This window comes from Clupea harengus, chromosome 5 (genome assembly GCF_900700415.2).
Source record: "Clupea harengus chromosome 5, Ch_v2.0.2, whole genome shotgun sequence".
NCBI classification, from domain to species: Eukaryota; Metazoa; Chordata; class Actinopteri; order Clupeiformes; family Clupeidae; genus Clupea; species Clupea harengus.
In genome coordinates this window covers 31,063,027-31,177,144 of record NC_045156.1, presented here as the reverse complement: position 1 = coordinate 31,177,144, position 114,118 = coordinate 31,063,027, and the positions used below count along the sequence as shown (strand labels likewise).

Here is a 114,118-nt window from a genome sequence, read left to right as displayed (position 1 = left end):
TGTGTACTGCTCCCTCTTCTCTTCCCTCGAGTCCTGTGACACACCACTCTCATTCAACGAGCTTTGGAGATACTGACGTTTTCTCATTCGAAAAAAAAAGTGACCAACAACTTTTTGACGGGGATGCTCATGGTGACCTGACAGTCTCTCTGGCAGAGCATTAGCCAACATGAGGAATAACGATTATTGAAAGGTATCACCCTCAGCTCCACCACAAAAGGAACAAATATATGTTTTTTTGTCCAGTAATACGCTTCAATTCAAAGTGACACTGTAAATAGGAATGTTGTGTTTTGCAAAGTTAATATGACCTATATCTCTCCTTGTGGTTTTATGTGCCTAAAATCTTTGAGAGGCTTTACCAATGAAAAGGCCATATGATACAAAAACACATCCCCCTAATCAAATCTTCTTCTAGTAGCATCCTAGATGTCAAAGAATATTATACACGTATATCTGTGGCAAGTTCAAATAAACAGGAAACTTACCAAAACAGTATATTTTTCACTGAATAAATCTTGTACTTTGAGGACAGTACAATTCGCCAGTTATGCGTTGAATATAACTCAGCCAGGTCTGTGACAGGTGTACACGCAGATATCCCAGACTAGGATTTACAATTCCAGAGAAATTCAAATGAAATGTCTGCAGACGACGGTCTGGTTGATCCAGGCCATCTGATTTCTAAAGTGTTCCTTCGTGTCTGTTACTTCTACTTCTGAGGCATCAACACACGTGGGTAAACTCCAACCCTGCATGTCTGCAGACAGGACACATATGTTCCTCTCACATGGGTTCTGGTGAAATGAGGAAGGGTGTTGTCAGGGCAGCTCTGGGTTTCCAGCTGTCACAGTCAAGGCTCTCACACTCTCTAGAATCCTGAAGAGAGTGGAATGTTCTGAGAATGTTTAAGAACACTGAGGCCCAGATGTGCTAACACGTTAGCGTCCATTTCAGGTGTCGTTTTGTAGCAAGGTGCGCCTAAAAAACATGCATGGCAGGTGCGCGCGCACAAACCGCACATGGCCAAAAAGCACATTCTGCCTGCTGCAGGGGAACAGAATGGGAAGTTGCACTTCCCTGACTACTGTGCAGCATGCAATCATTTCTTGTTATAGCCATGATTGAATGACTTATTTCAGTTTGTGAGTGTACTGCATCCCATGTCAAATGAAAAAAGACACAACATGCGCTTTCTGTGGATTGGCTAAATCGCTGTTTGGGCTGAGCTCTCCAAGGTCTGTACATCTACCCCTGAATTGCTCAATATTGATCTCAATAATGAACAAATATCACCTGTCAGGCTTAAAGAAGGTCTAGGATTGTTTGAGAATGATGCTTTTGGACTGAATGTTAGCACCACCTCAGTGCCCACTAGAAGCAGGCCCCTCAACCCCAAATCAGACACATGTCCACGAGAGGATGGGCTCACCCTGCTCGGAGTCAAGATGCCAGACAGAAATGGCATGCTCCTATCTGTAAACAAACTCATACATTTCCTAGACAAATCTGTAAGACACAGTCATTGCAAGATAAAACAGAAGGGAAAGAGAGCAAGAAAAACCGAGAAGGGGAGTGCAGGAGAGAGACGGGGAGAGAGAGCGCTTCATTCCAAAAATAGCAAAAGCCATGTTAAATATTTTAGGCACTCAGAAGGCAGCAGAAGAAGAAGGCAAGAAAGCTCATATGCCACAAACACAAAGAAGATGCTGGCATCAAACCGTCAGGCACAACCTGAATTAGCATCAGAAATAGATTTAGCACCCTTATCAAAGTCTTCACATTTAGCTAAAGTACCAAATATTATGCACACCAGACACTTCCCATGTGTCACACTGAAACCCCCATGCAACACACACTCAAACAGACATTTAAAACATATTACACACAGGTGTGATTTCTGTGGATTTTCTGCGGAATTTTGCGGATTTTGCTTGGAATCACGGAATTCAGTAATTAAAACAAAAATCATGGTTACATGCAGAATTGCACAGAATTACATTTTCAAGTAAAGCGACCTGAGAGCAATATATTCAATGACGTTATAAATTAAATTTGAGCCTGTGTGAGGGACACAGGCACATCAAAGATATCAGAGACAGCTAGCCAAAGTTCATGAAATGACTCGGGATACATCAACCTCTGGCGTTCAGTGGCTTTAAAATGAATACAGCAGCAGTATCCCTATTCCCTATGCATTGTGAAACGAACAGGACATACGCTCACTGGTTGGCTTAGGAGAGCATCTTAATACTCTGGACATCGGAGTCTTCATCCAAACCGGAAGGTAATGTGCAATTACATTTGTTTGCAGGACTAAATATAATTGCATTGGTCTTGCGGGGGATTATACTATTTGCTATCCTACACTCACATAACTCACAGTCGTCTCCTAGACAGATTCAAGATTTGTGTAAAAGCACTGTAGCACAGTTGAATACAATGCACATGATAACTAAATGATTAAATCAGATCAAACTGAATCTAGAAAAGAATCTAATGGAAAAAACACAGAATCTGGGAACAAATCAAATGGAATTTGGCCATTACATACTCATCATATACAGATATAGAAAGGGCAATATGATGTTTTAGACTGATAGCTTTGTTGAGATGGTTAAATGAGAAAGTTGGTTTAAATTTAGTCATTTAGCAGACACTTTTATCCAAAGCGACTTACAAGGTATACACATTTTTTACATTTACACTGATGGCACACTGCACATCAGGAGCAATTAGGGGTTCAGAGTCTTGCTCAAGGACGCTTCGACAGGGAATCGAACTAGCAACCTTCTGATTACTAAACGACTTCTCTACCTACTGTACCACTGTCGCACCATGGTTAAATGAGATGAGTTGGTTAAATGAGAAAGTAACTGGTGCTAAGGAACCAGGCGGATGTTAGAGACAGCAGTGCCAGTTTACAGAGGACCTCATTAGGGAGACCTAGAGAGTTAGTTATCTCTGCATTGAGTGGACACCAGAATCCCTTATCCAATCAGTGGACACCATTATCCCTTATCCAATCAGTGGACACCATTATCCCTTATCCAATCAGTGGACACCATTATCCCTTATCCAATCAGTGGACACCAGTATCCCTTATCCAATCAGTGGACACCATTATCCCTTATCCAGTCAATAGCAACATCAACTATGAGGCTCCATCTTGGGTTAGTGCTTGATTTGAGTTCCGCTTTGGGCAGGACCACCATTAGAGGAGGAGTGGAGAGGAGGAAGAGGAGGATGAGGAGGAAGATGAGGAAGAGGAGGAACTCCTGAGGGAGGAAGAGGAGGAAGAGGGAAGAACTCCTGAGGGAGGAAGAGGAGGAAGAGGAAGAGAGGGATGAAGAGGGAAGAGGAGGAACTCCTGAGGGAGGAAGAGGAGGAATCAGGTTTTACCCCACAGGTGACAGGAGAATCTGACCTGACTGATCTGAGTTCAGTGGCTGGTGAGCCTGAGGTGAAGCCAGATGAAACTACAAGAGCATCTGGTTGTGTAGTCTCAACATTCTGTATACTCCCCTTGTCCTAAGGGTCCCTAAAATAAATCTTAATTGAATTTTGAAAACCCCAAATCTATTTTGCATGAAGAAACAACCTGCCATTCATCATACACTTTGTCAATATCTGGGGTCTCTGTGGGAAAAGTAATCAAATTTGGAGTTGAAAAAGGATCATTTTAGGCTTTTGTCCGGTGGTCCACATAGTGGCAGCTCATGTTTGACCCGTGAGACCACACAAGGGTTAAAGCTGAGGAGAGGCTTCAGGCTTTGCTTTGCTGGTCCATTCACTATGGCATGATAAGCAGGTTGTGAGTGTACCTATTGGTTACCATGCACTTTAGAACAGCATGGTTATGCACAGACATACAATATCTAGCATCATTCTCAAACCATCCTAGACCTTCTTTAAGCCTGACAGGTGATATTCGTTCATTATTGAGATTAATATTGAGCAATTCAGGGGTAGTAATCGAAAATTAGAAGGGAATTAGATTGACACGAGGACTTACATTTAGGACTTGGGGAAAAAGCAAAGCAGCAAATCAAAACATGCAGTCTTGTCCACTTCCTCTTAGCACAAACATGTATTTCTGAGTGTATTATGCGAGCTCTTTGCTTCTATAACCTCTTTGCTTCTTCTGATTAGATACCCCTGTCTTGATGCATTTGGGTTTTTCCATTCAGCCAGCAATTCTTTCAGGTGGTCAGGGGACCACGCTATGCCTAAAGGAGTAGCAGCAGCAGCTGTAACAGTCCAGGAGAATCCTGCAACAGTATAAGAGTATAGAAATCTGTCTGTGTCAGACAGACAACTCTGTTGTGAAGTTATAATAGTCCACATGAGGGGAACAGGGAGCCATGAGATTGATACACATTTAAGGAAAGACATCTTTACCACTAAATGATTACTATTATACATCATCTCAACCAGGGAGGCTGCTTCCCTAATGCATCTTGACACTCTGAGCTCTGAGAAACAGGGTCGGGTAACTGCCACTTCCTCTGGTGCATGCGCAGAAGCAGAGAGTGTGAAGACAGGTGACACACATTGAGATGGAGCATGAGCAAGAGTAACGGGGGTCTAGCAAAAAAATGCCACAAAGTGATTAGTCAGCAAGTCAACAAAGAGGAAAAGTAGGAGTTAATGAACAGCAACACATCGACTTCACGTCAGACTAAGGACTTATCTTTTCTAGTGAAGGACTACTGTGCCACCCTGGCATATTTTTGCAGAACAAATGATTCGTTCTAGGCATCTTCAAGGGCCTTTGGAGATGTATTAGTAAGCTTCTCCCCCAGTAATTTATGGTAAGTTCCCCCCTCCTCCCCAGCCTCTGTGTTGCTGGCTGGTTCTGGTTCCTGAAAAGCAACCCCCCTCTCGTTTATAGCCCCGCTCTTTCTTATCATATCTAGGATTCCAGGGCCACAATAAGATATTGAATTCAGGAGGGCAACAAATGCTTTTGAACACCTTTTACCTCCCTCTCATCCCTTCTTTCACTGGCTCTCTCTCTCTCTCTCTCTCTCTTCTGCCTGTTCCCTCCCTCTGCAGTTCTGCTGGTAGGTGGCGGGGGACAGAGGATACATTTCTCACTGTCCATTTCCCTGCGTGCCATGCCATGCCATGGCCTCAGCTTTTTTGCTGATCTTTCTGCCAAGGATGCAGTGCTGCTGGTGATACAAAGCTGGCCCTTGTGAGGAGTGAGAATGAGAACAGAGGGCTTTTACACAGTGGCAGCTCTGTCAACACATGAATTCAAATCTATGGATGAATACAGACGTGTGTGTGCCCCCCCCTACGCTAAACCCCCCACTCCTGTCTCCTGCCTAACATTCTTTGTTTGTATGTTCAACTATAATGGCCTTTTCTTTTGGAGACCCCGAGGCCCAAAGTGTGCTTCGGCCCAAAAAGGGTACAGGACATCTCTACTGACTGTGATCACCATTCATTGTCATGCTGTACAATAAAAAGAAACAGAAAAAGAAATGCATACTGTTCACCCTACTGGAAAAGATTAAGATTGAAAAATGTGAAAATCATATTTAAAAAGTCCACACACTGCATGTAAAGTGGACTTTGCGTCAGTGAGTGGCACTGTACACGGCCATGGAAGTTCAGGTTAATGACTGTTCACAGGAGGAATGTTTGTGGGGAGCACAGAAAACCTCTTAGGACTTCTGGAAAGGAATCACAATTTGATATGAGAGGGGTGTCTGCGTGGAAAGTGTGACCTCCATCCTTTTGCTGCAGGAAAGACTGGATGCTAATCCAAAGTACGCAGCTACACACTTCAAAGACGTCTGCACACTGGACATTCGACGCCTTATAGGTGTCAGAATGTAAACTGCGCACAAATGCAGAACCACAGGAATTAAGACTGTATTTACAAGTGTATTACTCCTTGAGAGTAATAAATAATTTCCTCAGAAGACAAAAGGGCTTGACACCAGGTGTCAGGAAGCCAGTGAGGCTTCAAACTAAGGAAACGATCCATCCATCAAAAACAAATATATAAACTCTCCAAGAAGAATAATCCAAAAGGTTTACAACAAGTAGCCCAGAGACCAAGGGTCAGGGGTCAAGGGTCGCAGCCAGGGACAAAGGCTAGCAATGTAGCAGAACTCCTAGACACAAACCTTCATGACCCAGCGTGGTCTGGTCTGTTTAGAGATTTAAGTAGCCAAAACATCATGAGCCCCAATGACCACCTGGTGCGGGGATTCCTACAGGGATTCTCAGATTTTATCAACAGTAATTCTGGATTGCCTCCACCAAACAAGTAGCCTAAATAAGAAATAAGCAAATCAGCAGCATTTACTTCCCAAATCCTCGAAAGCTGTTGCAATGGAGATTTAACGTTACTTTCTGTTTGAAGATAAGGTAGCAGATAGTGTTGAAGAATGGGTTACTTGAAATTGGACGACTTTAAATTAATATATGAAATTGAACAACATAAACACAGGTGTCTATACAGATCAAATAAATCAACAAGGATGGCAAAACCGATTGATAAGCATAGAATGAGGGCCCATGGTGCTGCTTCCTGGACTCCTACAGCGATGCTCAGAGGCCGAGGCCCTTCGGTGCTGCTTCCTGGATGCCCAGGGTTCACTAGGGACATTCTTCTGTTCCAGTGGCTGGTTCTTTTCACACAGCTGCACAGTAGTGCATTTACATTTACATTTACATTTAGTCATTTAGCAGACGCTTTTGTCCAAAGCGACGTACAAGGGAGAGAACAGTCAAGCTAAGAGCAATAAAAAAGCATGGTGTAACAATAAATACTACTTTACATAAGAATTAGAAAAACGACCTAGAAAGGAAAAAGAAGTGCAGGAATGTAACTGCTGAAGTGCAAGTTAAGCGCTAGTCAAGGTGCCAGTTAGGAAGGGAGGTGCTCTCTGAAGAGTTGGGTCTTCAAAAGCTTCTTGAAGGTAGAGAGGGACGTAGTGCTTTCTAGGTAACGTGAGCTTGTTGTGTGGGCAGCTCCATCTTTCCTACAACTTCTACACTGTTGTGTTTGTGCATTAACACTAACATGAATACAACATAGCATATACCACATGAATATATAATCTTCAGTAACAACAGTGTTTTTTTGGCATAGGCTTACTAATTATACACATAACTTTATATTATATTATTATTATTATTATTATTATTGTAAGAGAGGTGTTTACCCAAGCCTATGTCCCTAGACTAATGTCCCAGGGTGACCAATAGTGACAGTTCTACCAACCAATCACGAGTGATTTTTCCTTTTTTAAAAGTGGTGGATTCATCAAATACTGGAGTGAGGCCAATTCAGGCCAGACGGCTTCACTGCTATTCCTATGCCAGATCTGCCCTCCACACACACACACACACACACACACACCCTCCCGTTGCCAGTGGTTCGTTTCTCGACAATTTCTGGCCCAGTCGCGAAAACAAACTTCACGGGCAGTAAACTGCCGGGAGTTTGGAAAGGGGCTTGTAGCTTAAACGGGTCATTAATGAGGCCGTACGCTAATACTGACATATGCTACCATCTCATGTTGCAAATAGGGTAAAGGTCAAAGGGCAAAGGGTCAAGGGTCAGGGCGTTCTTGTTTCAGTCACAGACCTAAACTAAAATCATACTAAATAGCCTCTCCCCCAGTGCAATAACACACGCTAAAGACGAGCAGAACACATGTTCAAAGAGTGTGAGCCAAACCTGGTGCTTGAACTTAGTTTCTGGGCCAGGGAATGTTTCCACAGTTCTAGGCTAGGCTTAAACTGGCCTTAACCAGGAACTCAAGCCCTAGCAATAAGCCCAGCTCAACGGTCAGGGCAAGAGGTTACATCACATGGAATGGTTACTAACCGTTCTGTTTACATCACATGGAATGGTTACGAACCGTTCTGTTTACATCACATGGAATGGTTACGAACCGTTCTGTTTACATCACATGGAATGGTTACGAACCGTTCTGTTTACATCACATGGAATGGTTACGAACCGTTCTGTTTACATCACATGGAATGGTTACTAACCGTTCTGTTTACATCACATGGAATGGTTACTAACCGTTCTGTTTACATCACATGGAATGGTTACTAACCGTTCTGTTTATGCTAGTTAGCAAAATGGGGCCAACTTACCAACTAACACTTTTTATATAATTAAAAGATATTTAATAGACTCGTTTTCCAGAGTTATGTTCATTCCCCAAGACTTCTAATATCACCCTTGTCTCGTGTGCAGTCCCAAATGGTCTGTGCCCATTTGCAATGCCTTTTTCATTTGATTTCCACAGTTTGAGGAGCTGTGGAATAAACGCAATGTGCTCTCTAATGTTTAATGCAAGGAAATGCATTTCTTTACGGATGGCCAATATAGATATAGCAATAACAATAAACAATAGCATTTAACTCCCACACGTGTCGGTGTCATCGTGCGTGGAATGCACGCAACGCTGAAGCAACCCCTATTTAATGTCAAATGGGTGGCAATTTAATGGAGACAAATCACAGCAGTAAAATGGGAGGGACTATCAAACTGATAAAGATGATCTGTATTTCTTAAGATTATGTGTTGGTTATAGCACAGTGTTTATGTTGATAGTGAACGCCAATTAAACCCTGGTATCTGTGGATATTTGACAATCAATATAACTTAGTCAAGCAACTGAGTGGAAGGAAAAAGCCTGTTAGCTAATTTATTTCTCCAATGCTAACTTCCTGGCTATGGAATAAATGTCACACGATTCACAAATGTATTTCCTGATTCACATATAAATGTCACGCCATTCACAAATGTAAACGCTGTTACATTTATTAACAGACTAATGATGGTGCACTTGTGAACACCCCTGCATTTATTTGTGGATTTCTGAGACTTTCCTGACGTGGCTTGACATTTTCTGCAGCCTATCAGATGTCTCTTCCAATTTCAGCCAATCACACGAATCGAGGGTATGACTGAATTTGACCAGACTGCGTTACATCTGTGCAGTGTCCGTGGACTACTACCCCATAATGGACCAATATGCATACAACCGATTACATGAAGTATAGAGTTAGGGAGAGAAATCCACAAATAAAAGCAGGGATTTTCACAAATAGTGAGCAGCTTGTAAATGCACATTCGTTAGTGATGCTTTGACGTATTGACACCAAACTTGGCATATAGACTTGAAACCATAGCTTGTAGCTATATTTAAAAAACATTTTACAAAATATTAACAAAGTAATGCGCCCTCTAATCCCACCCAGTAACTGTAAAAAGACGTATTTTGATTGAATTTTTCTTTGCTACCAGTTATAATTGCATTTTATGAACATTACCACTCTATCAAGAATCCCCAAATGGAGCTGGAGGATAATTGATGTTCTGGACAACCAGAATACATTTGTATTGAACTGTCCTGTGTTTGTACAACAACACACCAACACAACAACACCAACAAACAAACTATCTTATTATTATCTTTAATTGCTTGAGGTTAGGTGGCTGTGGCTATGACAACTTTTAAGGCATATCACTATAAGAGTTAATTCACTTGATTGGTTGGTTTGAAGTACAAATGCAATAGGAGATGTGCTTTGCCCAGATTACTGTTAGTAGTGGTGAATATTTACCCAGATTACTGTTAGTAGTGGTGAATATTAACCCAGATTACTGTTAGTAGTGGTGAATATTAACCCAGATTACTGTTAGTAGTGGTGAATATTAACCCAGATTACTGTTAGTAGTGGTGAATATTAACCCAGATTACTGTTAGCAGTGGTGAATATTAACCCAGATTACTGTTAGTAGTGGTGAATATTAACCCAGATTACTGTTAGTAGTGGTGAATATTAACCCAGATTACTGTTAGTAGTGGTGAATATTAACCCAGATTACTGTTAGCAGTGGTGAATATTAACCCAGATTACTGTTAGTAGTGGTGAATATTAACCCAGATTACTGTTAGTAGTGGTGAATATTAACCCAGATTACTGTTAGTAGTGGTGAATATTAACCCAGATTACTGTTAGTAGTGGTGAATATTAACCCAGATTACTGTTAGCAGTGGTGAATATTAACCCAGATTACTGTTAGCAGTGGTGAATATTAACCCAGATTACTGTTAGTAGTGGTGAATATTAACCCAGATTACTGTTAGTAGTGGTGGTGAATATTAACCCAGATTACTGTTAGTAGTGGTGAATATTAACCTAACCTGGACTACATCTTCATTGCCCAGTATCTATCTGAGATAACCCAAGTCATATGAACTGTGTCCGTTGCTTTTGAGAAAAGGACAGTTCAACAGTTCAAAACACAGTGCCGACATTACTTTGAAGATGTCGACAAACCAGGACTCTCTTCAGAAAAATCTGATGCAAAAATGTTGATGTATACAATTTTCTCAAAGCAGTCCAAGGCACACCAGCTTGAATGTTCAGAGTGATCTGTTTACTATGGTCAACATGGATCTCCAACGTGGCTTTGCTCCTGTTCTTCGGCTGATCTCAGATGGAAAGAAGTGACTTAGAGTCTCCTCACTGGGTTCTTTTATCCTGGGCTCTATTTTGCCTATTCTCTTTGGGTCAGAATTTTGACTTAGGGGCAAAAGAGATCAAAATCGGTCCAGTATTGAATTAGAACAATATATCCGACAACAACCGCATAACTGCTATTCAATGTAATGTGGTATCCTCAAGGATATTTGGTACGCCAACAGTAATGTTGATAATTTGCAAATCTACTTGTCTCTGTACAATAATCGGCAGAGTACCCTTTTTATGATTATTTCTATGACAAAAGAATGAGTGATAAAATCAGTTTGCATGTAGAAAATAAGTTGCTGATACAACTGGCTGCAATATGATATGCTACCGACAGAGGTTTTTTTTTTTTCGACTGAGAAGATAGGCTACCATAGTTGACAAACCTAAACTATTCAGTAACCTATATGAAGCTGTCTATTATAAAATAATCCAGAATCTACACTAAACGGGTGCGATGTAACACTTTGGAGAGTGAAAAAACTTTAGCCTGTGTGTACCAATCACGAGTTGCAAAGCTGAGATAAGCTACCTGGCCTTAACGTGCGTATGGGCTAATCAGCAAAGCATAACACAAACATATTGGTGTTTTTCATATACTTTCAACTCGTGTAAACCCTTCCCACACAAGAACATATCATATTTACATTAAGTAAACTTGTGCCAAAGCCTTCGCACATTGAGGTGCTACATTCAAAACATTCAAATGATCAGCCATAACTTCCTGTCGGCAGACCTTCACACATTGACCATTTTAAAGACAAAGGAATGCAAGGCAAACACAGATAAGACTATGGATTGATTCGTTCTAACCATCCCTCCATCGAATCTGTCTCCATCCTAGCATGTTGTGTGCGCTTCAGATCTGTTGCAGAATAAACCCACTGCAGCATTCCATTGAGTTCTTTGCTAATTACTGTAACCACAACTAACTTAAAAGCTAAAATGAAGTTCTGTTGTAATATAGTAAAATAGATGGTGTTTTTCACCCAGCAGAGCAGAGCACAGCAAAAACTAGCTACCACAACATTTGTGAGTTAACAAATCACTTACTAGCCATATATATACAGAATCCTCTATTGGATCAAAAGTCATCGTTTTTCCCTTCTGTCCTCATACTTTCATCTGACGAAAAGATACAACCAAGGCAATGCTTGAACTTCTAGCAGGACACCAGCAGCAGATATCTCTTTGAAGAGTGTGTGTACCATCTTCTGTATCTCAGTGGTCTGTGTGAACAACCCAAACCATCCAATAATGGCGCCCATTTACTGTTATCATATGAATAGCTCTCGTAACGACCCAATAACGCCCGCTGATTTACTGTTACCATACGAATAGCTCTCATAACGACCCAAAAACGGCAGCTGATTTTCTGTTATCATATGAATAGCTCTCATAACGACTTGATAATTGTGTATGTTGTTCATTTTATTCTCTTCACAAAACTGTAGTAATACAGTCTCATAATGTTTTTGCTTGTATTTTTAATGATTTTGTCCATAGGCCTAACTCATGCTGTGTAGCTTTCAAGGCAGTATATTAATTTCTTATATAACCAATACAGTAGGCTTCCATAACATCAAAATGCTTACTATTTTTTATGTAATTGAAAAGTTGAATTATTTGGACTGATTTTTATAAACATTTATATGTATATTGAAAAACATCTAAGAGCCTATGCTTGAAGTATGTAGACAACTAAGCTTTCATAGCTACCCTAAGAAATGTTTTTCTAGATCCGTCCCTGGCTTTGCCTTGACAGGCGAATTTGATTGGATAGCTGTAGTGTTCCATCAGAATCTAAAGATTAAAGCTACCAAGAATTACATTTACATTTACATTTAGTCATTTAGCAGACGCTTTTGTCCAAAGCGACGTACAAGGAAGAGAACAGTCAAGCTAAGAGCAATAAAAAGCATGCTGTAACAATAAATACTACTTTACATGAGAATTAGAAAACAACGACCTAGAAAAAAGGAAAAAGAAGTGCAGGAATGTGACTGCTGAAGTGCAAGTTAAGCGCTAGTCAGGTGCCAGTTAGGAAGGGAGGTGCTCTCTGAAGAGTTGGGTCTTCAAAAGCTTCTTGAAGGTAGAGAGGGACGCCCCTGCTCTGGTAGTACTAGGCAGTTCGTTCCACCAACGTGGAACTACAAATGAGAATAGTCTGGATTGCAGAATAGATGGCATTGCTTAAAATTAGTATTTTCCACTTTCGGTTTTCACTGACTTGTAAGCAATTGACAGATGTGCAGTTATTTGTGAAAATTGTGTTGGTTAATTAGTAGGGGTGTGCATACCTCCCTTGTAATAGCCGATACATATCTAGCAACATGGGCTACGATACGATTCACATTGGTAAATCGTTACACCTCTATTAATTCGATTATAGTACTTTCGTCTATTTTTCCTTTAAGTTAATACTAACAATGTCATGTTGAATAATACTTATCCACAATGTAGTGAATTTTTGAAATGTTTATAATATAGTTGATGGCCTACTGTCCCCCCCAACTGGCCTACTGTAGTCTGTCCACGACTGGATAAACCTCCCTCCCCAAACATGCTAGGAACAGATATTAAGCCTTCTTGCTAGAACATCTGCCTCCAAGTCCAAGGTTGCCCATTCTAGTCTGATGCTGGACTGTGCAGGTTACATACAGACAAGTGAAAACTCATGCTTCTTCATCTGAGTAGCAGCATTCTTCTCAGCGGACAGTGTTCTACAGTGGTGCTTATTTAGAATATAGGCTAAACATTGCATTGTATATGGAAATGTAAGTATAAGAAACATCTGGTATGGAATTGTAAACATTTAGTATTTCTTTCTTTCTAATCATTGCTAGATGGAGAACTAGTGAAATGTGAAATACATCATATGATGAATTCTGATCTATCCCATCAAGCAACGAATGACATGCCATAGCCAATCAAGAAGAAGTGCCAGATCACTGTCAATATTGAATAACAGAACTGCTATACAGAAGAGTCAGAATTAAAGATATATATTGTTTGATTGTCGTGTCAGTTATTTTTTAGTTGGGACGAATTCAGCAGAACACATGGAACCGAGTGGCCTGAATTGTTGGAACCAAATACTAGTACATTAGGACTTGGTATTACATACAGATATCATTACATTATGAGGGAGCGTCAATTTATCATCTAAAACTGTAACTTTTATTAGGCAAACAGCTTTATCATGGTGACAGTGAACAAGCCTTGGCCCATCAACATATAGGCTAGTCATGGACTTAAAAACAGTCGTTCAACTGCTTTGGGTAACGGACACGCAAACATCGAGGCCACACGACTTTATCATGAGGAGTCGACAAAGTAGACGGAAATAAAAAATCGCTTGAAATGCTACATCTCTTTAGGGCAGATCATGCGGACATATCGCGGTTTGAAGTCTGTAAAGAAATAACATGTTTGCTAGTGTCGGGTACCTGAACACACGGATGCCTTGGACTTGTTTTATTATAGCTCAGGCTATAACATAAACTCAATCTGCGTTTGTGGTATTCACAGAAACCACGAACACACGTATGTCTTTAAGTTATATTCCGAACATGCTAGCGTATCACAAGCGTTTTTTCATTCGGTACACAAGCAAGTGTGCTACTCGGTGTTTAAAATATTTTGAATAGCACTTTTCTTGTTTGTAGAACCGTTGATGAATTTCGTGTCTGTAGGCAACAAGATTACTGTTGATGAATCTAATTATAGTTCTATAAAGTTATTGGTGCTAGTGTAGTTTATGGCTGAACATCTTCCATGTCAATAGCCTGTATCACTTGGACACCCTATCTATCTCTGCCTTGACATCAGAAGATGAGAGGCACGACAGGCACTGCAGCCTACATCCCTCGCTCCTCACATGAACGAGTAGGCCTATACGATTAAAGAGAGCAGAAATAAGTCATTGAATCATAGATGAATGGTGAACTCTTACCTTAAAATCGTTGTCTTGAACCGCAAAACCTCAACATACAGGCCCGTATAATTATAACATATCCCCAGCTGCTTGCGTCATTGTCAATGCAAACCTTGTACAGTGGCAAAAAAAATCCCGATTTCAGGGTAACAACAAACCGAGAGAAATAGAGGCAGCGCCTGAGCGAGAAAGAGGGGGGAGGGAGGCAGGCAGAGGAGGCAGGAGGGATGCAGCGGACGTGGGACTACCTCCTTTTGCAGTCTATGGACTACCCCATCCAATTACAACAAATGAGAGGCTAAGAAAAAAACAATGCACTGTGGGTAAGGGCACTGAGATTTGACATCTCACCGCGACCTCTCCATGGTTTTATGTTTTTTGTCTTTGTTTTGTATCCTCATGTTGTCGTCTAAATAGTGCTTGTCAGTTTTTACTATAACTATTTAGATTCCATCACTTCAACGGCTGCATGCGCATCTAAGCACAGTTTACGTTTGATTGTGTTAATTAAACATGTCGCTGCCGCTAGATATTCCTGTAGCCATTTCCCGTTGTCCATTTTTTTTAAATAAGCTTATGGCTCATTTTTCTGGGTAGGCTATCAATAGTCATGCCAATGGGACTTCCTCTAAACGTAGGGAGTATCTTGCTTGTTCCTCCTTCACAAATAGTAGCCTAGGCTAACCAGCGAAAATGGCCAATACATTTTTAGAGCCCGGCACCACCAATGGGCCAACGCGCAGAGCCCCACATTTATGACGCTGCTGTTATTTCAATTTAGCCTAAATCATGATAGTTAGTGTGTTTTATTATCTCATTATCATGTTCATCTGTCCAGCTCAGATCCAGTGCACGGTATGGCTATGTGTGACATTTGTAAATAAGGATGCACAGTTCTAAAAGTGTAAGTGAACACTAAAGATAAGTAGGCCCAGCAGTCATTTTGTTAAAAATGTGTCTTCATAGAGTTCTCGCAACCAGTCATACAATTCATACAGTCAGTGAAATAATAATGTTCTGTAAACTATCCCAAATGAAGTAGGCTATAGAAAGTATAGAATAGAAAAAAAAGTCATACTGATTGCAGAAGCATTGAAACATAATTGACATAAAAAATCAAATAAGTCACTATGAGCCACATTGGTACATTTTCAATCTCCTGGATTTGAATCATTTACAGCATAAGAATCAAATGCTGCGTGCACGCTCAGCACTCACTCTCTTATCTTCAGTTTTGTCGCCCTCTAGTGGTCTCTCAGTGTATGAAAGGCCATTTAGGCCATGAATCAGAAGTGCACTTCTCACATGCACAACTGAAATGCTCTCAGATACACATGTGCAGTACACACTAGTCCTCTCATATACTACTGAGAATGCAAGTATGAGCCATAAGTAGCCATTTTATAGGTGGGTGATATCTAACGGTTTGCTTGTTTGCTCATACAGGCAGGGGCGGCTTGTCCATAAGGACGATCGGGGCGACGCACTGCCTAGGGGAAAAGGATATATTTTTTTTTTCTGTCGGATTCTACCTCTAGACTGTCTGATCTGCCTCTGAATGTCATTGTCCAATCAGGCAACAGTCAGGCAAAAGTCGTGCTTCAAATGGCCCCGCCCCTTTTCTGGGCGATTTGGGGCGAAATGGACCTCTCTTATTGACTGTCATGTTAAATCAATTTTTTTCACAAAACAGGTTTCTCAATGCATTCTCTATGGCTTCCGGGAGGGCTCGCCCCGCCATGCTTTCGTCATACGTAATAGGACGTACGTATAAGCGTATAAGGACGTCATACGGCTTCGGTCAAGGCATATTTTGTCAAGATGGCTAACGTTCAGTGCAACAACTCAATTCGCTCTTTGAAAGAAACTCCTTTTAGTCGGCGTAGTAATGAAGATAAATTGACAACAAAACAGTTAGGACTTCCTAGACCAAATGTATCCATTCAACAGGTTTCTACAAAGAGGGGGGGGGGATCCTACATCCTACATCCAAGAATTGGAACGAAAGAAAATCGTGGCTAGCTGGCTGTGAAGTGGCTAACGCGGTCTGTATGTCTATATACCACTGTCACTTTTCCTAGGTTTCACAGTGTGAATGTTCGCTTCTTGCACTAACACTGAGTTATTTTCTATGTGATTACTTATTTTGCTTTTGTATGCCAATACTTTCAAGATCAGTCAATAAATATTGTTGGTTTTGACTTATATGTTGTCCCCTTCTTTATGTTGTTACTGGACATATAATGTGTCCTGTAAAGCTATGTTACATTGTACAACATTTGAGACATGTGGATACAGTGTTTCCCCTACCGTTATATTAGGGGGGCGCCCCGCCCCCCCAACGGCACCCCCCGCCCCTCCTGGAAGGTCAAGTTCATTTTGTTCAATTTTATGTTCTATAAAGCGCCAGATCACAACGGAAGTAATTTAAGATTACCTTTCCTATAGAACAGGTCTATAGCTTGTTATTTTATTAAACAAAATAAATAGCCTTATGTTATTTATCTTATTTACACGACGGCATGTAATTGCTGTCTCTACATGGTCGCGCGATTACAATTCTCTGTATCGCGCATGGCGGAGTTCCGCCACGATGCGCACAAACACACACACACACAGACACGTGCGCGCACACACAGGTGAGCACGCTCCCACCAGCGACAGAATTGGGCTTAAGAATCAGTGCACAGCTACGGACACTTAAGCTTTACAAAACACATTTCCAGGCGTTGATGAATCCAGCGATCTTTTCCTAGGTAGGGTCGAGAAAGAGGCCTAATGAGAATGGCTACAACAGACGTGGAAACAGAACGTACGCCCATGTCCGCACCGAAAATTCAGAAATAGATCTGGCTTCCATTTTTTATCATTTTCCACGAGTTGTGCGTGGCCCTTTTTACATAGAGTTTGGTAATAAATCTATGACATGTAATGAACATTATTTATTTTGCTGTGAATAATGAAGGAAGCAATACATCTGATTATTTCCCAAACCCTCAAGAGCTGTTGCCATGGAGATTTAACGTTACTTTCTGTTTGAAGATAAGGTAGCAGCTAGTGTTGAAGAATGGATGACTTTAAATTGGACGACTTTAAATTAATATATGAAATTGAACATTAACACCTATACGGATAAAATAAATAAACAAGGATAGCAAAACAGATTGATGAGCATAAAATGAGAACGGCAGAAACACAGGCAGGACGTTAGATGACGAGACAGATCATAGTGACACAGGCTGTTTTTTTCCGTCATATGAAGGCTGAGACATTCATAACATTTTATTCAGTCTTACTGTTGGTCCTTTTGTAATGCCAACATGTGCACTTCGTTGTGGATAAGTAAAGCCTATTCTGCTACATTTTTGTAGTCCTGGTAATCTTTTGTTTGGCATATTGGTGAGGTTATTAAGAGGACCATTTCTCAATTGTTTTGTTCTTGATGAATTAATGTTTGTTTATTAATCAGTTATTTTTCAGCAAATAATTCAATTATAATTACAAAGAGGACAATTCGCAACTTTATATCCCAACTTTCACTTGTTTTCGGCAATTTCATTGCAAAAAACACCTACAAATAAAAACTTTCATCAGAACTTTTTGGAAAAGCTCCTGCGAAATCAGGAATTTTAGGCCGCAAATATCTCAAAACATTTTCTTCCAGAAGGCTAAAAAGGTAAACTGCAGTGACAAAAGCTGCACACTTTGGGGATAATTGTCATAAAAAGACATGTTCCGATGTTTAGTTCAATGTACAGTTAAATTAATTGTTCAGTTGTTATATTGACTGCTGTCATTAAAAGAAACACATGAACACCATGATTCCTTTAAGCGTTTGTGTCGGTGGCCGCGCCGCGCACCGTGCCCCCCCCCCCCCCCCCCCCCCCAAAGCTGTAAACCTAGGGGAAACACTGGGATAATGAAAAAGTGGGATCATTTAATGTGGAGCCACATCATGTTTGCTCATGAACGCGGCTGGATGCAACTTTCTTCCATAGCTTTCCACCTGTAACTAGCTACTCTATGTAGCTAGAGGGGGAATATTTCTGTTGTGTGCTGCCATCTAGTGGACAAAAAGGTATTGCTGTATGAGTTAATCAGCTAAAAAGAAATTGATACAATTGTCTTGCTTAATGTACCTACTGAATGGGTACATTAATCATGAATCATTATCAAAAAAATTGCCCCCCCCTGAGAATGTTTTCAGGAGCCGCCACTGAATACAGGCCTATAGTGGTACATTTGGCACTATTAGCCACAATAACCAAACTGACCTGCTTCAAATTAGTCTCCCAGAAATTATCCAACCAGACACGTTTAGTCTTTAAGGAAGGTGGCGGTGTCAATTTGTGCAATTTGTCACCCAAAGAACTAGCCATACAAGGACCAGTCTTACAAAGAACTAGTCATACAAGGACCAGTCATACAACGACAACCGCCATCCAACATATATAATTAATATTATAATTAAAATGTTAATATTATATAAAAAAAAACAGATAGATAAGAGTTTGAGATGCAGAATTGTATGGACGCTAAGCAGATTAGACCATTTAGTCATTTAGCAGACGCTTTTATCCAAAGGGACTTACATATGTGCGACTTACAATGTATACACATTTTACATTTACACTGATGGCACACTGGCACATCAGGAGTAATTAGGGGTTCAGTGTCTTGCTCAAGGACGCTTCGACAGGGAATCGAACTAGCAACCTTCTGATTACTAAACGACTTCTCTACCTACTGTACCACTGTCGCCCCACTTCTTATTTCCAATAAGTGTGGAGTTTCATTTAAAGATGTAGTTTTTGAGACTGCACTCTCCATTTGTCCTCTTCATTCAATGACAAGTTCTCTTGATTGGAACATGAGCTTTCATCAGAGGAAATGTGAATTTGTTCTTGTCAAGGTTTTTTTTGTAGGATGTATTGTGCATGGTTGAGCCGTTGAGGAGTTCAGCACAAACATATAGCTGTCAGAAGTACTGGAAATTTGTGTTTGGTCGATTATTTCTCTGTTGTTACAATGATAATTGCCATTGTATTTTATATCGTTGGAAAGCCTGTTTATTTACCTTTACAATGATGTCCAACTTGTAAGGATCATGCATTTGTGGGATGAGCAGCACAGCTGATTATGTGGGAAGCAGCCAAGTACATTTTGCCAAATTGTCTGGCAATGCTAAACAGTGTATTCTCCTGTTGGTATTGACTCTTGTTTTGAGTTGTTTGGTGGATTGGCTGATTGAACTCTCAATCAGTAACAATTATATATATAATTATATATAAATAATATAAATAATAATAAATATATATGTGTGTGTGTGTGTGGACAAAAACAAAATACAAAAAGAGAAAAAAAGAACTGGACACAGCTGGTAAAAATGTTTTAATTAAAAGCTTTGTGTGATTTTATGCCAAATGCGACAATTACCTATGATAAAATTCACATCTTTAACGGCCATTTCCTCAAAAGGCCATTTTATGGTCACTCCGAACAAAAAAATCTTGCAATACTCATAAAACGAACATATGAAGGGGGGGGGGGGGGGGGTGTTCTTCTCCCCTTTCATTCACCACATTGAGTAAGCCCTTGCCCCACTGATGTGGTATTATTCCTCTCAGGACTGTTTAATGTCCATGTGAAACCATTTAACATCATCAGCAAGTAGCTGTGATCACTTTAAACCTAAGACTGTCTTCAGCTGGTTAGAACCAATCAATACTGATGTGATATTTTACTGTTCGCATGACAATCCTGTAGGCCAGCGGTTCTCGATCTCAACCCTTGGCTCGCGACCCGAATTTGGTTGAGTTTCTGAAAGGGTCACGAGACAAATTCTAAATGTTAACCTTTTTTCCACCAGCCATGCTCCCTCTGTCCATTAGGGAATCCCTGACCCCAGTTCTGACATTAAACTACATAAGCCGGCACTGGTTCTGCATGTAGGCCTATCTAACAATGACATGTTAGAACATTCAGCCAATCAAATTTGCATATCAGATATTTCAAATGTATCAAAATGTAAAATGTCACTGTACTGCGCGATGATTTACTCTCACCTGACCGGAGAAGAGTAGAGAGGAGTCAAGAGTAGACAAAAAAAAATGGAGAAATTTCTAACAGTCAAAAGAAAATCTTCGTGTAAACCGAGTACCACCTCAGATATGTCTTCTTCTGAAGAACCGAAGAGGAAATATTTACGGGCGTACGACCCGGTATTTCTGAAATATGGTTTCACATATTGCGTGAAGAATGGTGAGCACAAGCCGTTGTGTGTGCTAGGCAAAGAGCTACTAGCTAAATGAAAGCCTGAAGCCTTTCGAAATTGCAGAGACATCTGATAACAAAGCACACCAACTATAAAGACAAAGATTTGGATTTTTTTCAATCGTATGAGCCAAAACCTCAAGGCATCCTGAAAAACATTTGAACGTTCCATCACTGTTCAGGAGCAGGCACTGCGTGCATCCTATCTGGTCTCCTACCGGCTAGCTAAATGCAAAAAGACCCATACGGTTGCAGAAGAGCTGATCCTCCCCTGTTCAATCGATATGTGCACTGCACACATAGGCAGAGATGGGCAGTATTTCTATTACTTGTATTTGAAATGCGTATTTCAATTACTTTTGAGTGTTTTGTAATTTGTATTTGATAGGGCCGATAAAAAAAATCTAACATAATTTGTAACAAAATAGTTTAGAGTGGAGTCATTTTGTGTTTAAAATACTCAAAATACTTTCTCCACGAATCAAAAAACAGTTCACAAGTTCAGTCTTCAGATCTTCAAGTTCTGTCAAGGTAAATATTTTATCTGAGTGTGACAGATGTCAACTAGCTTGATGTATAATTTATGTCTGGGTCTGGCTACATAGCCTATTGTATATACTGTACATGGTGATGGTTATAATATCAAGCTAGCGATCCATGCTAACATGCTAATGACGCTAGCATGCTGTCTAGGCTAGTGCATAGCCAGTGTTTAGCAAGTTAACTTATCAGCCATGTAGCTAGCTATAGGAAGAGGGAGATTGTATGTTCATGATAACCTTATCAAGAGACATCTGACCATCTAATCTTGCACTGTATTACAAGTTTTGCTGTATCTTCTCAATGTGAATGTCATAATGCCATATCAATTACTGGCAGATAATATAGTTCACAGCTAGCCAGGCTATGACAGTAGATGTCCATTTGTTAAAACAATTATTTTTTTTAAAACATTAAATATCCAATTTATTTTATTTAAAAGGCATATTATGAAAGTATTCTTAGTTTTATTATTTCATACATTCTACAGTTGGCCAGGTGGACAACATGTCTCAGCAAGATGGTGTTCAAGAAGGACCATCAACAAGCACAGATGGAACCAAGCCTGTGTACCAAAAAGAAAGCAGTAATATCTGGAACTCTTTTAGCTACATCAAATTTCAAAACTCACCTGAAGAGACTTCACCCTGACAGTCTTGATGATTTTGAAAAGCACAAGAGTGTAGGCCTAATTATAGTGGCAAAAAGACAAACACCCCCTATAGGCAGACACAGGGTAAACGTAATTATCTCATTACTGTGTACATAGTGAAGGGAATGCATCCTTTGTCTACAGTTGAACAAACTGAATAGTTGAATTGATTCATGGATTAAACCCCAATCTGACAGTGATTTCCAGACGTACACTGCGAAGGAGAATAGAAGCAGATTTCAATGCCAAAAAAAGTGATCTGAAAGAGAAACTGAAGACGGTGCAATATGTTTGCACCACTGATGACATCTGGTCCACTAGTAAGACTACCGTAATTTCCGGACTATAAGCCGCTACTTTTTCCCCACGCTTTGAACCTCGCGGCTTAAACAATGACGCGGCTAATTTATGGATTATGATACCTGTGACTGTATACGGTGGCTTTGTGTTTACGGTGGCTTTGTGGAGCTAGGATGCTAGCATGGATGCAGCCGCATGGATGCTTAGCTCCACGCGATTTCTCAGTATCTCTCAATAACTTAACTAATGTCAAAATAACCACAGTCTACCGGCGTAGACAGAACACAACTCAAGCAATACAAATCCAGTCTTTTCAAGTTCTTTAGCTCACTGGATTAAGCCAGATTCAACTGAACGTGAATCAGTCGCTCTCGCATGCAGACATTTCCCAAGTCCACACAACTACAACCGCATTGCTGAGATATTGGAGGAAATCCACTCAGAATTTGGCCTGTCAAATGAAAACATCATTGCAACAGTGACTGACAATGGGTCAAATTTTGTAAAGGCCTTTAAGGAGTTCAACATATCTGTTGTTGCAGATGAAGACGAGAATGATGACACAGAAGAGGATGGAACTATCCTTTGTAACCATCAATGCTTTCAGAAGAAGAAGTGTCTGAAGGTGCAATCATCCGACCACCTCATGTGAGATGTGCCACTCATACACTGAGCTTAGTGTGTACCACTGAGGCGAAGCAGGCGATGAAGGACTCTCCCTCACTCTCCCGTCTGAACCACACAGCCATGGGAAAGTGCTCAGATTTGTGGAATGCATCAAAAAGACCCAAGACGGCAGAGCTCCTGTCAGAAGTGACAAAAGAACAGTTGAAGAGGGGAGGGTTGTGTTAAATCGAACAAAAAGGAGCTTGATAAGTGGGTACTGCTGAAGAGAAAGCAGGTATTTTCTGGTGTCCTACAGATTTGCTGTGGCTTGTGATCTCCTGTCTTTCCTGGACTTGAGTTTTTAAGTCCCATTATTACAAATATATATATACATAATCAATCAAGTTGTTGTCTTTTAATAGCTTTGCTTAGTTACACTGACATTATGTGACTGTTCTTCCTTTTTGTGGGGTTCACCAGAGCTTTGTGTATATTATATAGCCCAAACCTGAATGCTCTGCTATACCAAAATCCAGAACGGAAAATCCAGAAAAAGTATTTCCTATATTTTAAATACAAAATACATGCATTTTCTGGCACCAGTATTTTGTATTTTATTTTAATACATTTATTTGAGGCTATTTTGTATCAAAATACATTTTGATACAAAAGTATACATTTTGATACAAAAGGATATGTGACATGTCCAATTCCCCTGTCAAATGACACTGTTCATAGGAGGATATGTGACATGTCCAATTCCCCTGTCAAATGACACTGTTCATAGGAGGATATGTGACATGTCCAATTCCCCTGTCAAATGACACTGTTCATAGGAGGATATGTGACATGTCCAATTCCCCTGTCAAACAACACTGTTCATAAGAGGATATGTGTCATGTCCAGTGATGTTGAGCAGCAGCTCACTGAACGTCTCTGCGCTTGTGACTATTTCGCCTTACAACTTGATGAATCCACAGACGTGGCTAGCCGTGCCATTCTCTTGGTTTATGTGCAGAATGGTGACTTTGAAGAGCAGTTCTTATTTAATTCTGATTTGCCAACATCTACCACTGCAGCAGAGATTTTTTCTGCAATGGACACATACTTAAACTCAGTGGGGCTCTCCTGGTCAAAGTGTGTTGGGGTGACAACAGATGGGGCAGCCTCGATGACAGGAAAACATTCAGGGGTTGTCAGAAGAATTTTGGATGTAGCTGCACCAAACGCTACGTGGAATCACTGCTTTTTACATAGGAGTGTGAAACGGCGATCTGGCCAGTTAGTGGAGAGTCACAATGGATGCCATACCTTGTTGTACTTTTTGTCACGGGAATGCAAGAAGCTCATGGCTTGCAGTGTTATTGCCAGAGATGTGTGAAGAGTACATGCCACAGCGACGGTGTGTGCGTCGCCTCCCTCATCAGGCACAGCAGCGGGCGCATTGGTGACCAGCGGTCGCCATGGTTGTCCTGCAGAGAGGGGGCTTACCAAAAGGGGGCCGCCCTTCCTAGCTGTGCCCCCAGTACCAGCCAAGGGAAACCACATAATGGTGATCAGAGGTGCAAGGCCCAATTTTTTCATTATTATAAAAGTAACACTTGAGTTTTACTTGAGCACAGCTCTACCCACCACTGGTTAAGACTGGATGCAGCTTGCTATCCAAGCTTGCTAGAACGCTGGTTCTGAAGATAACAAGATAACGTGAGGTTTATGACCACCTTGGAATGTATGGCCATCATACCAGTTGTCAAAATGAGAAAATATAGGGTTTGTTCATTCAGTCATTCAGTGTTAACTTAACTTACTGCCTACCAAGAAAACCAGCTGAATAGGAGAACACTTTGTGGCTGGTGTCATTGGTCACCCATTTTACGTGAAGACGATGAACTGTGAAATTTGAGTACAATGGAGTCATACATAACTCCTTTCAATTTAGGACATCCAGTAGCTTACAACTCACAAATAGCAGTGCAACCTTTAAAACACAAATACACACAAATAGTAATGAGATATACCAAACAATAATTTAAAACTGTTGCAAAAGGCAGAGAAAAGTGAGATATAAAGTCTGTGCAAAGGGTTAATATAACCAGTACAAGGATGGACGGTGGGTTGGATGATAGGGCAGACTGAGGTAGACTCATGCAGAGAAGTCCATCTCCCCCCTCCCCTTTTGAGTGGAGTTGTACAGCTGAATGGCCCTGGGGACAAAGGACCTCCTCAGCCTGTCCGTTGAGCATGACAGTGACAGGAGTCTACAACTGAATATGCTCCTCTGTCTGTTGAGAGTTCTGTGTAGTGGGTGGTGGTCATTGTCCAATATAGTCAGCCACCTGCTCAGGGTCCTTCTCTCTGCCATTGTTGTGAGACACTCCAGTTTAGTGCCAACAACAGCTCCCGCCCTCCTCACCAGCCTGTCTAGTCGCCCTGCATCCCTCTTCTTTATGCTGCCTCCCCAGCACACCACAGCATAGAAGAGGACACTGGCAACCAGGGGCGGAGATCCCATTTCATTGTAGGGGGGGACAATACATGGTAACATTTCAGAGAGTAATTCCTGGGGGGAGACATGAAAAAATTGCTGTAACGAGAGCTAGCATAACTTAGCTGCTAAATACCAAATTCTCTTATAACATTTTACATCTGGCACAATGTACCCCGAGATATTAGAGTTACACGTCGTTTTTTTCGAATTTCCAAAGCCCAAAACACAGGGGGGAAGGTGCCGGCTGTGGATTAAACAGTGTGAGAGACCCCACTCCCAACTCAATATATCAAAGATCAACAAATACACATATGTCTGCTCTAAAGTAAATGAAGCTGCTTGCAGGTAGCTATCTAGCGAACAATGCTATCTAGCGAACTATGCTATCTAGCTAACTATATAGTTGAGAGAAGATCCCCAAACAGTTATGGTTCATGTCAACTAGTATTATAAACACTTCTAGTACATAAATAGTCTCTCCAAAAAATGTGTTAATGTTAAAATAAAAATGTTAATGTTACTGTCTGTAAAATTGCACGCTGAGCTATCGATAGCAAACACTAGCAAGTTGCAAGGAGCTTAATATCCTGTATCAATGTTGAACATAAGGCCATTGAGAACTTTTTATATTTTAATCTTTGTAGCATTTTGTGAATGGCAACATGCACACACATCCCTTGAACAATAATGTTACCAGCAGCTGTCATGCTCCACACTGCTACGTAACTGTACTGTACTCTAGATTGTCACCATCCTAGCTAGCTAGCTATGCTAGATAGATACCGCTGTAAGTAGACAATGGGTTGACTCAAAAACGATCCGCATACGGATGTAATTCTAGAATGTTGATTGGTTAAGATTAGTTACCAGGCAGGAACTGGCTAATACCAGGACCTCTATTTTTTCGCTGAGCTACAACGTTGTTTGCCTGACTTTTAAACAATCGTTTTATTTTAATTGTGTGAAGTTATACGTTTTATTACTCAACTGTTTTGTTAACCGAATTTTTATGAAGTCATACGACTAAACACACAACCGACTTGTTCACCGAACTTTTCAACCGTGGAAAATACATAGCAGCAAGCTAACGTAGCTTAACAATGCGTTAGGTTAGCCTGGTAGTCAACCTGTTGACATCGTATCTTGGTCGCATCGGGTTTAATTAATTTTGACAACACGTCTCTTACCTTAAAACGTCTACTCCTCTTGTCACGAAGTTGCTACACTAACTGTCTGTAACACTATGCACAAATCAGAATCAGGTTTTATTGGCCAAGTAAGTTTGCACAAACAAGGAATTTGACTTGGTAAAGTGGCTCTCCAATGTGCTTATACAAAATATACATTACAATACAAAACAAACAGTGCAACGGTTTAAGAAATATATACAAGGCGGAATGGCTATATACAGTAGCTGTGAAATGTTACACAACAATAGTGCAAAGAAGAAGTGGAGAGTGCAAGAAGTGCAGGGATAAATATATATGCTATATATGCTACAGTGGGTTAGCTGTTCAGTAGTGAGACAGCTAGGGGGAAGAAACTGTTTTTGTGTCTGGAGGTTTTGGCGAACAGTGATCTGTAGCGCCTACCAGAGGGGAGGAGTTTAAATAGATTGTGTCCAGGGTGTGAGGGGTCTGCAGTGATTTTTTTCCTGCCCGTTTCCTGACTCTGGAGGTGTACAGGTCTTGGATGGTGGGCAGGTTGGCACCGATGATCTTTTCTGCAGACCTGACTGTCCGTTGGAGTCTGTTCTTATCCAGTTTGGTGGCCGATCCAAACCAGACAGTGATTGAAGTGCACAGAACAGAATATATCCAAAACAATATAGCACATCAATGCAGCAACCTGGAAATGCTAAGCCCCCTGAACTCCTATGCATACTACAGGTTATTGAAATCAGATTCCGAGAATGGCAAACAAAACATTTGTACACCGTATATAGCTAGTTAGTTATCTTGCATAAATTACTGTCATTTAAGCTAACCAATTAAATCATTTTGACAAAAACCTATCGATTGTGTATGTATGTGTGTTTGTTAGAGTGCTAGCTTGAGCTAACCAAACACAGTACAGTAGCTAGCTAGCGTAGCTATGGCAGTTATCAGACTGTCAAACATCGGCCGTTCAGTTAAACAATACAAATTAATTTAATAATGGATTATCAATCTATATACTCAGTTTACTAATGGATTAACATGACAACGTGAACGTTTGCCGATAACACACGCCGTCCGATAATTAACACAGTTACAATAGGTAGTTAGCTCACGTAAGATACTGTAATTTAAGCAAACCAATTAAATAACTTTCACACAAAAACCTATTGATTATGTGTGTTTGTGATGTGTAACATATATTCTTTATCAATCACTCTCAGTTTAGGTTATTTAACGCTACAGATTACACCTAACACACCTGTAATTCAGTTGCTATTAATGTTGAACAGCAGCGTTAAATGTGACACCACATTAAATGTCAGGCAAACGACGTTGTAGCTCAGCGAAAAAAGTAGAGGTCCTGGTATTAGCAAATCAAATATATGGTGTTTTCCGTTCCTGCCTGGTAACTAATCTTAACCAATCAACATTCTAGAATTACATCCGTATGCGGATCGTTTTTGAGTCAACCCTTCGTCTCCCGTCATCCCCAGAGACGGAATAAAGAATAAGAATAAAGAATATTTGTAGGTTATTAGCTAGCTTGAAATATTATATAGAGATCTTAACTGCGTTCGAAAATGAGGTCAATCTCTTTACATATCGTGCATCATAGCAGCAGTGACAGGGGAGAGAGGAGGAACAATGTCACAATCTGACCGTCTACTGGGCTGATTGACTGAAACACGGAGCTGCCGGTGGCCCCGCCCCTTGGAAACAGCATGTGAACCAAACCACTTTAAGGAATAGGGGGATCATGATTTTTCAACACTTAAAAAACACATTGTTTTATGTTTATAATTAGCACTGCGTGTGTCGCCGTGCTTTTTTTTAATATTTCAATTTTTTTTTGTTTTCGTTCCAAAGATTGTTGGGGGGGGGGACTTTATGGCGGGATCTCCGCCTATGCTGGCAACAACAGACTGGTAAAACCTGCCCTCGACATTTACCTCAACCTTAAATTCCTTCTTCATGGATCCCCAAAGCGCTCTTGCTCGGGCAGCATGCCACTCGCTGCGGGTCACTTGGAAGTGGCAAAGCGCAGGCTTATGTTGGGCGTCTTGAGTAGGACCAATATGTTGACATGTCGTGCAACAAAGAAAATGGAAAGCGGTGTAATATTGTCTACTCGGAGATGGTATATTCTTAAGTTTTATTTGCAGATATTAAAGTTTTTCGCCTTTAAGTCAATTAACATCTAGGTCCTATGAAGTTTCAAAAGGCAGCAGTGACGCCACCCGTGACATCACCAAACTAGAGGATATTTTCAGCATTGTTTACATGGACGTTAAGTATACTTAAAGGGGACATATTATGAAAATTCCACTTATTTAGTGGCTTCTACACGATAATTTGGGGTATCTGGCATGTCTTACTGTGAGCCAAAAGTTTACTAAGTTTACTATAAAGAGGACCTTATCGCGGTAATGCTGCTGGTCAACTATAGTGGTAAACCGTAGTAATAATTCCCGAGGCACAGTTGTGGTCAAGTTATGTCCACGCTTGTGTAGCGGAAAATAACACAAAGTCACACTTTCATTGAAGGTTTTTTATCGTTTTGTTTGCCATGGTTTGGTTAGTTAGTTTAGCTAACGGAAGTTACGCAAGCTAACCAGCTAGCTTACGCTAGCCACCTTCACATACACACACACACGCCTTTGATGATCGTATCTCAAGCTGTTATTGAATCGACTTCAAGTTCAACCTCAACTTAACATGTAATACCCCGTTTACACGATGGGAAAACGCATATATTTTCATGCGTTTTGGCCTTTCATTTACACGAAAACGGAGGTTTTATCACGGAAAACGATCATTTCTAAAAACTCCGGCCAAAGTGGAGATTTCTGAAAACTCCGTTTTTGTGTTTGCGTGTGAACTAGGTCAAACGGAGTTTTAGGTTCTCAAACGTCACAGTATGCGACTAAAAATGCATCACATCATGTGAGCGTCCTATTGTTTACAGTTAGTTTGCTTACTGATCATGGATGCTGTTAAGGTAGTGCTCATTTATACGTTAATGCAAACGCCTGTTTGTATTTACAAACACAACTGCTTTTCTATATGGAGGAGCAGAGGCGAAGAACTGCACGGAGGTCAGCAGTCTTTCTACTGCTTTCACTCCCAAGACGTAGGCTACATTGCCTGCCAACGTCGCCACCGACGGTTTTGGATCCGACCAGGGCGAACTGCTGTCTGATGGGAAAACTTCGGGAAAGAAGTCATGAAAGAATGGCATGAGAACTTCCGAATGTCGCGCTCATCACTACTGTCTCTTTCGGAGTTACTGCATCCCTCCATAGAAGAGCGTATTTATGCGGGCTCATGTAAACAGAAACTTTTTTGAAAACGATGTTGTGTGTACGACGTTATTTTTGAAAACGGAGGGGCAGAAATATTCGTTTCTGTAAATACCCGGCTATGTGTAAATGTGGTCTAAGACCTCCTGTAAAGGTAAGTGCCATCTTATGCCATTTTATTACTTTGCAGTTCACTTAGTATTATTGTTATAGGCAAAGTGTATTGGGGCTAGCCTACTGTCATTCATTTATGGATGACATTTCCTATGGTTGATTCACAGAGATGTTGTGAGGCAGATGTTTAACAATAGGTAACTCGTGTAGCTAGTTTCCTGTCATTAGTGACTGTGCGCCTAAAACGTATGAATGGCATTTGCTACGGTTGATTGACGGGGACGTGAATGTATTTGTTTTCTTATTGTATGGTAACAGTAGGTCTGATGACTATTTAGTTAGAGTAGACCTGAGGTAAATAGCCGTGACCCGACTAGCTAGCCAACTGTCAGTCTCTTGAGATCGGTGCATAGTTATCTGAGGTAAATAGCTGTGACACAACAGTGTACAAATTGGTCATGCAATATGACAATGCATTTAGCATCTGGCACTTACATTTGCATTATTTTGATGCAAAGGCAAAAGTCAGTACTTGTTTTTACAGTTAATAATAATAATAATAATACATTTTATTTCACAGCGCCTTTCATGTCACTCAAGGACGCTTTACAATTTAAAACAGGAGCAAACAAATAACAAAACAATTAAAATTAAAAGTGCAAGTAAAAACAGCATGGCAACTACAGTGAGAATGCAATCCTGAAAAGGTGGGTTTTGAGAGAGGATTTGAACTGAGGGAGGGAGTCAATGTTTCGGATGTCAGGTGGGAGTGAGTTCCAGAGGTTGGGAGCAGAGCGGCTGAAAGCTCTGCTCCCCATGGTGGTAAGCCGGGCAGAGGGGACAGTTAGGTGGATGGAAGAGGAGGATCTGAGGGAGCGGGTGGAGGTGGCAGTGTGAAGGAGGTCAGACAGGTAAGGAGGGGCAAGGTTGTGGATGGTTGTTCTCAGTCACTTTGGTACATTTCTCAGATCAGAAGCAAACTTCTCAAAACTGTTCAACCTCCACATCATCTAGTCACTTGTGTGGATCATAACATCAATTTCTCATTGTTTTGCACATTTTGAAAATGCTTTTGCTCTACAAAACATCTAGGTATATGTAAGTCATGACATGCAAATGGTTTAAACCAGTTATTATGTGTCAACCATATGCTTCATCAGTTTCAGTGACATTGTGTTTTTGGTATGGTACAGATTGGCATTTTTTAAATGTTTGCTAAATTCATTATTGTGTGTTTCTTTTTTCCCTCAGGTTTACCTACAGAGAGGCACACCTGGGAACCATAGAAACCTCCATGGACCCACACCTGGAAAACTAAGCACCTGAGCAGCCAATACAAAGCAGATCAGGACATGCCCCCCACTTTACTCCACTCTTCCCCCTCACTATGGCTCCCTTGAAGTATCCCTTAGAACAGGCATGCAATTGTTAACACATTTACTACAAACATGTTCCTCCCTAAACTGACATGTAAAGGAAGGGATTCTTGGAACTGAGGTACTCTTCTTTTTCCTGGACCCCTGGTCAGGAACTACCATGCTTACTGTTTCAGCAAGAGCGAGGTTACGGCTGCGATATCAGTGGTACACTGTTCTATGGTGTCCTCGACATCGCCCACACTGAGGAGTATGAATGGCGGAGACTATGCTTCTGAGGTAAATGTCCCTGTGATCCTGATTTTCATTACAATATTATGTCTGGTCCACTGTTTTAATATGGTCGCTCAGCCAACCTGTGCTTTTATGGATCCTGGGGTTAGGGCTGGCACTGATAGTGTTGTTGCCCTAGGCAAGACTTTACATTGCCCCCCCTCCCAAAACTATGACACACTACCTCCAAATGATGATACTGATCTCACTTCTATTGAATACTAAGAAATCACTATGATATTAATTTATATTCATTGATGTTTGCATGCTCGTTCATGAAACATCACCCGATGTATTTCATTTGATAGCTATATCAATGTTCAGAGAGGGTATGGGGTGGTAGTAGAGTAGTTCAGTAAGAGGATGACGGTAGTGCCAAGGATCCCTTCCTTTTTACATTTGAATTTCAGGAGGACATGGACATGTTTTAGACGATTGTGTGTTTGCAAAAGGCCTCACAGTTACGTGCAGATTCTATTCTAGTTAGCTAATGTCAGCTAGGTCAACAAAATACAACTTGAAATAGAACAGTATACTGTATATTGTATACTTTATCAACTGATAGTTGAAAATATGAATTTGATTTTCTTTATCCACAGTATGGCTCGTCACAGTCATTCCAGATTTACAGCTGAAATGGTCAGAGAGATGCTAAATGAAGAACAGGATGAAGATGAAGCCATTCTTGATCCTGATTCTGAGTCTGACATCTCTGATGCTGATGACCGAGACTATGTGCCACAGGGTCAAGCTGGAGTTGTGGGCGTGTCTAGAAATCAAGCTCTCCTAGATGAAGAAGACTCCTTGAATGAGATCGAAGACTCTGAAGAGGAAACTCAGACCCAGGTCAATAGACTGAGTAAAAAGGGGTCCTACTGGAATGACCCCCCCCCCCAATCAGGGCAGAGCAAGAAGCCACAACATCCTGAGGAGCTGCCCAGGACCTGCATCTGGTTCATCAACAGTTTCACCAAAAGATGCCTGGGATTTATTTATCAGTGACAACATCATTGAGGAGGTTCTGAAACGCACCAATTTAGAGGGACGAAGAGCAGCAGCAGCAAAAGAAAAAGAGTGGAGATGCGTCGACAAAGTAGAATTCATGGCCTCTATTGGTTTGACCCTCCTTGCAGGGGGGGGGGGCAGGGGCTGGGATGTGGCCCTGCGGGAGCTGTTTCTGGATCCACTCCAAAATCCAACACAAGGCCACCATGGGGTTCCATAGGTATGAGGATATCCGCCGCCTCATATAATAATAATTAAGACCTTTGTCAGGTTTTTAATGGCACACACGACACACTGGAACACACATGGTTTGATGACAAGAGGACCAAGGCTCTTCGACTGGAAACAGACCACATGGCGGCATTCAGGTATGTGTGGGACTGTTTCCTGGCCAATTGCAAAAACAGTGTTCATCCTCAGTGACTGTGTCACCATAGATGAGCAGCTTGTGCCATTCTGCGGCAGGTGCAAGTTCTTGCAATACATGCCCAGCAAGCCTGCAAAATATAGGGGTAAATGTGTGCGACGCGAGGGTCCCTTATGCGATAGATGGAATGACCTACACAGGGAGACAGCCAGGAGAGGAAGTTCAGAGGAACCTTGGAAGCGAATATTGTCCAACAGTTGTCCAGCGGAATTAGACCGACAGGTGAATATAGAATACAGAAGTGAATATACTCTTGAAGTTCTAGCACAATACCTAGATCACTTTTCCAATCTTTCATAGTGTGTATTTAATTTGGTATTACCATTGTGAGAAATGTAAGCAAAAGAGTAGAATGAAATAAAATGCAGTAAATTGACCATTCAATTTTTTTTTATCATAGGTCGCAATATCACAATGGATAACTTCTTCACCAGTATCCCTCTGGCTGAGAAGCTCCTTGAGAAGAACCTGACCATTGTGGGGACTCTTCGCCAGAACAAGCCAGACATACCGCCTGTCATGAAGCCATCCAAATTGAGGGAGAAGCAAGCATAGCTCAGAATTTGGACACAATGGATCAGATGGTTCGCACCTACACATGCAAGCGGAGAACACGGAGGTGGCCCATGGTGCTCTGGCACAATGTGCTGGATGTTGGCACCCTCGATGCCTACACCAACTTCACTGCACAACACCCTGATTACATGGGTGGTGTGACCAATGCACGGCGGATATACATCAAGGAGCTGGGCAAAGAGCTTGTCATGCCACATATGAAGAGGCGCATGGAGGGCACGCCCCACCTCCAAACGCATATTACAGATGGCAATGGGAAGATGTGGGTTAAGAAAAATAAACGCTGCCACCACCCAGCCACAGGAGGACATCAGACAGGAGGGCCAAGTGAAGAGGAAGAGGTGCAAGATCTGCCCAGCTGCCAAAGACCGAAAAGCCAGCAGCTGGTGTTCCAAGTGCACCAGCCCTGTGTGTAAGGAGCACAAACATGACATTGTCATTTGGCAATAGAGATGGCAATTTGCACTGTACCCATATGAGTTTATTAAATCAGTTTTCTTTTCTTTTATTCATTCACCACAGTTCAATATCAGTTTTATCGGTTGTATGGTGTATGTTATGTGTAAGTGAAACAAAGTGACAAATAAATATTTCAAATATTAAATGTGTAATTCTTTGGTCCAAGTCACTGCTAAAATAATATTTTTCAACAAAATCATTATTACAGTATGTCTTTTTTTTTATCACACTTGCATACCTGGGTCATTTTTGAATAGAATATTGATGCATAGCTGTGACAATGTACATTCATGACTGAGAAATGTTTTTGTTTTTATGAACATATGTTATGTTCAAGGAACTACTTGTTACAGGAAGTATTTTATGTGTAGTAATGCGGCACTATGTTTTACTGTAGCCGCGTATTGATTCAGTTTATTGATTTGTAGTTCCACGTTGGTGGAATGAGCTGCCCAGCACTACCAGAGCAGGGGCGTCCCTCTCTACCTTTAAGAAGCTTTTGAAGACCCAACTCTTCAGAGAGCACTTCCCGTCCTAACTGGCACTTCGACTAGTGCGTAACTTGCAATTACAGCAGTTACACTTCTGCACTCTTTCTTTCTTTTTATTTCATTTTGTTATATTTCTAATGTAAAGTAGTATTTATTTATTGTTACACCAGGTTCTATTGCTCGTAGCTTGAATATTCTCTCCCTTGTACGTCGCTTTGGACAAAAGCGTCTGCTAAATGACTAAATGTAAATGTAAAATGTAAAAGTTTACAGTGATGCTTGTGATCCTGTTTTCCAAAAGTAAAGAGTTCGTGAACTATATTCTCCTGCATGGTTATTCGTTTGTTAAGTGTACAAACATAACAATTGGCGACGAGACTGGACTGAATCCATTGGTGCAGTGAAAGTAGCACGAAGAAAGTAATTGTCGACATGTTTACCGTCCGATTTTGCCTACCCTGTGGATGCTAAGCTGAATCAATGGACCAGCAATGCTAGCTATCGTCAAGCACGACCGGAGGAGGGAAACAGAACGCATAGAATGAACGTGAGTGACAAAGGAAACTACTGAAATAAGAAAACTTGGACATAGGCTGTAAGTTGAAAGAGAAACGAAAAAATTGTAACAAGATGGCTGGATGTGTAGGGCAAATGGACAGTTTTGATAGCACTGTGGAAGACTTGGCTACATACATTGAACGACTTGAGCAGTATTGTGTTGCAAACAAAATAGAGAACGACAAAAAAAGTAGCCGTGCTGTTCAGCGTCATGGGTGCCAAAACATACAATTTGCTGCGCAACTTGTTGGCGCCAGATAAGCCAGCTTCAAAGGGTTTCAAAGACATTGTGAAAACTTTGCGGGAGCACTCAAATCCAAAACCGCTGTAGGCCAGGCAAAGTAACCCATTTTGGAGCCAAACATAGAATTAATTGTAAAATAATTTTTTTCAACATAGATCATTTATATGAGGTATCCAGAACAACATACTAAAAGTCCTAAGAAATCCTAGTCCTAATATGTTTAATTCTCATCAATCTGAGATATGTGCTAATAATGCATGGCAAAAATACACCTCAAAAATTTAAACATTTTCCTTTACTCCTATCAAAATAAAACTTTACACAATGAAAGTACCCATGAAAAGTAAAACATTTTGTATTACAAGTTTCTTTGAAAATGAATTTGAATATGCAAATGAGCTATACACTAATCGAATATGCCCAAAATACACCCAAATAGGCTTATTTTTTTCCTTTACTCCTACCACAATAAAACTTTAGATAGTAAAAGTATACATGAAAAGTAACTTTTTTTGTATTACAAGTTTCTCTTGAAATTAATTTGAATATGCACATGAGCGTCACACAAAATAAGTAACATGCTGTGGTTTGTCATGGAATAACAGGTTAGCCTGACAAGGTTCTGTTAAATAAACCCCAAATGAACGTTAGATACGCTGTTCTTACTTGTTAGGAAGGCAGCCGTTCTCAGCTGTGCATGACCATGCAAGACAAGGTGTTTTCAGTTCGCCTAAGAGTATTTCACGGTCATTCTGTTTTGCAGATGCAACTGCTCCAACAGCGATAAACGAAATTGCGATGCTTGAAATAAAGCTGGAGGCTAAAATGGAGAGGGTGAATTTTAAAGAGGAGATGATTGAGCTTCTCAAAAAAGACAAGGTCTACCTCCAGGAGGAGCTGGCGAAGAAAGATGCCTACTTCCAGGAGAAGCTGGCGAAGAAAGATGAAAATTAGGAAACAAGCAGGTATACTCCTACTGATAACATAGTTGTGCAGTGGTTAATTTAATATGATGTAACCTTGGTAATTCCTGCTACTAAATATTTTTCTTGATTGTTTTTCAGAATTTAAAAAGCGTGACATTTCGAGCTCATTCGAAAGTCCCCAAGACCTTGAGTCATCTGTCAGATTCATCTCTGGAGCCACCCAGAGAAAAAAAAGGAAAGCAAAAGAAGAGAAAATGGTGTAAATCAACTCGACCTGAGCAGCTAGACTGAGCAGCTAAACCTCCTGTTTTGGTACAAATGGAACAGACCTGGTTTAGACCTGCTTTTATAAGTCGGAGAATTCTCACGCAAATTAGAGACACGCTCTCGTCAGGCAGTTTTTGTAAATACCACAGAATACATAATTAGGCGCACTTTACACATCTCCTCCCATCTTTTTGCGGTGAACCCCCACTTTCCCTTATACCCTCCCATTTATGCAAATGTTTTAGACGGGAAGCGCAACTTGCCTATCCGCTTCAGCAGCAGGGAATCTGCGATTTTTACCCAAGTGCGCCACGTTTGTTAATATGGTTCCATGTCTTTACCCGCATATGGTGAAGAAAATACGCCTCAAGTGGGCACAATTCTGTTAGTAAATCTGGCCCTGAGTGCTTTATTTCAGACTAAGAACTAAGAACTACTGAGGTGGTCCATGAAGCATCTCATCCAAGTAGTGATCTCTTTTAGAGGCATCTGGCTGCTCCTGCTTTTCATGTGTGTCATCCAAGGGCGTCAGCAGCATTTTGAGAGTGAGGGGGACATATTTTGGTGGGGGGTCTGGGGGTTCTCCCCCCGAAAATTTTGAAAGATGTAGATGCAATTTCCCGCATTCTGGTGCATTTACCATGTTTTTAGATAAAAAATGATCTCTCTCTTTCATTGTTTTTCCTTGGAGTCGGCATGGTCTGCAATTACTGACTACTATTATGTTCTGGTAGACTGGGTAAACCCAGCCCGATCTGCAATCTTAAATAAGATTGAGCTTGGTCTGGTGATAGCCAGGATAATGTTTTGGTGTAATACACAGAGGACTGACACTGACAACTTTTATTCTCCATTTAATGAGAGCAAACTATTTAAAAGGAAGATTTAAAAAGTCGTTAGAAAAACTAGCATGTTAGCTAACGTTAACTCCAGATTAGCTCACGGTTGTTAAAAAATAAACCACCTTAATTTTTTTTTGTAGCTACTTGAAAAAAACATCCTGGTCATCGCTTTCTGCCGACGCCTAGGTCTGAACACGGCCAAAAGCACAACATATTTCAGTCCCAGAATAAGAAATCAACAAATGCTGTTCAACTTGTAATGGGTAAATAAAGTATGGTATTGCCTAATGCTAGTTGTAGATAAATAGCTTGCTTATCTAGCTATAATCATAATGTTTGCAGAAGGATCTTTGTGACTTAATGCTACTATAGCCAGAGAATGTCTCATAAGGGTGCTTTGTAGCCTGACGATGTCATACTCATAATTCTAGTCAGAATATGAGTCTGATACCGCTCCGTTGGACTGTGATTATGGGGCGTGTTTCAACCGAACCAGGAAAAAAAATGCCTCTTCGCTCAATTGGATATATCTAGAACCAATCAGAGCAACGTAGTATGACCATAACGTAGACCATGGGGCCAGCTGATACATTAAACTTTTACCGGATCCCGTAGGAAGGACGGCAAAAACATCTTTTTGATCGACAAATGCCTTGATCGCGTTTCTCTGTTCCTCTTTCAAAATTAATGTGCTGTCAATGTCTTCTAAAACAGACTCGAATTTCCACATTTCAGCTCTCCAACGGCAGCCATGTTTGTTGAAAACGAATTCACCCCAAAAGCTCTTTGGTGACGTGGTCGATTACGTTAGGGTTGATCATCTGTCCATCATCGTATAAAGACCGCCCTGACAATTTGATTGGTCTATCTATCTCCTCACAGATTTTTGTGAGGAGATAATTTCTCCCCAACGGAGCGACACCAGGCCGAACTTCCCGACCAAACAATTTGTGGGCGTGGCTAAGTTCGTCTGGCATCCAGGCTAGGTGCTTTGGCCACTAAAGGGAAAACTTAGGCAACTCTGACTTACTTTCCTCTTCCTCGAAAAAAAAACCTCCTTCCATCTCGTCTTTGGAACAGCTAGCGCAAAGCTTCAATCAAGGAGTATGGGAGTTGAATCTGGTGCGTTATGTGTAGGAAACCAGGAAAACGCGGAGTGGATTTCGATTGCTATGGGTATTCCCTCTACTGATAAAGTGGAACATATTTGATTGTGAAGCAATGGAAAGAACGCTGGACTAGTAGACCAGTCATGCACTAATATTTTGATGGCAAATGTGGGGGGGTCCAAACGACTTTTTTTTTAAAGTGAGGGGGACGTGACCCCCCCCCCCCCCCCCCCAAGTTATATTGTGGCGACGCCCATGGTGTCATCGCCTCATTCAACCAATCAGAATAAGATACTCCCTGTCGGCAGAGCTAACGTATGGCCCAGAGATACCGCATTAATACCGGATGTCGTCACTTTACTCCGGTCTCTGGTTGGACAACACTTGTCACATGACCTGAACAGAAATGGACAAGGACCTTTGATTTATTCTTTAGGAACCATGTCGATGCCTGACTTTTAATATTGTCACGTTGTTGAAGTTCAAGTTCAACATTAATAGCGATTGAATTACACTTGTGTTGGTGTAATCGCTAGCGGTAAATAAACGTTAATAACTTGAATGACTGATTAAGGATATATGTTACAGATCACAAACACACGTAATCAATGTTTTTTGTGTGATAATTAGGTAATAGGTAAGCTAAAAATACAGTATCTTACGTGAGCTAATTTACCTAGCTAGCTAGCAATTGAATTACACTTGTGTCGGTGTAATCGCTAGCGGTAAATAAACGTAAATAACTTGAACGACTGATAAAGGATATATGTTACACATCACAAACACACACAATCGGTTTTGGGGGGAATGAGGTAATTGGTTAGCTTAAATTACAGTATCTTAGGCGAGCTAATTGACCTAGCTAGCTATACAGTGTTTGGGCAGCTCAAGGTAGCACTCTCACAGACACACACACACACAATCGATGGTTTTTGGGGAAATTTAGGGTATTTGTTATCTTAAATTACAGTATTTTACGTGAGCTAATTGACCTAGCTCTGTACTATACAGTGTTTGGTAAGCCCGCTGTCAAACGTAAGATGTCGACATTGCCTCTGACGTCCCGGAATTAACAGTGCTAGCTTTGTGTTTGGTCATGTAGCTTCGTAAAAGTTCGGTTAACAAGTCACTTGTGTGTTTAGTTGTATGACTTCGTAAAAGTTCGGTTAACAAGTCAATTGAGTATTGAGCCGTATACCTTCACAAACTAACGATTATTTTGGTAATTTTAGCTGTTTTGGACAATTTGTTTTTCGAATAATCGACTAATCTAATGATTATTTCCCATAGCAAATTAAAATAACGACTCAAAATGTTGGAATTTGAATTTCAAATGTATTTGAGTAACAAATGTAATCATTATAATACATAAATTAAATAGTAATACAAATTAAAGTGCAAATATGCTTTTAAAAGTAAAGAGAAAGTGCAAATAAAGTTTTAAAAGTAACTCAAATTAGCAATCAAGCCTGTGCAAGTGCAAAATAACGCAAAAATAACTGGGCTACAAGTGACATTCAAATTCAACTTTTTCCACAATCTTTTGTTTGAAGAATGCTAAGTGGAGGAGGTTAACTATTCAGAACAAACGAAAATACAGGCTACTCTGATAATTCACTGATTTACTACATTGCACTTAACATAACTGAAATAACGTTAGCAAGCATCCTCCATGAGACGTTCTGTTTTCCAACATGTAAACCTTACTATAAGTTATAGATATATCAAATATGTCTATGATAATTGCTGCTAGACGCTCACTGTTCTTGTGCTCCCACAGCTCATTCTCTTTGAAATACTGGAATAGTGCTTCCGAATGAAAATTACCGGTAGATCTGCTAGCGTCTGCCAAAAAATATATATATTATGACGCGTCAACAATAAAAATCATCGTCGAAAATGTTTCACAATCGACGTCGTCGACTAATCGTTGCAGCTCTAAAATGCACCGGAATTAGTTAAGTTAGCTAGTTTTCATCCGTTGTCTTTTGGCAGGGCTTGACAGAGAGATACGGAAATAAAAGGGACGCCAGGTGTCACCGTTGAGCCCTCTGGAGATGTCGTGGGCTCATCAACGAAACATCAGAGAAGGAGGGGGCCCACCTGATGACCCCAATGACGTACCTAACCTCCTGAGCACCAATCCCATTCCACGGCCAATATCAAGAGTACTGACTCAAGTTGGGGATTGAAACACCCAGTCCTATTAGTTTTACTTTGTATATGTGTTTAGTTTTGATGAGTTGTGTTACCTAAATTTCCCTCGGGATTAATAAAGTATCCATCTATCCATCTATCTATCTATGTTGGTTGACTTGGTGCATGGGAATTGTAGTTAAACAACACTTTACACATTGGACAGATGGACAGATGGACAGGGCTCTGTAAAGCGCCTAGAGACAATTGTATTGTTATGGCGCTATATAAATAAAATTGAATTGACAGATGATAACATTTTTCACATCAAATGAACACTGTCAACTCATTATGAATACTGTTTTATTAATCATAAAGCCTGCTGTGATGTGTTCCAGATTATATCGATATAAAAATCAGCGTTACGGCTATATAATCTGTTATTAGCTGGGCAAGGGTTGCCTCTGCTGGTGTTGAGCAATCACAACTTTGCCCTTTCTTGCCGAAATCAATCTTTAGTTTCAGTTTTTTTTCTTATTAAACTGAAGGGAATAAAGGGAATTTTGAGACATCCAGCCGTTGATTTGACAAAGACATTGTAGGGGACTAGGTGAGGTAGTCATTAGGTGACAGGACTAAATCAGCATAGCTATGATGAGAAATCTGGTTGAATAATAAAGATCAAGGGTGTTGCTGATGAGGTATAGTTTCTAATGGCAACAAAGAATAAAACGTACTTACGCACAGATTTGATCTTAGAATGTTTGTGCGATCAAATCCACGTCAAAGTACAGATTTATAAAAACCATCTTGTGACGTGGAAAAGTACGTACCTCTACATCAGGTTCAGCTTGGCGTAAGTATATTTCCTTGTGGCAAATACTGAGTAGGAATTCAGAACTCTCAGAGCGCCGACACGCAGTTTCATCATCATCATCGTCACCACCACCGTCACCATTAGGGCTAATGGTGAAAGGCCAAATTTATGTTTTGCTCAATAAAATCAATTAAACTATTTGAATAATTGAAATTGCATCAGTCCACAGCACTGTCCTTAGGTGAAAAATGCGAGTAACACATTTCGCTCAATCTATAGCCTATAAAAAGTCTGATAGTGACTTTTAGTTTTCAGTAGGAGATATGGCTGCATTGGCGTTGTTAGACGATATTGCCAACCGCGCAATAAGGAGAGAAAGGGTTTTTCGTGATCGCGCAGACTTTTTGACACAGGATGATGTATGGCTGATAAGCAGTACCGCTTGCCAAGAACGGCTCTGTTAGAGCTTTGTGCCCTAATGGGCCCTCATCTACAGAGATGCACCAGATGCAACCAGGCCATACCCGTTCAGGTTCAGGTTAGTCTGTTCTTGGGTTCCTGGCTACAGGAACGTACCAAACGAGAAATTGGAGACCAGTCGGGTATATCCCAGTATTATCCCTCTGTCTGCAATTTATTAGATTTCCATGCAGTGCCCAGGAACTGCGAAATGTGAAAGAGGATTTTCTGCCTAAAACAGGGTTCCCAATGGCTTCTCACCCCGATTGCGCACACTCAGACAGCCTAGGAAGCCCACTTCAATACAGCACATGCCCGTGTGCGGTCTGTAGTGGAGCTCGGCATATGCATGCTGAAGGGTAGGTGGCGATGTTTGGATGCATCGGGAGGGAGACTGCTATATGACCCCGAAAAGGTTTGCCAGATCATCCTAGCCTGTTGTGTGCTACACACCATCTGTCTAAGCCAGAGGTCGCCAACCCGTCGATCGCGAGGTTCCTCCGCTTCAGGCATTACAGGAGACATCTCGGCAGGTTCTACTGGCAGGGTCTCGTCTGCCAAACCCTGAAACTGGGCCCTCGATGGTTCGACTTGAGTCACAGTGGTGTTCTGTGGCTTTGGGACTTCGAACACCTGAACAACCCTTTCCTCTTGAATGACATGCGGCTGTATGGGGTAGACCGGCAAGTCATCATCAGAGTCAGAGGTTTCTCCGAGGTGTTGAGGTGGACTACGTCTTGTTCTAGGCCGTTGGACTTTCGGCTTGTCAGCTACAACGTCCTCAGGTTCAACCAGGTCACCGCAGGAGAGTAGGAGATCCCTATGTAGGGTTCTGACAGGATAGTCTCCATCTATGGTCTCTACTTTGTAGATAGGTAGGTCTCCTATCTGTTTCAGGACTTTGTACATAGTGGACTCCCACTTATCCGCGAGCTTGTGTTTGTCTCCAGAGCAAGACTTGCCGTTTTTTCCTTTTTTGTACGGTGGATAGCCCTTTGTGAGGTCGCTCAGAGGCTTGACGATGTTTGAATAATCCTTGACAAAACGGCGATAGTAGCCTGTGTGGAAAACTCCATTCTGGACTGTGAGCTCACGTCACTGTTAGGACTGAGGTGTTGCGCACGCACACAAACTTTCCATTTCCTTTTCATGCCAGCTGCTAATACGAGTGGACGTGCTTTCAATATATCATGCTAGCATAAAGTTAACATTGGCAGTAACGCACACAGCAACACAATGTAAGTGTATAATTTCATGTTATTGCTAGCATTCCTTTCCTCATGTTAATGTTTACTAGCACTAGCTGTTATAACTAGTCATTTCTGGTAGCTTAGAGTTCAGACTGCCAGGCCATTTGTGGTCTTAGAGTGCCATCTTGTGGTATAGTAATGCAACAGCATTGTAATTACAGTGTTGCAGGTATTAATATATTATTATTTCAGTTGGTTTGCATAGCAATTCTGTTTATTGCATAATAGTGAATTATATATTATAAATGATGCATAATTGATATGTAATTATGTATATTGTTCAGATATGCATATATTTATGTATATTGGTACAGATTGCTAATTATGTATATTTTTGCTATATTCTGTATTTCTTTAGTCTACAGAAACCACACAAACACGTACAAATACTTCTTTTAATGTATGATTATTCTACTGCAAGCACTAAAGGCACTCGATCAACCCGTTGGAGGTTAAACACCAATAAACCTGTTTCTACTACACCTGAAGGTTGTGGCTACTCTCTGACCGGAGTACGTAGTCAGTTAAGGGCAAATCAGCATGTAACGGACTTCACAGCCTGCAAAGCCTAAGAATGACTTGAGTTGCTTCAGAGTTTGAGGTTCTGAGAGCGCTGGCCTTCTCAGGATCTGTCTCAACTCCTTTACTTGAAACAATGTGTCCCAAGTAGCGAACTGAGCTTTGGAAGAAACGGCATTTAGATGGGGAGAGCTTGAGGCCATATTCTCGTAACTGCTGAAGGACTTTTAGCAGTCGGGCTTCGTGCTCCTAAAGTGTGCCGGAAAACACTATGATATCATCCAAAAATACTAGTGTTTCTTTCAGGTTAAGGCTGCCCATACATCTCTCCATTAACCTTTGGAAGGTACTGGGGGCATTCGTCATTCCCTGGGGCATGCGATTAAATTCGTAAAACCCTAAGGGACACACAAAAGCAGTCTTTGTTTTGTCACGTTGTTCCATTTCAATCTGGTAATAACCAGACTTGAGATCCATTACTGAAAACCATTTTCATCCGGCAAGGGCAGAAAAGGCCTCTTCGAGGTTTGGGAGTGCGTAGGCATCTCGGATAGTCAGTGCATTTAACTTCCTGTAATCCACGCACAGACGTACGTCTCCATTTTTCTTCCGGACCACTACTATTGGAGAGGAGTATGGCGATTCGGATTCACGGATAACTCCTGCGTTGAGTAGTGTTTGCAAGTGTTTCCTCACAGCTTCATAGTCGTTTGGGTGTATTGGTCTAGACTTTTGCTTGAAGGGTGTTTCGTCTTTCAAGTTTATATGATGTCTCACCTTGGACGCGTGCCCAAAGTCCAGGTCATCCTGGGCAAAGACGTCAGCATAAGCCTTAAGACTCTGTGTTACTCTATCTTTCCACTCTTGAGTGAGAGAAGAATCAGATGTGAGATCAGAATCTTTGGGTTCACTGTCTGGCTGAGCGGTGACAGCACAGCATATTTTACATTGTCAGTGTTTCTATGTGAGGCAGACCTGTTTTCGTGGATCGCATCAGGAGAAAATAACTCGGCAATGATACAGTGGGAGGGGAGTGTTATGTCGTGTTCAGCTTCATTTCTAACCCACACGTGTAGTTTATGAGGGTGTTGTTTGGGCAAAGTGACAAGGCAGCACTCCACAAGAATTCCTCCAGGAAGGGCGGATGTTGTGGGCTGTTCAATGATCGCACACTCACTGGCGGTTAGCTTTGACAAAACCTTCTAGAAGGACTCTTTCTTGAGCTGGTATAACTTGTGGCACTTTCCCTTTGAGAGTCATTAAGCCAATCGTCCCTGTGGAACTTGCATTTCTCCTGAGCTTGAGTGTTCTGATAATCTGTCTGTAGCCGTGGACAGACGACAGGTTATTGGGCTCCTGCCCGTGACAGTGTTCATCATACAAGACGTCGAGGGCATTCGTTCCAATGAGTTCTGATTGGTGTTTAAAAACCTTGCAAAAAGTTCATCTCCATCCTCAACAGTGTCATAAGCTGAATCAAGAAGACAGAGATAGTTGTGAGGTGATGCTTTTGGTCCTAGATGCTTCACAATATGAGCAGCAGGGGGCAGAAGACTTTCCGTTATCATCCTGACAGTGTGCTTGTCAGACACAGGTGTCGGCGAGGAGGAACTCTACATTGCTGCGCCAGGTGTCATAGTCAGACTCGGAGCAAGGGCATCGAACTTTTCCAGAGAAAGGCCTAAGCTTGACACGGCCTTGATATGACGAAGGCGGGTCACTATTCTTGATCACATGCTCTACCACTACTTTTTGGACTTCAGGAGGGGTGAAGTGTTCAGGGCTTAAGCGATAGGGCTGTGGCCTGAGTGGGTCTAGGTCAGTTAAGTCAGTGACTCTTTTAGCTTGGACTGGAGTATCAGGGGCAAGCGGTTCAGGCTGGGTTTTAGTGGACTTCTGGAGTTTAGCTAATTCATCTAATAAGAGTTTCTCAAAGTCAGCTCCACTAAGTTTTGCAATGCCTTTAAGTTCAGCTAAGTAAGAGTCAGTTAAGTTTGAGCTTTTGTCTGCCACATACACTTCAGAAAGAAGTTGAATGTGGTGGGTTACATCTGGGTTACTACTAATCCTTTGGCAGGGCAAAGAGGCACTAATAAATTCAATGGAGTCACCTGATGTGAACTCCGCTATTGCTGAGTCTTTGAACTGAGGATCATCAGTAGTTATTTTGACTATTCTCTCAATTGAACCAAATGTGGCTAAGTAGTCCATTACTTCGTACATCGTTATAACTACTGATATTAGTTTGTGCATTGAGATTAAGTAGATTAGATTAAGTAGGGGCGTTTTGAGGGCGGCGATTCAGTTGCGCACAATTCCACGATCATTTGTGATTTATAACTGAAGGATTGGCGTACACGTTTTTTTTTATGTGCGTACGTCCGTTTTCTCTGAATCACACTTACTATCATATCAGAAAATGTCTTAGATCAAATGGAGGATGGCTTCTGCGCAACATTTTATAAATGAGGCCCCAGGACTGATTGTATGAGTTGAGATGTTTTTCTGTTTTTCATTGTTTATCAAACTAAATTCTGTCATCAAGTTGAGCTGTAAAGTCCAGCTGTAAAGTTGTTGATCATTATGTTCTGCCTGATTTGATCAATTTTACCTTTGAAAAAAGATGTGAAGTTGTTGCACTTATTAGCAGAGAGAAATGTAGGTGCCTCAATTTGATGGAGATCTTGAGCAGCTATGAGACTCACAATAGGCCACTTTTTGTGTACTAGTGATGCATCAATACATTTCATTGTCTTGAGTTGTACGCCCTGTCTGTTAGTTGTGTTTGTTTGTTTTTTGTTTTGTTTTTATGCCTTTATTTTATTTGATTTCAATTGTCTTATTTTTCTTTCTCTTTTAATTTCATTTTGGTATAATTTCTTACTTACTCCTAGTATTTGTCTGTTTGTACTTAATTACCTGAAAAAACCTAATAAACATATTGTATAAAAAAAAAAATGTAGGTGCCAAATGTGAAGGGGGGTGAGTTCAAAGTTTGGTGTAGCCTATGAGATGAAGTCTCTAAAAGCTTCCCAGGATGAAGTGTGTTACTTGTTTATGGGGTGTTTGTGTGTGGGTATACTTGCTGGTGAATTTCATAGATTTAAGCACATGTACCTTCAGTAATTTCCCATGAACTGTTAATTGTATAATCAAAATGAAGAGTGTGAGCTTCTATGAGATGGGTAAATCTGAAAACACAGATTGTATGTAAAAACATTTTCTGTCCACACTATCGTTTTTGGACCATTTTCCAAAGGTTCTATGTCCACACCAAAATACCATAGAAGTGTTTGTTGTTGTTGTTGTTTGTGTCTTGAGCACAAACTTTCATCAGTGTCATGTCATGTTTCTTAAACTCTCCCGTTTTCCCTGTCCACAATTCAACACAAACCTGTTGTTTTCAAATTCATAACACCTCTGACAGCGTTTTCTAAAAGTGTTGTTTTCGGTGTTGGAAAACGCTGTTTTAGTGTGGACAGAAGGGCTAAATGGAGAAATAATGATGTGTTTTAATTAAAATGGACCCAGGTCAGCAACAAAGCCTCAAAAAATGTTTAATGATTCAATTATTTTCTTATTGTGTGTTTGTACTTGCTGATTGATCTGACGGATGTCTGCGCATTGTCCAGTTATACATATCTACTAGGCCTGTTCTTGCACCACGTGCAGGGGCGGTTTTGGGCACGGGCGAACCGGGCAGCTGCCCGGGGCGGCACTTTTTCATGACATGTGGGGGGCGGCACGAGCACTTAAATTTTTTTTTTAAAAATCATCTGGGTTTTCTATTATATCACTGTGTGGGGAATTGGCAAATTGGCGCCCCCTGCAGCTGCAGGCGCCCCTGCTCGCTAAGAAGGTGCCGCAGATCCTGTGTGAGAAGGGGGAGGGGGCGCGGGGGACAGTTCACCTCTGGGTCTCCCAAATGAAACTTGTTAGGTTGGAATTTTCCTCTGCTAAAGTAAATCAACTAAGCATACATGATTATAGGCATACTCATGATTCACTTTATTGTCATTGACAGTACCGGCTTACTTTCACCGCTGATGTTATGCTAGGCTTAGGCAAGTTATCTCTGGTTAAAAATAGCTAACGTTAGCTATTCACTAGCTGCGCTAGCTAGCTAGACAGTTATCGTGTACAGTACGGTGTTAATTATCGGACTGCGTGTTCACGGCAAATATTCACGTTGTCATGTTAATCCATTATTAAACTGAATATATCGATTGTTAATCCATTATTACACTTAGCATTTTGATTGTTTAACAGAATGGCCGATGTTTGACACTGTCCGATAACTGACATATAGGACACTGCCCTGTCAGGGACAGGGTAATGCTAGTTAATAAACTAATAAATGTAGGTCTACATCTCAGTGCCTCTCCAGATGAGTTCAATTAACTGAAGGTAAATTAATGTAATCTTTCCCTGCGGTGCATGAACAATGCTGGTATGGGATGTTGTTATCTGCAATCGTGATGACCGTGAGATGAGGCTTATCCCTCTTGCATTGTGATCTGTAAATTCTTGCCTCCAATTTAAGCTTGTCATCCATCATATCTAGTTATACATTTTGTACACATCCCTCCATTGCATAATGAAGTCCCTTTTGAAGGCTTCTAGACGAAGCGCTCGGAGGGGGTTTTGCCCGGGGTGTAATTCCATGTAGAACCGCCACTGACCACGTGTATGCATTCTTTATTATGGTCATTTCTGTGCAATTACCAACCTTCCCAAGTGACATGTTCCCTGGTGCCTCGACACAAACTGGACATTGGGGGAGAACTATCATCACAGCTCCACCTTTTCTTCATTAAAATGGAGTTAGAATTATCCATCTATCTATCTATCTATCTATCTTTTCTTCACGACAATGGAGTTGGAATGACCTTTTGGACCCAGACCTTAGTATCATTGTCTTTCCCAAAAATCCCATCCTCTGTTGAGCTTCAGCTCAGTAATACCCTGGCACAGTGCACAATCTATCTAAAGGAAACTGGGCCCAAACTGATATGCATGGGAGGAGAGCAATAAGTCATTTATCTCCAAGAAAAAAGAACAGGATCTCCTCATTGACAGAACTAAGATATAGTGTGCAGCAGAACAGCAACTCTGAACATATAAGCCAGTCTACCGAAGAATGGTTGAAGCCGAGATGTTTGTATGTCTGGACCTTCATCTTAAGAGACAGTAGTGGCAGAACATGAATGGGTGGGGTGGGCTAGGGTTAGGGCCAGGTAAGAGAGCCAACTAACATCACCAAAGTTGAAGTACTTCTGTGTGAAGGAACTGGGCAAATTCCCAGCTGTTGTGCACGGCTTATTAACAGTTACCAGAAACATTTGCTTGAAGTCACTGTTGTTAAAGGGGTTCACATACTTTTTCACACTAAAGTAATTTAATGCTAGGTCATAAATGCATAAGTATGCAAAGTTTTGTAATTTACTGTTCTATAGACGTCCTTTTATAAATTATATAAATATAGATGGACATCTGATCACACTTTAGATCAAATTTCTGCATAATTATGACTTTCAGAAAGGGCTTCACAAACTCTCTAGCACTACTGCATGTGCAGTTTCACGGCAGACGCAATAGCCTAACCTTGAGTAGAAATTAGCAGGAGGAAAAATACTGCGTAATACAGAAGTGTAACGCATTCAGTTGAGAAAAAAAAGATGTTGCCTTGTGAAAGGTGCCTTGTCTGAATGAACGTGTATGATCTTGTTAAAAAAATAAATGTATGAATGCTTCTCTATGGTAACATAAGGACTGCAAAAAGAAGGACTTGACACCGTGAAGTAAACAGCTGGATACGACAAGTGATTTCTATTGAAAAGAAGATAGGAAATACAACTCTAACAGCACATCTTGGTGAAAACACTTTTTAATACAAGATTTGAACATACAGTGTCTAGTGGCAGAAATAAAATAATGTAAAACAGACAAAAATAATAGATTTCTTTCTATGCATTCTCTTTAAATCACTGATTTTAGTCAACACTCTTGAGTCAACGTGAAACAGACTACGGTCAGGCTTCAAAAGATTCATATGGGGCTCCCTTCAATCATCTGTCCAGTTCCTCCTCTCCCCCCTCTGACCTTTGCTAACAGTCTCTGCATTGTGAAAGCCTCCAGCCCATTTCAGCTGGGTGCTGACTGATGTTTAACCCAGCACAGGTCTGTCCGTCTGCTGCAGCAGCTCTGTGAGACTGTAAGCAGCACAGGGGATACTTGTGTTAACACAATGGTGAAAAACACAGAAGGAAAACAAAATAAAACGTGTGATTCCAGTTACATTAAAACCTTCTGAAAATGTATCGGCATCCTAGATTTTCCAGTTGTAATGATTAATTTGTTTCATCAGAAATACGCGCACGCACACACACACACACAAAAAATATATAGAAATCCTGGTTGGAGCAAGGGCACTAGTGTCATGCGGAAGGCCCATTGGATTTGACACATCATTGACAAACCAAAATATTTCAAAAGGCAACAAAAAGGTACAAAAACCAAGAGATTGGAGATGAGAAACCAAACAGGGACATCAATCTGTATCTGTTCCATAAGTTCTTAAAGTTAACTTCCTAATTCTTAAAAGAACTGCTTTAGTTTTGTTATATGATCTGTTCCACAGTAGTCACACATGAAGGAGAAGCGAAGTGTCTTAACACATTTGGTGTGTTGTGCTATTTCCCACTTTTAAAAACCAAACAAAACAAATGTATATATATTTATGTCATAAGAATAATAACTTGAGTTAGTACTTTAAAAGACATATCATATAAGGTTCGTCTAACTTCCATCCAGGAAAACTGAGCCATATCCTTATGTGAACACTTTGCATCTTTGGTTTTCTCACCCAACATGTGATTTGCTTGAGACTATGATTGTGGAGTGTACTTCTTGCTTACATCTAAATTCATTGCTTTTGTGAAATGAGCTTTATGATCAATGGTACAAATAGATGCAAATTCTAAAACAGATAATAATAAAAGGCCACAAAAATATGAACTGCATTAAGCTAGCAGACTTCACGATCACATTTAAAGTTGCAGCTCTGTCGATGCCATTTCACTCTGAAACTCAAAACACACTCAACACCGGGGAAGGAAAACTGAAGAGGGGTTTTAGAGCAAAACACTCAAAGTGGATCGAAACTGAAGAGTGCCTTGTGACCCCTTTTGTTTTGCTTTGTCTTTTCAGCTCCTTGATTCAAATAAAAAAAGTAACCCAACAAAGCTTGATGAGAAATTCTAAATGAACTGCAAATGTAATATCGCATGACACGGGAACAGAATCAGACATTTCTGAGGACTGAGAAAGTGATCCAGTTCTGCCTATGGAGGAGCATTTAATTAAAAATTAAAAAATGACAACAGTAAATCTATTGGCCTACACTACTCAGTGGTGACACGAATCCCAGAAGTCTACCATCTTGGCACAAATAACATTTGTGGAGATAAGATCATTTAAGGACTTTAAAAGCTCAGGGGGAAAAAAAGTTCTGTTTACAGCTCAGCACCAAGATCTCATCTATAGAATGGATACCCATCAAATGAATCCATCTCTCTTTATTGCAAGGACTAATTTCTCTTGAGAATGCTGATGATGATACACTGGGGCATTTCTATTCATATGGAAATGAAAATGACTTAAAAGTAATCACCACCACCAATAATAATAATAATAATAATAATGCGAATCTGAAATTTTAAAATTACATTTACAAATTGCAATTACACCTACAGTATATTTATTGTATCAAAAACTTTGTAAAAAAATAGACAGAGAATTTACATATTCCTTTTTTAAGATTTCAGATGATTTTGATGAAACCTGGTGTTTCAGTTTATCCTGGCATTTTAGCCAGCAGTAATGAAGTGATGCAACGGAGAGTAAATTCCCAAGTAGAATTTTCATAATACACTGAATACTTGTGTCCATTAATGTCAAAGGGAGCATCACTGCAGAAAAGGTTTATCCTTTTCCCTGTAAAATAATCCACACTTTCTGTTTCTAGACCATAGTTAATCTGAAATTATAAATAATAATAATTAGCATTATTATTATTATTATTATTATTATTTTGAGTGAGTTTCAAGCATGTTCCATCTATAACATCTATCGTATGTATAGAATGCTACTAAATCCTAGGAAATGACTACAAGAGGCCTTTAATTAGAAGAACGTGAAACAGATACAGTCCATTAATTCAGCATACAGTACCATCCTTTATTTCTGAATAGGGTGTCAAAATGAAACAAAAACAAACAAACAAACAAAAAAATAAAAAACAACTACTACCGTTACTACTACTAATACTACTACTACAACTACACACACACATACACACACACACACGTATGCATGTATGAATGTATGTATGTGTAAATATAACTGTAGGTTATTTCAGTCATGTGCTCCCAATCCTTGAAAAAAAAAAAAAATAGAAAACACTATTATAGTCTAGCAAAATGTCTTTCAAATATACATTGGATTAAACAGAAAAAAATATCTATATTTTAGACTTTAGACTTTTTGGCTACCTGTTTTTGTTATGCTCATCACAAGAATATGAATAAAACAGTACAATTAGTGTTAAAAGGCAAACCTTATGAAATGAAACCCAACCACAGACGCTTCCAGTTGGACTGTCCAAATACTCCCATGATTACAGGTTTTCTTTATTTGTAGTTTCTCTATGAAATCCTTGCTCCTGCAATCACCTACTTTCTTCTTGTATTATTTAAAAGTAAAAGTTCAGAAGATAAAAAGAGTGCTGTTAGGCAAGTAGTTTGAAATCACCCAAAAGGAAAAACCAAACTAAAATAGTAATGATTAAAAAACAAACCAAACATGGAAAATAGAGATATTTTTACAAGCCCATAGGAGGGGGAAAAGCATCGGGGACAGAAGGGGCAGGTGTCCCCAACTTGCGGTTCAGCAGGAGTGTGAACTCACTCGAGCAAGGTGGTTGTTGGCAACTCTTGCAGGCTACGTCCTAGATCATTCCTTCTCTCCAATATTTTTTTGACAAACCAGCCCATCCAAGCCCACCCCAGCCCACCCCCAAATCCCCACATTGTAGTATGCCTCTGTTGTTTCCCCCCTTTTAATTCCAAACAGAAAACACCGGCATGGAACTGCAGAAAGTCCCCTCTTGGCTTTATGTGATGTCATTGTCAAACATTAGGGGGGGACGTAGGGGGGCGGTGATCTGTAGGGGGTCATGTTCTTTGGGCGGGATCCCTTGCCTTCCATGGGTGCCGTGAAGGGAGGAGGAGGCTGGTAAGGAGGGGCGTTAGGATCCTCGTCCCGCAGAGCAGTGTACTCTCCAAGCAGGTCCTGATTGAGCGGCGTGGTCTCTGGACTGGCCATGTTGGGGTACTCGGGCGGGGGAAGAGGTGGCTTCTCCTCCTGCAGAATGAGTGGCATGCTCGACGACGGAGGTGGCTTAGAGTCGTCCAGTTCGTCGGCGAATATGATCGGCACTCCCTTTTTGATAAACGTAGCCTGATCCTCGATGGTGAGCTTGCCCTTGCGCTTCTTACGGTAGCAGATCATGGCTATGATACCTGCGATGAGCAAGATGGCTGCCACCACCACTGCTGGAATGACTGTGTGCAGGTAAACGTCGTCTGTGCTCTGGCGGCCTGCCCCTACTGCCGGTGTGGACGCCGGGGGCACAGGGATTGGCATGAAGATCTCACCCGGAGGAACAAACATGTAGTTACGGCAGCTTCCAGTACCTGTGACGGTGATGTTTATAGGGGCGAAGTCGGGCTCCATGACGTTACTGAAGTGTTTGGTTGGTACGCCTTTGGCGGTAGAAATCTTGCTGCTCATGGCCTGGATCTGCTCCTTGGGACAAGGGTTCTGCTGAAGGCTGTTGTTGGTCCACTCCACCACGATGGAGCCCTTGGTGATGTTCTTTAAGGTCACCGTGCTGCTGTTACGATCTCCGAATAAGACGGCCAGCTTTTTGACGAGAAGAATCTTCTTGTGGATGTTGCTGGTCACACTGTGCGGTTCCCCGTGGAAACGAGCAGCGAACAGGACGGGTGGTTTGTCACTCGTAGCCCAGCGATTGACATGAACCTCAAAGGCGTCGATTGCGTTGAGACTGCCCTTGTCCGTCGCCTGCATGAAGTACTCGTGTTTGCCCATATGCTGCCAGTCCGGCAGTCCGTACAGAAGTTGGCTCGTGCTGTTGAACTGGATCCACGAGTCTTCCCCCACCACCTCATAGAGGTTCTTTCTCAAAGTCAACCTCAACTTGTCGGTGGTGCCGTCTTCAAAGTCGTAGAAAGTGTCTAATGGTATTTTCACTTCGAAGTACGTGCCTACCCATGCGTTCACCTGGTCGATAGGATTACGAAGCTTTGGCTTCTCGTTACCTGTGTCCGGTACGACAGGAGGAGAGGGAGTCGTGCGCCTGGGTGGTTTTGTTGTTGTAGTCATTTTAGACATAGGCGTGGTCTTGGGTTTCCTGGGTTTCTTGGTTGTTTTTCTGGTGGTAGTCGGTGTCGGCGGAGTAACAGACGGCCCGACCGGCATTGGCCTCGTCATGGTGGGCTGGATAGCGCTGATAGTGCTGGTCGTCTCCATGACGACCGTTGTTGGCGGAACCGGACCGATTGTTGGTGTGTGGGCGATAGGATCTCTTGTGCGGATTGTAGGCTTCACAGGCAAGGGCACAGGTCCTCTCACAGGGAAGGAAGAGGTGTCTGTCGTGGGGGCGATGGAGGGGGACGTGGGGGTGGGGATAATCCGGGTCGGAGGTTCAGAATAGGTGGTCGGCGGAAGTAACGAGGGCACAGGTGTCGGGGTGTTGTTGATGTGCCTACGTACTCGCTTGGGGACGTGAGTTTTTTTGTTCGCAATGTGCCATCCGACAACGGGGTATCCTAACTGCGCCGACATTGTTCCCTCCTTTGCCGGTGCCTGGACACTGCTGATGTTTGGCACAGAACTTTGGTCCAGAGCACAGCCGAGCTTCCAAGATAGAAGGGCGCCATTTTCCACCACTTTTTTGGCATTCCCAGGCCCAGCCATGAAGGCGGACATATCAAACAAACGGTTGTTCACCACAGGCAAGATCTTCATGTGCTGGAGCCCGACACCTGAAAATTTCTTCATTTTTGCAAGCAATTCCACTCTCTGCCTCGAAGTCATCTTAGTGAGATCAGCATCAAGAATAACGGTGAGCACCGTAACAGGCTCCTCGTTGACACAGACAAAGGACTGGACATTGTTGCTCGCCCCTTGAATGGCCAGTTGAATGGGGTCACTATCTGCGTGCTCCTCTGGGTGCACCTCGATGGAGAAAACATCAGAGTGGGACGAAACCTGGCTTCCGTTAGAGATGGAAACAGATATGTAATGGACACCCTTGTCTGCCTCTAGAGGAAGGCCTTGAAGGGTGCTGCTCTCCACATCCCAGTGTAGCCATGCAGGTAAGGCGTCCTTGCTAGCCTCAACGACCTTGGAAAAAAAAAAAGAGGAAGGGAATAAGAGTTAGGCTACTGCATCATTAAAGTCATTATTATAAAAAAAACTATGGCAGGATTGCAATTTTTTCTACCCATTTACAACTTCAATTCTCCATAGAAAAACTGAGCAGAGAAACATGTCCCCCAACGGGCTGCTTGTTACCCCAATGAAGTCTACATGTAGGGAGTCACCTGTACTACACAATGACATCTCAGGAAATGAATGACAATGTGTGCACAATAAAAAAATATGGAAATTCCATATTAAAACAGTTCATTCATTATATAACTCTTGCTTATACAGTGCCACTGATGAACACGGGTCTCAAAATAGTTTTTTCTTTATCCATTGTCCTTTGTTAGTGGTCGACACGACTATGCTATACTAAATTGAGTACATCATAACAGAACCTGCTTCAATGGCACTGAAGCAAACTGCGTTAACTTTGACAGCCCCAGTATTTACATCACCACTGGCCCCAACAAAAGCTGCAAGAAACTTCATTTTTTTTTTTACTTCATTTTCTGAGCATGTGGCTTCAGTTTTGTCGGTTATTCCTCTAAAATATGTGGAAGATCAGATCACCTGCGCGCTCACACACCACGATATGCCACACGGCTCCTTGTTGTGTAGATGCTGGTTATTTTCTATTGCTATTCTAGTGGGCCTGTCTGCATGTGTAGTGAGACTGTTGAGGTGGTGCGTTCCCTGTGGCTGGTGAATTATGGGACAGCCACAGGGTTGACAGCAGCCATTTTGAATTCTTCCATTTATTTCAACATTATTACCCCTTTCGACCACTTCGCCCCCTCTGATGAGCATCGGTTGTTTTCGCTTCTCAGATTGCAGCCTTTCATTTGTGGACCTTTTAAAGAGCCTTTGCACTGCTATTTGTTTAGTTAGAGTTTGTAGAATTCAGGAAAACAGAGGCTTTCCTAGTCGCAGCTCAGTATAGCAGTACATCAACAATAAGATAACACCATCCCAGCTCCAGCTCCAGCTGACATCTCCAAAACCAAACCTACTTTCCATCCTCATGACTCACTCTATCCACTCTAGACAAACAAGCTAAAACGATGCCCAGAGGCCCCCCCAAAAGGCCTCCACAGTTTTCCAATATTGTATTAATGAGATTAAACCTAATCTCTCACCTGCACCCAGACCTCTTTGATATTAACCTTTGCCCATATTCAGCGTCAGCACCAATAAACCTCAGAGCGGTCCCAAATGTAGCGCTACAACATTTAGTCATTTAGCAGACGCTTTTATCCAAAGCGACTTACATATGTGCGACTTACAATGTATACACATTTTACACTGATGGCACACTGCACATCAGGAGCAATTAGGGGTTCAGTGTCTTGCTCAAGGACGCTTCGACAGGGAATCGAACTAGCAACCTTCTGATTACTAAACGACTTCTTTACCTCCTGTACCACTGTCGCCCCACAGTTGTCCTAAATGTAGCGCCACAATGAGGCCCCAAACCACAGGCACACACATTTACTGAGCGCATGCTGTCGTCAAACCAAAGAGAGGTGGAAGGGGGGGGAGAAGAATGTTCCTTTGACACAAAAGAATTTAACCAAACCTACAGTCCAGGACACAGCCTATAAAGCAGCTCATTGTTGGGGTGAACTTGACGAGGGCACGGGAGGAGAAAGAGCCCATTGTTGGGGAGAGAAGACAGCTGGAAAGATACGATTCATAGTTTTGACGGGATATGCTCAGGCATGTCAGATGTGGTGACAAATGTGAAGGCAGGGAGATAGGAAGAGGAAGACTCAGTGCAACTCATCATTTCTACTGGAAAACTGGAGGATGGAGAGGTCTTTTTGGTAAGCCAAACACACATTTGTATGAAACTATTTTATAGACATTTTATGCCGTGAAAGGGGAACATCTTCCAACTGCAAGCAGGTGTGAAAAATGAAATCAAAAAACCTCTTGACTAAAAAGTCAAAATGGACCACAACCCTCAAATTCCCCATATATTTCTATAAATCACTGCCTAAACCTTTTGAAAAAACCGTAGCTACTCTCCAGAGAGTCTTGCCAGAACTACCCTGCCTCTGCGTCTTTTCTGTTCAGTGACAGTCACAGAACAGCAGCATTTCATGTGGGGCTTGATTCTTAATTCAATTCAGTTTATATAATGCCAATAAGAACTGAATTCAGTTTATATAATGCCAATAAGAACTGACATTGGCCATGCTCTTTACAGAGCCCAGGGCTTGAATCCCCTAGAGCACGCACTAGGGTGACAGGGGCAAGGAGAGGCTCTTCAAGCCTTAGCGGGTATGGATTCATACAAGCTTGAGAGGATAAGGCATATTAGCACACATGCAGCATGACCTGATGCATAATACACCATTCCATGACACACAGAAGGTATACACGGTAAAAACAGAAATAACAGTGGATCAGAATGGTGGGCCAGCATTCAAAGTATTCTGCGGTCAGATATGGTACTGTAGTGCCCCCTAAAAGACAGCCATTGGTAGGGCCAATGATTTTCCGCGATAACGGAAAACGGACGGAATTCGCGGAATGAACCCTTTGAAACGGAATTGCAGACGGAAACATCATTTTGTGCATACAAATCGCCCAAATTCCCCTATATTTTGGGCTGCAAGGCTATATTTCTTTCAAATAAACACAACAACGATTGCAACGATGAACAAACATTAATTAAAGAACAAAACCACTGAGAAAATGTCACGTCTGCGCTGAACTCTGCTCCGGCCACGCCCCCCTTTTCAACGGTTGACCCATAGACATATATACATATGTATATGCATGTATATATGTCTATGGGTTGACCCACACACCTCGCTAAAGCCACATTTAGTCACATTCACGCGCTCGTCTTCCCAATCGCATTTAAAACAAAACATTTTTAGTCTTCTGTTCTGTTGATGGCTGGCAAACAACAATCTAATAATATATATTTATTATATATTATTCACTCATTTTAAACCATCAATCTACCTCAGAGTGAACAAAATGAGCTGAAACGGAAAAAAAACGGAATTCACCAAATGTGAAACGGAAAATGCATTTTTTTTAAACGGAAAAACATTGGCCCTACATTGGGGCAGTAATTTATCTACCATGATCTACAATACAGCATATTAGTCCACCCTATTGTGGCGTCAGTCATGGCATGTACCAGTAACAAACATGCGTGCCACAGTTTCTTAACTCAAAACAACTGCAAATTCAAGACAGAAGCCACAGTGATGTCTAATATCCCATTATACTGTAGTTTAAAGGCAAAAGGGGAAAGGGTCAGGTATTTAGCAGACGCTTCAATCCAAAGTGAGAGAACACACACACACACACACACACACACACTACACAGGAGAGAAGCCCTCTGCAGGTAACAGTAAACAGAAGCTAAAGTTAGCTCACAGGCCATCGGTAGACTCATATTGGCCACATTACTCTTCAGGTAGGCACATGTGTTTGTGTTGATTCCTGCCCTCTGTGGCAAGTCATATCTTTACTGTGTGGAAGCGTAAGGAAAGGGTAGGCAGGGCACCATCTTGGGCTATGCTGCTGTGTGTCGGTGTGCTGTGGTAGCTGGTAGTAAAAAAAAGGAAAGTAGCGGACTGTCTGGGCCTGCTATTTAGGAGTTCTCTGTTGGCCTGAACAAAATGAAGGTTCCAGCTCTCCAGCAACGGTGTATAGCTCGTAGGATGAGGAGGCTTTTGTCCTAAATGTGTTGAAAACCTAACTGCTGCTGCCGCAATGTATTTGATCACTGAGACTGACGGCTGATTTTTGGAGAACACAGTGGTTTTTATCATATTCATTTAGAACGGTTATCAATTTAGGATTCAATCTGATTTTGGTGGTCCCACTCCCACGCCATGACTGTTTCCATTATGTGTAGCCCACTACGGAGGTGGAATTATGTCGGGTGGCCCTGAGCTAAACCCCAATAAAAAGGTAGATAAAATATGAGCACATGAAGAGACCATAAGCACCTGTCAACAGTTACCGTTAGCAACAGTTAGCGTTCAACAATCGGCCTTACAAAACCATCCAACACCACCACTGTCACTAGGCAGAATGCAAATATGATGCAACAATATTTGTTTTTGGCTTTTTTTTTGCCTTTAATGAGATAGGACAGTGAAGGTTTGGACAGGAAATGAGATGGAGAGAAGAGGTGGGGAGTGGGATCGGGAAATGACAGCGGGTCAGATTCGAACCTGTGTCCCCGTGGGCGTTCAAGCCCGTATATGGTCGGGGCTACTGCTTGCGCCACAGTGCCCCCCATGATGCATCAATATTAAAGACAATTAGAACAATCACGTCATCTAGCAACAATTAGCGACTTTTCAAGCAGGCATTAGCTACTTCCCATTGAAAATAGTTGGCCACACTGGACACCAACAGAAAAACTGACAATGTACAGTGGTGCCTTCAGAAAGTAGTCACTGTCATTTTACTGGGCTGGCCATTTTTGCTTCTGCTGTTAAAATGTGTCGTCATCTCTTGTCATTTACTGTAAGAACTGCTTAATTTGAATAGAGTGGGAGTAACTGCTCAGTTGACCTATAGATAGAGTAAATAAACAGGATAAATCAACACATGATATGACAATAGGGCTGACACAAATAGGCCTAATTGATATAATCTACAAAAAAACAACTATACATAAGAATTGCTTACATCATTACGCATCAGCACGCATTAACTAGCTCAGTAGACATAGAAAGAAAGATTCTTCCTAGATCCATGGAGGAGCTAAAGTATGTCACTTTGAAAGAAGGATTCTTCTTAGATCCATGGACTAGCTAGAGTATGTCACTTTGCTGTAATGCGTGGGGGGAGCTCAGAGCATTTCCCCAAAACCTGGTTTCTGCTAAGACAGGGGTTTTCAACCGGGGGTCCGCGGCCCCCTGGTGGTCCGCGACGGCATTGCAGGGGGTCCGCGACATGAGGCTATGTTGATCAGTTCACCATTGATTTATTTTGTATTTTTTAGAAATTCGCTGTGATATTTCAACACATTTCCAGATTACTCTTGAAAAAGATCTAAAATAAGAGAGACATGTCTAAAGGAGATTCACGCTGACAGTATGTAGGTGCACTGCACCTGTCCTGTGCTTTGCTAATGCTAATGCATTGCGTCCCTAACGTCACGCCATACGCATATTATTCGTAACGTACAGTCTCGCGTGCGAAATTGACAAGCATTTGCAGTAAAGCATAGCCTACGTGTACTTTTTAATTTCAGACGAAAAGTAATACTTTTGGTGAAAGACTGAAGTTATCTACTATCCTTAGCTAACATTTCCATCACCAATGTGTCACTCGATTCCCCTAGGATTTTAGTTTTCAGTAGCAATATGGCTGTGTGCACGTCCACGAGTTTCTGTTCTCATGTTGGGGCACAGGTAAGTGAAGTGATGTGAATGTGATACCAACATTGCGATATTAAAATGTTGCACTAAACCAAACGGAGCCGTCATGGACCAGAGAAACATGATGTTAAGAGAGGTCATTTTGCCGATCACGCCACCTCTTGGAGGAAAACAAAAGTGCTAAAAGTGATTGGCGGCATATGGGAGCTGGAGGTCGTCACTATGCCTAAATGTTCCTGTGCAGTGTCTTGGTAAATAATAAAAAAACATATTTATTTGCCATCCCTTTCCTTATTTGATACCAAGAGATTCATATGAAATGTGTGGCTGTATAGACCCCAATGGACACCTGTGACGGCTATTCATTTTCATAATATAATGAATTTGATATTTAAATAATTGGCAGTGCATTGCTTATTTAGGTATTTATTTTGTGTGTGTGTGTGTGTGTGTGTGTGTGTGTGTGTGTGTGTGACAAATCCTCTGATATTCTGTCTGGACATTTACCTGTGAATGCTGATGGCGGAAACATTGTTACCCCATCACCATAACCTAGAATATATAACCTATAACATATATAATATTATATATATATATATTGTCCAGTCACTTAGTGTAGAGTAGCAGGGGAAGAAGAGAGAGACCATCTTCACTGTGTGATGCTGCCGCAGTCTCTCCACCCGATCTATACACACACACACACACACACACACACACACACACACACACACACCACACACACACACACACACACACACACACACACACACACACACACACACACACACACTCTAGACCATCTCCACTGTGGGATGCTGCTGCAGTCTCTCCACCCGATCCACACACACACACACACACACACACACACACACACCTACTCTAGACCATCTCCACTGTGGGATGCTGCTGCAGTCTCTCCACCCGATCTACACACACACACACACACACACACACACACCTACTCTAGACCATCTCCACTGTGGGATGCTGCTGCTAGTCTCTCCACCCGATCTACACACACACACACACACTAGACCCCCCCCCACACACACACACACCTACTCTAGACCATCTCCACTGTGGGATGCTGCTGCTAGTCTCTCCACCCGATCTACCTGCAGAAACCCTCTGCTTTCAACTGCCCCATTCCCACCAAACTGTTATGCACAAATCCTCCTCTGCTTGTAAAACATACTGTATGCCAGCCAATGTTCCCGTTATGTTAACAAATGCCATCATTGACATAGTTTTCTGCTTCACTGCTCTCTGCCCGTCCTTATACATTTAGTCATTTAGCAGACGCTTTTCTCCAAAGCGACGTACAAGGGAGAACAGTACCCCTATTGAGGACGCTGTATACCCACTAAGCTGTTCCACAACCAATACTCGGAAGAGAAAAATGGAGAGCGCCAGAATTCAAAGTCTGTATAGCTTGTTGTGTATTCCTCTGTTTCTAGGAATCATGAATGAACCAAGTCCATTTTGTATTTATTATTGGAGAAATGATGTTAAATCAGGTGTGAGCGAAACAACGGTAGAAGAAAACCTAGGCAAACTGTTTGGTGAGTTCCAGTGTACTTATATCATCTTGTGTGCATTACTCAATAGGGGGAAAACAGGGAGCCAGTGAATGGATACCAGCAGGGGAGTTGCCCTCTTTGTCCGATCATGTCCAAGATCAGATGATCCAGTAACCAGTATCCAGTCATAAAGACAAGATCAGACAGGCTGCAGGTTACCGGATCATCTGCATGGGTCTGACCACACATGTGATCACTAGTGGGTAAGCAGTAGAACTTGTATATTAGGATTGTATTTTATTTTATTGTATCTTATTTTATTTTATTTTTTTGATTTATTGTCAATGTTATGTTTGATATACGTTAATGCCTTTTTTAGGTTGTATAGCCTTTTTCACTCTGGCAGGGGGACTGCCAATGGAAACTAGCCTTTTGGCTATAATTGGGTGCATTTACATTTTAATGTTCATGAATGTACACTGTCCCTCTTGATCAAATAAACAAATTGATTGATTGATTGATGTGGACAGGTCCACTAAGAATAGCTAAGTGACTTTGGATAAAAGTCTGGTATATAAACATAACAGTAACCATAGTCCCTTCAATTATTTAGGGTGCTGTGTGCATGCAATACGTTGATATCAGTACATTAATATAGTTCTTACTGTAGCTGTACACCCAGTTAACCTTTAACTGGCAAACTACAATGACAAAAAAGTACCGAAAGCAGTGAAACCTTTAAGCTGTGAAACCTAACAAGTAGAAAAAAATGCTAAAACACAACCCTAGAACACAGCGATTTGTCTTAAACATGCAAACTAATCGGTCAGAACCCATCAGACTAGCCTGAGAACACCACAGTAACCAGTAGCCACTAAAGCTAAAGCTAGCTGGCTTGCTAAGTGATGGATTTTTGTTTTTATGTTTGGCAAAATAATACTGTGAAAGCTGTTCTTACAGTTTCACAGGGTTTCCTACATAGTGGATATCCTGGGCAGCTAGTCAGAGAACAGTGTGTTTATCCTTGCTTTACAGGTAAAAAATACCGTGTTTATCTTTGCTTGAAATTTTGTATGGCCTTTTGGGTTTGATTTTCTCCATAGAAATCCCTGTCGAACACAGGCCTTGGGAAGTTGACATGAAATGACCCACTGGCTAAAATGCAGATCAACCTACACCTTACTGAGAACAAGAGACATGTGTGATCAATGGTTGGAAAGTTTAGACTCGATGGGATAAATGAATGAGCTTTTATTTATGTAACAAAGTGTAATACAAAACTGCTGAGCCAATTTCCACGGCATTCATCTTTCTCAGTCACTAGCCTGGAGTAAATCTGTCTGTCGGATTCCAACGCCATGGAGACCAACAAGATTAGATTTCAGTGGCTTTAAGGTTGCTAAAAGGGGAGGGGCTAAATGGGAGGACAGGGAAATTTGGGCCCCAAAGATGGCGGATGGACACGGAATGTCATGATGTGAAGCTGCTTACATAGCCAAACTGTCTTCATATCCTTGACTAGGCCTAGCCCCTTTTATTCGGAATATTTACGCTCCTTTAAATGGTGACTATCATGGACACTTTATGTTTTGGAATTTGGAGGTGACAACCTGCCAAAACATTTGAAAGTCATCTTCCTCTTTTTCAAAAAAACCATGGGCGTAAGGACACGTTGAGGCTGACACTGCAGTCATTACTGGAGCCTCCGGTCAGCGATGCAGAGGAGTAGGGGATTTAATTTAAATGTGTGACTGGGTCTGTTCCTCCCTTACTACCCAACAGCACCAAATACAAGAAGAAAATACTGAATTGGTCAACATGAAAATGAAGAACAGGTCTAAAGAACGTTCTTATGTTTCACACATGGGGATAAAGGCTAACATGTTCAAATGTAAGTTTGGTAGCAAACCTCCATTTATTAACACAACTACCAGACAGGTGGATGAACAGTTCTGTTTTGCTGGAACAACATTCTTTTAGGTTTGAGATGAGGTGTGTGTGTGGGTGGTAGGGATTATCAGTTTGGAGGGGAGGTGTTGTGGACCAGGGGACCCTCCAGAGCCTCTTAAAAGTGCTGGGTGCAAGCATTCTCCCGGTACAGCTGTCAGACAAGATGTCCCAAGTATGCACAAAGGGGCCTCTGGTTTCAACTTCCCAAATGCGCTTGACAGAGCAGAAGAAATCCAGTGAATATAGGATTACCTAGTGAGCCTGGGAGAGAAGCATGTCATTGACATAGGCCAGGAAAACACAATGATGCCATGGGGCCATGCTTTGCTTTTCCAACGGGGGGTGGAGGGAGGGGAGGGGGGGGGTGTAAAACATATCTTTTGCCTTCACACTTTTTGTTCATTTGTGAATACACAACTAATTGTGCAAAACCTCAATCTGCACTTTTGTACAGCAATTGCTTAATTTGTAAAAACACCAAATCACAAGGCGGCAGTACTGTGGGCCTACAGATCAATCTCTCAGATGAAGATTTCTTTAGACTGAATGTACTTCATCCCGCTGGAAATTAAAACAGAATCTCCACCAGAATAAATGACTACATTTTGCCATTACAATAAGCAAGCCAGGCAAAAACGTCCAACCCAACTACATCCAGGTCTTACTTTGTAACTTTGCTGACATTAAAGTGTTCGTTTAAAACGATGTCTGAGGGGCTACTGCTTATGTTAATACTATTCTGTGCCACCGAGTCGTTTTACAATGTTTGAAAGCAGTGTGTACACCTGACGAGCCAGAAAAATAGGTAATTACTGTTCCTAATTGTATTGACATGGCTAACCATGTTATCTACAATATTACTTCAACCAGTATGGGAATCAATATAGACATAACACAGCAAAATATGTATGTATGTATGTATGTATGTGTGTGTGTGTGTGTGTGTGTGTGTGTGTGTGTGTGTGTGTGTGTGTGTGTGTGTGTGTGTGTGTGTGTGTATATGTATGTATGTGTATGTATGTATGTATGTATGTATGTATGTATGAATGAATGAATGAATGAATGAATGAATGAATGAATGAATGAATGAATGAATGTGTGTGTATGTATGTATGTATGTATGTATGTATGTATGTATGTATGTATGTATGTATGTATGTATGAATGTGTATGTATGTATGTATGTATGAATGTGTATGAATGTGTATGAATGTGTATGAATGTGTATGTATGTGTATGTATGTGTATGTATGTATGTATGAATGTGTATGTATGTATGTATGAATGTATGTATGTATGTATGTATGTATGTATGTATGTATGAATGTGTATGTGTGTATGTATGTATGTATGTGTATGTATGTATGTATGTATGTATGTATGTATGTATGTATGTATGTATGAATGTGTATGTATGTATGAATGTGTATGTATGTATGAATGTGTATGAATGTGTATGTATGTATGAATGTGTATGAATGTGTATGTATGTATGTATGTATGTATGTATGTATGAATGTGTATGTATGTATGAATGTGTATGTATGTATGTATGTATGTATGTATGTATGTATGTATGTATGTATGTATGTATACCACACTCTAGTGGACGGAGACAACACAGGACACCTTCAAGGCAAATTGTATTTGAACCAACAGGGAATGTAAATGTTTCTAAATAAGTACCAAATAAGAACCAATATATATTATAGCAAAGTGTTAAACACAAATTGGGACTGGCAATTAAGTAATTCTTTGGAAATTCCAGGACGACCGCCATCTTTTGCTCACCTTCACTGCGGCGCCCACTGCATCCCCCGCCGTCTTGATTGGCACGTGCATCTGGAATACTCTTCCCACCACCGCAGAGGAGTCTGGGAAGCCAGCACCTTGTGTGGCTGCTGTAGCCACCGCCTCCGCAGCTGCCACGGCTTCCTGGAGCTCAGAGATGACGGCCGAGTGCATGGAGGCCTCTAGCTGCTGGTCGTGCAGCAGCTCCACCTGTCCCTCGGGGGGCCAGCTGCCCTGCACACCTCCGAGCAGCAGCAGCAGCACCACCGCCACCACAGTAGTCCTGCCAGTGCACAACAGCAAGGGGCGGCAGACCCCCTGCCTCTGCTTTCTCTGTTTATTGCGCATTCTTGCCTTTTGTTTTCTGTCACTCAGATCGGGGAATGGTGTCCAGGGGAGAAAGACAGCACAGCATGCACACTGGCAAAGTCCCCCAACAAAAGAAAAGAAGGGGGTAGGGGGGGTAGGGTAGGGGGTGACTGATCCTCTTTCCAAATCTCAATCTCAATCACCACTCTTTCTTCTTTTGTTTTCCCCGACCCTTTACTTCTCTTTTGTTGTTTTCTTCTGCTCTTTTCAACCTCCCTCGTTCCTTTGTTGTCAGATGTCTTCAGCGGCTCTCGCATTCCATGGTTAAGGCTGGGTCAGAAACCTGAGGGGGGAAAAAAGGATTCTTCATTAGTGCAAGGTGGAACACAAGAGGACACAAGCTCAAATGTCTTCATGCACTCTTTCCATTCAAAAGATAAAGTCTCTCATATTTTACTGAAAACTTGTACTCATGTCATCCAACCCTGTCTTTCCAGATTTAAATGAATGCTTTTGACCAGATGTACACCACAGCCCATATTCACAAAAGCATCTTAAGGCTAAAAGTAGCTCCTAACCTTTGCTTTATTGTAATACTTACTTTGCTAATAATTGGCAAGTCAGTTTTTGACTTTGGGACTTTGGGACTAAAACTAGCACCTCAGTCTGGGAGAACGAAGTTAAAACGACTCCTAAACCATTAAGACCAGGTCCCAAACAAACTGCAAAGTGCAGTTTCAATCATTCCACGTCACAATGTTTAGGAATACAGACATAATCACTTGAAAGATAGCGTCTCAAAATCACGAGGGAATTATCGTGGATCTCGTAAGGGACACAATAACGAACACCAACCGAAACCGAAACCCATTCGCTGCCCAAATTGAATTCAATGGAATGTTTTCATTTTCTTTTACTAAACTAGTCCCCGTCTACACAATCGTGTCATCATACCGATGTATTTTTAAAAACTATGCGAACATACTCGGTCTATGGGTAGCGTATTCAGATTTTATTTGATTTGTAGCATGTCATTTTTATTGATTTGTCCTTTCCTTGTGGTTGGCTATGAAGCTATGAAGCGCAAACCTGTCTCTCATCAACTAAATCACAGAGGTCATTCAAAACAAGGTCTTGAGGTCATGAGACTCAATATCAACCATAACCATAGCAACGGAGGCCTTCCCTTTCGCTCAGGAGTCGTTGCTTTTCCTTAGCCAAAGTTGGTCTCAGCAGCTTCCATGAAAAGCATCTGGACCAAAACTTTTTAGTTGGAATACTCTTAGTTGTTAGATAAAATGCTTTGTGAAGGTGTTGCCCAGATTATTTAATTAACAGCCATGCGGGAGTAGTCCCCCCCCCCCCCCGCCCCCCCCCCCCCCAAAGAGACCAACATATTTTAACTCTGGCACTTGGGGCAACGAAATCAAGCAGGGCTACAGTATTGCAGTAGAACTGTGTCTGGACAGCAGACTGGACCTTGCTGACGGGCAGCTGAAGCGCTTCTGGACGGCAGGGAAAGAGTCCTTTCTATTGTCAGGGGTGGGGGAGGGTTAGCAGACTGAACTATGTGGATTGTTATTCATACAGGTCTTTTCAAAAGGAGTCAAAAGAATGGAGTGGAATGGAGGGGGTGTATGCTGGAGAAGGGGGCTGGCAGGCACCATACTATGCTCTTGATTTCCCCCTGAAAGACTTCTTCTCAGAGGAGAGAGGAGAGCATGAAAAGGACAGGAGGCAAAACCAGCTCAAAAGTAGACTACAGAAAACAGTCCTTCCAAACTCCCTTCATGATCGTTGCTAATGCACTGGGAAAACCTCACAACCTCCTCAACCTCTGAAATCTCCTTCAGCAAATAACTGATGACTTCCTAGTACAGTAGATAGATAGATAGATAGATAGATGGATACTTTATTAATCCCGAAGGAAATTTAGGTCATCCAGTAGCTTATACACTTAACTTAACTCACAAACATACATACACAAATCACAGTAAACGCATTGTATCAATAACAGTTATCAAAGACAATGTATTTTACTATAAGGACAAACCCTGAATGAGCGGATGTTTATATTGGTCATCTATTCGTGTTTAGTTCAAATGATGAAACATTAAGCAGCAAACTGGGACTACTGCCTGAACTGGCAAACTCAGATACTCCTGCAAATAGCCTTTGTAATTAAAACTGGCAAGAGAAAAGACAACACTTATTCAATATTAAAACTTCCCAATCCAGCAAGATAAGACAAATAGTATCAACCCCAAGGCTTTAAGCCTTCAACCTCCTTCACACATCAAACACACTCTCATGTTCTGCTTTTGTAAACGCCCCCGGGCAGCAGACCTGGTTCAGCCGTGTCTTCTTGCATAGTTAGGAAAGAATGCAAGATGACACTTTCTCCAAAACTGGGATGAGGACGTGGATGTCACATAACACATTGATGTATTCTGTGAGTTTGAATGTTAAAATAGCATTCCAATTGGAATTCTTCAGTGTCGTGGCCAATGTATGACAGTACAGTGACGTTAATCCGCTAATGTGCAAGTTTGTGGTTTGCAGATTTAGCGCCGGCATAACTTTCCTCCAAGGAGCGGTAAATTGTAGTTTGGCCAACAAAAGGTGTGTTTTCCTGCTTGGTCCACAACCATAATACAAATAAAAAATGGCCAGTCCCTTTTTTACTGGGCTAACACAAAGCATGAAGTATCAAGGCAAACAGGCTAACTCCCTTTCACTGCTCTACAAATGTAGACACCCCTTCGGAAACTAGTCCAAACTAATGGCTATGGACGAGCCGCCTAAATGAAGCTTTCCAACCCACAGCCCTGTGGGAGACGTCTCAAGCACTCTGCCTACAAGCTGGGCAGCCTGAAAGAAGAGACTTCACCTACTTTCCATTTCTTTGCATCCCATCCCAGGAACACGTTCTGTCTGAACAATGGACTTAAAATGGAGCTGGAAATCCCCGTATGAGAAGGAGTTCAGAACCATTTCTGGCCAAGAGAAAATATGACTTTTAAAGCATTTGAAGTGGTCTAGTGACAAACTAAAATCATCTAGCCTTCACCTCTAGTAAAGAACCATCATCCCCTGCATGATCCTCCAGAGGTGAAGACAGGAACACTGAGGTACACACAGGCATGGCGTGGCAAGGGCAGCCTCTTCAGAGGCCATGTTGTGAAGAATGTGAGAATGTGATGGAATGAAAGGAGAGGAGAGACAGGAGACAGGAGACATGGTGTTTCTGCACAGGGGGTCAGCTCATGGGCCGGGCAGCAAACCAAAGGTCCAGTGGTTTCACAGACACAGGACTACTGTGAATGGGGACTGAAGCAGCTCAGTGGGCTGTGGGACATTAGGGTTTAATAGACAGAAGAAAGAACATGGAGTATGGATGGGAAGTGTGTTCATCATGGGTTTAAAGTTTGAAATAACCTCCAGTGGTGATACAGACTTAGGGCTAAAGTCCTTTCCCTCCGGTCCATTGGTGACACCTTTTGTCTGTTATGACTCAGAGACATGCTAAAGGATGGCCTGGACAACAAGATTCCTGTCTTAGAGAAGGGCAAGGGGGAGGGGGACGACTACATCTAGGGTCTGGTGTTTCCCTTTGCTGTGTGTGGTGTCATCATGACAAGGTCTAAAGAAAAAAAGGGTTGTGGATGCCTATGAGTCTGGCAAGGGATTTTTTAGAAGATCTGTAAGGAAAATGATCTACAAGTGGCAGATTTGGCCCTTTGAGATTGAGAACGACTGCTAATTTGTCCAGGACCGGTCACCCCAGCAAATTCAGCCAGAAAGCAGACCAGTTGATGGCAAAAAATAATAATAATAATAACGCGAACATTTCATCACAGGACCAGGACAAAGCACTTGCTGTCCAAAAAGAACATGGTTGCCAGTGCACATATAGGCAAAGACCAGGCCTTTTGGAATAGTGTGCTCTGGACAGACAAATCAAAGATGTGTTTGTAACCCATAGTAACCATACATGTTTAGCACAGACCAAAGACAGCTTTTCAGGAGAAGAACCTCATACCAGCCTGCAGTCATTGATTCAGCATCATATCAAAGAGTGCCTAAAGATAACGTGAGGCCATCTCTCCGAAAAGCTGAAGTTGAACTGGAAGTGGCCCTTTTAACAGGATCATGATCTGAAGCTCTCAAGCAAATCCACCAAGGAATGGTTCAAGTCCAGATTTGAAATGTTGTGGGGGGATTTGAAACAGACATGCAAAACCCTCTCAAACATCTTGCAACTGAAGTAGTTTTGTATGAAAAGTGTGTAAGTCAGAGACTGGTGGACATTTGCAAAATGCCTACAATAAGTTATTAGCTGAGGCCAGGGGTTCACTTACTTTCTCCACATTTGAATATTATATCTACTGATATTTTTGTTGAATACATGATTGAAAAAGTATATCAACTTTATCGGTAGGCATTGTATCAAAGAGAGTAAAATGAAAGTCAATGATTTCCATGGTATGTACAAAAAAAATATTCACATGACTAGCTCCCCAAGCTAGGGCTAGATAGCTAGGGTAGCCATGTTAACTGGCATGAGACGCTAACCATGAACCATTTGTTGTGGCATTGGCGCAAAGTGGCATTCTTTCGAAAACCGCAGTTAGTTCATTTCTATACCGCAGCAGCCCTAGTTTAAGCCCAAGATAGCATGTCATCAGTGATCAGATAGAGATTTGGGGATAGACTTAATTAGAGCCATCTGATGGCCATTGTTCTTTTTATTAAGGACATGTCTTTACTTTTATTGCTAGACTCGACCTTGCCGCTACAGTCTGCCTGTAGCCACTGGACGCATTCCTCATTGGGTCAGGTGGGAAGGGTCGGCATCCCAAACCCCACTGGTGACTGACAGAAGTGAGTTACAGCCAATGAGGTTGTTGTTCTCCTCAGCTTCGGTCAGTTCATATTAGCCGTCCCTAACTTCCACTGCCACTCTAGCCAGTTGATCCTCCTATTAATAACAAATAGGACTAGTGGCTGCTTGAGAGACTCTCGCATGACATATCAGCCTATATGTACTGAGAACGCATAAAATGGTTCAACAAACTCTTGATTATTTTAGGATGCAGGCACAGCATATCAAAAACATTTGAAATGTTACTCTATCCTGGCATGCTGAGACCCCTGGCAACTCATTTTGTAAATGTGAGCCAACTTCTTTTGGTCAGAACCAAAAATAGCAGGTCAGAGGTGCTTCGGACCACCGTCCAGACCAACGGTCCAAAAGACGTGGTCTCTGTCCGGATCAATGTAGACTTTCGGGACCAATGAAGGAAGCTGAGACAGGCGTTCAACCATTAAGCAATAGAAGAACCCAAAGAGAAATGAGCCGCGGTAGCACAAGGGAAGAAGAGACAAAAGTATTTAAAATGTAATTTAAAGAAATCAAAAAGTCAACTTGACATAAAAACACCAAATAAATGCCATCTGAAGGTAAAGAAACAGAACGCAGCATTATATAAAAGGCATGCAATGCCATCCGAAAAAGGGGTGTGTTGACAAATAAGGATGACAGATTACATTTTTATGAAGACCTGGATAGCCAGTCTACAAACGAATCAATGTCAAGCAAAGGGAAACGCAGCCCCATGTGGGTGATGACGACAGGACAGAGGTACAGTACACTCACAGAATTGCAATGTGAAACCCCAAAAGTAGCCGGATTAAATGTATGAGATTTGACCCTTGGTCCAGACTCAGGAGTGAAAGCATCCTAAGCATGTCTTGTTTACAATCTCAGCACCTCTGAAAATAGGTGGGATACATGTGTTTAGATGGGGACATTTTTTTTAAATGTCAAGACATGTCAAACTACCTCAAAGGTGCCTGACAGGCCTCAGTCCCAAGAGAGTTAACTTCCCAGAATGTCTTCAACAGCGTTACACTGTACACCTATGGTTACGAGAAAAACATTTTTAAACGAGCAAACTATAACGGGATTCATGAGTGTGAGAGCCAGATGAAGAGTTACAGAATCGCTCCTGATGAAGGTGGTGGTCTAAATAAATAGCGGCTTAAAAAAGTGAGTAAATAAATAGCTTGGTCTGAACTAAGCCTAGTTCCGCTGTTTGTGTTGAAAATTCACATTAGTCTTGTTACTGGATGAACTGTCTCTCTACGCCAAGATTGGTTTGAGAACCAGGAGTTGGTTAGGACCTACATGGTACTTAGTAGCTCCAAAATCAAAATATTGTCACACAGAATGACGTTTTTCACCATGAACAACCGATCACTATCACTGTAGCATCTCGCTTCCCATACATATTGATAGTGTATGTTGGGATTAACTTCAGTAATGCCCTTCCACGAAAATAAACCTACATCAAAAAATGAATTGTACCTATCGTTTTGTACTTTGTATTTCAACCACCGCTGTACTGGAATCTCTTCAGTGGTAATAAGATGGGTGTTCGTTAAATGAAGGTAGGCTAACACGTAACATTAATTAAATTGGTCATAGTTTATTGTAGTAATGTTAGGTAGACATTTGTTAAGTTGTTGATGTTTGATACTTGTTCTGCAAGGCAAATAAGGTTTTCAGTCAAGTGAAGTAAAAAGGTCTCTCATCAGTCCCATATTGAACTGTTATTGACCCCGTTGAACTTCATCTTCCTACCGTTTACAACGGATAGCCATCACAACGACTTATTTACGATGGACCTTACACCTAAGGATGAAGTGTCAAATTGAAGTTATTCAAGTATTAAGTTATTATTAACTTAGTGTTACGTTGCAAATATTTGCTCGATGCAACCCATTACATTTGAGGAGGCTGCCATCTCGTCAGGCTTCTTTGGGAGGGCACGGTTGAAACACAGACACAAAAAACAGTTTCTTCCCCCTCGCCATCTCACTACTGAACAACTAACCCACTGTAGCATATATATTTATCCCTGCACTTCTCGCACTCTCCACTTCTTCTTTGCACTACTGTTGTGCAACATTTCACAGCTACTGTATATAGCCATTCCGCCTTGTACATACTTTCTTAAACTCCTTAGTCCATTGCACTGTTTGTTTGTTTGTTTGTATTGTATTGTATTGTATTGTATTGTATTGTATTGTGTTGTATATTTTGTGTAAGCACACTGAGAGTCACTTTACCAAGTCAAATTCCTTGTTTGTGCAAACTTACTTGGCCAATAAAACCTGATTCTGATTCTGAAAAGAGGAACCATTTTGAAATATACAGTGCTCCAATCTGTGTGTGATGACGAAGGACATGAAGAGGGACAATAGCCTCAATTCAATCCATGGTACTGATATTCCTCACAAAAGACAGACAGCACAGTTTCTTTGTAAATATGTGCCTTTAAATGGAAACATGGCAATCATAAACTGCTACAAACTTGATCATTTCAAGATGTAGGCACCTTAGCTCTTGGAAATAAATCCAACTCTCTTTTGATGAGTGTTTTCCGTGTATCAAACTTTGTAGACTCACCACTTGCAAAAGGTTTGGCTATGCCCTTCCACAAGAGGCCCTTCCACTTAAGACTCTATCATTCCACTGAAAAGGTCAAAACATTTTAAACAGTTTTACCCCATCAAGGAATACGTAGGTAGTTGGCATAATTCTTTACGTTCTCTCTGTGACCTGTCCATCCAGGGCATATCTTAAAAGAGATACCATTACAACACACCATAGCATATCCTTGCCTGATTATAACTCTGAAGACGACAACATCAAACCTGGAGCATAGCCTTCTCCTGATTCAATGGAAAGTGATATCTCAAACTATAAACCCCCCCCCCATCTGTAACGTCTTATGGATGAAAAGAATTAGATATTTTTCATAGCCACAACAATGCCACACATTTGTTGACAAGGTACATAAAACAAAAGGCTAGTGTAGCAGATTGTGTGTGTGTGTGTGGCTGCACTACACCACACACACACACACACACACACACACACACACACACACACACACACACACACACACACACACACACACACACACACACACACACACACACACACACACACACACACACACACAGAGAGAGCATCTGATACCTTTCTTCCCAAAGGGAACCGGAAAAAACTATGTCCCCCTGCAGAGCTAAGCTATTCTTGTGCGCCTGACATCACATGGCAGATCAAGTCCCTGAAGCAGACCACCAACGAACTCCTCCATGTTTGGTCAGGTTGACAGCTGGGGAGCAGTTGGGAGAAGATGTGAATGACAACTGCATGGACGCTCCCCTGTCCCAGCAGGCGCTCCCAAGCAAACAACTAGTCAACAACAGACACCGCACCCTGACGCCTACCTCACACATGTTCCATTAGCCTGAGACCGTCATTACAACACTGTGCTCAACCACACACTACTTAATGCGCAGGCAACGTCACCCAGAGCCAATAATATGACTACTGTGACTATATGGGCTTTCCTCCAGAACAGATCAAGGCTTTTCACACAGAATGTTTTATAGTCATACACAGTGAAACTATTTCAATGGTTTCAAGTCCATGATCACTCCCAAAACACAAGGACCCTATGGCGAGTGAGACAGACAGACAGACAGACAGACAGACAGACAGAAATAAAGACTTCTATTCCAGTGTCTGCAGGCTACTGTTACTTCCCTCTCATCTCCCTTTCCTTCTCACCACCAGCTGCTCTATTAATAAGCAGCCTATCCTCGGGGCCTCCGATAGCACACCCTACCCTACCCTACCCTACCCCCTGCACATATCTAGACGGAAATAAGTCTCACCCCACAGCTTCCTCCAAGGTCAAAGCAAACACTGTTTTCAAAAACTTTATCAACACACTCTTTGGTCAAAAATCAAATTGATTCTGTTTAAAGTTGAACATGTGCACATGTTGTGACAGTCTTGTTAACTGTTCTTGACTAGTGGTTAGGGGCAACAGTGGTTAGGGGCAACAGTGGTTAGAGGCAACAGTGGTTAGAGGCAACAGTGGTTCCGGGTTAGTGCAGCCATTCAGCAATCAGAAGGTCCAAGTGTTTTTGAGCACGACACTGAACCCCCAACCACTCCTGATGTGCTGGTTAATGTCTGAGGCATTAACATTTCAAAAGCGCTACATAAATGCAGTCCATTGACCATTTTTGAGTGTCATTTTTAACATGGACATTAGAATGTAAATTATAAACAAAATGTTTACAAACAGCAAGTGTCTTTGCCTGAGGGATATAATACGATATTTCAACAATATTTTGTTTGATCATACTCGTTGAACAGCCAATCAACGTGATGTACTTCACCAACGGGCTCCGCTGTGGATTCCACATGGTCAACCAGCGGAAAAGTCGCCGACAGGGGTCGAACTAGTAACAACAGTTTGCTTACAACACGTTAGAGGGCTAGCTTGAGAATTGAAATACAGTCTTTGGCAAAACAGCTAAATATTGTTAAGACCACTCCTCTACACGATTTGAGGTGGTTCAGTTGTTTAAAAAAAAAAAATGTTAAAACGGGAAAGGGATTGAGGGACTAACTTGTACAACCACTTTGACAGAGAGAGAAAAACTGAGAGAAATGCTTATGACAGTTCATTGGGACAAGGGGGATAAAAATGACATTCAGCACCACCATCAATGGGGGGCGGGGGGGGGGGCATAGCAGGACTTGAGAGAGCTAGCTAGCCTTGGAAACATTCTTTAGGAATCCCAATGCAAACAAAAGGCCAGGCTCAGACACCAAACTGATTGTGAGTGTGGACTTTCAATGTGAATGAAGCCACAGTGAGTGGACGAGGGAGGGGGAGTAGGAGGTAGCTGAAGAGTGAGGTCGTGGCTGACTGCCCAAATGGCTGCTCTCAATTGGAAACTTCCAACTTTCTCACAGTAAACCACAGCCAGGCCTATAAAGAAGCAGACGATTCATTAGCATTCGCACCCTCTCTCCATTCCTTTAGTGACCTATGCAGTGAGTAGCACAGGTAGACAAGGCCACCTGCATCATGTGAGGGTCTCAGTCCTTTGTAGAATGCTTTCCGCTATCCATTCCATTTCAGAGAGGTAGATAACATACCTACTAAAAAAAGTGCACTAAGCAAACAGACTGGAACTGTAAATAAACTGTTTCACCACACCGAGCTTTAACCGACGACACCTCAGCAGCGCCTCAAGCTGTGTCAACAGTTTGACTTCATTGCAGCTTCAACAATCCCAAAATCACAGACAAACATTCATCAATGGAAGAGTGGGGAGCTGTTTCTCACGTGTGAAACCCATAAGGGAACACAGGGACCCAGAATATTGGCATGATATCCACATAGGAAAATAAAAAGGGAAAACCTTGTGCCATGTTCCATGCCCAATTCTCCCCCCCCCCCCCCCCCCCAGTCCTATTCATATGGTGTGGAGATTTTTTGAACATCTTCCTGGTCCCCACGTCAAATGTTTTCCTATTTCCTCCATATTCTCTGCACTGGTTCATTTGGTGTGCCGTGTTTTCCCAGGTATAGAAGTACATGGTTGTCAGATATAGCAGCCAAGTAAGTGAGTATAGCCAAACCACCCACCCACTCAAATCTATCAAAATAAAACCACCTCTGCAACTATTTCACAATCAATCAATCAGCAGCACACATCTTTTCACAAGCTAAGCAATATTTCAAATTCACTCCATTCTCAGGCGTGCCACAGGGCCCTAGCTGCAGAGAGTGTGAGTGATAGATAGCCTAAGTAGAATAATGTGAGTGGGATTCAAAGCTACAAGCTACATATTACATATGTGGAGTTGTTCAAGCTGTGTGTGTGTGTGTGTGTGTGTGTGTGTGTGTGTGTGTGAGAGTTTACATGGAAGATCAATGGACAAGTCTCAGACACCAAATACAACCTTGTCAATTCAACTGAAGAGGCCATCGGTTTCTAATGTTTGACTGTGAGAAGTGGCACAACCCTGTTCCCCCTGCTTTCCATTTTACTACACTCAGGGTCTTGGCTTGAGCGGCTTGAGCGCACATGGTGGAGGATTAACACCATTTGCTTGTGTGTGTGTGTCTGTGTGTGTGTCTGTGTGTGTGTGCAAGGTCTGAATATACACACAAGAAACCCCTACTAGACCCAACCTCAACAATACCACTTCGCACACACACACCCTGCACCTCCCCCCCCCCCCCCCAAAACAAACACAGACACGCATGACCTCCCTGGTGTTCTTCTCAATCTGCAACCCAACAAACATCCTGTTGCAGCTAGTTGATTTGAACAAGGCAACTAGACCATAGGAGGATTTCGTTGAATGGTTCATTATTCTAAAGGTATCCAATCAAAAGTAGCTCAGCGGATCAAGTCTAGCCAATTAATTCCTCAATGGAACGCTGGCTCACCACAGACAGGCCAGGTGCAAGGTCATGCGGAAAACGGAAGTTGAGGTTAGATTGAAACTTAAAAAAAAAGCTTTCACATCAAGGCCTCGCCAACTATATCACCAAAAAAAACATGAGTGAGCAAGCTAGCTAGCCTTTTATCAGTGCTAGCTGTGCTGTTTGGTGTTTTGTAAAGTTTTTACATGCTAGTTTTTGACCAAAATGTGTTACTGCTGCTTTAAGGTTTCAGACATTGGACTACCGTGTTAAACACGTTTGCAAGTTACCTTTCTCACTCCCAACTGGGCTTATTTTTGCTTTTCATTTCAAACTCTTACTTGGGCCATTCTGATCACATCCTTCCTTCTTGCATGATGTCTCCAATCAGCTGATGATACACACCCTACATGTACTAGGAAATCAATCTGAAATGTGCACTTGAGACAACTTTTTGTGTGGTTGTGTGGGGGGCATACAATACCTTTGAAGCCCGTCACAATTCACAGAAAAGAACTAGGTGTGCACGCATGCACAGAGGCATTGCGCTAGTTTCTGCCTGCTGTGTGTGTGTGTGTGTGTGTGGCTGTATGTGGGTCCATGTGAGAGTGAAAAGATAGGCAGACAAGCCTTAGTTTTGAGGCTGGAATGTGTGCATGAGGGCCGGGGCTTTGCTTGCTTGCTTGCCTGCCTGCCCACCTCATATTAGGGCTTATCTTCAATCCAATCATGTCATAAGCTTGCCTGTCTCGTCATGAGGAGGCTCTGGAATGTGGCACAGGCCCGGAGGATTCCACACCACTCAAAGTTCCGCCGCAGAAGGTTTGATCACTTCAGAGGAATTATACCTTCTAGGGATTCTTTTGAAAGGGAAACTAAACTATTATTTCAGTTTCATTTGTCCTGATCAAGTAAGTGTACTTGAAAACCAAAATAATAATAATAATAATAATAATAATAATAATGATGATGATAAATACTCTGGCAGGCAGGTGTACCAATATTTCTGTATAACAGGACAGCTATGAAGAAGATTAGAAAAGTGTTTTCACCATTTCTATATCAATGTCTTGGAAACGTTGAATGGTAACTAGAACAACCAAAGTCAATAAAAAGCTGCCCATTGATACTACAGTGAGATTGTAGTCAGACAAGCTTATGAGTTACACAACAAGCACATGAACACTATCTCTCTGCACTCTTTGCACTACTTTCCTCGTGAACATCAACACTGACACAACCTATTTTTGCACACTGTAATATCTGTATAATATCTGTATACACCCCACTCCCTGTGAACATGTTCTCCCTATGTGTATTGTTCTTCTACTGTGATTCTACTGTGATTTGTGTATGTATGTTTGTGAGTTAAGTTAAGTGTATAAGCTACTGGATGACCTAAATTTCCTTCGGGATTAATAAAGTATCCATCTATCTATCTATCTTAACAAAAATGTATTCTCTCATTTTGCCATGTGGTGTGAATGCAAAGAATTGCGTGGTTAAATAAGTTGGATCTGGAGAACGATCACCTGGCAAGCTAGCAAGCATAGAATCGGGAACAGCTAGCAAGATAACGCATTTAAATTTAAAAACAACGAAATCGATTGTAATCATGCAAACTCTTCCGTAACAGAATTAATGTATTGCAGAATCATGATCAAAACTAATTGTGACCCAAGAATGGTGATTGAATTGAAATCACAAGCTACCTAGTTATTCCCACTACTACACAATACCAAACAAAACAATGTTGGATTAACACGTCATGCAATTACTTTTGTTTACAGATTACCAGATTTGTAGAGGTGTGTCCCTAGCTATTCAGAACTGCCACGCTGTGTACCTACACACAAATGAGAGTAGTAATTTGTGAAAAAGGATTTTGGCCAGCGGCGGTGTGGTTGTGCACACACAGCCCACGACACTGGACCCTCAGTGCTTTTATTTAATAGATTAGATCTTTTACTTTATTAGTAATAGTGTTATTATCAATTAATATTATGTTTATATTATTATATTAACCTACATGGTCTTCTTTACTTATTAGTCATAGTAAACATGTCTTGAACAGGGCTGCAGTGGATAACGCAAAGAGAGCTCTTCCCTGCTCAAGCATTGAAATGCCCATGAGAACTGTTTGAACTCAACATTAATATCTGTGCTCCAACTACAGCACTATACAGTAAGCTACTCCCCAACTTGACTTCTGGCTGGCTGGCTGGCCAAATCTAATGCACCCATTCCCGCCCACCAAATTTTCCCGTCATTTAAAATTTTTTAAAAAGTGAAAAGTAAAACAAACTAGTTACAGGCCATTCATATGAAAAAAAAAAATGTAACGTCATCAGCCGCTTTAGGAGTTACACATTTGATCTTCCGATCCATCAAGGTAACACGTTAATCAAATTTGAGGGCGTGGCCCATGGGCGTGACTCACAATGACTCTACGGCCAATATCATCTGATGCAAAGGTCCAAACGTCACCAAACTTGTCAATAGGGGGACGCTACAACTGACACATCAATATCTCAAGAACCGCTTAACGTAAAAAAGTATAATTTAGTACATTATTATACACAATATATCATTCCATTATACCTGGCCTTGTTTGATCACATTTCTAAAGATTCTCACACATAACAATAATCATTTTCCTCATGTTTGTTTCCTCTTAAACATTAACTTTCCTCGTTACCAAAATGAAAATAAGCGATGCTGCAGTGCAGGGCTGTATAATTAACCCAATTTCAATTACAATAATGGCTTCCAACAAGTAAGTGGGAAAACTATCTCTCAGCCTGTCAGTGGCGGAAAAAAGTGGTTTACTTTGACGCAGATGCATGCCCCATTACACTGTAGAGCAGTTCTGCAGTTACTCATTATAGCATTCTAACTCAATGAACCAATTTGGTCAACAAAGCCTAACATAAGGTGTTGGCCATGTATTTTAGTTTGTGTACCAGTACTTTCTGAACATTTTAACAACACTATGATAATATTGTAATTTTGGTCACTATAATCGTGATATAAAATGTTCATATAGTTTCATCTCTAGCTACATCATCAGTGTGTCAGCTAGTGTAGGTCATCCTGACAATGAGTATCTCAAAATGTCAAGAATCAACCCAACACCCTCAAATGTATTGTGACTGATGTCTATCTTTTGTTCAAATGTCTCTAACATCAGCTTCTTTATCTTCATTAGTCCAAGGCCTGAGAGAAGATGGCCTATAATTGCATAATTTAAATAGGCATGCAAGATTGAGAATTGAGTTGCCTATATGAATATAGTAATTACGCTACCCATTACAAATTACAGCAGCACTAAGGAGTTTTGGTCGAAAAACTCGCAATCTAACTACTGAAAAGGCATGCATAAACCTTACAACAACCACCACCACCACCACCACCAAAAGCACAGCTGACACTGATAAAAGGCTTGCTAGCATACTAACTCACGTCTTGGTGGTACCATCAACAATACTAGTTGTTTATAAAAACATGCTTCAAAAATTGCTGCAAATTGTTGCATAAGGTCTCTCTAAAAGGCCAAACGAAGCGTATTTCTTGAACTATGAACCATTAGCTGAACGGAATGTTAACCCCGCTTATAGGGATAAATGAATTATCCTATTTGGCAAGGTTAGATGAACACACTGAGTTTAGTTCAATGTTCACCCAAAACATCCGTTAAAACAGCAGGTACGGTGTGGGCCGCATTTATTTTGATGGCATGCAGTTGAACTGTCGCTCCCAATATACAATATACAAACTGTAATAGTGAAATAAGTGAGAACATTTAAAGCACATCGCCAACTATATCCCATAAGGCACCCGTTAGCATGCTAGCAAGCTTTTATCAGTGGCAATTGTACTGGTGTTGGGTGTTTTGCAAGGTTCTGCCTTTTAGGCTGTTTACCTTAGCTCGGTAGTTTAGACCAAACTCCTTACAACTGCTTTAGAAAATATAAAACTGGATCATAATAATAAAACAAAACAAAATATTTATTTCAAAATATACGCAATCCCATTTATACCAATGTTAATTAGGGACCGCACACATACCAGCCTTTCATCTACCACATAGGCTTTCACCAATAACGTTGGCTACTTTAGCTTTGCTAACGTTATAGCAATACCGTGAACATCTAATATAAATCAGGGATTTAGGTAAACCTGTGATGTTAAATCAACAAATCAAGTAAAGTTATTTGAACGCAACTAGTATTGTGTCTATTAATGGGAATAATGTACGTTAACGTTAGCTCTCACACCACAACTTAAATCATATTACGAATTCTTAGAAGGATAATGTGTAACCTCTTATAAGGTGCAATCAATCATAAGAAATAACTGGAAACGTTTAGTCACGAGAAAGGGCTATGCCAGAGTTCACAAACAAGTCTTACACTACTAACGTAAGAAATACAATCTTAACCGTGTGCCCTTAACCCGGGGAATCGAGTAAATGGAAGTAAACGAGTAAATGGAACGGCACCATACGGCAAGTAACTATGACTATTCATGACAAACTGAATAACGTCATATAGGATAGTAATGTTAACAGCATGGTTTACAAACCGACGTTAAGTGAACGCTATCGGTTGCATGCATTAAAACAATTCTAACATCACGTAGCGTAACGTTTATGTATTTTCACCATAACCAGCTGATTGTCGATTTTGCGTCCACTGAAAGTAAGTTACAGATCAACTGTGAGCTAAAAGTAACAAATCCATATCATATTCCTGAAGCGGTGATTTCATTTCTATTAAAGATACTGGTGACAACTCTGTCATTCAGAGCCCCACTTGATGTTTAACTTGGCTATCGGCACCTAACGTCCAGGCCTGCCTGCTTTAGGCCTCGTCTTATTTGTATAAGGATTGCGTCTATAAAAACAAATATAATTTGCAACATCGAGCATTCTCCCTGTAGTTAACGACTAGTAAGGTCAGCAAACAGCCTAGCATTGTGTTAGTTAGCGGTTTACATTTTGTCAGCATCGTTGACGGCGCGACGGAATCTCCATCGTTACATGCACCAAACATTAATTTTAGATACAATCCTAGCGAACTCTGGGAAGGTATCGCTAGCATTGTCGGCATTATTCCATCGGCAAGCTGAAACTGTTTATTTTCCACATCAACAACATTTCAGACTCAACCCTCAACTGCCTCTGGTCGCAACAAACAAACTATATCTACAGTCAATAGCCTTGAAATGCACCTGTTTGAGACGGAAGAAAATAATAGTTTAGCTGGCGTCATCTTGATACCGAGCAAGCTAGCAAGCAGACTTAGCAAGAGACATCTACCGTTAATCAAACCCACAGTTTAACCTCGGCTCATAAAAATGTATACGACCAACCGCTAACACAGTTACTCTTACCTTTTTCTACACACCGACTTCACATAGCCAGTATTTTCATCTCTATTCAAACGTCAATGGTGTATTGTTTTCAGACATTTGTATCCATCAAGAGGAGGCGAAGAATCTCGCCCTCTCCTTGAATTTTCTCCCCATCCACAAATAGAACCCTCTCTTGCTGTCATAGGAGGCAATAGTCTCGATAAGTCGATTGCCGAAACGCTTCTTTCACATCGCTTCAGATAACTCATAGTTTATAGATATTGGCTTTATAATTTAAATGCAGCTGGTCGTGACCATATCTGACGAACATCCACTAGATTTGTCTGTGTCGAAGGCACCAGCGGCATTGAAGAATCTATGTGGACTCTCCTAGATGACCCACCGACAGTAATATTATGCCTTTCCTTGATATAAGGTTGTCACAGGTAAGACCGTTATTTTGCACACAATCACACACACACTCACACCAACACAAATATGGTAATTACTTGCTGTGCTTTCTTGCGTTTGAATCCATCGAAGGTCGTATGCACCAGGAACACGATATTCGATTACAAATCCTGTTTCGTTTATGATCAGGAAACAAGGGAGGGGGGGGCGATAACCGAAATATAAAAAAACAAACCAGGCTGTACAACCCAGGACAATCAAATGGCATATCTTACAGCCTTGGGTTGAAGTTTATGAAGTCATTACTTAACGGTCTTTAAAAGGCTGACAATCAGTTTAGTCTCTATTATCGGTCGGCGAAGGAGATAGCTAAAGCATGAGGAATGCTGCTCCCTTAAAGCCTTTCCAAAGAAGGAGAGGCTGTTAACCAGCTATCTGCCCAAGAATTACTCCACCCACTTCGTAATCCCACCTTCCCTGGTAACGTCAGGTTATCTGACACCCAGCAAGCAAATGCAATGTCACGAGGACATCTGACCATTTCTGTTAGTTGACCAAAACTATACTGACCTATAGCGATCAAATAGGCCTATATTATTTATTCACATGTTTCGCTCTCTCTTGTATAACACATAGGGTTGTCAAGCGATTACAAAATAAGCAAATTATTATTATTGTTATTATTAGTAGTAATAGTAGTAGTAATAATCGCATACATCCGTGAGAAGCATTTAAAAATCCGTCAGATTTGACATTCTCGTGAAATTACAAAGTAGCCTAAACAAGCCTTGACAGTGTGATGTTCACCACACAACAGATACTTCTATACACTTAATTTAATTTTTTTTCATCGTTATTAATATAATCCATATACTAGTTTGTCTAAAACCTGCGAGCTAACTCATTTAGGTAACGTCAGACTACACCAACCCAGATAGCATATCGGTCCACTGGTGGATTTTGGTCATTATCTTTGGTTGTAACTGAGCGTGGATTTTAAGAAAATAACATAAAATGTTACCAATTCCTGTTCTTTCTAAATCAGATCTTTGGCAGTCTTAAATATCCGCCGCTGAACAGAAGTAGTTCATGGTAACTAACTAGAAGGCTCTCAAGTAACATAAAGGCTTATGTTATGCACTGGTAACATCCATAAAATGTAACGGGTTGGTGGTGAAAAAGAAAAATGTTGTTTTAAAGTTTTGAAGACCAATGCCAAACCTGGAAAAAGCCTGTAACTCACTAGCGGACCGCCCGAAAATCAATGAGTAAAAGGTCAGTTTTACAGACAGTGGCCCAATGGCCTTTTGCTATATGGGAACAAGCACTGCACACATCTTGCTAGTTTTTGAACTGATGGTTTAAAAAAAAAACGCGGTTTATAACTTTGCTTCGCCTTGTCCAAATGCGTCACCAATTCCACAAGGTGAGCAGAAGCTAACCATAGCTAGCTTTATCGATCAGGGATTACAAGTGTTCTCACAAGAACAACGAAGTCATTTGAAGTAAACACATCGATTATTTAAGGATTAGTTACCAACAGTTGAATAAAATAAATCTGATGTTTTTGGCGCTAGAGCTATAACATTATTCACGTTTCTTCATAAGAAACTGAGGGGTGTGTGAGGTAAGAGTTATCTGTAACCATGGATACCACCCTAGAGTCCCTCATAATCCCCGAGGAAAGTGACACATACTACGGAACCAAAACTATAGGCCTAGTTAGTACTCAAGGTTTCTTCATGTTAAAAGGGAGTTTTCCCATGGTTGCCTTAGTACTACTAGAGGCACAGACCCATGGACTCTGGTGGAGTTCACATGTAAACCAAGGAGTTGTGTGAACAAATGAAACTGTCTGTTTTCAGATGTAGCAAGACTGTTACACAGCACAGTAGATAAGAAGTAGTTGTAGGTCCCACTGTTAGCGCTAGTGAAGGATTAGGAGCAAGACGAGTTAATAGGAGTAGAGAGTTCTCCTGGCTTGATCTTTTTATTGTTGCACATGACACACTGAACTTTTGATTTCATGTGTCAAATAGAACAACCTTATGGTCTGAGATGGGTAGTTCAGCAGCACTGGTTACATAGTGCAATACCGGTGCAGCAAAGTACATCCAAAATGCGTCCTTTGCTGGGGGTTGAAAAGTCCACATGCATGAGAACAAAGTAATCAAGCCATAAAGTCTTTAGTGAAGAGGTTGAAGTAATCATTCAAATGTAAGGTTAAAGTCGCCTAGAAGTATGCCATTAGGAGACATTGCATTCAGAGTAGTTAGTATATCTGAGAGTCTTCTCCCTCATACAACATGCAGACATAAAACCTGCAGGTAAATGTCATCAAGAAAAGAAACGTGTTGTGATTGTCCAAATCAAACATGTTAGCTGTCTTCAATGACAAATATGGTCCAAATCAAACATGTTAGCTGTCTTCAATGACAAGTATGGTCCAAATCAAACATGTTAGCTGTCTTCAATGACAAGTATGGTGCACTGGTACACTTCAAATCTATTTCTTTTAAAGGTGGCATGCTTCGACCCCCTGCTGCTGTGACACCTCTCGTGTGCATGACTAAAGAATGCCTTGTGTTTCTGTGTTGCCTCTGAGATGTTTCTGCTCTGCTGTTCTAGTCCATTCTTCAGGCCTCTTTGTAGTCTGTAGTTGGTAACCATTATCATCAGCACACTGAGTAGCCTACTGCCTCATGTCTCCAGCTACACCTCAGCACATTCCCGCTCAAAAGCCCTCACACAGCCCACACACACGTGTAGACATTATATTACACTGCCCTCTAAAAGTTTGGTCGTGCCCAAGGAAAAGTGGGTTTTAATAATTTCAACTTAGGTGACATGTATATATTAGTAACAAGTCATTTACAATGTTTAAGAACAAGACCAGCAATAAGAATGATCTTTTTGAATACATAATAATGGTAATACACCATTCAAGTTAAACTCACCCGATGATCAGATTTGTCCGATGCTTTCTAAAGAACTTTTTGAAGGTCAGCACACCTTCATACTTCGTTACACAGGGCATATAGAACCAGCAAGCATACCACAGAGGAATACCATGCCCTTAGATCAGCTTCCTATTGGTCCCATTGTGACTTTCCAACAAGACAACGAGCCAAGGCATATCTTCGAGCTCTGCCATTTATATGTTTATAGGAAACAGTCTGCTTGAAGTGCTGTCTGTTTGGCCAGGTCGTTTCATGTCACGTGATCTTAACCTGACTGAGTAGCTATGTAGGGAACAGCATGTGTGTCCAAGCTATGTCAGTCAACAAATCACTCTTCATTTGCTCTTGCATTGGTCGCTCTGCTCCGAAGACTTTCTCAGTAAACTCAACTTTGTATTGACTCAAAACATAATTAAGATACATATTTACTAGCTGCAAAAACAGGTAAGAGTGATTATACGTAAGAGTGTCTGGACTCATGCGGTTTCATTTATGCAAGAATTGACCCAATAGATGTCATGGAATGTGTTTTTCATTTTCTCTGTGATGCAGCAGGTCCCGTAGTTCTAAAAGGGTAATGTTATTTCATTGATGTCTGCATTTAACCTCGATTTCTAGTTAAACCTAGTTTTAAATGCACAGTGCCGACGCTGTCACGAAGGCCACCCATACTGCTGTCTCTGAATACTGAGAGAAATATGATATTCAGTAAACTGAGGAACGGAAGGGCATTTAGCAAGGCACAAGGCTAAGTTGGTCAAGTTGCCATGATACTGTATGTAACCACAGACATGCAAAACGAACTCCCTGCAACTCACTGTGATGTCTCAGAAGTTTACATACATAGATGAAGGTAACCACTGGCTCTGATACTAGTCAAATGTCAAATGTGGACAGATAATACAATGAATTGCAGACGGTGGGGACCCCACCCATAACGCGTCCCTTTGTAAATTCCAAACAGATGACAACACAAGTCAGAAATGTGAGCCACTGTTTTATCTCCTACCTGAGGCCATAGGAAAGTTAGGCGTCCCAACACTATCTTTACAACATTCCTTCCCTGAGGGGATGCAGGTGGGTTACTAAGATCATGCTCGTGGGCCACATGTAAAGACATGTCATTGTTCCTTTGTGCTGTTAATGTGCTGCACACCAGTTTAGGCATCAGTTGAATCTGAGATACTTTCTCACATACCTGAGGAGCCCTCAGAAGGGGCCAAAAGGTGGATGGATTTAAGTGGGACAGTATTTCAACACATTCCTGGTCTAGAGTTGTGTTTATCTCATCAATAACACAGATACAGCTAGGAGCTGCAGGAATGTGAGTAAGGTTAATACTTAGCAAAGTCAGGGAAATGCCTTTGTGGAACCAACAAATCCACATAGCAAAGGTACAGAAGACTCGATACACTAGTCCAGAGCTTCATGTTGCAGTATTAACATTTCAACATAATGTCTTACCTTGCACTATCAAAATGAATTTGAAGATGAGACCAAAACTATAAAACATATCTCATAGAGTGTCCCCTCCTCTCTGTGTAAATGTGTCCCTCTCAAACCTACAGTAGTACTAGTTCAGGTCATCAGCCGGTTGTTTTTGAGTATGTGGGGGGGGGGTCTCCTGTGGTGCACGGCTGTTGCTGAGAACCAGTTTTTCAGCTTTCCCCTGTGGCCTCTCTCAGCCACTTTGATGTTCTTTGTCAGTGCATTTCTGGCCTGCTCATACAGGTCTTTATCCCCACTTCTGGAAGCATCCTCCTTGGACTCGCAGGACTGTCTGAGCTCTGCTAAAAAACACATTTTTTGTTGCATGTGCAATAGGTCTTGATTTATGAATCGGCCGAGGCAAGCACTGTAAATGGCCTAAATGAATATTCATAAATACGGATAGTCATCATCCACAAAATGATCCTGTTGCCCTGGTGGATTGTTAATAACAGATAGTATTTAAATATTGCACTTTTGTGTAGAGGCAGGAATTACTTGAAGTCCAGTCAATGGAGATGAGAAAGCCCCCCCCCCCCCCCCACACACACACCTCATCTACCAGATGAACAGGATGTATAGAGTCGACAAAAGGTTAAGGAACCTTTACTTTCACGGAAAGAATGCTTTCTTTAACCTGCTGAGATTTTATACTGCCACACTACATTACATAGCCCCAGGATCCTTTGCATTCTCAATTTGGTGCTGACCCTACCCAATAGCCCAAACATAGGAGTTAAATGGGGGATTGTTGTCCCATGTTGAGGGCAACCACTCCTGCTGCTCCTTTTAGCTTCCCTGATCAGTTCCCCCCCTTGTCTTCTTGACTCGCTTGGAGGGATGCCACCCTATCCTGATCATCATTACCTGGCTTTGGCAGTAACATGCAAACCAGAGGTTGTGTGCAAACTCCTATAGGAACTACTGATTGTTTGTCGGGATGAATTTCAGTCACTTTAAATGTCTGCAGGTTAATGAGAGTGACTGTTAAACATGATTCTTAAGATGTTTGGTTAATGTTTGGAAAAATGGATCCACCATCATTACAAACATAAACAATGGTAACATGCGTGTGACATAAAGTAATGACTGAAATACATGACACTTATGTAATGTGGAATATACATATTATACCCTTTACAAATGGATGTATCATGTGAACCCATTACTGGTGAGCAGTTCAATAGTGACTCATCTTTTATCATTTCACAACCAATCCATTATTTCTACCCATGACTTTTTCTCTCCATCTATGGACTTGTTTTGGCTTTGGCTTAGTGTTTGCACATGACCTGCTGCTGGAGTATCCACGTGCAACAGTGTCAATGCTCTTTCACTCTACCCATTAACTCTGGAATGTACACTTATTAATGGTACTGTGGCTGGCATCATCTTATGATACCTAACAATGATACCTAATACGGTATTATACATTTCTATCGACTCATGACCAGTGGTTTGTCTGTTCACAATTTTTTGTATCTACTTAATGCTGTAAATGCATTAGGTTTTTATTAAGGCATAAAGTATGGCTACTATTATTATTTCAGACAGGTGCTGTAAATAAATTAGACATTAGACATTAGATTATATAATAGACATTTACAGACACAAATACTCTGGTAGTTTTTCTATAACTCCAATGATTACATTTGTGTTTGCCAGTTAGCCTATAGATAGACAGACAGAGACAGCTCTTGGTATTAGGAGGGGATTAACATTAACAAAATCAAATATGGAAAAAGATTGTAAACTGCAAATACTTACTTTTCAAGACAGTTATCTCTCTTGGGGCTGTAATATCCCAGAACTCAGCAAAATTGTCAAAAGAAAATAGATTGGACTCTGCTGCCATGACAACAGGGCCAAGGCCAGCCTCTGTGCATCTTGTCAGCTTGGCTGTAAACTACTACTTTAAGACCATTTCAACTCTTTTCTCTCCAAAACAATGTCTCTGAGTCAATATCTGAGTGAGATTAGTGTGTGGCCCCTCAACATTTACTATGGCCTACAGTAAAGGGCTCATGGGCAAAAGGTTCAGCGATAACTGGGGACAGCAGTGATACTCATACGATCTCAAAGACTTTGTGTGCTACTTTGGTCTCGTGTGAAAATGAATGAGGTCGTCTTTCTCCCTTGACCTTCCTCTGGTCTGACTATCACCATTATAACATCCACTGAAATGAATACATACCTCTTTGTAATCATATTCTTGTAATGGGGACATTAGATAGAATAGGTGTGTTCTCTGTAGTACAGTGGTTCCTGCATATTTGTTTTTAAGTTCCCAAAGATGTACAGCACTCCACCAGGGGGTCAGAAGTAACTGCATCTGTTTTTCATGACCTGAATCATGACTGACCTTTAACCTTTTGCAGTGTGTCTCTCCCCAATGAAAATACAGTGAGGGTTCAAACTATAAAATAACAGGTTAGTCTTTGATGGCTACACATATCCTGTTGAGCAATGCATCATCCCTTCAGTTTATGATGCAAGCCAACAGAACGGGCGAGTACTTATAGTCTATGTATATGCTGAAATAAATCAAAGTAAACAGTGAATACATTGATAATATGCTTAATTGTTTCAGCACAACACAATATGTTGATCCTATTTTCTTGTCATGTTGGGGGTGGGGTGGGGAGGGGGGTGCTATGATGAGACTATGATGGGGTTGGTCTCACCACATAGAGCAAATACATTAATAATATGATATGAATATACCACATTTTCCCGACTATTAACCACAGTTTATACATTGATTTTGCAACATTTTTCTGCCGTGCGGTTAATGCTCAGATGCGGCCTATAAATGAGAATGCATTTTTTCTCCTCAAAGTTAGTAACAGGCACGGTAAATCTGCCAGGTAAAGGGTGAGTGGGTGTCTCTCGCTCCCTCCCCCTTTCACATATAAATCCTATTAATGTATCAGGTACTATTCACAATAAACAATATTTAGAAATGGACTCATTTTCAGTTCTTAAACTACGTGATTAATGAGTACTCGATGTTAATGAAGAAATTTGAGAATTTATGTAGCTGCTCGATTATTTGAGTACTCGAACGCAGCCCATTTGTTACTGTTTTCAAGCATTTTCTCCCCATTACATGAAATCTGGACAGACGGAAGTCTTAGTCATAGGTTGTTTGGGGTTAAAATCCACTGAGCATCCCACAGCAGTTCTAAAATATCTTCAAGAAAATATCACTAAAAAGAGGAACCCAGTAGAACTGGGGACTGAGGCAATTTTAATTTAATTTAATTTAATTTCCCTCGGGATTAATAAAGTATCCATCTATCTATCTATCTATCTATCTATCTATCTATCTATCTAATTCCCAATCTGCATTGTTCCCCCTCTGAACTCTGGATGTTTACAATGCTCCTTTTCATCTTAACAGAATAAACTATTAATCTTTGTTACAAACCACTGTTACTGAGTTTGCCAGCCTCAGTGGAGGCTCAGTGTGATGAGATAATGTGTCACTCACAATAGTCTCGGAGTGCTCTTGCAATATTTATAGCGACAGCTGTATAGTGAAATAACTGAAATAAAGGCTTGCCACTTTTCTTTTTTAAGAATCAGAGACATTACATCCTGGATTGCTAATGTTTGGTTTCAAAAGCCTGATTCAGTGACATGGACAGAGTGAGTGTACCAGATAGATAGATAGATAGATAGATAGATAGATGGATACTTTATTAATTTAACTTTACCAATGTGCATTGAGCCCAGTTTTGATTGATAATCAGTACCTATGGTGCCTTACCCCACAGAAACATTGTCAGATACAATACTGCGTATTTGAGTACCTAGAAAAGTGCTATATAAAATTAAAGTATTATTATTACTATTTAGCACATTCAAGAATATGGCATATCTGCTCATGTATTGGAACTAATGTATTGCAGTGAATACACACAAACAAGGAGATTATGAAATGCCGGGGGGGGGGGGGGGGGGGGTTCTGAGGCTCCGCTTCACACTATCATTTGGCCTACATTTGGAATCAATATCTCCTCCAAAAATTGACATTACCAGGCTTTTTCAGGAAGTCAATCAGTGACTCACAGAAAGTTTGCTTTCCGGTTATCAAGCAACTCTTAACTGTTCACTTTAAATGGGCTTGTCAATAAATCTATGGCAAACTATTTGGACCGACTGAAACCACACTTTTCACGTTTACCTATCCTTAAGAAGAAAATGCTTGTCTAATAAACACAACGTAACATCTGCACATTCAAGTAAATCGCAGTCTGAATAAACCGAATTTAAAAGAAAATGTGGGCGACCCCCCCCCCCCCCACACACACACACACAATTAAATAAACAAGTCAGACAAATGTTAACACAAACAACTAAAGCAAACAGAAGGGTCTATGTTTGGTGAAAATTCACTGAAGTTACCTCAGGACTCCGGAGTTGCATATAAGTATATTTATTAAACAACAACAACAAGCCTGTCAGGCTAGCCCATGTCCTGGCAGGCCAGAGAGAGGCACAGGCCCACTCTGAGAGAGAGAGAGAGAGAGAGAGAGAGAGAGAGAGAGAGAGAGAGAGAGGCACGGGCCCACTCTCACAGAGAGAGAGAGAGAGAGAGAGAGAGAGAGAGAGGCACGGGCCCACTCTGAGAGAGAGAGAGAGAGAGAGAGGCACGGGCCCACTCTGAGAGAGAGAGAGAGAGAGAGAGAGGCACGGGCCCACTCTGAGAGAGAGAGAGAGAGAGAGAGGCACGGGCCCACTCTGAGAGAGAGAGAGAGAGAGAGAGGCACGGGCCCACTCTGAGAGAGAGAGAGAGAGGCACGGGCCCACTCTGAGAGAGAGAGAGAGAGAGAGCGAGGCACGGGCCCACTCTCACAGAGAGAGAGAGAGAGAGAGAGAGAGGCACGGGCCCACTCTCACAGAGAGAGAGAGAGAGAGAGAGAGAGAGAGAGAGAGAGAGAGGCACGGGCCCACTCTCACAGAGAGAGAGAGAGAGAGAGAGAGAGAGAGGCACGGGCCCACTCTGAGAGAGAGAGAGAGAGAGAGAGAGAGAGGCACGGGCCCACTCTCAGAGAGAGAGAGAGAGAGAGAGAGAGAGAGAGAGAGGCACGGGCCCACTCTCAGAGAGAGAGAGAGAGAGAGAGAGAGAGAGGCACGGGCCCACTCTCACAGAGAGAGAGAGAGAGAGAGAGAGAGAGAGAGGCACGGGCTCACTCCCAGACTGCAGCAGACGAGAGAGAAGCAAAATAAAACACATCACACGAAGGTTTATATAGATAGAAGTTAGCGTTCTCTGACGCCAAAACTATTTGTCAGCAGGGATAACCACGTGGTGGGTCTCTGATGTCCGAGGTCATCCTACTATGCTTTCTGTCATGCGAGGATGCCTTCTTATCACCTCTGGTCCAAACATGCTCTTACACAAATGCAGACTAAGACTCAGTTCATCATCATCATTGTTTATTCAGGGAGAATTGACTGAGCACAGGGCTCTTTTGCAGCAGTGCCCTGATTGAGGCTACATAATACATACAACAATAAATAAACAAACCATAACAAAACAAAACAGACAAAATAAATAAAAAAACACATTAAACAACTCAAAAATTAAGTATAAAAAAAAAATTAAATAAAATAACATAAAGTAAAAAAAATTAAATCAGAGAATCATTTAAAACAACAGCATTGAGGCACATCCTTATTATCTAAAAGGCTCTTAAATTGGTTGACAGACAAATACTTGGTTAATTTCAACTCCACTTGAACAGTGTTCCATTTATGGGAAGCAAAGAACTTAAAAGCTATTTTAGCTATATTAGTTTTTGTAAGGGGGATGTCAAGGGAGATGAGGCTCTGAGACCGTGTATTATGACAGATGGATTTTAATTTTAAAAGTGACAGTTACACACACACAGAAACACAGAAAAGCTATGTTCCTACTGACATAAGCACATGAACAGACTAATGGTTTGGGATTGACTTCCATACATCTCCACTGTCAAGTGCCCTGGTTCAATATAGCTGCGCTGTTGATGTACGAACGTCTATAATATAGAGTTCTATATGTTCACACATTCAGCCAAAGCAGTCAACGTTATAGGCTATAGGTGTGAGTGAACAGAAATTATTTAATATAAAAGTAGCAATATGTGTGTAGCCTAGTATACTGTAACAGAGTTTTAAAAAGTATCGTAAATGTACTTGAGTAAGAGTGAAAAGTCATATTCATGAAATTTACCCTAAGTACAATTGATTGCAAAAAAATACTTAAGTACATGTATTGGAGCGCGTTACTACCCACGTAGTTACCTTAGCTTTTTGCCTGCATCTCGTCCGATATTTTTGTATCAGGACAGTCAACCTTCTTCCCCAACATCAAATGAACTCAAAACCACAATTAGATGACTTTCTTGTTTATTAAGCATATACGTATATATCACTGTCGGTAGACGATGGGTGCACTGGTGTCTGATGACTGACAGGATGTTCAACCAATCATTTGAATGAGTTACTTAGTCTAGGATGGGAGCCAGCGTCATGACGATGCTTCTAGCTACAGAGACTTCCGGAAGTGGCGGCCATGTTGGCAATTCACGGAAGTAAGGATTTTTGGTAGACGATGGGTGGAAGGGTAGATTATCAGTATACCCAGAAGTTTTTCTAAGTCAATTCTTAGTAATGATCGGTCGAGACCTGTCACCTGCCAAACGGCAAGGAGCACTCTAGCTTTCTATCCGCAAACTACCATTAAAGAGCCATTCTGTTTAAGGCGACCCTACACAATTGTGCTGCATGGTACAGCCTAAGATGGGAGAGCTGTCCTCTTGTTAATGCTACAGTCTCCATCTTAATATCCCATGGCCTCTGCTGCTGTGCAGACAAAAACACCACAGTTACTGGTGTCTGTTGCCACTGCAACAACACATTCTTAAATGCATTGACCAAGATGAATCTGTCCTGTGTGGACATGTCACTGTTTCTGATTGCTAGTGAAAAAATCTGTGATATTTTGTATGGGTACCATAGGTTGAGATGATATGGACATTAAAAGGCTCCTGTATGGTATGGACACTCCTTTGGTTGAGCTGGATTCCACAATTAAAAGGTGCCTGTCCAACGTTCCTTCATCCCATTCCCTAACTTAACAGCTGTCTTGTTTTTTTTGCCAGGAGGACCTCATCCCCCCTCCTTTACATTAAAACATTACATTGCCTTGGTTGGTTAATATTTTGCTGACTCCGCCCCCGGGCCAAAAGAGTCTTGGTAACCTTTAGTGCCACCCCTGTAGCCTTCTATATTGCACATTGCTCATTCACTTTGCACTCCTGTTTTGCATTTTGCACTCTACTTTCCACTTTACTTTTTTTTTATTTAATTTTTTTTATATTCATTGTTTATATATTTGTATCGTATGTATATATTGTGTTTTTTGGTTCTTATGTGTAGTACTTTTCTTATGTGTAGTACTTATTGTGTTTTTATGTTTTTATGTTATGTGTAGTACTTATTGTGTTTCTATGTTTTTATGTTTACTGTATGCACCTTCACACCAGAAAAAATCCAAGTAGGTGTAAACCTACTTGGCAATAAATCCCATTCTGATTCTGATTCTGATTCTGATTCTTGCCTCAGAGGCCTAGCCACGACCCACTTGGAAAACAAACAAGTCATTGTTCAAATATGGGTGTAACCCTTGCTCGTCTCTGGAAGTGGCCCAATTGGATCAACGCCCAGAACCTGCCAGTGACCCTCGACCTCGATTGGGTGTAGTGTGGGTGATACAATTTAAATGGTGTCAGGCATTTGCCACTGTTCGCAAGATGAGACCCATTCCTCTACGTCCTTTTTTTTACCATCAACCAGTAATAATGATCAACTACCTTCTGTGTAGTTGATAGGTGAAAATTACCTCAGGACTCCGGAGCTGCATATAAGTATATTTATTAGACAAACAACAATTGCAATCGGGCTCACTCCCAGCTCAAGGCTAAAAGTGAAGCAATCATAAACACATCGCACAAGGTTTATGTAGACAGAAGTTTAGCGTTCAGCAGGGATAACCACGTGGTGGATTTCTGACGTCCGAGGCACGAATGGAAGTTTTGCACAAGGTCGGAAGAAGCACAGTTCGACCCTTCTTATCACCTCCGGTCTAAACATGCTCTTGTACATATGCAGACTAAGTGGCACCTTATAATCTAAGTTGCACACACACACAGAAAAGCCATGTTCCTGCTTTCATAAGCACATGATTCATACAAGGAATATATTAATACAAGGCACTTGATTCTTATATTCTTAAGTCATTAACAGTGTTTGGAAATGATCTCCATCAGTAGTCTTCTGTACACCAGGGTGCCCTCCAGTGGCTGCACTGCCATGACATTCAATCAGTACCCTGTCCCTCTCCTCAGGAGTACTACCACACGTCTCATACCATGACTAACGTCATATAACTTGCCCATGTGTACTACATAATGTCTAGCTGCTCTACAGACGGAAGATTACTACTACTAACTTACTACTTCCTGGTCGGTGGGAACCAGTGGCAAGGTGGATTGCCGCCAGACATGCAAAACTCTCCACAGGGAGAGATAAAATAATAACATTACTTATTTAAACATATTAGTTATATATAATTACTGTATATATATATATATATATATATACAAAAACACTAACGTTTGTTTTCTCTGGTAACGTAAGGCACTGCCCACAAGCGTTTGACAGCAGGCTATGCTACAGTGTACCTTGTCATTGACACAAAGGGAAAAAGAAAAAACACCAAAAAAACACTAATGCCCCCTCGCGGAAAAACAATTGCAAAAAATATATACGTACACCAATAACCATTAAACGTGCAACATTTAATCCAATAATATGAATCTCTCATGATGCACACAAAGGACTTCAAAGTCAAGGTCACAAACATTTTGTCTTTATTTTTATTATATTTATCTATTTATATTTACAAACTGGCACACTGTCAGAAATGAGAACAGGTAGAGAGAAAATAATAGCATTAGTTATGTAAACAAATACAAAGTTTCTAAAATGATATATATGTATAAAAACATAAAAAACACTAAACTTTGCCGTATAAAAATTGCAATAGCATGGGGATATAAATCTAAATTAACTGAAGTCAAGGTCACAAACATTTTGTCTTTTTTTCGACCATGATGGATTTGCCCACAATTTGGCTTGTACGTACTTCTTGGATCTACTGACTTGAGAGCGATGCCCGGGCTCAAGGGGTCCCGAACCTCTCTCTACCCTGCAAGGTGGAGTGGCTTGGTCAGAGAGGCATGTGGTGGGACCAGCTCCTCCCCTTGTTTAAGACAGTGAAGGGCCGACGGGACGCGCCACAGATTGTACTTATACACGTTGGTGGAAATGATATGGGATACACCAAGGGCACAGCTCACATCAGCAGGATCAGTGAAGTCCTCAGGGGCCCACATTGTTTTCTCCGACATCTGTGAATGCATAGTGTGGATGACCTGTGATGCCCTAGATCGCCTTCATAAGTCTACGAGAAATGTAAATAAAGTGTAATTCAGGTACCATTAATGTTGAACAGCAGCGTTAAACGTGACAACATTAAAAGTCAGGCAATCAACCTCGTTACTCAAGGACAAATAAAGGTCCTGGTATTAGCCAATCATTTATTAATATTACTTCCGTGAATACGGATCGTTTCTCTGTTCCCATCAGGTGACTGGTCTTAACCAATCATTTCTTATAATTACTTCCAGGTATACTGATCGTCTACCCATCGTCTACTGACAACCCCTACTTCGGTGAATTACCAACATGGCCGTCCTTTCCGGAAGTATCTGTAGCTGTATGCAATGTCATGATGCTGGCTCCCTCCTCTAGATTAAGTAACTCATTCAAATAATTGGTTGAACATCCTGTCAGTCACCAGATTGGTTTGGGAGCCCAAAACTTCAGAGGTACCCAAATGCATCCTTTCCCTATAGCTATACTGTTCAACATATCAAAAATCCCTTATGAAATAAGATTAATATGTACACCAAATCTGAAATCAATCCAATGAACTGTCTAAGAGCACCCTAGTCGTGATTGAAGAAAAAACAGTTGTTGACAGGCGGCAGTGCAACACCACAAAGTCACTTTGCATGTGAATATCATTCTAACTATAGCCCATAACCTATGAAGTTCTAGCACTATCAAGCAATTGATGGTGAAGTTATGACACATTTCCTGCTTGCATGGTAAAACATATCAATTCATCACTTCACCATTTCAACACCTTGTAAGACATACACGATTTTACATACACACCTTTGCCAATGCAAAATCAGCGACATCTCGACATCCCATATATCACACCTGGCATGAATCCGATGAACCGTCTAGGAGGAGATCATCAAAATGTAACACATGACAAAATGCACAAAACCCTGGCTGCAGCGTTGTACTACAAAAGTTTGTCCTGGGGAACGCCACACTCCTGCCAAGTTTGGTGAGTGTAGGGGAAACTATATGCCAGCCACCCAAGACTCACAGCGTTTGGGGGGCGCTATGGAGTCCCCCTGCCACACCCTGGACACAACCTCGGCCCCTGAGTATCTATCACAAGCACTGAGGTGTGTACCCAGTTCAATGAGTTTTCGCCAATGGGAACTACCTTTTAAATTGGCCAAGTCTTGATGATGATGAAGAAGAAGAAGAAGAAGAAGAAGAAGAAGAAGAAGAAGAAGAAGAAGAAGAAGAAGAAGAAGAAGAAGAAGTAGGGCCTTGCATCTCTGGTGCAGGCGCCCCCCTGGTGGACAAAGAAGGCGCAGCACCTTAGATGCTCAGGCCCTAATAATAAAAATGATCCTAATCCATCATTTTCGTGGGCAAATTCAGGGGAACATATCCAACCCTTCTACACTCACTCCCACTGACTTCACTGAATTTCATCCATAAAAAAACACAGCAAGCTAATGAGCCTCACAGACTGACGCCCAGTAGAATAAAATAATGAAGCTGAAGATAAAACAAACGCAAGATACAGACAGATACAGAAAACCCTCATTAGCATATTAAGTGCAGATAAGTGACCCGCAAAATCAGGTTCATCCGCAAAATAAAGCTGTCCAGTAATGAACTAGGTGGTGAGGGTGTTACTGTAAATGAAAAAGTCTAATACAATAGACAGAAGAAGGATACAATAAATACAGGAATAATAATAAATTTTTTTTTATATATATTCTATTAAGTTCCTCTGAAAAAGATTTTGCACCTACTGAACAGACAATGAACGGATGTTTGAACTTAACCAGTCTTCCCCGCCTAGTATGAACCCCACCCCTATGACGACACTTGAGGTGTGTTGCTGCCTGATATGAGTCAAGCGCAGGTGTGAGTCGCGCATGCGCCATTTTGTCCTCAGTGTCAGGTGGCAAAAAGTTCACTGGTGTGATGAGGTTTCTGTCTGTGCATTGTTTTGACACTGCCTGATGGACTCTTGGTTTGATACGTATAAATGGCGTTCTTCTCAGAAACGACAGGATACAGTGTACCATCCCCCTATTTTTTCTTCCATCGTTCACCTTGTATTGGCCAGCGGGACTCTGTCACCAAAATGAACAGGCAGACCCTTTGCTTTTTTTGTTGTATAGCTCTGTCTGTCTACAGCTGGTGTTTCTCAGTGTTATCAGGTTATCAGGCCCTTCCCAAGGACTCACTCACCATACTGTATGTGTGTATCTACACCTACTTTATCCACATCCAGCAGAACATATCGGAAAACCTGTGGTCTCATCAACAGTGCAGTTCAGTACAATAGTCAGAATGAAGACATCTGAGACCGTTTGGCCTTTGACCTGGGTGGTAGGTCCTGAATCGTGTTCCCTAGAGTGTGGTTCATTCTCTCTGCTTGATTATTGCCCATGGCGTGATACAGCGTGGTGTGAGATTTCTCCACTCCAACTAACAGGAGAAGCCCTGCAACTGAAAAAAGCTCTCAAAGTTTGCCCTTTGATCCGAATGTATACATGCAGGGAAACCATACACACCAGCACTGATGAAGATGATGAAAGTATCCTCCGCTGATCTGCAGTTGCTGATTGATGTGTCCAGAGGTCACAGCACCCATTTGGAGTGGATTATTTCCCGCTCCACCACAAAGAAACATCCCCACGCAGTGCGCTGATATTTAGCTTTTCATTTGGGGATATCTGCAGTCTGCAGTTTTGTTAAGCACAACACACAAAAAGAGGATACAGATTCGTCAATTGGATATTTCCAGCTGCCTCACTCAGCGTAAACATCAACTGAATAACATTGAAATAATGGTAAAATAAAATTCATAAAAATAACATTTCCATTACAATAACTAGAGGTCGTATAGTGCCATTTCTGTGATGTCTTACATCCTGCCTGCAGTTGTGTTAATCATAACACTCAAAAAGAGGAGACGGGTTCGTCAATAGGATATGTTCATATGTCTCCACTACTGCTTGGCAGGACCAATCAGTACAAAGGAAATAAAAAAAATGAATTTACGCTTACGTTAAAGTTCTATAAAGTAAACTATTATACAACAGCATTTTCATAACTTAGGTTATATTACATAATTTGCGATGTCTATATAGACAGGTCTATACATTAATGTACATATGATGTTTAGAATAGAATAGAAAAGCCTTTATTGTCATTGTATTTCTACACGGCATTTTGAGTGAGTTTATGATATATTAGTATAAATTCTTAACATTTTATACACAATATGAACTTTTTTGTTTGTTGCACAGTTGTCTATGTACCTGCGTCTCAGTGTAAACATCAACAGAGGAGACAATAAACACTTCAGTCACCATGGAAACGGCATCAGGCCAGAGGTTATAAAATATCTCTAAGAATCGATAGTTAAATACATAAATAAATGATTACATAATGATGACATAAAAATACATACAGTACATAAACAAAGAAAAGACAGACAGTTCGCTGAAACTGAACTGTCTCTCTCATCATTACACTGGGTTGGCTGGATGTTACAGCATGACATCACCCAAGGAGTGGTCAAGACACATGCACTCTGATACACAAAGTTGTCACTATCATTTAGTTTGAAATCTCAATCCAAAACATTTTAAAAAGACCTACATAAGGGTAGGCATCGCTCCATAACGTTGGCATAATGCTAAGATGCTTCCATACTGACGAAATACGCCCAACCGTAGTACGGACTATTACTGAACAATACATGAGAGCATGCGTTACAGTTCATACATGTAATGCATTAATACATTGAGCAAGGATTGTTTATGTCTTAACATAAAAGTATTCCAGTTGTAGGCAAACTTTTCTGAATGTTTCCTGGCTTTTCTTGCGATACCTCTGGCTGTTAACATGTGTCGTCCTCATACTGATCCACAGGCAATGCTGCAATTGCCTCTAGTGACGCGCCACCACATTGATTTGGGCAGAAATCGATGGAGGTCAATCACAAAACGTTTGTTTCTGAGTGGAAATTGGTGCGAAATGGTGCCGCATGGGGTGTTTACAAATCGTAGCACTTTCTAGAGGTATGGGAATTCCCTTTTACGTAAAGCTGCACAATTGCTTTTTTTTGTTGTTATTGTATTTGGTAGCCTAGTATAAGCTAACATGTTGAGAGATGGCGAGTCAACAGGCTAGGCTAATATTCAGTTGCCATTATGAATGTTAGCTACCTAGGTTTATGTTAAAGCAGATACAAGTTAAACATACCCTGTGTCGTGGAGTTCTCAAGAAACTTCTCAAGGCAAACAGGTATGAATATATTGAACGGTTTATTTCAGAGGAGTTAACTACTGCTGAGCTGGTCCATGGAGCATCTAAAAAACTCATAAGGCAAGAGCGATCAAGTCCCCAAGCTCTTTTTAGAGATCTAGCCACCTCTCTTCTTCCCTGTACCCCTGTTCTTGCTTACCTAATCAGACTTAACCACATCGAGAACCTTTGGTACATCTATTTTTAACAGCGTGCATATTGCACAGTTTCCTGTGATAACAGGTGTCTCGCTTTTTCAGGTATGGAGTCTGGAAACTGCCTATCTTGTGGTCTCTTGTGGCCTTTCAGAAGCGTCTTAGAGGAACCTGTGACCCCGTCATGGCCTCTCAGATGCGCAGGCTTCTCATCTAACTGCTACTTCTATTTGTTGAGATTATTCAACAATACAGTCATAAGTAGGTAAAAATACGGCACCTGCTTTATAATAATAATAATGAATTTTATTTATATAGCACACTTTAACAAACAAAGAAGTCTTGGTCATGTAGCTGGAGGGTGACGACCTTTTACAAGACCTTTGCTAAGAAATGCAGGTTTGAGATGGGACGGTTGTTGGAGATGTCCTCAGGATCCAGATTGTGCTTTTTAAGCACAAGTTTGATGGCTGCCAGTTTAAATATATTTTCCACCATGCAGGGTATAAATAGTATTGACAAATTAACTTTTAAGCCCTTTTTTGACCGGAGATAGTAAATATAATTTAGTAAATATAAAACAACATTAATGACCATAGGCTGAGAAATGTCCAAGTTAGAGGGAGTTTTATCCCGGAATAACTGCGGCTAGCAATTACCTTGCATTGGTTTGCCAGTTTTGCCCTGACCAACATGGCGGACAGCGTTTACATTTATTTGTTTATGATACTAATCCAGCCATGGACCATGAAGTCATGGCAGAGGGTGTGTCGTGTAGTGAAGTGGGGATGTCGTGGTAGTGCGAGACTGCAGATAGACTACCCTTATTAGTGGTGCTGCATTGTTTCCTGCTATGTTTTTACAGCGTACTGTTCCTTTAAATTACGGTGTCTCCACGGCCACGGTTGTCTTCAAACAGGAAGGTACAACCAACCGATGAAATCGCTTTCTCAAACCAATTTTTTAAAGGAATGTCATCGAAGAGATAAGGTCATTCTACTCAAACGGTAGGTTTGTACTTTTGTTTATAACTGGCCATGCCACAGTTACAAAGATGAATGCTGCAGAAAAAAAGCTGACAGAGTTGATTCTTTCGAACATAACACTGTGTATGGTTTTCCACAATCTACGTTAACTATTGGTGGCTCGCTAGGATACTTCGTTTATAAATGTAACGCTAGGACAGTTAACCATAGTCCATAATGTCGAACAATAACACGGGCATCTGTGGTGGGGCTGTGTAATTCACTAACGTTAATACGCTTTTCGTCTTTACGAAGTGACTTTAAGCTAGGCGGTCTACTACAAATCCGTATGCGTTGTGAAGGCAAAATCTGGTGCTGATGCTGTTGCAGGTGGTATGGTTTAAATGGGGATTGGTGATGCGTGTGTAAGATTTCGTTCCCCTTCATCATTGTATTTTCACAGAACCTCTAGGAGCATGAAGCGCAACAACTAGATGTTTGGAAAGCGAAATGGGCCAAAAGTATTTTTATTAAAGATTTTTGAAGGCCTACTATCCGCCCCAATCCTCCCTGCTGCTAGTTTGAAATATCTTGGTCACACATATCTTACAATAGCATAATAAGTTGTCTACATTTCTTTTAAAGTTTGGATGTGTAATGTTTTTTGTCGTTTTGTTGTTGTTGCAGTGATCAGGTCGCATTAAACTGTGTGTGTATGACTAATGTGGGTCTCTAGTAACTAACAAAATGCTAAATATAGTGTCTATAAAGGATGAGTTTGGGCTAACTAACTATTGCTCTGAGGACAATTCCCTGTTGAAGAATGCCACCCTCGGCTGTGAATAAAATGAAGCCTCTGCTCACTGTTGCGTGTTTGACTGGTCTTTAAGAATTTTGACCACAGTCAGGGTACAACAACAGTGCACAACTGGCTGGCTCCAGCGGCAACACGCCACCAGCTGTACCCGGGATCCGTAAAGTTAAGTTTTAATGTGAAGGCGTGGAAATGAACAGAACACCACTCCAAAGCGGTGTTTAGGGACACATCATTTCTATTCTTTGCGTTGCATACTTTTGTTATTAGGCCTATCTTTCCATTGATTAAGTTGCATTACATAGAGTATTCATATCAAGACTCACGAGAGTAGCTTATAGTCTACAAATGAATGAAGCAGCACCTTGTAGTTGCTCCATTTATCATATAAGTTTTAGGATGATGGTGCAATACTATTTGGTTTCATTTCATCAATACAATAGCTTAACTATAGTTCACAGAACAGAAGGCAGTTCAGTGAAGGCAGTTCAAAGAGTTACCCGCAGCCAAGTTGAGGTCGGCGTTCGGCATGTCCATAGGTACAGTTTGAAACAAAAAAACTGTATACTGAAAAAAAGATGTGGTAACGTTGAAATGAAACAAAGTGCAATGGTGTATGCATTATTTTTCCACCAAATTTCATCTTCTAAAGCCTATGCTAAGCCTATGCTTTAGACGGGTGGAGTTTTAAAGGGCGACTGAGTGACAAGCTTGTGCAGATGGGTGTGAACGTCCACCTGGTATCCTGGATCACCGACTACCTGACGGAGAGGCCACAGTTTGTCAGGCTGAAAGACTGCGTGTCTGAGACTGTGTTGTGCAGCACCGGCGCTCCACAGGGGACTGTGCTCTCACCTGTCCTGTTCACCCTCTACACATCGGACTTGACCTACAACACGGAGTCATGCCACATCCAGAAGTTCTCTGATGACTCTGATTCTCTAAGAGCCTCCTGCCTGGTTCTCCCCACTCCCCTTTTCTGATGCCCTGCTGATTATCACCCCCAGAATATTTAATTTAATACATTAATAATATATTATTGCACCTTTCAAATATTTACAATCTCATTAGGCTATATCATTTCAGGTACTATGACATTCTACTGGTGGACTGGTAACAGAGCTGATGCACTTCCTGATACTAACTGTAAAGTGATCATTTGGTGCTAAGGGGACAGCATGTTGAGGTTAGATGGTTGTCTCCTGCAGACTTGCAAACATCTGTAAAGTACAATTAAAATAAAGCTTTGGTCAATTAGTGTGGACTTGTAGGAGCAAACATACATGGGGATACAAGGGAACAAATGGTCACGTGTTAAACATGTAGTACCATGCATGTCATCATATGTTCATGGGTATAACGTGTGTAAAACTCATTTTCAGTGTAATATTTTTCAAGACAATAAGTGCAAACATGAACATTAACACAGCCACTGACCAAGCGACATGTTTGCTTTAACTAGAGACACCATGAGTAATGGACCTGTAGACTGCGTGGTAAAGACTCCAGTGTCGCTGCAGATTGGAGATACAGTGACGGACACACTGCGGCCCGGTGTCTACATCACAGACATCGTCTTTCCAAATGGAAAACCCATAAAGGTACAGCTGCATGCTGTCAGTCAAATTGTAACCGTTGAAAGTGCATTGATCTTGCAAGGAAATTCCGACATGGTCAATCAATCAATTTGTTTATTTGATCAAGAGGGACAGTGTACATTCATGAACATTAAGATGTAAATGCACCCAATTGTAGCCAAAAGGCTAGTTTCCATTGGCAGTCCCCCTGCCAGAGTGAAAAAGGCTATACAACCTAAAAAAAAAGGCAATAACGTTCATTAACATTCACTCGGGACGATTTGAAGTGAATTCATGTGTAATGACCCTATGAACTGTCTTCCATGTACACATGTTCATTCATAATTTATACTAATAGCTTCACCTTTATTTTATTTAATATATATATAATACATTTACTTAGAAAGAGAATGTTCTGCATTTTCTTAATTTCCCATCAAAGTTTTTAAACGCCCCTATGTCATTGTGGTGTGCTGCAGATTCAGGAAATGTTGTTTAAGAACTACTACACAGCCTTCCTGTCGGTGCGTTTGTTACGGAGAGAGGATGGACATCAGGATGGTGCAGCCGCTGCTGCCAAGTGGGTCACCTGTGTGAGAAACCTGCCACTCATGGCCAACCCCCACACTGAAGCAGGATCACAGGACTACTTCTCGCTCTTCAGACAGCAGGTCAGAGGCATCGCCCCCCCCCCCTTAAAGCAATGTGTTCCAGTGTCCTCACCTTTCACCTCACAATCTGTCTGTCAATCTGTCTATGCTTTGCAATCAATTCAATTCAATTTTATTTATATAGCGCCATAACAATACAATTGTCTGTGGCCCAGTACTAAAAAGGTTTTAATTCATACAGTCAATTGCCAGTCCCTCTCTGAAAGCATGTCTTCATGAAATTGAATACATTACTTTACTTGTTCAGTCTTTCACAAGTCTCATTCTGTTGTTAAATGCTCACTAGATAGCTGCACTTGTTTATTCATATATATATATATATATATATATATATATATAAAGAGGAGCCTCAATATACAGTATATATATATATATATATATATATATATATATATACTGTAGATAATAAAATAGTAAAATGAGTCTTAGAAAATAATTTACAGTCTTTTGCTTGGAATGTTTGGCTTTTGTGGCCTTAATCTTTTCAAATGGAGCCTCAATATACAGTATATATATATATATACTGTATATTGAGGCTCCTCTTTTAAAATGTATATGAATGTTGGTGACATAATGTTTGTACATTGATGCAGAAGATTCTTTTGTTGAACTCAATTTTTGGCCGTTCTGATAAGGCAGTAGCTTAGTGTGCTCTCAGTCAAAATCTTAATCTGTTTGTTAATGTCTGCGCTATCTGTCTTTATGAGTGTTCAAGGCTTGGTAAGGTAGATAGGAAATACACAAATAATAATTTAGCACAGTAAAGCCAATTTCAACGGTGATTTGAATGAATTAGAGCCAAGGACGTTTCCACTAAGAGTAAATTGTAGTTGGTTTTATTCTTAATATACTGTAGGTACCCTAGAATAATATGAGTGTACAAAGGTCATCACAAGGGAGGTCCACACATGTTCTTTAGAATGTTCATTTTACAACAACATCAGGATGCCAAGCTATTCTGACAAACTAGGTCAATAAACTATGCTATCGTAATTAGCGTTGATGTTTCTTAATGTTTCCAAATGACAATGCAGCAGGTGTGTCTCTCTCTTTCGATCCTAAACTAAAGATATTAGATTCAAAAGTCGCTGGCTGTATTGTGTATTGTCCATTGCGCATTTTGAATAGATAGGCAGGTTGTCGGTGTTCAGCAGTTCAGCAGCGTTTCAGAGGAGGTTATTTGTGTACTGTTGAAACGGAATAGTAGATAATGCAGATACACTGAGTTTAACAGTAATTTTCGCTATTGTAATGTTATGTTAGACCTTGCTAACTTGCTGTGGTGTAACTTTGTTACCTTGTTGGTAGTATTACCTCAGAATAATGCTGACTTCATGGGTGTACAATATGTGTGTAAAACTAATTTTCAATTTGTGTAATATTTCTCCTTTTTAACAGTGTCTTTAACACTTTAAGTCCTTTTGTGACAAGATTATTAGCAATCCTAAATCTCGTCATTTTTCCCAAATAACATTTATTTCAGTTTTGTCTTTAGCAGGAGGTTTTGAGACATCCAGGTATTAATCTGGTCACCATAGGGGCCCCTAGTGATTAGGTGAGAGGGCTATATTTGAGTGTCATATTAAATTCAAATCTAAATTAACAATAAGGCTACAGTAAGCACTGATCAAATCTTGCTAGCTTATGAACTAATGTTACCCAAAACCCTGTGTCTTAAAACTTTCCTTCGCTTTTGGTCACATGCCATGTTTTTTCACATAGTATAGTTGAATAACAGTGTGTTATGACTGGTATGGATAAACCTATTTTACAAATGACCTTCCAGAAGTTTTTTATGCAAGTGTTTCTGAAGTTCTGGAATTCTCCATTTAAAAAATAAAAATAAAAAAATGAGTTGATGTACACAAATAATTCCTAGATGAGGCTTTAGAGCTAACTTCCAACTACAAAACCAACCCTACACTCTGCTGTTTGCGCAGTCCACACCAGTCTTCCAGATTTGACAGATCAATTGACTTGACCCAACAGCGTCTTTGGTGTATTCCTCATAAGCTGCTGGATAGAGGTTGTAAAAGCAGCTGGTTGGTGTGCCTGACGAGCCTTTGTGACACTAGAGACTGACAAGAAAAAAAAATCTGCTGTGCTTTGGAATGCAACACCAGATCCAACGAGAGCACCTCTCCACCCACTCCTCTGGAGTAGTGTTCCCATGGACCTCAGGGCTCTTTATGCATAGGTCCATGTGAGGTGTATATCCATAGAATATTATCAGGTACATATGACATGACAGCAGTTTTCCAACACTTTTTTTTTAACAAAGAAACCGTTCCGCACACCCACTCGTTCCCACAATCATACAACTGAAGGGCAAATGGAGCTGAGGGTCAAACTTCGGCTCTGCTATTTGATTGTTTTCCATACCTTTTTGGAATAACCGAAAGGCAATGTCTTCCCATCAGGGAGCAACCTTCTCTGGTCAAATACTGCACGCTGCACAGAAGCTACTGCCTGACCGTGTGTAAAGTGAAATCTTTCTTGTTCCTCACAGTTCTTGAACCTGCTGTGATCATTTCGTTGGACACAACAGAATTCTGGATAAAGCCTTTTACCAACCCCAGCACAGAGTCAAAATTGACTCTGAGAATTTTCATGAGTTTGTGTGATGCCCTTGGCTTTCAGCACTACTCTGTCTTTCTTGTATTTTTAAAGCATATGACTTAGATTGGGCCTGAAGAAACCCAGAGAGAAACCTCTGAAATAGACTCGCCTTCCTTGAGCTCGTTTGTTAACCCACTGAGACAGGGAGTGGGGTGTAGCTGGAAATCTCTGGGTTTGGACAAGTAAACAACGCTGTCTGTACTGCAGTAGAGGGCTGAGGGTTTGGACATGTAAACATGTAAACAACGCTGTCTGTACTGCAGTAGAGGGCGGAGGGTTTGGACATGTAAACATGTAAACAACGCTGTCTGTACTGCAGTAGAGGCCTGAGGGTTTGGACGTGTAAACATGTAAACAACGCTGTCTGTATCGCAGTAGAGGGCTGAGTCTCCCAACTGTTCAAGGAACCCATAAAGGACAGCTAATCAGAACTGCATCGCAGCATTTTGTTTAGTTTGCTTCTGTCATTGGCTACTACTCTCAGTGGCAGTTTGCTTTTAAAAGTAGGTTTTCTCCAATTGGAAGAAGATTGTATCCATGCCTACTGTAGTTTACCAATTATTTCTTTTTAACGAAATTTGTTGGATTCCATGGTCCATGGTAATCTATCCGAAACGTCACCGACCTAGCCCTTCTTTGCTCTTATTGCAGGCCTAGCCTAATCTCTCCAATGAACTCTTGGTTTGTTGTTCATACCATGACTGCGGAATAGCAACCAGGGTAAGTAGAAGAGCGGTACAGCTTCTGTACCAGACGGAGATGCCTCCTGTGAGGATGCTCTCCATAGCTGAGGAGTAGAAGGTCCTCAGGATGGGAGGGGAGACCTTGAACTTCCTAAGCCTCCGGAGGAAGTACAGCCGCTGCCTAGATGACTGTCAGGTGTTGTGTGTGGAGGGTCCAGGTTAGGTCTTCAGTGAGGTGCACCCCCAGGTACTTAAAACTAGGGACCCTCTCCACAGGCTCCCCGCTGATCCTGCTTCCGCCGGAGGTCCACCACCATTTCCTTTGTCTTATTGACATTTAGGGCCTGATTGTTGGACTGACACAACAGTGCCAGGTCTGCCACTTGGTTCTGGTAGGGCTGCTCATTGTTTCCGGAGATTAGACCCAGCACCACGGTGTCGTCGGCAAATTTAATGATGGAGGTTGAGCTTCCAGAGGCTGTGCAGTCATAGGTGTAGATGTTATACAGCAGCGGGCTCAGAACGCACCCCTGGGGGGAACCTATGTTGAGGGTCAGCGGTCCAGAGGTTGGAGATGGCATTGTCTCTGCTTCTGTTTGCTTTGTATGCAAACTGTAGGGGGTCGAACGAGCTGGGCAGGGAGGCGCAGATATCATTTTTCACCAGCCTTTTAAAACACTTCAACACAGGCAAACCAACTATATTGATATCATCATTATGAAAGGACCTACCAAGCACACACCCAATGAACTTGTTTTCTTGTGTCACAGATGTTAGTGGAGCCGGATGATGTGACCTCAGTTCGGCTTATTCTACGACAGCCTTCTTCAGCCTGGCTGAACTTCAACATCGAAGAGATCAAAATTTATGAGTGTGCAAATGAGGTGAGAGCAGATGACATGTTGGTGCACACAACCATCAATCAATAAATCAATCAATTCAATCTTATATAGCGCTTCTCTAAATACCCGAAGTCGCTTTACAGAGTCCAGAGTCCAGTAGTCATTCATACACAGTCATACCGGTGGTGGTGGTAAGCTACCTCAGTAGCCACAGCTGCCCTGGGGCAGACTGACAGAAGCGTGGCTGCCATTCAGCGCCAACGGCCCCCTCCGACCACCACCAACATTCACTCATATCCATACAATGCAATGCATGCACCGTTAGACTGCTGTGATCTGTCTACCTGTGTTGTGTGGCTTGGAGATGATTGGGACATTTGGATTGTTTTGCTGTCCTCCAGGATGCTCAGACAGGTGCTCCTACCTGGCTTTCATCCCTCACACCTGCTGATGAACCTCTTCATCTGCAAGTAAGTTCTTTATATCGTAGCTTTCATTTTTCTTTGCACTGATTCAGAACAGCCTATAAAAATATAGCCTAAATTCAATTAAATTCAATTTTATATATATAGCGCCATAACAATACAATTGTCTCTAGGCGCTTTACAGAGCCCAGAGCCTGAACCCCCTTAGTGCAAGCACAATGGCAACACGGGCAAGAAAAAAACTCCCTGTTAGTCAGGAAGGAATCTTAAGCAGAACCACGGCACATAAGGGGGGACCCATCTGCTTGAGGTTGGCTGGGTGGAGATATCATTTATTTAGCCATTTCCTCTGTATTAAATGAGTGCTTCATAAATGCCTAATTCTGAAATAGTATTAAACAGTTAAGCAATGTGAGACTGGAGTTAGGGAACGACCAACAAACTCAATTTGACCAAAAGGTCCAGGTCTGTTGATGGCCAAGCGCAATATGTGCATTTGTTCATTTCATACTCAATCAAGAAACAAAAATCAAAAAATTAAAGTTACATAAGCATGAACAATTTTGTCCAGAAGTTAAATAAATAGGAATGAGAAAATGGGATTATGACCAACAACTGTCACCTTTGGCGTAAGGGGGGGGGGGGGGGGGGGGCAGACAGCTAGGTGTAGACCTCAAACAGACAGTCAGAACCCCTCACTATTCATGTTCCAGGTGTAGACCTCAAACAGACAGTCAGAACCCCTCACTATTCATGTTCCAGGTGTAGACCTCAAACAGACAGAGGAGTCAGAACCCCTCACTATTCATGTTCCAGGTGTAGACCTCAAACAGACAGAGGAGTCAGAACCCCTCACTATTCATGTTCCAGGTGTAGACCTCAAACAGACAGAGGAGTCAGAACCCCTCACTATTCATGTTCCAGGTGTAGACCTCAAACAGACAGGAGTCAGAACCCCTCACTATTCATGTTCCAGGTGTAGACCTCAAACAGACAGTCAGAACCCCTCACTATTCATGTTCCAGGTGTAGACCTCAGGAGTAGTGGGGGTGAGGAGCAATGTTTCCACATCCATCAGCAATTGGAACATGCTATAAGGGAGAGAGAACATTTTTGTTAGTAGACATGTTAGGCTTGGAAGGATCAAGTCAAGTCTAACCAAGAGCTACTGTACCCTTCAACAGTAGAGTATGCCTGTACCCTGAGATAGTAGAGTATGCCTGTACCCTGACACAGTAGAGTATGACTGTACCCTTCAACAGTAGAGTATGCCTGTACACTTCAACAGTAGAGTATGCCTGTACCCTTCAACAGTAGAGTATGCCTGTACCCTGAGATAGTAGAGTTGTACCCTTCAACAGTAGAGTATGCCTGTACCCTTCAACAGTAGAGTATGCCTGTACCCTTCAACAGTAGAGTATGCCTGTACCCTGACACAGTAGAGTATGCCTGTACCCTTCAACAGTAGAGTATGCCTGTACCCTGACACGGTGTCATCTAGCATTCAGCAGATGTGGGCTTTGACTGAAGTAATGCAGTCCAATCAACAGCATCTGATCTAAAAAGATCTAAAAATCACACACAACTTTGAATAGACAATCTACTTGGAAATGGAAAAATTAGGGGGTAACAAGTCACCTGCCACCACTGGTCTTCACCACTTATTTCCACGTCTATGTCAGGCTTGGAAGGCTCAAGTTAAGATTTACCAAGAGCTCTTTAGGTCAAATACAAATCAAGATGCAACTTGTATGCCTCTACTGCAATCTACACTTCATCACTTCACTGCTAATCACACCAGACCTATACAGCTATGTTGCCTATTTGTTGATTTTTTTTTTATCTTGTAAAGTGTCTTTGGGTCATTCAAAAAGTGCTTTATACTGTAAATGAAATGTATTTCTTCTTCTTCTTCTTCTTATTAGTCTAAAGCATGTCTACTCACATTTACATTTACATTTAGTCATTTAGCAGACGCTTTTATCCAAAGCGACTTACATATTTGCGACTTACAATGTATACACATTTTACATTTTACATTTACACTGATGGCACACTGCACATCAGGAGCAATTAGGGGTTCAGTGTCTTGCTCAAGGACGCTTCGACAGGGAATCGAACTAGCAACCTTCTGATTACTAAACGACTTATCTACCACTGTACCACTGTCGCCCTCATTTCTGATGGGAATATTACAGTAATCTTCTTGTGGTTTTGTTGAAGGGACTTCCAGACCCTGAGACAGTGTCATCTAGCATTCAGCAGATGTGGGCGTTGACGGAAGTAATGCAGTCCAATCAAACAACAGCATCTGTTGGCCGTTTTGATGTGAGTCTTACAAGATCTAGAAATCACACACAACTTTGAATTAGACAATTTACTTCATAGATTCGAAAATCTACATTGCCACTAACATAAACATGCAATGGTGGTATATTAAGTTAATTATAAGTATAGGATTTAATAGTAAACATATCATCTCACTACATTGTTTAAACTTAATTGACTGCTGATGGAAGTGTCTAGCCCAGGATTAAACATAAAAGGATAGTTCACTATACAGTGAAATTTCTGTATATATTCACTTTTATGTTCGTAGAAATCCATATTCTTTTCTATATAATGGCAGTGGATGGAGGCTGTACTGTTGCAGGTATCTTTACATGTTTTCATTAATGCAAAGATCACTACAGAAATGAATGACATTTCTATGGACAAGAAGGGGCCGGGACCTGCGTCCGTCTGCATAATGCAGTCTGAGTCCCTCCCAGCCTGTCTTACAGCGGCTCTGATAGGACACCATTTTATGGAAATAAGCTCTTTGGATGCTCTGTCAGCTAACTCCTGACGCCTTACATAGGGGGAAAAAAGGATACAATTCAGACAATGTACAGGTTTCCACCGGCACAAGGGTGAATAGATGAGAGCAGAATTTCCATCGTTTTATGACCATTCTTTAATCCATTTCTAGAAAACAGAATTTGATGATTTTTGTATTGGGAAACAAAAGTAAATCATTTGGGACTTCTATTGTGTGTCTGCACGTGTCTTGTTTATATAGGTGGAAGGAACAATGACTGCTCTTTAGACATTAGTTTTCCTGTGTGTTCACAGGTGGATGGCTGCTATGACATTAACCTGCTATCTTACACATAGCACATGTCGAAGATGGGCACATGTGCGGACTGGAGTTCCTAAAGGGTATGAACGCTCATTCCTGGAGACGGAGTAGTACATAACAGATCAACCTTAAGTTTATTTCATCAAGACTGTTGACACCTGTCCATGACAAACAAACAAAAGTGCATTCTCCGGTGACATTATTCACTCCTCCTAGAAGAAATCCCAACAGTTCATCTAAGTAAACAGATTCTAATGATGCCTCATCACTTTGTCTGTAAAGCAATGCAAAGTGCTGTTCATCAGGATGAGGAGAAACCATCTTTTGTAAGCAAACAATGTTTGAAGCTAACTTAAAAAAAAATCACAATTCGATAGAGTTTTTCAATTTGCAATTTTACTTCATGCATCATTATGTCCAGTACCTCTGGCATTTAAGTCAATGTATTTTAAATATCTCTGTATACTTGTATATATTTGAATGTTATATATATTTATGTATCATATCGTATACATATTTATTGCCATTCCCCATTTAATGGCAAAACATATTGTGACAAGACATTGGGTACTATGGGGAATAGGCCTTCTCTGTATATTAATAAAGCTCATATATTAATTAATGTTCATTTGTGTTGTACATTTTAAAAAACCACACCAGTTGTGCCAAATGCTTTAAACTTATAAACTGATGTTAATTGATTTAAGATTAGAAAAAAAACAGTAAAGCAGTTCCAGCCCTAAAGTTTGGTTGTGTAATTCACTTTTAGACCACTCATAAATACAAATGCACAACTGCCATTTGATGACAAGCTGAAGGATTTGGAACTGACATAAGATGACCTAAACCAGCTATAAATCAGGGTTTGCAAAAGCATTCCACAAG

At 41.3% G+C, this 114,118-nt stretch overlaps 3 protein-coding genes across 11 annotated transcripts in view; 1 reads left to right on the top strand and 2 right to left on the bottom strand.

Moving 5' to 3' along the window:
* pcbp4 (poly(rC) binding protein 4) overlaps nucleotides 1–15,053 on the bottom strand; it is a 70,214-nt gene extending 55,161 nt beyond the window's left edge. For 2 of the 5 annotated variants that reach the window (XM_031568548.2, XM_031568550.2), the window contains exon 1: nucleotides 14,480–15,053. The gene's annotated coding sequence lies outside the window, so the exon portion shown is untranslated. Of the gene's footprint in view, nucleotides 1–488; nucleotides 595–14,479 lie in introns of those variants that run through there. The other 3 variants (XM_031568551.2, XM_031568552.2, XM_031568549.1) reach the window with 3 other exon arrangements.
* Nucleotides 15,054–49,498: 34,445 nt separating this feature from the next.
* On the bottom strand, nucleotides 49,499–83,595 carry dag1 (dystroglycan 1). Of its 3 annotated transcripts, none has more exons than XM_031568543.2 (3): nucleotides 83,254–83,595; nucleotides 65,766–66,417; nucleotides 49,499–55,117 (listed from the first exon to the last, which is right to left on the bottom strand). In XM_031568543.2, exons 2-3 carry the CDS (start codon nucleotides 66,111–66,113, stop codon nucleotides 52,823–52,825), a joined length of 2,643 nt encoding a protein of 880 aa, XP_031424403.1. In that variant the 5' UTR covers nucleotides 66,114–66,417; nucleotides 83,254–83,595; the 3' UTR covers nucleotides 49,499–52,822. The 3 variants fall into 3 exon arrangements, with proteins under 3 accessions (XP_031424403.1, XP_012692879.2, XP_031424404.1); XM_012837425.3 differs by lacking the exon at nucleotides 83,254–83,595 and adding an exon at nucleotides 82,784–82,951; XM_031568544.2 differs by lacking the exon at nucleotides 83,254–83,595 and adding an exon at nucleotides 74,125–74,634.
* Nucleotides 83,107–113,855, top strand: nicn1 (nicolin 1). 3 transcript variants are annotated; one of them, XM_031568546.2, is made up of 7 exons: nucleotides 83,107–83,190; nucleotides 104,758–104,896; nucleotides 105,352–105,543; nucleotides 109,616–109,729; nucleotides 110,089–110,157; nucleotides 112,336–112,440; nucleotides 113,227–113,855. In XM_031568546.2, the coding sequence occupies exons 2-7, from the start codon at nucleotides 104,765–104,767 to the stop codon at nucleotides 113,266–113,268; spliced, it is 654 nt and encodes a 217-aa protein (XP_031424406.1). In that variant the 5' UTR covers nucleotides 83,107–83,190; nucleotides 104,758–104,764; the 3' UTR covers nucleotides 113,269–113,855. The 3 variants fall into 3 exon arrangements, with proteins under 3 accessions (XP_031424406.1, XP_031424407.1, XP_031424405.1); XM_031568547.2 differs by lacking the exon at nucleotides 83,107–83,190 and adding an exon at nucleotides 101,686–101,777; XM_031568545.2 differs by lacking the exon at nucleotides 83,107–83,190 and adding an exon at nucleotides 102,353–102,523.
* The last annotated feature ends 263 nt before the right edge of the window (nucleotides 113,856–114,118 follow it).

What these genes read in the sequence shown, in the direction of transcription:
- dag1 (XM_031568543.2), bottom strand. Translation starts at nt 66,113, where the DNA reads ATGCGCAATAAACAGAGAAAGCAGAGGCAGGGGGTCTGCCGCCCCTTG. An exon ending in CAGTGGGCGCCGCAGTGAAG is followed by an intron (nt 55,118 to 65,765) that starts GTGAGCAAAAGA and finishes TTTTTTTCCAAG; the next exon opens with GTCGTTGAGGCTAGCAAGGA.
- nicn1 (XM_031568545.2), top strand. Translation starts at nt 102,453, where the DNA reads ATGAAATCGCTTTCTCAAACCAATTTTTTAAAGGAATGTCATCGAAGA. An exon ending in ATGAACCTCTTCATCTGCAA is followed by an intron (nt 110,158 to 112,335) that starts GTAAGTTCTTTA and finishes GTTTTGTTGAAG; the next exon opens with GGACTTCCAGACCCTGAGAC. An exon ending in CATCTGTTGGCCGTTTTGAT is followed by an intron (nt 112,441 to 113,226) that starts GTGAGTCTTACA and finishes GTGTGTTCACAG; the next exon opens with GTGGATGGCTGCTATGACAT.